The 143,667-nt window shown below is 37.0% G+C and overlaps 10 protein-coding genes, 3 long non-coding RNA genes and 1 other non-coding gene across 17 annotated transcripts in view; 9 read left to right on the forward strand and 5 right to left on the reverse strand.

Moving 5' to 3' along the window:
* Window positions 1-2,783: 2,783 nt before the first annotated feature.
* On the reverse strand, window positions 2,784-37,534 carry LOC119079057 (A-kinase anchor protein 9-like). 2 transcript variants are annotated; one of them, XM_037186862.1, is made up of 10 exons: window positions 37,316-37,534; window positions 35,047-35,118; window positions 34,240-34,666; window positions 33,987-34,178; window positions 33,836-33,924; window positions 29,270-29,414; window positions 28,990-29,209; window positions 26,992-27,266; window positions 26,774-26,869; window positions 2,784-2,988 (listed from the first exon to the last, which is right to left on the reverse strand). In XM_037186862.1, the coding sequence occupies exons 2-10, from the start codon at window positions 35,095-35,097 to the stop codon at window positions 2,879-2,881; spliced, it is 1,605 nt and encodes a 534-aa protein (XP_037042757.1). In that variant the 5' UTR covers window positions 35,098-35,118; window positions 37,316-37,534; the 3' UTR covers window positions 2,784-2,878. The 2 variants fall into 2 exon arrangements, with proteins under 2 accessions (XP_037042757.1, XP_037042756.1); XM_037186861.1 differs by lacking the exon at window positions 2,784-2,988 and adding an exon at window positions 25,162-25,370.
* Window positions 37,535-39,469: 1,935 nt separating this feature from the next.
* On the forward strand, window positions 39,470-53,496 carry LOC119078640 (zinc finger protein 43-like). The gene is made up of 21 exons (XM_037186235.1): window positions 39,470-40,334; window positions 40,402-40,552; window positions 43,527-43,610; window positions 43,674-43,757; window positions 43,831-43,917; window positions 43,984-44,064; window positions 47,477-47,841; window positions 48,481-48,687; window positions 48,763-48,946; window positions 49,011-49,061; window positions 49,370-49,471; window positions 49,539-49,619; window positions 50,777-50,866; window positions 51,115-51,201; window positions 51,275-51,364; window positions 51,427-51,516; window positions 52,499-52,582; window positions 52,650-52,727; window positions 52,787-52,870; window positions 52,929-53,012; window positions 53,081-53,496. Exons 1-21 carry the CDS (start codon window positions 39,561-39,563, stop codon window positions 53,173-53,175), a joined length of 3,033 nt encoding a protein of 1,010 aa, XP_037042130.1. The 5' UTR covers window positions 39,470-39,560; the 3' UTR covers window positions 53,176-53,496.
* A 1,439-nt stretch (window positions 53,497-54,935) lies between these two features.
* Window positions 54,936-63,055, forward strand: LOC119079022 (periodic tryptophan protein 2 homolog). Its single transcript, XM_037186801.1, has 11 exons — window positions 54,936-55,074; window positions 55,138-55,474; window positions 55,539-55,819; window positions 56,500-56,706; window positions 56,777-57,110; window positions 57,170-57,422; window positions 57,490-57,829; window positions 57,901-58,046; window positions 58,120-58,267; window positions 58,332-58,728; window positions 62,574-63,055. The coding sequence occupies exons 1-11, from the start codon at window positions 55,057-55,059 to the stop codon at window positions 62,990-62,992; spliced, it is 2,880 nt and encodes a 959-aa protein (XP_037042696.1). The 5' UTR covers window positions 54,936-55,056; the 3' UTR covers window positions 62,993-63,055.
* Window positions 55,989-56,171, reverse strand: LOC119079147. The gene is made up of 2 exons (XR_005088113.1): window positions 56,101-56,171; window positions 55,989-56,026 (listed from the first exon to the last, which is right to left on the reverse strand). It is a non-coding gene; the product is annotated as an uncharacterized LOC119079147 (long non-coding RNA).
* On the forward strand, window positions 56,210-56,410 carry LOC119079148. The gene is made up of 2 exons (XR_005088114.1): window positions 56,210-56,298; window positions 56,373-56,410. It is a non-coding gene; the product is annotated as an uncharacterized LOC119079148 (long non-coding RNA).
* A 732-nt stretch (window positions 63,056-63,787) lies between the features above and the next one.
* Window positions 63,788-66,346, forward strand: LOC119079052 (gigasin-6-like). Of its 2 annotated transcripts, XM_037186848.1 has the most exons (6): window positions 63,789-64,111; window positions 64,177-64,415; window positions 64,481-64,605; window positions 65,103-65,359; window positions 65,425-65,572; window positions 65,632-66,346. In XM_037186848.1, exons 1-6 carry the CDS (start codon window positions 63,857-63,859, stop codon window positions 66,285-66,287), a joined length of 1,680 nt encoding a protein of 559 aa, XP_037042743.1. In that variant the 5' UTR covers window positions 63,789-63,856; the 3' UTR covers window positions 66,288-66,346. The 2 variants fall into 2 exon arrangements, with proteins under 2 accessions (XP_037042744.1, XP_037042743.1); XM_037186849.1 differs by lacking the exons at window positions 65,103-65,359; window positions 65,425-65,572; window positions 65,632-66,346 and adding an exon at window positions 64,654-64,808 and having other exon boundaries at window positions 63,788-64,111; window positions 64,481-64,601.
* A 1,127-nt stretch (window positions 66,347-67,473) lies between these two features.
* Window positions 67,474-72,431, forward strand: LOC119079044 (sodium-coupled monocarboxylate transporter 1-like). Of its 2 annotated transcripts, XM_037186835.1 has the most exons (16): window positions 67,475-67,585; window positions 67,637-67,770; window positions 68,842-68,984; window positions 69,040-69,142; window positions 69,206-69,262; window positions 69,317-69,382; window positions 69,698-69,749; window positions 69,817-69,884; window positions 70,483-70,637; window positions 70,701-70,841; window positions 70,896-71,022; window positions 71,081-71,190; window positions 71,337-71,517; window positions 71,579-71,665; window positions 71,739-72,242; window positions 72,300-72,431. In XM_037186835.1, exons 2-16 carry the CDS (start codon window positions 67,696-67,698, stop codon window positions 72,315-72,317), a joined length of 1,887 nt encoding a protein of 628 aa, XP_037042730.1. In that variant the 5' UTR covers window positions 67,475-67,585; window positions 67,637-67,695; the 3' UTR covers window positions 72,318-72,431. The 2 variants fall into 2 exon arrangements, with proteins under 2 accessions (XP_037042729.1, XP_037042730.1); XM_037186834.1 differs by having other exon boundaries at window positions 67,474-67,770.
* A 4,010-nt stretch (window positions 72,432-76,441) lies between these two features.
* Window positions 76,442-81,915, forward strand: LOC119079039 (glucose dehydrogenase [FAD, quinone]-like). Its single transcript, XM_037186826.1, has 4 exons — window positions 76,442-76,657; window positions 78,087-78,220; window positions 79,145-80,601; window positions 81,465-81,915. The coding sequence occupies exons 1-4, from the start codon at window positions 76,498-76,500 to the stop codon at window positions 81,646-81,648; spliced, it is 1,935 nt and encodes a 644-aa protein (XP_037042721.1). The 5' UTR covers window positions 76,442-76,497; the 3' UTR covers window positions 81,649-81,915.
* A 3,003-nt stretch (window positions 81,916-84,918) lies between these two features.
* LOC119078642 lies at window positions 84,919-87,209 on the reverse strand. Its single transcript, XM_037186236.1, has 2 exons — window positions 87,168-87,209; window positions 84,919-87,102 (listed from the first exon to the last, which is right to left on the reverse strand). The coding sequence occupies exons 1-2, from the start codon at window positions 87,207-87,209 to the stop codon at window positions 84,919-84,921; spliced, it is 2,226 nt and encodes a 741-aa protein (XP_037042131.1).
* A 4,660-nt stretch (window positions 87,210-91,869) lies between these two features.
* On the forward strand, window positions 91,870-94,264 carry LOC119079070 (bacillopeptidase F-like). Its single transcript, XM_037186879.1, has 2 exons — window positions 91,870-93,394; window positions 94,097-94,264. Exons 1-2 carry the CDS (start codon window positions 92,071-92,073, stop codon window positions 94,201-94,203), a joined length of 1,431 nt encoding a protein of 476 aa, XP_037042774.1. The 5' UTR covers window positions 91,870-92,070; the 3' UTR covers window positions 94,204-94,264.
* A 6,371-nt stretch (window positions 94,265-100,635) lies between these two features.
* On the forward strand, window positions 100,636-104,202 carry LOC119078643 (sodium-coupled monocarboxylate transporter 1-like). Its single transcript, XM_037186237.1, has 14 exons — window positions 100,636-100,777; window positions 100,987-101,089; window positions 101,154-101,210; window positions 101,268-101,333; window positions 101,568-101,619; window positions 101,684-101,751; window positions 102,330-102,484; window positions 102,565-102,705; window positions 102,772-102,898; window positions 102,960-103,069; window positions 103,132-103,312; window positions 103,374-103,460; window positions 103,534-104,037; window positions 104,095-104,202. The coding sequence occupies exons 1-14, from the start codon at window positions 100,662-100,664 to the stop codon at window positions 104,110-104,112; spliced, it is 1,785 nt and encodes a 594-aa protein (XP_037042132.1). The 5' UTR covers window positions 100,636-100,661; the 3' UTR covers window positions 104,113-104,202.
* A 13,736-nt stretch (window positions 104,203-117,938) lies between these two features.
* Window positions 117,939-141,966, forward strand: LOC119079151. The gene is made up of 3 exons (XR_005088117.1): window positions 117,939-118,070; window positions 139,893-139,901; window positions 141,957-141,966. It is a non-coding gene; the product is annotated as an uncharacterized LOC119079151 (long non-coding RNA).
* Window positions 120,719-143,667, reverse strand: part of LOC119079075 (glycine receptor subunit alpha-2) — a 32,727-nt gene continuing 9,778 nt past the window's right edge. The window contains exons 2-13 of the mRNA XM_037186885.1: window positions 143,069-143,145; window positions 133,293-133,392; window positions 133,057-133,211; window positions 132,001-132,156; window positions 131,892-131,930; window positions 131,731-131,832; window positions 131,568-131,670; window positions 131,372-131,472; window positions 131,273-131,298; window positions 123,940-124,065; window positions 121,699-121,803; window positions 120,719-121,629 (exon numbers count right to left, since the gene is read on the reverse strand). Of these exons, the coding sequence (XP_037042780.1) occupies window positions 121,426-121,629; window positions 121,699-121,803; window positions 123,940-124,065; window positions 131,273-131,298; window positions 131,372-131,472; window positions 131,568-131,670; window positions 131,731-131,832; window positions 131,892-131,930; window positions 132,001-132,156; window positions 133,057-133,211; window positions 133,293-133,392; window positions 143,069-143,145 (1,294 nt within the window). The 3' untranslated portion in view covers window positions 120,719-121,425. The remainder of the gene's footprint in view (window positions 121,630-121,698; window positions 121,804-123,939; window positions 124,066-131,272; window positions 131,299-131,371; window positions 131,473-131,567; window positions 131,671-131,730; window positions 131,833-131,891; window positions 131,931-132,000; window positions 132,157-133,056; window positions 133,212-133,292; window positions 133,393-143,068; window positions 143,146-143,667) is intronic.
* Trnaa-ggc lies at window positions 136,967-137,039 on the reverse strand. The gene has a single exon. It is a non-coding gene; the product is annotated as a tRNA-Ala (tRNA).

Consider the following 143,667-nt stretch of genomic DNA (forward strand, 5'->3'; position numbering starts at 1 on the left):
AATATTTGGAGTTGCTCAAGGCTATCCTCACACACGTCGCTTCAGATGATTTCAGCAAAGGCGTGTTCAGCACTTCATGCTTGATTTGCTCCCTAATCAAAATTGCTGTTCCTCCACCACCATCAGACAGACGATCATTCCTGTAAATCTTATACTGTGGAAATTGCACAATGTTACTGTCAATCAGTTTAGTCTCGCTTAACAACAACAAGTGAGACTTCCGCTCTTTCAAAAGGTATCGAACTTCCTCCTGCTTAGATTAATATCTTATAAATGGAATATACGCTATGTTGAAAGTGTATGACAATTACCTTCTAATCGGTATGAACGATTTAAGCCCAATTCAGAGTCGTCCGTTTAGTTCATCCGTGTACTTGACAGATCTGTTCAACAATAGAATGTAGGCGGAGTTTACGTAAACGGATGAACATTTGTTGTAAACGGATGAATTTTTCTTCTAAACGGATGAGTCCGAGTTCAATCCCAGCGGTGAGCAGTTTTTTTTATTAAGTAGGAGATCGTGGGAGTATTCGGAGTATTGGAAATATTGGTAGTATTGGGGTCCGTTTACTTTTTATGTACACGGCTCTCTCATGTACTAACTTCACAGTAATACAAATAAACATTTGGTGTGATAAATAGTATATTTCAACATACCCCAATACACACAAGGTGTGTATGGATACGAGGGCGAAGCCCGAGTGAAATACACACCGCGTGTGTATTGGGGTATTTTGAAAGATATTTTTCTGTAATAGTGAGAGTGTGTTGGTGCTTTCCTTCCCAACCGTTACTTTCCCGCTCGACCGTTTACTTTCCCGCTCGACCGATTCATATGACACCTCACCAATACACTCTCACGTATACAGAAAAAAGTATGGCATCTATTTTTTTGTCAGCAAATTTATTCTTTTAGTAGCAAAATTATTTATTTCATCAGCAAATTTATTCTTTTTTTCTGCAAATTTATTTTTTTTAGCAGCAAATTTAATCTTTTTTATCAGCAAATTTAGTGTTTTGTATCAGCAAAATTAGTCTTATTTTCAGCAAACTTATTAGTACTCGAACAGCATCTTTATTGCTTTCTGAGCAGCAATATTACTGACTTTAAGCAGTAAAAATAATTCTTTTGCAGCAATCCTGGCAGCAAATTTATTACTTTGTAGTCAGCAAATTTATTGTTTTGTAATATGCACTTTTAATGCCTTCGAACAGCAAAATTAATACCTCGAAGTTATTGCTTTTTGTCAGCAAATTTATTAGTGTTTCAATTGCAAATTTATTTTTTTATAAGTAGGAAAATTACTATCTTCAATCAGCATATGTCCCGCAGTAGGACATATAAAATTATATCACTAACACCACTAACACGAAAACGTCAACTCAACAAGCGACGAAAAGTAGAACTTTCCGTTGCCTTTATTGCGAAAAACGTTGTACACAGCTCGGTGATAGATCTTTTAGGCACACGATGTGTATTGTCACGCTCGACCTGCGGTATCGAGTGACAATCTACACACCTAGTGCCTAAAAAAGCATTTATCCCTCGATTTGAATGGGGCTTCGTAATTTCGCTATGCGTAATTTCTAGGATGCACACCTTTCATAATAATTTCACTTTAACTAAGTTTACGGATCGCTCGGCGTGTTAAAACGCTCTTTATGGGCAATGAATTACACAGACTAATTATTAGACGATGCGAGAGAAAAAAAATTAACTCCTAAGTTACCGACACCGTTCCGGCGCCCGGCTCGCATTGCGGCCCTCCGCTTCGCTCCGGGGCAATGGGCCGGATCGCTCGGCGTGTTAAAACGCTTTTTAAGTGCAATGAAAATTGGTATCCATTTCGTAAAAAGAAATGAATTGTCCGTGTAGTGTCAATAACTATTTACGTTGACGTAAGACGTGAAATAGTAATTTCTGCAGCTAGTTGCGAAAAGTGGTAGTTTGTGTCACTAGATGTAATGTTATCAAACGTGCGAAGCGAGCGAAGCATGTGACAAAAACTACCACTTTCACAACGTGTTGCATACAACGTTTTCTGCAACCAGCTGCAAAAAATGAACTTTTGAAAATTGTTACACTGCGATTATATATCTCAATAGCCGAATGGTTAGAGGTGTTGCTCGATAAGCATTGGGTTTTGGTGTCCATTTCACCACTAGTGACGAAAAGAATATATGAAAATCCATTTCACCAAAAATAGATAAAAAATAGCTAAAATAAACAATTAATTTTGCTTATGACAAGAAATAAATCTGCTGACAAAAGTAGAATAAATTTGCTGTTGCAAATCAATAGAATTGCTGTTAAAAAATAGCTAAAATAAACAATTAATTTTGCTGATGACGAATAAATAAATTTGTTGACAAAAGTATTAACTTTGCTGATAGAAATAAATAAATTTGCTGCTAAAAAATAGCTAAAAAAATATTTAATTTTGCAGATTGCAAAAAAATAAATGTGCTGACAAAATAAGATTAAATTTGCTGCTTCAAAAAAATAAATTTGCAGACGAAGAATTAAATTTGGTCACAATAGCAACAAATTTGCTGAACTAAAAGAATAAATTTGCTGATAAAAAAAATAATTTTGCTGCAAAAAAAGAATAATTTTGCTGACAAAAAAAGATTTCCCAAAAAAGTATTTCCCCGAATGTTCGTTTTTTAAATACATTTGCGATATTCGATTTGGTTTCTTTTTTGCTTGGGTTTTTTCTGCTGGGAGAGAAAACGTACTAAAACGTTAAAAGCTGTGAGGTGACAGAATGATAAGCTATGTATACTGAAATCACACATTTTTATTTCGTTATCGACTGTAATACAAAATACATTCAGAACTGATTTCATAAATAGGCATTCTGAATGCATTTCAAACTCATTTCGAAGCAAATATTGCGACAACGCATGCAATGGCAGCAATAATCGATGCTCCTGCTGACATTTCAATTGTTTTCTGGGGTCCGGTCTTTGTAAATTCGGGAAATTCTGAAATGAAAGGAAATATGTAGATAACAAAATAAAACTGAATGCTACTTTAGACATAAAGGTTCGGAGTTCGGCCAGGCAAATAAACGGATTTTAAACTGAAAATTAACATTACATGTATGTGTGCCCCCTCGAAAATCGTTTATTTCCTATGGACACATTTTGTGTCCGATCGGGAATAGTTATTTTCAGGTGTCGGTGCAAAGCACCTAGCACGGTAATAGAGGTTTTTACACGTCAAATAGAGTAGTATTTTGATACCAAAAATACCATTAGCAGACCTAATGTTAATTTTGCAATGACATTATGAGAAACGAGCCGTAAGAACAGTCGGAGCGTTTGCTGCGACTGAGCCCCGTACAAACCCGTACATCTCTTGCGTACGTGACCCTAGTTCGTCCGTCGCCCTACTCTTACCGTAAGCCTACTGCGCCCGTAAATGTCGGTAAAGTAAAATTCTTATGAAATGTGTACGTCTTAAAGATTGCGCATAGCGCAATTACGAAGCCCCGTACGACGTTCCTTTCAAATGTAACACAAATTTCGAATTGACCTAAAATTAAGTAAGTATCATTTTCACCGATTTATATTGATTTTACAAAAATCCAAAATGGCGGCCGACGGCCATTTTGTTAGGAGGTGGAAAGTAGTACGGCTGCTTTACATTCGTTAGTACCTTTCAAACAAAAAAAAATTGAAATTCGGTCAAAGTTTACTCGAGATATTAACAAAAAACACCACCTTCAGTGTACGGCCGAGTAGCCACATATAAGCTCACTCCAAGAGACCTAGCTCACGCTCCGGTGAATCGAATTTCATAAACTTTTTTTTCCCTGATTGGTACGGTCAATACCTATCTAATAAAGCAAAATCCATCTAAATACGTTCACATTTGGCCAACCTACAAACAAAAACGGCTTGCCGTCCTGTACCTAGTTCACACCAAGGGGTCTAACTCACGAGTCGGTCATCCAATTTCCATAAACTTTCTTTTTGTCGATCAGTATTGTAAATACCTTTCATTTGACGTATCACTTACAAGTGTAGTGCTTAAATGTCTGGAGATATCGTCGAAAAACAGTTAGGCACTTATTGGGCCCCAGCTCCGGAAGGGTCGACCCAAAATCGCCCATCTTCGAACTTAGCCTCACTATTTTGACTATCTTTCAGGGAAAAAAAAAATTTTGAAATCGGATTTGATTTACTCAAGATATCGACGTGACAGACGGACGGACAAAATTTTTATTGCGGATTCGTTATCTATGAACATAGGCAAACACTTTGCCCTTACCGTCTGCTTCGAATTCCATCAATTACACACGGCATCGTAATCCTATAAGCCCCTTCGTACTTCGTACGGGGCTAAAAAGGTATGGAAATATTCGCATACTTCGATTAAAGTACTACTTTATTTTTTTCTATTACCCTGCTAGGTGCTTTGGTCGGTGCCGAAAGTGAGGGAGTTTCGCGATTTTTCTCGGGTTTTCGACCCCTTACATGAATTTTTTTTTCATGCTTCCGGCCCTCTGCATGAAAACTTACATGTGCACCTGTTTGGGACGGTTGATTTAAGGCACTTTCGCTTGTAAGCCTCACTTCGTTCGGCCTACAATCCGCGAAATTGCCTAAAATCAATCGTCCGAAACAGGTACACAAATGACTATTTAATATCAACAGAATTAACAAAAGCAACACAACATACAAAATTTGCATGTAGCATCTTCGCAAAACAGTTCACATATGAAAATGTCAACAAATCAATTGTGTTATTGTTACAATATTGTTATAGCACGTTGTGACAACTGATTTTTTTGGGATCAATATTTTTAAAGAAGTGTGTGTGTGTGTGTGGTGGGTGTCGGGGAATCTCGCACACGCGATCATAGTATGCGTCCTTTTACGACATGTAACGAAAAGTCATGACTGTGCGAGATTCACCAGTTAGAGGTGAATCTCGCACACCATGAAATTGTGTGGTGTGCGAGATTACCCTACCCCGTGTGGTGTGCGAGCCAATTTCGCCAGTGAGTTAAATTCGTTTGTGTAACGTTTCAATGAAACAACACATTGTTTGTTTTTTTGACTTTTTTTGTGAGAAGCAAAAGTATTTGCCTAATTTTTTTTCGTAGTTGTTCCTCGGGACGCATACATACATGTAATTTTATTTTCCGGAGGGGCATCCATTAAAACTATATACATTGGGTGCTGCTTGGTAGTTCATTACATTCGGAATCAATTTGTGAACTCGCAAATTAACGCGTGTGTTTTAAGCGCCTCGGTTTGAAAACTGTTGTTTTCACTTGGTTAGTTACCCTTGTCAAAATAACAGTTTTCAAACCTTGGCGCTCAAACACACACTTGTGAGTTCTGCTCGTATTACAAATTGATCCCTCATGTAATGAACTTCCTCCGCAGCACCCAATGTAACATACTATTCTTTTAGCACTTGATTTCATCTCAATTAAAATTACATTAATTCATTGTTTCGAACATTACACTTAGTAGCCATTTTGTTTTTACGAATCGCACCAGTATATGAAAGTAGACTATCATACCCGGCAATTTCGTATATTATACGGTTTTTGTATGAAGAAATGTCGAAAATAGAGGTGCATTTATATCCTGCACATTATCAAGCATTTGTTCGTGTACTTTTTTGTAATTTTTCATCGATTTTTTTCACTCGGGAAAGTGACTTGATTTTGTTACTTTTCATTTATTGTCCATAAGATAGGGTGATAACTAATAATAAGAGCTAAGGCAGAGGTATTTGAAATAATATCGTTCCTTACCATCTTTCGAATTTCGTCCTAAGCCCATTGCTAATGCGAAAATCTGTTGGAGTCTGAATACCTCTTCCAGGAGAAGATTCTTCACACTATGCTCATCTATAAAAGTATAGAAAGAATATGTTTTAAACAGAATAACTAGTGAGTGATCAAGACTCTTCGGAAATACTGATAGTGACTTAGCTCTCTTTTAATATTGTGTGATACTCACCCAAATATTTTCTGAGATAGTTATATAGACGAATTTTTTCTTTCAACTCTTTTGCAATTTGTTTTTTCTGATCCATCATCAAACGTTTGTCGTTGACCAACACTTTCACTTTTCTGGCTAAAACGTTCTTCTTGTTAACCTGTTGATTGCGGTCCTCGGTTAAATCTTCGACTTTCTTTTTTTCAGTCTTTAAGGCAAGTTTGTAAAGACGAACTTTCTCATTCTTATCGTTGAACTTTTTTTCTATTTCAGTAATTTCGGCAGCATGCTGATCCCTAGAAAAGCAAAGAAAATGCCAAATTTGATATTCTGATTATGATTTAATGTGGGAAAACAGATTTCTATAATTCGGGTAGGCGATTGTAAAAAGGTTCGGTTCGAATACTGATGATGCTAATGATATGGTTAGTATATAATCGAGACATTTTACAGTTTTGACTCTTACACTTCACAATATTGACCAAACTATAAATCTAATGTATTAAAACCAGCCGATCTGTAGATAAGATGGAAACCGATTTGATGCGACTTTTCTACATATGGAATTGTAACGAGAAACAAGAGAATAGGTACTAAATTCAACATTTTGAAAAATGATAATTTTCTCCATACCTCGAAAAGAGGGATTCTTTTGAAAAATGGTCAGCCGAAATCGGACGCATTTTCCATTAGAATTTTTTATATGTACCTAGAAAGGACTTCGACCCTAGAATCCAAAACTTTCAAAAAAATTCTTCGAAGCCTGCGTGGCTGGTGAAAGGTGGTCAAAAACGGAAAACTTGCACTTTTCTTACCAAATTTCTCTACGTGCAAGCCGTGCAGGGTCGTGTGGGGTGTCATTAGAATAATCTATTTACACGTACTATTGAGCCGAATAGGGACTTATTGGGTTTAAAATTCATCGACACTGAAATATGTGCAGTTGAAGTTTTCCACCGAAGACTTACACTGTTCTTACAGAAATTTCTCGAGTTACACAAAATGCGACCATGTACATTGTGGGGTATCATTTGAAAAGTAATTTTATGCGCTTTTGGGCCAAATACGGTTGCATGTGGTTTGAATGCTATTACGATGAAATAGAAGTTGAACTGTTTGAGTGTCCATATTTCATCGCATATGCATCCAAACCACATGCAACCCTACTTAAGTGAAATATTTTGCAAGATTCCGGTATTTTATTTATTTTCGTAAAGCTCGATTGTTTATTTCTGCAACTATGCACAAACGGCAAAACAGACTTCGAATGAAAGAAATTATACTTTGAAAACAGATATTCAGTCGTATTTGTTCGAACTGCACGTATTGTGAATTAAAATTGTTAATTGTTCAGTACCTCATGCAACTATATGTACTCACTTCCTACTTTTCAATTGATATTTCAATGTCTTGATTCTGCCATTCAACTGGTGAACCGTCTCTTGCAGGTCGTTGAAAAATATGTCATTCATGGTTTCCGGTTCTAATGGCGTCAGATCGTTATTTGTTGTTTGACTCTGGTCTGCAACATCGATCGACGTCTGGATGCCGATGTCATCGTATTGTATTGAAGTTTGGTCGGTCTTCCAATTTTTGTTCTCTTTTTCAAGATATTAATTTATTTATAACATAATTTTTACAATGTTTAAAGATAAAACACCTTCGATATGCCCAAAATCGATGCCACGTTCGATTTCCAATTCAAGATCTTCATTTTTGACACGTAGGCTATCTATTACGGCTTGGTGGCTATCTATTACCGCTCTTTTCTCATTTACTTCAAGCTGCAGACGTTTAGTTGCTATCTATATTCGAATGAAAAACAAGAGAACTATTAACATGCATGAGTATTGCAGCGCAGTTTATTTAAAAAAACACACACCTCACAATTGCAATCACTAACGTCGAAGCATTCTAATTTGATCGATTCTACTCATTTAATTCATTTTTAAATAATTGTAGTTTTCAAAGGAATCATTTAGAAAACATTACAGTATCAAAGTTTAGACATGTGCATTTGAACGGATTACCCGCAGGTCTACCGCAAGTAAACAGCTCTAATGTGTAAGCTTTTATACTGTAATGTTTTCTAAATGATTTCTTTGAAAACTACAACTATTTAAAAATGAATTAAATGAGTAGAATCGATCAAATTATAATGCTTCGACTTTATTAGAATTTTTTAGTGATAGCTGAATTAAAAGCACGAGTGAGTGAAAATGGAGCTTAAAACAGAAATATGAAATTATTGTTCAATATTTTTCGCGAAATTTTCCGAATTTTTGGCTTTAATGATAACTTATTGTTTGAGTAAAAATATCAAAGCAATTAAATTGATTTGATCAATCTAGTAGCGACTAAGAAAATTATCTGCGTGAAACCAGTACGGTCATAATAAATTTTCATCTTTGTAAAGTTTCGTATTGAAACTTATTTTACCACAATTACACAATGCAGTGCCTATATTCGCGAAAATATTTCAAGAAAATTGTGAAAATTATGTAAAACTTGAGAAAGTTAAAGAAAATCGTGAAAATATTCAGTAAATTCGTGACAAATATTTTTGTTTTTTTCTTCAAATCTTAGTTACTTAAACTTAACGTACAAGATTCTTATACAAACGGATGTGAAGGTATCAGGATTGTCGGAGTAGCTCAAATAAAGACAAAATTGTTTTTCTTTTTGCCAATATATTTCGTTTTCAGTTCAATTTTGTCTTTATTTGAGCTACTCCGACAATCCTGATATTAATTAGTTCAGCTCATTAACAATTTAGGATGTCAAGATGTTAGACGTTAATCTTCCCTAAGAAAACACATTATGTTCAACGTTTTGTCTGAACGGATTTTTCTACATAAATAGTTACAAACAGAAAACGCTTCAACTCTATACTACTTGGCTTGATCAGCAAGAAACATTCATACGCTTTTGATAAAAGTAGTCTGTGGCTGTGTCTGCCTTCATTTTCGAATAAGTTCGACTATCGCCTAATTATTTTTAGTGGAAACTTCTCCGAATTCGAAAATTTATGGCAGTTGACTTAATTGTGATAACTTTATCGATCGCTACATCTAGTGCTATGTGAAGGGTCGTTTTATTTTTTGTTATTAGGTGGCGAAGAGAAGGTGTGCTTTCATTTAAGATGTGTGTGAAGACCAGATATCGATTCACCGTGAGTCTTAATTGATTTCTTGCAAATCGAACAAACGTTAAAGGTTTTTTATATTATCAATTCTATTAAAGTCACTCCACGCTGTAGAGCAAGTTTCTTTCTAGATCCTTCTCGACATTATTATCCTCCATGTCATTTCAAACATTTATTCAAGCATTGGAGTTTGCGTTAGCCATTGCATAAACAGAAACTTAAATCTCAAAAACAGAATACACAAATAATTTGACAGAAACCACTAGGCTATGTAGGCTTCTTCTTGATGTTATTCAGATTTAATTAATTGAAATTTATATTGTAGTTGTTAAAATGGTAAGATTGCCTTACAACCATTCCAAATTTTTGAGTCATTAAAAATCTTCTTTAAATATATTTATGTTAATACCGGCCGATATTCTTTGGTCAAAACTGGTATTCGTTATTGAGTGTTTCCGGTATTGGTACCGGTATTGAAACCGGTATTGCATTCCCTAATAGATCATTTTCATTATACGGTACTTGTCAACGTAACCCCACTTAATTTTTCATCAAGTAGTCCTTAACCTCAATCAATTGACGTTAACTGCGTTCAATTTACTGATTTTTATATGAAAATCGTTCGTTCAATTCATTCAATATTATTCGACATGTCTGACAGTTGGGATCGTGTCTGACGTTTACAAGGTCATGAAAATGATCTATAATCAATCAGTTCCCACTTTGCAGCAATTTTTACAGAGTTCTAGATTTTAATAAGATGGGGCTTGCGGCCATTTTGTTAAAGCATACCAACACTTCGCGGTCTTCAATACCTCTCAAACAAACAAAAACCACGAAATACTGGACACTTCGTTCTAAGTACGGCTGCCCGTTTCCCAATCACTCCGTGGACCCTAACTCCCGATTCTATGATCCAATTTTGACCTTCTTTTTGTTTGGAACCCATACATTTCATTATATATATATGCATGTGTATATGTATGTGTGCAAAGGTGGTCGAAATTTTCAGCCTAAAAATTTGTAAATTTCCAAACGAGAAAAACCGTTTCAAGCCAGCAAAAAACGTCACTTCTTCGACCCTATTCCTGGACCCACTCGACCGAATTAGCTCATCTTTGAGCTTAGTCTGTGATGGACCTCGAACGAAAAGGGCTTTCATTTGCAATCGAAGTGCTCAATAAAATTCACGCCGTAAGTGTGATAGAAACTCAAAATGGAAAGTGCGAAATGCTTTTTAACGCTGCGTCAACTCGTCTTATTACCTCGATTTCGTGGCTTTCATTGAGAGACTCAGCGATCTCTCTTCTCAACTGCCCAATTAAACGGTTCAGCCTTTCATGCTCCTTGTCTGAAGTAAGATCGGATAAAATTAATTTAATGTAAAAAAAAGGTCTTTTCCATGTGATCTTACTCGAATTTTCGATTAACAATTGGAAGTCATTTTTTTCAAACTCCCACAAATCTCGTTCCGTGTTGAGGCTTGCCAATATCCTCCTATTCTCAGCATGTAATTTGTTCAGCAGCTCTTCAGCAGTTGTCATAGGCGGTCTTGACACAACCTCAATAATCGAATTTTCCGGTGGCTCATGTGTGATTTGTAAAACTAGAAAATATATAATCCAGAATGTACAAAAAGTCGAAGCGTTCTGTTTTTATACACGAACCACTTTTTTCCATGAAACCAACGATATCATCTTTGGTCAATTGATGCTCGTTGGCTGACACTATTTGTTGGAAGAATCGACTGACAACACTCCGACGGTCGTCGTCCATTTCATTAAATTCGTTCATCGCCAGTTCAACTTCCATTCTGCAGCATACGAAATAAGTCAGCAATCCATACACTACCCCGTAGTCAACGAGGTTAAGACTACCATCCACTTCCCAGGACACTTTCATTTTCGGGAAATTGGCAACTAGGAATTCGGTTAGGGTTGGCTGTAGACTGGCCATTTTCTGTTCCAAGCTTTCGGTGTATCGAAAAAGTCTTCTGAACACATGCTCGATTTTCCTGGTGCCAATGTTTCCCCAGTCCGGTCCCGGCGGTTTGACGCTTGAGACGGCAACGGTTTTCTCAAAAATCTTAGCTGCCTTAAAATATATATTTTTACTATCAAAGAACATAAAAGTAACAAATTGAACAGAGAGATTTCAATCATAAATTATAATTAAATTACATGATTAAAATAACTATGATCACAATCAAAGGCTCTATATGGATTTTTATTGTGCGCGAAATTTTTGAAAACGCAAATGATTTTTGTGGAAATTTTTAATTTTTTTATTTTTTTAAGGTATTTCAGGTTTTAGGTATTTAGGGTGATCAAATATATATCACTCTAAATACCTAAAATACCTTAAAAAAAATAAAAATAAAAAAATTTCCACAAAAGTCATTTGCGTTTTCAAAAATTTCGCGTACAATAAACATCCATATCACCCTCATTCATTTGTTGTCATTGTATAAACGGCGGATGTAAGGAACGAATCCGACGTTTAAAAATCGGTCAACTTTTGCCTGGTATAGAGCCTTTGTCACAATAGATCTAATCAGTCAAAACTCAAAACTCTTAAAAGAGTAGAGCTGACGCAAGTCCCTGTGCAGTGCATACTTCCAAAACAACTGATATCGTTGTAGGTTACGCATTCTGCGCTTGCATGCAACAACGTAACAAGAAAAAATTACCTAAAGAACTCAGAAAGAAAATTTTACAAAAAAAATGTTGCGTCACAAAGTGGCAGTGCCGAAAATACGACTATTTTTTTTTAAATTCTAGTAATGAGACTTGCGTCACGGGAGCTCTGCTAACGCGCGCCCATGATGACCTTCATTATACATTTACTTACCCACTTCCGTAAAATGTCAGTGAATTCATCACGAAGGAAATTAGTCGACATCTTTTTTGGATTAATTGGAATCTGTATATTTGGAAAATCTAATATTAGTTTACTCATCAGTACAGGGTCAAGGTGCTAGATTCAAGATCTAACGAAACGGTATGAGTGGAGAGTCTATCGATTCTGGCCAAAATATTTTGTTAAAATTATTAATTTAATCAAAAATCATGACCCTACGTTAGTGAAGGGCCGTGAAGCAAGTCCGTTCACACTGAAAAATTTGATTAAAAATTTTTTTCCGTAGGACTGAGGAACATATACACAACTTTTTTGACTTTTCTCCCTCCGCTTCTTACTTTTGAATTTACCGGTGGATTTGGCTGAAATTTTCAGGGTATGTTAAGGACGTAATTCTTTTTATCAAAGCTTATAATTACGGAGCTATAAGCGTGTTAAGCTATTGAGATATGGGACCTATAACTCAGAAAATATGGCAGATTGAAAGTTCGTTTAAAAGACAAATTTATAGTTTCAGATTTCAGTCGACACGTCTTTCATGGTTTTCCTATAAAGTCGTCTATTTGGGAGCTATGAGCGTCAAATTTTCAATTTTCGTCAAATTTTTGAATTACGTAATATTTTCGATTTTCGTCAAATGAAAGCTGGAAGGTTCAGATCAAAGAGAAAGTAATACAGTTTTGTAAGAAGAATATTTTCGTTCAAACTGAACAATGTCTATTATCTGCGACCAAATTCTAAAAAATCACAACTTACAAAAGAGCTGATATCGCCCAAAACCACTTACAGTGGAGGTGTGACGCAAGTCCTGTTATCCACTTGCAAAAGGACTGATATCGGTGTAGGTGACGCTTACAGATTCGACACGCAAAAAGATATGCGTCACAAATGGCAGCTGATGATGAAAGTACGCGAAAGTTCTATCAACAAAAATTTTACCCGACAAATTTTAGTAAGAAAATTATAACAAAAAAAAAATTGCGTCAAAAAGTGGCGGGTGATTCGGCTTTCTTCCGTTTGAATTCCATTCTTTAAAGCAATATATTTCACAATTATAAAAATTTTCCTTCCTCAACATCTGCCACTTGTGACGCAAACTTTTTTAAGCTTTTATGAAAATTCCTTCAAATTAGTTTCTTAGAATTACGTCCTTGACATACCCTATACATTTCGGCCAAATCCATTCAGCTAGAGTTCAATGCACACGCATAAGCTCGACTTCGAAGCATAAACGTGCGCGCGCAAGCTCAATACGCCGAAAAAATATTGTGAATGTTATACAAATCGATCGAAAGCTTGTTATTTAGTTCTATACTCGTTTTCAAATCACAATACTCCAAAAATCTTCATAATCTATCATTTTAATTTACCCTGCCTTTATTTTAAATTATTCTAATGTTGTACTAATGTCGGCTTTGGGACCTACAAGTAGAGTATACGCCCTGGCTGGTGCAAGTACATCCACGAGAATTATACCTTTCAGAGCCTAATAATTGGGAAATAATTCTCAAAAGTTCACTAAAATTCCAAAAAAAAATCCCAAATTATTTTCTTTGCTTGTTCATAGTTCTTAAGGGTTTTACGAGTATTTAAGAGGAATCTACACATGGCTAAATTGTTGCCTACATTTCGGGGCAAAATTATTATTATTTTGATGATAATTTTGGAGTCGCATCTTTTTTGCAAAAAGTACAAACATCGTTTGGTGTTAAAATATGTTAGCTTTCAGCAAAAATTTAAATGTTTGTGGTGATGTAACCTACCCCCAAGAAAACTCAAAATATGTGTCAATTTTCGTGAAATATTGAGCTTTCTCGAACTGAGGTTACATCATCACAAACATCAAAGGATGGTCGTACGTTTTCTAAAAAGAATCCTAGTCCAAAATTATCATCAAAATAATTATAATTTTGCCACAAAATTTAGGCAACAATTTAGCCATGTGTAGATTTCCCTTAATTATAAAACAAAACAAAAATTGGGAATTTTAGGGAATTTTTTGGAATTAATTCCCAAAATTCCCTAAATTCCCAAAAAATTCACTAAAATTCCCTAAAAATCCCTAAATTCCCAAAAAATCCCAAAAACGATTCACAGGTTGGTAAAATTCATCTATTTCAAAATGTATGGAAATCAATTTCTTCATACAAAGTTTTGAAATTTAATATTTCGGAAATTTAATATCTTAACCTTATGAGGCGTGTGATAGCTCGTTGAACTCGTATGGACGCCCGATTACAAATAAAATAAGTGGTGGGTAGGAGCGGAGGTTAAAAAGTCCAAAAAATTGTGTATAAGTGTTACTCAGTCGTACGGAATTTTTTTCTTGTCAAATTTTTCAGTGTGAAGGACTTGCGTCACGGCCGCCACAGTGTTCAAAACCGCTATTTCCACTGTCATAAATCTATTTTTCACATCAGTACGTCACTTTGCGACCCCTTTATGTACCTAATTACCCTACAGTAACAGTAGACTTTCGAAAAATCAAGAATTTGTTCTTTCGTTTTTTGGGTTTTGGTGCCCATTTTCCCCTTGAGGGGTTTGTAAATTTTCCTTGTTAAATACAAAAATCCTCAGGACGTTGCAGCTTGCATTGAGACACCTCAAACATTCTTCTTGTTTATAAATTCAATTTCCACTCCGTTTGCGTGAGAGTTCTTTTGTTCTATTTTACAACTGTCATGTAGACGGAGGCTAAACGGAGTGCTCCTTTTAAGTGGAAACTATACTTTAATGCTTAGTTTCCTCTTATCAAAAAAGTACTCCGTGTGAGAGACAAAATTGAATTTTTTCAATTTTTTCTTTGTTTATTTGACAGCTCGCTCTCTCACGGAGTACTTTTTGTTGAGTGGTGTGGATACTTAGGCGCTGGTACCTTAATTTTATGAAATTTGTTCGAATATTACGTAATTTTGTGTTTATTCAAATCGACACTGTTGCACGCATCAGGATCAGCACTATTGTTTATGTATGTGAAAATTGTCTTTATTCCAATTCACGCCGTAAGTGCGGTCGTAATTCAAAATGGAAAGTGCGGAGGTCTTTTTAACGTAGTGTCATTTTCATACAGGGAATCGTTGAAATGTATTTTTTGATTCACTTTTTTTATCGAATCGTTCACTTAAAATTCAAATTTTAGGCACACTTACGGCGAATAGAGGAATACATTCTACATTCTGATACCTATTCTAATACATACCTCAATAGTCAATAATAGTCACTTTTACAATTGCAAATATAATAACTACAATGTTCTGACTAATTTCGTAGAACTTTTCCGATTTTAAGGTAAACTTAGTTTCAATTTGTAATAAATTGTTGACAAATTTCTAAAATAAGTTTTTAGAACAGAGTTCAATTTAAATCAACACTTTTTTGTCCTCAACGATTTTTCTCAACAAATTTCACGTTCATCCAATAATTTCCAATAAAAGACTAATACGTACAATATTAAAACATATTCTAATAAAGGTCAGCCCATTCAATAATAGTTATGGTACATTCCAAATACAATTGTTTATTTTGATAAGATAGCAATAAGTTCCTCCTTTTCGTTATAACAGAGATGACTCAAAATATATATATGCATGTGGCTGTTGTTATAATATATAATGTGTGCGTACAACTTATGCTTCTTATCAATATACTGACACATAAAATCTTTATGTCTCTACTTCTTAAAGTATATGTATCGCTCGATAACATTCCTTACATCAATTTTGACAGGCGCTACAGTGAGTAAATCTCTAAAATGTTTGATTTCAGTATATTTAGCTAATCCTTCTGTCAAAAGATCTTTTGACAGCTTTTTACGTTTTAGTACGTTTTCTCTCCCAGTAGCAAAAACCCAATCCCAGCAAAAAAAGAAACTATATCGAATGCCGCAAATGCATTTGAAAACGAACATTCGGTGAAATACTTTTTTATCACACCAAATGTTTATCATTTTATACAAATATGTTCATCTTTATAATAACATCAGTGAAAAAAAAACCTAATTTTGCCATGCAAAAATATAGATAAAAATTGACAAATTTATCAACCTCAAAAATATGTTGTCGATTTATATGCATTTTTTATGCATAGCAAAAGAAGACAGGATCAAGCAACGTAATATTTTGTCTCACATAAAAGTTCAACTTTCTTGTAAGACAAATATTACGTTGCTTGTTCCTGTCTTCTTTACCTATGCATAAAAAATGCATATAAATCGACGACATGTTTTCGTGGTCGGCAATTTTGTCAATTTTAATTTTGTTTTCGAGATCTCAAAATTGTTTCTTCCCCCGAAGTAATCCATGAATCGTCTGTATTCAATTCTTTTTGCATTCAATGCAACTTTTTCTAAATGCAAAAAGAATTGAATACAGACGATTCATGGATTACTTCGGGGGAAGAAACAATTTTGAGATCTCGAAAACAAAATTAAAATTGACAAAATTGCCGACCACGAAATGTCGTCGATTTATATGCATTTTTTATGCATAGGTAAAGAAGACAGGAACAAGCAACGAAATATTTGTCTTACAAGAAAGTTGAACTTTTATGTGAGACAAAATATTACGTTGCTTGATCCTGTCTTCTTTTGCTATGCATAAAAAATGCATATAAATCGACAACATATTTTTGAGGTTGATAAATTTGTCAATTTTTATCTATATTTTTGCATGGCAAAATTAGGTTTTTTTTTCACTGATGTTATTATAAAGATGAACATATTTGTATAAAATGATAAACATTTAGTGTGATAAAAAAGTATTTCACCGAATGTTCGTTTTCAAATGCATTTGCGGCATTCGATATAGTTTCTTTTTTTGCTGGGATTGGGTTTTTGCTACTGGGAGAGAAAACGTACTAAAACGTAAAAAGCTGTCAAAAGATGTGACAGAAGGATTAGCTAAATATACTGAAATCAAACATTTTAGAGATTTACTCACTGTATGTAATTATTTAACTATGAATTACTGTCGAAGAAATTTAGTTTTCGGGTTTTCCAAAGGTATTAATCTTATTTAACCCACACTTTATCCCACAACAATGGAATCCACAAATTTAAATTTAGTTAACACAGCGGTCACAATGACGGCGCTGCAGTCACGATTTCAAAATGTGATATAGGGTGGATAAACTAAATTTTGGTTTTAGCTACATTTTCGCTTGGTTTTAAATTATTACATTAGGCTTCTAAATTAAGAATATCTTTATGCAATATAAAACGTTTGAGTTTGAAAAAAGAGGTTTTGTATCAGTGAACAATATAGGAAAACGTTCAGTACGTCTCAACAAACAAAAGAACGTAAAACATATTTGTACATTTAGCCACCCTACATCCGTCATAGCTTCTATTGTCTTCAAAAACATATTGTGTGCTTGTCATGATATGTATCAGAAGTTTGTTTATTTATGTGTCTCATCTAAAATGCTCGCCAGCAAAATTTTGATAAATTTTCTTGCTGGTCTGTTCCTGAACATTTGCCACTTTGCGACGCAGATTTTTTTGGTAAAATTTTGGTTGTTTGCAGTCAAATTTTTTTTGGTAAAAATTATTTGGCAGATGATGAGAAAAACTAAGCCAGCTTGTTTGAACTAAAATTGGGTGTAAAATTTAATTTTTGCGTAACGAAGCTGAAAGCGTCAACTCTAGCGATATCATTCATTTTAGAAATTGTACTTCAAAGACTGCGTCACACTTTTCTCGAAGAGATTTTTGTTGGGATATCAGTCGTTTTAGAAGTTTTAGAATACTGCTTTTTATAACAGTACGAAAATCAAAAATTTGACGAAATTCGAAAATTTGATGAAATTCGACGAAATTCGACGAAATTCGAAAATTTGACGAAAATCGAAAATTTGACGAAGAAAGTAATTCTCTTTCTGCCACCATTCAAGAAATATCTCTAAAACCCCAATTGACCCACCCATTTCCAACTTTCGACATTTTTCACAAATGCCCTTCTTTTCTACTCGTAAAACTCTGAGACTTTGCCGAAGAAAGTAACTCTATATCTTTCATAACCCAAAAAAATATTAGTCCTTTCATCCTACGCTCGAGTAGCTCAAAATTTGGTCACTCTAATCACTCTAGCTCAAACGAATCTGCCCCGATTTTTTTAATTATTTTTTTGTTCGAATCGTGTTACGAATACCTTTCATTTGATGGGTCGCACGCCTCTGTAGGTTTCAATACAGCTAAGCTACAGCCGAAAACGCGTTCCCGACCCTCGAAAACCACACTCAGAAACCACTTCGAGGCCAATAAAACAAAATTCTGGTTTTTCCTGGGGTAATGGCGTATCACATTTTCATTTTTATGCCCACCCTGAGGTTCCTGCAAAATTTCATGGAGATTGGCTGACTAGTTTCCGAGACCCATCAAATGAAAGGTATTCGCCACACGAATCGAACAAAAAAATAATTAGAAAAATTGGTGCAGATTTGGTTGAGCTAGAGTGGTCAGAGTGACCAAATTTTGAGCTACTCGAGCGTAGGATGAAAGGACTAATATTTTTTGGCTTATGAGAGATAGAGATTTACTTTCTTCGGCAAAGTCTCAGAGTTTTACGAGTAGAACACATTGGCATATGTGAAAAATGTCGAAAGTTGGAAATGGGTGGGTCAATTATGTTTTTAGAGGTATTTCTTGAATGGTGGCAGATAGAGAGTTACTTTCTTCGGCAAAGTCTCAGAGTTTTACGAGTAGAACAGAAGGGCATATGTGAAAAATGTCGAAAGTTGGAAATGGGAGGGTCAATTGGGGTTTTGGAGATATTTCTTGAATGGTGGCACATAGAGAATTACTTTCTTCGTCAAATTTTCGATTTTCGTCAAATTTTCGAATTTCGTCAAATTTTCAAATTTCGTCAAATTTTCAATTTTCGTCAAATTTTTGATTTTCGTCAAATTTTCGATTTTCGTTTAATTTTCAAATTTCGTCAAATTTTCGAATTTCGTTAAATTTTCAAATTTCGTCAAATTTTCAAATTTCGTCAAATTTTCAATTTTCGTCAAATTTTCGATTTACGTCAAATTTTCGATTTTCGTCAAATTTTCGATTTTCGTCAAATTTTCGATTTTCGTCAAATTTTCGATTTTCGTTAAATTTTAAAATTTCGTCAAATTTTCGAATTTCGTCAAATTTTCAGGGAATAGTCAACATAGCGGTCACTACACAGCTTACATTACAATTCGGAATCAATGGCACCTTCTCAATGATACAAACTTAACGACAAAACGTTGGCCACGTTTGGCTAAAAATGTATTAACTTCTAAAACGACTGATATCCCGGCAAAAACTCTTTCAGAGCAAAGTTGGACGCAGTCTACAGTCTATATGTGTGATAACTTTTAAAACAAGTGATATCGCTAGAGGTGACGCTGTCAGCGTCGTTACGCAAAAATTAAATTTTACACCCAATTTTAGTTTTTCTCATTATCTGCCAAATAATTTTTACCAAAAAAAAATTTGACTGGAAACGACCAAAATTTTACCAAAAAAATCTGCGTCGCAAAGTGGCAAATGTTCAGGAACAGACCAGCAAGAAAATTTATCTGCCACATGCGACGCAGATTTTTTTGGTAAAATTTTGGTTGTTTCCAGTCAAATTTTTTTTTGGTAAAAATTATTTGGCAGATAATGAGAAAAACTAAGCCAGCTTGTTTGAACTAAAATTGGGTGTAAAATTTAATTTTTGCGTAACGACGCTGACAGCGTCACCTCTAGCGATATCACTTGTTTTAGAAGTTATCACACATATAGACTTTAGACTGCGTCCAACTTTGCTCTGAAAGAGTTTTTGCCGGGATACAGAGTAAGTTGAAAGATTTTGATTGTTTGGAAAACGTTAATTTGGTGCATTTTCTATCAAAATGACCAACTTCAAACCTTTTCCAAGTTCACTCTAATTTTCCACATATGGTAGTAGCGCTGCAACCTGTAGAGGTGGCTTTGTACATTAGACTTTGCTCTACTTTGCGATAATCTGGTCGAGAAGGTGCTCGTGTCGTCTGCGAAGACCGTTAGAGTCGTGTTCAAATGAGTTGGAAGGTCTATCAAAAATATAATAAAGAGCGAAGGCCTAGAGCTGTGCGGGTTCTGGCCTGGCGGGTTTCCAATCCAGTCGGGTCGGGTTTCAACTAAACAAGGCATCAGAACAGTCGGAGCGTTTGCTACGACTGAGCCCCGTACGACCCGTAAACCTATTTAGCCCGAAACCATTATACGTCCATAGCCCTAATAAGCCCGTAACCCTTATTCGTCCGATATCAAAATGCTTCCGTAACCTTATTGCGTACTTGACATCATTGCCTATTTTTGCAAATTGTAAACTGTAAGCGTTCATCTTTAAAATTGCGCTTAGCGCAATTACAAAAGCCCGTACGAAGTACTTCTCAAGTATAAAACAAAAGTTTACGATGTAATTTTAGGAATCCGAATTTACAACTTTTTTTTATCAATTTTCTTTCGGTATTGAATTATCTGTCAAACGAAACAAAAAGTAGCAAAATCTGATGAAATATAGTCGATTTATGTGCAAAAAACACTTAGGGCCGAGCAGCGGCCTTAGTTCAAGGGCCCAAATTTGAAACTTTTTTCGCCACGTTCTTTTCTGTATTATATTACCTTCCATAGAAAACTAAATATAGCAAAATCGGATGAGATTTACTCGATTTATGTGCAAAAAATACTTAGGGTCGAGTAGCGGCCTTAGTCCAAGGGCCCAAATTTGAAACTTTTTTAGCCACGTTCTTTTCGGTATTCAATTACCTTCCATAGAAAACTAAATCTAGCAAAATCGGATGAGATTTACTCGATTTATGTGCAAAAAACACTTAGGGCCGAGTAGCGGCCTTCAAGGGCCCAAATTTGAAACTTTTTTTGCCATCATTCTATTCGGCATTCAATTATCTCTCAAATGAAACAAAAACTAGCAAAATCGGATGAGATTTATTCGATTTATGTGCAAAAACTACTTAGGGCCGAGTAGCGGCCTTAGTCCAACGGCCCAAATTTGAAACTTTTTTCGCAACGTTCTTTTCGGTATTCAATTACCTTTCATAAAAAACTAAATCTAGCAAAATCGGATGAGATTTACTCGATTTATGTGCAAAAAACCCTTAGGGCCGAGTAGCGGCCTTAGTCCAAGGACCCAAATTTGAAACTTTTTTTGCCATCATTCTATTCGGCATTCAATTATCTCTCAAATGAAACAAAAACTAGCAAAATCGGATGAGATTTATTCGATTTATGTGCAAAAACGACTTAGGGCCGAGTAGCGACCTTAGTCCAAGGGCCCGAATTTGAAACTTTTTTCCCCACGTTCTTTTCGGTATTCAATTACCTTTCATAAAAAACTAAATCTAGCAAAATCGGATGAGATTTACTCGATTTATGTGCAAAAAACACTTAGGGCCGAGTAACGACCTTTGAGCCATCCCAACAAGCCCACATTGCATCTTACCCAAAAACAATGTTCAGCAACTTTGTTCTACTCGTCAATACCTTTCATTTGATATATCACAAGCAGGTATTGCGTGCGTATTTCGGTAGATATAGGCGAAAGACTGAAAAACACCTATAGGGCCCTAGCTCTGGAAGGGCCGGCCCTACCATGCCCATTTTCGAACTTGACCTTACTTTTGTCGATACCAATCGGGGAAAAAAAGAATTTTGAAAAAAGGTTGTGGTTTACTCTAGCTAGAGGGGTCACGGACGGACGGACGGACGGACGGACATTTTTTTTATTGCGGATTTGTCATCTATGAACATAACCAAATGCTTTGCCCTTACTGGCTCCTTCCAATTCGACATGTTACAAACGGCATATTAATCTTATAAGCCCCCAGTACTTCGTACGGGGCTAAAAATTCTGGCAGACCAGAAAGAATTAAATGACTATTAAAATATTTAAGAGAAACGCGGGAAAACATTTTCGAGTAGATGGGATGTAATATCGCGTTAGCCAGTTCAATGTTCTTCTGCATCATGCACATACAATGTCATGATTGTTTCGTATTGTAACGAATATATTAACTCTACTATAATTCCGTGCAATCTTGAATTATTTTATGAGGAAATTTAACATTTTAAATTATTTTCGGGTTACTGATTTCGGGCGGGTTTCTGGTTGTTTCTAGTCGACAAATTGCGGGTTTTGAAAGTCTGTATTCTGGCGGGTTTCCGAAAAAGGCAGACCCGCACAGCTCTACAAAGGCCCTTGTTATTGAAACGATATAGCTTTGGTGATTGCTGAACAACGAATGAACTTATATTTTCTTACAGACTTTTCAATCATCGGTTTCTATGTTATTTTTGTATAATTTTTTTTGATACCAACATTGAAAAATGATACTTTCGCCCCGCATATGAGGGGCGAAAGTAAAAAAATGCATCCCACGGGGAGAAAGTACTTAACGAAGAGCGAACGCAACTGAACGAACAGCGAAAGTGACTGACGTCACAGAAAATGAGAGAAATGAGTCGAGTTGTCAACAAAATCCGCTCATATTATGCAGAATACTTTGATCAAAATTGTAAAACACTGTGCGCCAGTGTTCTTATTGAAATTAGCATACAAAGTTGATACTTATTGTTACTGAATGATTTGTTAGTTATATCTTAATTTTTGTGTGTGTTATTGTTGTGATGGCTAAATTATTAAATTTTTCATATACCAGGGGGCTGGTATCCCCTGGACCCCCGCATTTTCTGGCTAAATGCCTTTTTATTTCAACATTTTGTTGCGATGTTTGCGATACGTATCAATTTTCAATGTTGGTATCAAAAAAAATCGTATGAACGACTCGGGGCAAAAGTAAAAAATTCAACCTGTGCGATTAGAGCCCTTGCCTTCGGCGCGGGCTCCAACTCTCGCACACGGTTGAATTTTTTTACTTTCGCCCCTTGTCATTCAATGTACTATTGCATACTGAGTTTCCACAGTAACAGCCCTAGTATTGACCCTGTGGGACCCCATCACTAACCAATACCGGATCTGACAGCTGGTTTCCCAACTTAACTTTGAAATGTCTGTCTTTAAGGTAGGAAAAGATAGTCTTAATCAGGTAATGGGGAAGCTTCATCTTTATCAGTTTATAAATAAGTCCTTCGACCCACATCGTGTCAAAGGCCTTTTCTATATCCAGAAATGCTGCTATTGTGACTTTACGGTCGTTGAAACCCATAATAGCCTCTTCAAAGAATCTTATGAGAGCGTGTACTGTAGAGTGCCCACCTTTAAAACCGTAGCGAAACTGAAAAACAAATTCAGAGGGTTTTTTAGCGTTACAATTAGGCAACGGGCTGAGGAATCCTCAGTGAGGATACATACATAACGCTCGGGGACGAGGACAACTACGAATAAATCATCAAAAACTCCTTTTCAAACTTTAATTTCGGGTGACAGCTGAGACAATAAAACAAAATTGATTTAGTATTTATTGTTGATTGAAGATCCCGTGTAGATCAAACGTTGCGTCCTTAACCAGGACGTTTGGGATTACTAAAAAATTACCCCCACCTGGAATGTCTACAGATAAATTGCTAAATGAACACAAGAAAAATGACGAAAACAAACAGAGAAATCGATTCTCTTCCCTCCCACGGCTCACGTTAAGTGAATTCTGAGACAGAATTGCTGTTTCGACCTCAGGTACTGACATCGGTCACTGGCCAGCGTGGTCTGGTGCAGCATTTCTTAGGAATAGATTCCTCCATTCCCAAACTAATCACTATCGTCAAGTGTTCAACACAAGAATCTACGTCATTGGCATAATTGAGTGGTCCCATACACAGGTTATCACCCACGACCTCTTTAAATCTATCCCAATTTGCGCTCTTGAACATGAAATGCCGGACTGGGACCTCGCAAGAAACGTTGTCGTCAATCTTCAGTAGGTACTCTACTGGACAATTATTGAGCTCAGTAACCTCACTGCTAACCACATCAACGCCTTTGGCTAGAGCCAGATCAATAGTGCCAGGATTAGTCCTGCTTCTATAACAAGTGTATGCATTCGGGTGGATTAATTCAGCTACATTGTCATGAACAAGAAATAAAATAACATTTAAATCCCCTCCCATGAAGACAATCGTATGTAAGCTCATGAACTTCAGAAGGTCTTCCCGCAAGAGACTTTTCGAACAGTAAAATTAATTTAAAACCAAATATTTGGAGTTGCTCAAGGCTATCCTCACACACGTCGCTTCAGATGATTTCAGCAAAGGTGTGTTCAGCACTTCGTGCTTGATTTGCTCCCTAATCAAAATTGCTGTTCCTCCACCACCATCAGACAGACGATCATTCCTGTAAATCTTATACTGTGGAAATTGCACAATGTTACTGTCAATCAGTTTAGTCTCGCTCAACAACAACAAGTGAGACTTACGCTCATTCAAAAGGTATCGAACTTCCTCCTGCTTAGATTAATATCTTATAAATGGAACATACGCTAAGTTGAAAGTGTATGACAATTACCTTCTAATCGGTATGAACGATTTAAGCCCAATTCAGAGTCGTCCGTTTAGTTCATCCGTGTACTTGACAGATGTGTTCAACAATAGAATGTAGGCGGAGTTTGCGTAAACGGATGAACATTTGTTGTAAACGGATGAATTTTTCTTCTAAACGGATGAGTCCGAGTTCAATCCCAGCGGTGAGCAGTTTTTTTATTAAGTAGGAGATCGTGTGAGTATTCGGAGTATTGGAAATATTGGGAGTATTGGAAATATTGGTAGTATTGGGGTCCGTTCACTTTTCATGTATTCGACTCTCTCATGTACTAACTTCACAGTAATACAAATAAACATTTGGTGTGATAAAAAAGTATTTCCCCGAATGTTAGTTTTTTAAATACATTTGCGATATTCGATTTGGTTTCTTTTTTGCTGGGACTGGGTTTTTTCCGCTGGGAGAGAAAACGTACTAAAACGTTAAAAGCTGTCAAAAGAGGTGACAGAATGATAAGCTATGTATTCGCCTAGTCGGTTGGTCTGTAGAGGCGCCACATTTTTTTATAGTACTTCATTCTTACTGGACTATTTTTTGTGAAACAACTTCACATTGATTCATTCCTATGAAATGTCACAGCAGTGAAGTTGGTTCACATGAAAATAAGCACAGTGAAGGCAGTAATTTTATGACGGAATGTACTAAAATATTGGAAAACTCTATTACATTTCTTCTTAGTTTCTAAACATCATTCTCGTATACTGAAATCACACATTTTTAATTCATTATCGACTGTACTACAAAATGCATTCACAACTGATTTCATAATTAGGCATTCTGTATGCATTTCGTAGCAAACATTGCGGCAAGGCCTAAAATGGCAGCAACGATCGATACACTTGTTGCCATTTCAAATGTTTTCTGGTGTTCGGTCTTTGTAAATTCGAGAAATTCTGAAATGAAAGGAAATATGTAAATAACAAAATAAAACTGAATGCTACTTTAGACATAAGGGTTCGGAATTCGGCCAGGCAAATAAACGGATTTTAAACGGAAAATTAACATTACATGTATGTGTGCCTCCTCGAAAATTGTTTATTTCCTATGGACACATTCTGTGTCCGATCGGGAATAGTATTTTTCATGTGTCGGGGCCGAAAATGAGGGAGTTTCGAGATTTTTCTCGGGTTTTCGACCCCTTACATGAAATTTTGTTTTCATGCTTCGGGGCCGAAAATAAGGACAATTTTTCAAATTTTCTCGGGTTTCCGGCCCTCTGCATGAAAACTTACATGTGCACCTGTTTGGGACGGTTGATTTAAGGCGCTTTCGTTTGTAGACCTAAAATCAATCGTCCGAAACAGGTACACAAATGACTATTTAATATCAACAGAATTAACAAAAGCAACACAACATACAAAATTTGCATGTAGCATCTTCGCAAAACAGTTCACATATGAAAACGTCACCAAATCAATTGTGTTATTGTTACAATATTGTTATAGCACGTTGTGACAACTGATTTTTTTGGGATCAATATTTTTAAAGAAGTGTGTGTGTGTGGTGTGCGAGCCAATTTCGCCAGTGAGTTAGATTCGTTTGTGTAACGTTTCAATGCAACAACACATTGTTTGTTTTTTTGACTTTTTTTGTGAGAAGCAAAAGCAAAAGTATTTCCCTAATTTTTTTTCGTAGTTGTTCCTCGGGACGCATACATACATGTAATTTTATTTTCCGGAAGGGCATCCATTAAAACTATATATATTGGGTGCTGCTTGGTAGTTCATTACATTCGGAATCAATTTGTGAACTCGCAAATTAACGCGTGTGTTTTAATTGCCTCGGTTTGAAAACTGTTATTTTCACTTGGTTAGTTACCCTTGTCAAAATAACAGTTTTCAAACCTTGGCTCTCAAACACACACTTGTGAGTTCCGCTCGTATCACAAATTGATCCCTCACGTATTGAACTACCTCCGCAGCACCCAATGTAACATACTATTCTTTTAGCACTTGATTTCATCTCAATTAAAATTACATTAATTCATTGTTTCGAACATTACACTTAGTAGCCATTTTGTTTTTACGAATCGCACCAGTATATGAAAGTAGACTATCATACCCGGCAATTTCGTATATTATACGGTTTTTGTATGAAGAAATGTCGAAAATAGGTGCATTTATATCCTGCACATTATCAAGCATTTGTTCGTGTACTTTTTTGTACTTTTTCATCGATTTTTTTCACTCGGGAAAGTGACTTGATTTTGTTACTTTTCATTTATTGTCCATAAGATAGGGTGATAACTAATAATAAGAGCTAAGGCAGAGATATTTGAAATAATATCGTTCCTTACCATCTTTCGAATTTCGTCCTAAGCCCATTGCTCTTGCGAAAATCTGTTGGAGTCTGAATACCTCTTCCAGGAGAAGATTCTTCACACTATGCTCATCTATAAAAGTATAGAAAGAATATGTTTTAAACAGAATAACTAGTGAGTGATCAAGACTCTTCGGAAATACTGATTGCGTGACATAGCTCTCTTTTAATATTTTGTAATTTTGTGATACTCACCCGAATATCTTTTGAGATAGTTATATAGACAAATTTTTTCTTCCAACTCTTTTGCAATTTGTTTTTTCTGATCCATCAACAAACGTTTGTCGTTGACCAACACTTTCACTCTTCTGGCTAAAACTTTCTTCTTGTTAACCTGTTGATTGCGGTCCTCGGTTAAATCTTTGACTTTCTTTTTTTCAGTCTTTAAGGAAAGTTTGTAAAGACGAACTTTCTCATTCTTATCGTTGAACTTTTTTTCTATTTCAGTAATTTCGGCAGCATGCTGATCCCTAGAAAAGCAAAGAAAATGCCAAATTTGATATTCTGATTATGATTTAATGTGGGAAAACAGATTTCTATAATTCGGGTAGGCGATTGTAAAAAGGTTCGGTTCGAATACTGATGATGCTAATGATATGGTTAGTATATAATCGAGACATTTTACAGTTTTGACTCTTACACTTCACAATATTGACCAAACTATAAAACTAATGTATTAAAACCAGCCGATCTGTAGATAAGATGGAAACCGATTTGATGCGACTTTTCTACATATGGAATTGTAACGAGAAACTAGAGAATAGGTACTGAAAACAACATTGTGAAAAAAGCTAATTTTCTCCATACTTCAAAAAGAGGGATTCTTTTGAAAAACGGTCTACCGAAATCGGACGCATTTTCTATTAGAATCTTTTATATGTACCTAAAAAAGGACTTCGAATCCAAAATTAGTATGGAAATGAAAACTAAAATTGAGATATCTTTGCTGTTTTATGTTGTTTTTCATATTTTTTTGGACCAAAATGTTTTAAAATGTGTTTGGAATCGATTGGCATTACAGATTTTGTGAAAATATTTTTTTCTATTTTATTATTTTGTTAATTTTCCAAACACACTTTAAAACAGTTTGGTCCAAAAAATATGAAAAACAACTTAAAACAGCAAAGATATCTCAATTTTAGTTTTCATTTCCATACTAAATCGCAAAATAGAAAAACTGACAGATCGTAACAAAGGAGAAAAAAGCTCTCTCTGACGTATAAATTTATACGACTAATGGCGTGGATTATACTTTGAAAACAGATAAGTCGTATTTGTTCGAACTGCACGTATTGTGAATTAAAATTGGTAATTGTTCAGTACCTCATGCAACTAAAGTCGAAGCATTATAATTTGATCGATTCTATTCATTTTTTCGCAATTCCGGTCCATAATCATCACCTTTCCATGCATCCATTCAATGTCGTTGTGAAGGTATTTATTTCACTGTATTCTTTTTTTCGCACGCTAAAGAACCTATTACCTTCAACGAAGGCTAAATTTTTATAAATAAAAATCTTGCATTGACCAGAAATCGAACCCCCGACACCAAAAGGTTTCTGAACACAAAGCAGCGACTATAGCCATTCGGCTATAGAGTCACACAATTATACCGAACGTATTGTTGAAGCGTATATACTAAGCATTGACTACTAGATTTCATTCAACGCGTCTCTTTACATCACATGCAATGTGTATCATAATGCAGCCTTCTTGATCGTTCAAATGAATTTCTGTATACACAAGAATTTTGGAACAAAATGTAGGACATGTTTTGCATTGGAAAGGTGATTATGGCCCGAAATTGCGAAAAACGTTGTATCTACCACGGTAGGTATGCCGGTATTTTTTCGCACACGACGTCTTGTCGAACTCGGCTTCGCCTCGGGTCGACAATCGACATCTAGTGCGAAAAAATACCTTCATACCTACCTTGGTAGATAAATAACTATTAAATAATTGTAGTTTTTCAAGAAATCATTTCGAAAACATTACAGTATAAAAGCTTACACATGCGCATTTAGAGCTGTTTACTCGCGGTATACCTGCGGGTAATCCGCTCAAATGCACGTGTCTAAGCTTTTATACTGTAATGTTTTGGAAATGATTTCTTCCAAAACTACAATTATTTAAAAATGAATTAAATAAGTAGAATCGATCAAATTATAATGCTCCGACTTTATATGTACTCACTTCACACTTTTTAATTGATCTTCCAATGTCTTGATTATGCTATTCAACTGGTCAACCGTCTCGTGAAGGTCGTTGAAAAATATGTCATTCATGGTTTCCGGTTCTAATGGCGTCAGATCGTTATTTGTTGTTTGACTCTGGTCTGCAACATCGATCGACGTCTGGATGCCGATGTCATCGTATTGTATTGAAGTTTGGTCGGTCTTCCAATTTTTGTTCTCTTTTTCAAGATATTAATTTATTTATAACATAATTTTTACAATGTTTAAAGATAAAACACCTTCGATATGCCCAAAGTCGATGCCACGTTCGATTTCCAATTCGAGATCTTCATTTTTGGCACGTAGGCTATCTATTACATCTCGTTGGCTATCTATTACCGCGCTTTTCTCATTTACCTCAAGCTGCAGACGTTTAGATTCTGTCTATATTATAATGAAAAGCAAGAGAACTATTAACATGCATGAGTATTGTAGCGCAGTTTATTTAAAAAAAAACACCCATCACAATTGCAATCACTAATGTCGAAGCATTCTAATTTGATCGATTCTACTCATTTAATTCATTTTTAAATAATTGCAGTTTTCAAAGAAATCATTCAGAAAACATTACAGTATAAAAGCTTAGACATGTGCATTTGAACGGATATCCGCAGGTCTACCGCAAGTAAACAGCTCTAATGTGCATGTGTAAGCTTTTATACTGTAGGTAATGTTTTCTAAATGATTTCTTTGAAAACTACAACTATTTAAAAATGAATTAAATGAGTAGAATCGATGAAATTATAAAGCTTCGACTTTATTAAATTTTTTTTAGTGATGACTGAATTAAAGGCATGAGTGAGTGAAAATGGAGTTTAAAACCAATGAAAGTAAATGGATAGGTATGGCCAAACGTTCAAATTTGTTTTAGCCGGAGCACATACGTGCAAATTTCCACTAGAAATGAGTTCGTTTGAGGTGGCGCCATGCAAATCCGTATGTGCTCTGACTTGTATGGACTGGCCATACCAACTTATCTACTTTCGTTGCTTAAAACAGAAATATGAAATTATTTTTCAATATTTTTCGCGAAATTTTCCGAATTTTTGGCTTTAATGATAACTTATTGTTTGAGTAAAAATATCAAAGCAATTAAATTGATTTGATCAATCTAGTAGCGACTAAGAAAATTATCTGCGTGAAACCAGTACGGTCATAATAAATTTTCATCTTTCTAAAGTTTCGTATTGAAACTTATTTTACCACAATTCCACAACGCAGTGCCTATATTCGCGAAAATATTTCAAGAAAATTGTGAAAATTAAGTAAAACTTGAGAAAATTAAAGAAAATCGTGGAGAATTTTAGAAAATTCGTGAAAAATATTTATATTTTTTTTCAAATCTTAGTTACTTAAACTTAACGTACAAGATTCTTATAAAAACGGATGCGAAGGTACCAGGATTGTCGGAGTAGCTCAAATAAAGACAAAATTGTTTTCCTTTTTGCTTTCAGTTCAATTTTGTCTTTATTTGAGCTACTCCGACAATCCTGATATTAATTAGTTCAGCTCATTAACAATTTAGGATGTGAAGATGTTAGACGTTAATCTAAATCTTCCCTAAGAAAACACAGTATGTTCAACGTTTTGTCTGAACGGATTTTTCAACATAAATAGTTACAAACAGAAAACACATTTTAAAACATTTTGGTCCAAAAAAATATGAAAAACCACTTAAAACAGCAAAGATATCTCAATTTTAGTTTTCATTTCCATACAAAATCGCGAAATAAAAAAACAGACAGATCGTAACAAAGGAGAAAAAAGCTCTCTCTGACGGATACATTTATACGACTAATGACGTGGATTATTTTTAGCGGAAACGTCTCCGAATTCGAAAATTTTCTAGCAGTTGACTTAATCCACGCCATTAGTCGTATAAATTTATACGTCAGAGAGAGCTTTTTTCTCCTTTGTTACGATCTGTCAGTTTTTCTATTTTGCGATTGGACCAAAATGTTTTAAAATGTGTTTGGAATCGATTGGCAGTAACAAAATAATAAAATAGAAAAAAATATTTTCACACAATCTGTTAATGCCAATCGATTCCAAACACACTTTAAAACATTTTGGTCCAAAAAATATTAAAAATCACTGGAAACAGCAAATATATCTCAATTTTACTCAGGAGATTGAAGGGCGATGAATTAACTTTGTACAAGCTAATCCACAACAGAATCGATTCATCCTTGGTACATCAGCTGTCGTATCATAACCGGACTCGAGACACTAGGCAAAATGACAGACTATTCTACACTCCAAAATTCAGTAGCAACATTGTGCGGAATGAACCCATCCATCGTATGCAAGAAAATTATGATACATTTTTCTATGGTATTGATATAATGAACAGTAACTTTGAGTCTTTTAAGAATTCGGTAGTAGGGAAATTTGATGATTAATGTTTGTCCTTGAAATTGATTGGAATTCGGATTGGACAAATTAATTGATTTTTTTTGTTAATTTAATTTAAGATTAATGTATTATTGGGCTGGAAAAGCCTGTATGTTGATCTCTAAATAAATAAATAAAAAAAAAAAATAGTTTTCATTTCCATACTAAATCGCAAAGTAGAAAAACTGACAGATCGTAAAAAAGGAGAAAAAAGCTCTCTCTGACGTATAAATTTATACGACTAATGGCGTGGATTTACATAACTTTATCGATCGCTACATCTAGTGCTATGTGAAGGGTCGTTTTTAGACCCGTACGAAGTACTGGGGTCTTATAGGTTTACGCATACGTTTGTAACACGTCGAATTGGACTCCCTGAGTAAGGGGAAACCTATTGTGGTTGTCTAGAGATGCCAAATCCGCGAAAAAAAAAATGTCCGTCTGTCCGTCTGTCTGTCTGCACGATAACTTGAGTAAAACGCATCCGATTTTGAAAATTCTTTTTTTTCCCGTTCGGTAATGTCAAAAGACAGGCTAAGTTCGAAGATGAGTGATTTTGGATCGACCCCTCCCGAGCTGTGGCCCAATAAGTGCTTTACGGTTTTTCGAAGATATCTCCGGACATTTAAACGTTAAACTTGTAAGTGATACGTCAAATAAAAGGTATTTACAATACCGATCGACAAAAAAAAAGTTTATGGAAATCGGATGACCGACTCGTGAGTTAGACCCCTTGGTGTGGAACAGGCACAGGGCGGCAAGCAGTTTTTGCTTGTAGGTCGGCCACATTTGAACATATTTCGTTCGTTTTAGCTTTATTAGATAGGTATTGACCGTACCAATCAGGGATTTTTTTTTTAATGAAATTATGTTCTCCGGAGCGTGAGCTAGGTCTCTTGGAGTGAGCTCTTATCTGGCTACTCGGAAGTACAGTGAACGTGGTGTATTTTGACAATATCTCGAGTAAATTTTGACTGAATTTCATGAATTTTTTTTTGTTTGAAAGGTATTAACGAATGTAAAGCGTCGGTACTATTTCCGGTCTCCTAACAAAATGGCTGCCGGCGGCCATATTGGATTTTAGTAAAATATAAATATCTTGGGAAAAATGATGCTTAGAGAGTTTCTGTTAACATGGAAATAATTTGTTATGTGTGTGGGATTTCAGGGATTCCATATACGGACATCTATATATACCTATATACAGCTATATTGAGCTATATACAGGCATATAGAGCTATATAATAGCATATTCCTCTGTGAAATGTTTATTTACAGTGAAATATAGGTAAATATAGCGGTATATAGCTGTTTAAATAGGAATTTATGAAATTTGTCTTCGTACGGGGCTGTCTATATTGCCTCCGGCAATTTAGTTGTATATGATAACAAGGCAAAAAGTGGATAATGTAAGTGATTTTAAAGGGAGAATAGTTTTTCAGCAGAGAAGAAAATGAAGTAAGAGAAATGAAGAGTTTCACATTAAAGGCTTTTGATACGAATAGGTGTTTCGTACGGGTCGGCGTTAGCTATGTTTTTTATTAGGTGGCGAAGAAGATTCTGTGCTTCGATTTAAGATGTATGTGAAGGCCAGATATCGATTCACCGTGAGTTTTCATTGATTTCTTGCAAATCGAACAAACGTCGAACACTACTGTAGAGCAAGTTTCTAGATCCTTCTCGAAATTATTATCCTCTTTGTCATTTCCAACATTTATTCGAGTATTGGAGTTTGCGTTAGCAATTGCATAAACAGAAAGTTAAATCTCGAAAACAGAATACACAAATAATTTGACAGAAACCACTAAGCTATGTACTTCTTCTTAATGTTATTCAGACCATACAACCATTCCAAATTTTTGAGTCATTAAAAATCTTCTTTCAATGTATTTATGTTAATACCGGCCGGTATTTTTTGGTCGGTATTGAAACCGGTATTGCATTCCCTAATAATTAATCAGTTCCCACTTTGCAGCAATTTTTACAGAGTTCTAGATTTTAATAAGATGGGACTTGCGGCCATTTTGTTAAAGCATACCACCACTTGGCGGTCTTCAATACCTCTCAAACAAACAAAAATCATGAAAAACTGGACACTTCGTTCTAAGTACGGTTGCCAGTTTCCCAATCACTCACTGGAACCTAACTCCCGATTCTATGATCCAATTTTGACCTTCTTTTTGTTTGGAAGATATATCCATACATTTCATTATGACAATTATGACATTGTGGCAAAGGTGGGGAAATTTTCAGCCTAAAAATTTGTAAATTTCCAAATGTATGGGAGAAAAACCGTTTCAAGCCAACAAAAAAGGGCCACTTCTTCGACCCTATTCCTGGACCCACTCGACCGAATTAGCTCATCTTTGAGCTAAGTCTGTGATGAACCCCGCGTCAACTCGTATTATTACCTCGATTTCGACGTGGTTTTCATTGAGAGTCTCAGCGATCTCTCTTTTCAATTCCCTAATTAAACGGTTCAGCCTTTCCTGCTCCTTGTCTGAAGTAAGATCGGATAAAATTAATTTAATGTAAAAAAAGGTCTTTTCCATGTGATCTTACTCGAATTTTCGATTAACAATTGGAACTCATCTTTTTCAAACTCCCACAAATCTCGTTCCGTGTTGAGGCTTGCCAATATCCTCCTATTCTCAGCATGTAATTTGTTCAGCAGCTCTTCAGCAGTTGTCATATGCGGTCTTGACACAACTTCAATCATCGAATTTTCCGGTGGCTCATGTGTGGTTTGTAAAACTAGAAAATATATAATCCAGTATGTACAAAAAGTCGAAGCGTTCTGTATTTATACACAAACCACTTTTTTCCATGAAACCAACGATATCATCTTTGGTCAATTGATGCTCGTTGGCTGACACTATTTGTTGGAAGAATCGACTGACAACACTCCGATGGTCGTCGTCCATATTTTTAAATTCGTTCATCGCCAGTTCAACTTCCATTCTGCAGCATACGAAATAAGTCAGCAATCCATACACTACCCCGTAGTCAACGAGGTTAAGACTACCATCCACTTCCCAGGACACTTTTATTTTCGGGAAATTGGCAACTAGGAATTCGGTTAAGGTTGGCTGTAGACAGGCCATTTTCTGTTCCAAGTTTTCGGTGTATCGAAAAAGTCTTCTGAACACATGCTCGATTTTCCTGGTGCCAATGTTTCCCCAGTCCGGTCCCGGCGGTTTGACGCTTGAGACGGCAACGGTCTTCTCAAAAATCTTAGCTGCCTTTAAATATATATTTTTACTATCAAAGAACATAAAAGAAACAAATTTAACAGAGAGATTTCAATCATAAATTATAATTAAATTACATGATTAAAATAACTATGATCACAATAGATCTAATCAGTCAAAACCCTTAAAAGAGTAGAGCTTTCTGTGGTTGTATGCAACAATTTAACAAAAAAAATTACCTAAAGAACTCACAAAAGAAAATTAAAAAAAAAAAAAATTGCGTCACAAAGTGACAGTGCCGAAAATACGACTATTTTTTTAAAATTCTAGTAATGAGACTTGCGTCACTGGAGAAGAAAAGAAGAAAAAAAATTCACGAACCGCAAAATGGATGAGTTTTGATGATTTTTAATCATTATACATTTACTTACCCACTTCCGTAAAATGTCAGTGAATTCATCACGAAGGAAATTAGTCGACATCTTTTTTGGATTAATTGGAATCTGTATATTTGGAAAATCTAATATTAGTTACTCATCAGTACAGGGTCAAGCTGCTAGATTCAAGATCTAACGAAACGGTATGAGTGGAGTGGTATCGATTCTGGCCAAAATAATTTGTTTATTATGAATGTGTTATTTTAAAATTATTAATTTAATCAAAAATTATGACCCTACGTTAGTGAAGGGCCGTGAAGCAAGTCCGTTCACACTGAAAAATTTGACAATTTTTTTTCCGTAGGACTGAGGAACATATACACAACTTTTTTGACTTTTCCCCATCCGCTCCTTACTTTTGAATTTACCGGTGGATTTGGCTGAAATTTTCAGGGTATGTTAAGGACGTAATTTTTTTTAAAAAAAAGCTTATAATTACGGAGCTATGAGCGTGTTAAACTATTGAGATATGGGACCTATAACTCAGAAAATATGGCAGATTGAAAGTTCGCTTAAAAGACAAATTTATAGTTTCAGATTTCAGTCGACACGTGTTTCATGGTTTTCCTAAAAAGTCGTCTATTTGGGAGTTATGAGCGTTTTAAGTGCGTCAAATTTTCGATTTTCATCAAATTTTCAAATTTCGTCAAATTTTCGAATTTCGTCAAATTTTCAATTTTCGTCAAATGAAAGCTGGAAGGTTCAGATCAAAGTGAAAGTTACAGTTTTCTAAGAAGAGTATTTTCGTTCAAACTGAACCATGTCTATTATATACGACCAAATTCTAAAAAATCACAACTTACAAAAGAGCTGATATCGCCCAGAACCACTTACAGTCTACAGTGGAGGTGTGACGCAAGTCCTGTTATGACGCTTACAGATTCGACACGCAAAAAGATATGCGTCACAAATGGCAGCTGATGATAAAAGTACGCGAAAGTTCTATCACCAAAAATTTTAAACGAAAAATTTTAGGAAGAAAATTATAACAAAAAAAAATCGCGTCAAAAAGTGGCAGATGATTCGGCTTTCTTCCGTTGGAATTCCATTCTTTAAAGCAATATATTTCACAATTATAAAAATTTTCCTTCCTCAACATCTTCCACTTGTGACGCAAATTTTTTTAAACTTTTATGAAAATTCCTTCAAATTAGTTTCTTAGAATTACGTCCTTGACATACCCTGAACATTTAAGCCAAATCCACCGGTAAATTCAAAAGTTTCGTTGTAACAGAAGGACAAAGTGACAAAGTAACAAAGGTTGGTAAAATTCATCTATTTCAAAATGTATGGAAATCAATTTCTTCATACAAAGTTTTGAAATTTCTCGGCTAAATCTTAACCTTATGAGGCGTGTGATGGCTCGTTGTACTCGTATGGACGCCCAGATTACAAATAAAATAAGTGGTGGGTAGGAGTGGAGGTTAAAAAGTCCAAAAAATTGTGTATAAGTGTTACTCAGTCGTACGGAATTTTTTTTTTGTCAAATTTTTCAGTGTGAAGGACTTGCGTCACGACCCACAGTGTTCAAAACCGCTATTTCCACTGTCATAAATCTATTTTTCACATCAGTACGTCACTTTGCGACCCCTTTATGTACCTAATTACCCTACAGTAACAGTAGACTTTCGAAAAATCAAGAATTTTTATTTCGTTTTTTGGGTTTTGGTGCCCATTTTCCCTTGAGGGGTTTGTAAATTTTCCTTGTTAAATACAAAAATCCTCAGGACGTTGCGGCTTGCATTGAGACACCTCAAACATTCTTCTTATTTATAAATTCAATTTCCACTCCGTTTGCGTGACAGTTCTTTTGTTCTATTTTACAACTGTCATGAAGACAGAGGCTAAACGGAGTGCTCTTTTTAAGTGGAAACTATACTTTAATGCTTAGTTTCCTCTTATCAAAAAAGTACTCCGTGTGAGAGACAAAATTGAATTTTTTCAATTTTTTCTTTGTTTATTTGACAGCTCGCTCTCTCACGGAGTACTTTTTGTTGAGTGGTGTGGATACTTAGGCGCTGGTACCTTAATTGTATGAAATTTTTTCGAATATTACGTAATTTTGTGTTTATTCAAATCGACACTGTTGCACGCATCAGCACTATTGTTTATGTATGTGAAAATTGTCTTTATTCCAATTCACGCCGTAAGTGCGGTCGTAATTCAAAATGGAAAGTGCGGAGGTCTTTTTAACGTAGTGTCATTTTCATACATGCGAATAGAGGAATACATTCTACATTCTGATACCTATTCTAATACATACCTCAATAGTCAATAATAGTCACTTTTACAATTGCAAATATAATAACTACAATGTTCTGACTAATTTCGTAGAACTTTTCCGATTTTAAGGTAAACTTAGTTTCAATTTGTAATAAATTGTTGACAAATTTCTAAAATAAGTTTTTAGAACACAGTTCAATTTAAATCAACACTTTTTTGTCCTCAACTATTTTTCTCAACAAATTTCACGTTCATCCAATAATTTCCAATAAAAGACTAATACGTACAATATTAAAACATATTCTAATAAAGGTCAGCCAATTCAATAATAGTTATGGTACATTCCAAATACAATTGTTTATTTTGATAAGATAGCAATAAGTTCCTCCTTTTCGTTATAACAGAGATGACTCAAAATATATATTTGCATGTGGCTGTTGTTATAATATACATGTGTGCGTACAACTTATGCTTCTTATCAATATACTGACACATAAAATCTTTATGTCTCTAGTAGAGACTCTCTACTTCTTAAAGTATGTATCGCTCGATAACATTCATTAAATCAATTTTGACAGGCGCTATGCAATTATTTAACTATAATTGGTCATCTTACGGTTTCTTATCAACCAAAATCGTTGCCTCATAATATTGTGTTTATGTGCATAGTTTCTAGTAAAATTTGTTAGACAAGTAGCATAAATCGAAAATTCTAGAACTTTGTCTTTTAAACAAATAAAACGTATTTATCTTTATTTATTGTTTGTTCTCAATGTTCCAGGGGCTATTTAGTTGAATTATTAGCGAATTTTGGCGAATTTGGCGAATTTGACGAATTTTGGCAAATTTTGACGAATTTTGGCGAACTTTGACGAATTTTTGCGAATTTTTGTGAATTTATACATGATTTTAAGAAATTTCAAAGAATCGTAGAACTTAGTTACATATTTTTGGCCAAGACATTCTAAAAATCTATTTTTAACCGGGAAGCCATGAAGGTTTTTTTTGGCCAAACGATGAAAAATGTCCTAATTTTGTGAATTTTACATATATTTGTGAATTTGGTAGATTCTTGCATATTTTTGTTATGCTATATCACAAAACTAGCAAAATATTCCAAAAAACATAAATTTGGAAGAAAATTTTCAAAATTTGAATTTTTTAATTTGGGAGAATTTTGGCGAATTTCGACGAATTTCGGCGAATTTTGGCGAATTTCGGCAAATTAATTCGACTAAATAGCCCCTGCAATGTTCATCAGTACACGGTTGGAATATAAAGAGATAGAATCTCTATTTTATGCAAATCATCTACCCGCAAACATCAATTTATCTATTTTCTTTATCTATTTACAGTGGTGCTTCTTCATAGAGACCAATTGGACCATGGCCCAGGACACTGAGAAAATGGGGCGCTGAAATATGCAAACATTCCTATAATAACACTGACATCTTTCGTATACTGTATGAGGAAAGTTTATTCCCTTGACTGTAAGTCCATTGAAATCCTCAGGTCAAGTTCGAAAATGGGTGGTATCGGTTCAACCATCTGGTGGTAGTTCTCGAAAGTAGCCTTTTCTGCTCTTTGTTAACACGATAACTCGAGGATTAAATTTAAATTGTTGTAATGTTGAGACTGTTTTCGGCACCCTCTGACATGTCTTTACTTTTGAACGCTTTTCACAGATTTTTTTTTCGAAAAAGTGAAAGGTATGTGTTTCCTAGAATTGACAGACAAATCCAACGAGCTATCACTCATTAAAATCTGAGCTCGTTTGTTCCCAAAGTTATAAAAATCACCTGAAGATTTGGCGATATCACTCTTAAGACTGCATTTAACCAAGGTAGATATAGTGTGGAGGTAATGCCATTGAGACGCGCTGCCTAGCACATAAGTTCGATGCCAATGACATCTTTTTTTTAAATGGATGACTACGATTTACTTGTGTGTGTTTCACAAAAATATGTTCACTATCTCACAACAGATGGCCCGACTTTCTATAATAGACAATTCGATTTTTTGCTTTTCCTCGACATTATATTTACCTTTCATTTAACATCCCATATTACACGAGTTATAACAAACACATAAGCCGAAAGCATAGTACTCAAGGAGCAGAGCTCTGCCGAAAGGGTTAAAGTTTTAGTACAAAAATGAAACTGACGACAAACGTCTATCTTCTATACAAAATTTGCATTCACAATAAATGTCATCTCTTTGAGACAACAGCACATATCTTACGGTCTACTAATAAGTTAGTGCATGACATAAATTGTCAAAATTTTATGATTTTTGCACATCAGCAACAATATATGGAGCGGATTCCCGATTTGACGGGTGTCATTCCCGTTCAAGTGCTAGACGAGTTGGATTATCTACAGGAGAATAATTCTGCCATTATTGCTTCATCAACAAGCTATGCAGATATACTAAACGATTTGATGGAACTGGATGAAAACACGTTGAATTTGCCCATTTCTCAACCTGATAGCATTGAAGAGACAGATCTATTGGATGGATGGGACTCGTTAGCCCTACCAGTTTCTTCATTAAATGTTGCTTCGCCAGTTTCACCGTTAAGTCTAGCCGCACAGATTGACGCAGACTGGAATATTTTAGAATACACCAACTGTGACGCAATTGCATCGAGTAACATCAGTTGGAACTTTGGTGGAGATGTAATGCTAGCACAACAATCATTAGTCCCACAAGTCAATGAAAACTGGAACGTTTTTGACTGTACCAAGACCGACTACGATCAAGGTGGATTACAGACCGAACAAATGGGACAGTGCGAATTAATTCGTAAAGTCGGCGAAAACTTGATTGATTTAGAATCTGAGAAGTGGGACCCAAATACGTCAATCAACAACATGAGTCGGAACTTTGGTGGAGATGCTATGAAATCAAAGAGTGAATCGATCCCCCAAATTGATAATTCGAAGGATTTAGGATATGCTGACTGTGACTTATATACCCCGAGCAACAGCATTCTTCAGAACAGCGGCGTAGATATAGTTCGAAGACAATCAGATGGGTTAACCGAACCACCACAGCAGGTAAAGTTGAACTATTTGACGATGACATTGCTTTGGTTACACCAAAACTAATCGCGGACTTTTCAAGTTTATCGTTGTTTGTAGTCGAGCAGACGATACGCCGACGATGCAATATGATTGCGACTTGTGCACGAAATCTTTTCGGTTGAAATGGAACTTTGAGAAGCACACAAAAAACCACATCGGTGAGAAAAAATTCATTATTGAAACCGCTGCAGGTAATTCAAATCGTAAAAAACGGCTAGAGCACTGAAAAATCGACGACACGGGAAACAACGATTTTCTGAAGAAAAGGCGAGTTCCTGAAGTAGCGAGAAAAAATGACGAATTCCTGAAGAATCGTCGACTACTCACCTATTTTTCAGAAAGTCGTCGTTTTTCGTGTCGTCTATTTTTCAGTGCAATAAGAACATATGGAACCCATGTGTCAGATGAGTTGAAGGGCCAGCATAAGTTCACTTCTATGCAGCACTAACGATTTCAATAGAATTTTTGCGGTGGTACTTTTCCAACATTTAATCTCAATTCTGTAGAAATCGTTAGCGCTATACCAAAATGAAAATCAGATTAAATTTGAGAGCTCCGCATTTTTCGTGATCAGCGGAAGATTTGCATTACCTTCAAAGTTTGTATACTTTGGTTCTTGACGACTGTACCGGTGAACTTTCTTCTAGTCCCAGTTTTTTTGTGTGTGCCATAGTGGACACTCATCGGTTTAAGCAAATAAAATAAAGCTTGCCACTTGCGAGCCTCATTCTAATGAGACTTTTCAGACTTTAAACGATTAGATGTAGAACAGAGACATTTTTCGTAGTCTTCCATTTTCAGTAATCGTTCTTCTCTACGCACGCCGATAAAAATATGGGATTCAAATTTTTATGTCCGAGGGGATTACTTTCAAAAAGTAATTCTTTCGGGATTAGTTTTTCCCATCTCAGCTAAAAATTGAAAAAAAAAACAATTTCTTCGGTGATTAAAAATAGGACTAAACAATAATGTTGGGAATCATACGAACACCCTCTCTAGCAAACAAACTTCGTTTTGACGCTGTCAAAATACTGTTAGATTTCCATGTTCCAGGGAGTAGCAAATAAACCAGTGGAATACAAAATATAATAAACTTTAATGAACGCGTCAATTCCAATAGAGTAAGTAATTAGACTGAACAAAACTAAAACTCAGCGCATACTAAAACGAATCTTCCGGTTACTAGATTATTACAATTACAACTAGAAAACCAACACACCTCCTTAATTATAATGATCTAGAGCCTTCTTCGTATCAACGATATCAAAATCATCAACACCTCCTTTAGCATGTTCTGATACCACTATTGCCATTTTCCAAATTCAAGGCCATTATCGCTGTTATTAATACTATTATTCCACCAATCAGATTCCAATCGTTTTCCTCGTTAGCAGTACCAAATTCCAATACAAATTTGTGTCAGTATAAATTATATCCAATCCCCGCGGTCAATTCCTTCTACCGCATCTTTCCATTCCCCGCGGTCAATTCCTTCTACCGCATTCTTCCATTCCCCGCGGTCAATTCCTTCTACCGCAACTTTTCATCTCCAGGTGGTCAATTCCTTCTACCACACAGCTTTCACGCATTCATAAAATTCCCGTTTCTGCACGCATATCAGCTGGACTATGGCTTGCGCCACTCCCAACACCAATGACATTCACTGCATTCACATTACGTTTTCGATTTCCACGATTCATTATGTCCAAATCGTGCCAATTCCGATTTATAATCGTGTGCCGTTGCGATTGTGTTAATATCAGTTGTACCATTTCCAATTGGACCACTTCTAATTGTACTACTTCCGATTGTCCGGTCCTGATCAGTATCATGTCACCACCAACCACTTCCGTAACTTTGATTTTCAATAATTTTCGATTCCGAACAAATTCCTCCCTGTCCTACAATGCGTCTTCTGGGCCCATAACCTGTTAGATTTCCATGTTCCAGGGAGTAGCAAATAAACCAGTGGAATACAAAATATAATAAACTTTATTGAATGCGTCAATTCCAATAGAGTAAGTAATTAGACTGAACAAAACTAAAACTCAGCACATACTAAAACTAATCTTCCGGTTACTAGATTATTACAATTACAACTAGAAAACCAACAAATACCACCTTATTCCTTTGTTTGCCGAATCATGCACTGTTGACTAATTTTTAATTTTACGTGTAAAATGCAATATCTCGTTGCATTTTGGCCACCTTAATAAATGTAGTTCGGTTGCTAGAGAGGGTATTGATGATACTGTTGCTAACAATTTTCCCTTAATATTTGATTGTGTTAAAATCCCACGTTTGTGTTGATTTAATTCGAATACGATTTACGAACAAGATATTGTTATGTGAGAAAAACGCACATTAATTTGGTCTTAGAATTTTTCATTGGGACTACCGATGCTGTATTCTGCCTTGTGGACATGCCAGGCAAAGCATAACAATTTTAAATTGGTTCGTAAAGATACTGCCAGTTTCAAAATCAAATCAAATCAATGTAGGTATCACAAAGATAAATTTGAGATAATTTCAATTTGAAATTCAAGATCGACATTGGAAAGAAAACCAAATTTTAATGATCAACTAATCCACATTACTATGGGAAAATAGAGATTTTTGAATTTAAATGGTTAATTGGTTAGAAAACTACAGAAGAATATGAAAATGGAAATTATGAAAAAAGTGAGGTTTTAACTGGCAATCTTGCCATCTGGTAATTTTAATTTTAATCCCACGAGGAATTACTTTTCTTTGAAATAACCGTTCAAAATAAACTACATTAGGATTAAGGACAAATTGTCGATCGTCGATTGAAGTGCGGGAGATCCCTGAGGGAATTAAATTTTAATTCTTCAAAAGATTCGGCTGCGTACTGTTAATCCAAAAAAGATTAAGATTTAGGTCCATAGTTTTATCTGTGCACTTGTGTTGGTTGTGTCCAGCTAACCGTATCAGTCATAGCATCTCTATTTTCTTTTAGAGATTTTTAAATATATTTAAGCAGGTTCTACCTCGACATGTGAGATGAGTACGAGACCCTCAGACCCGTACGAGAAGACACAAGAAATTTATCTTTCTCGTAACCGAGTGGCCGAGTTTTTTTTTACAAAAATTCAACAGCACGACGAGCCACAAAACACTTACAAGTATTTCTTTACAAACTAGCTCTGCGGCGGCATGTATGTAACATATGCCAGAAGTCATTTGGTAGGAAAAAGTCCCTGGACGAGCACTTAAATGTCCACACCGGTGAGAAAAATGTCACAATTTTGGTGCGAAACCTCTCGTTTTTCATGTATTTTCCAAATCCAGGTACGAAGCCCTACGAATGTAAGATATGCAAAATGAAATTTCACCGGAAAGGATCAATAAATGAACACCTCAAATCCCATTATGGTGAGGAAAATGTCGTTCAAGTTTTGTCACAACTCACAACCAAGGTAAAATTCAATTTCCTTTTCCGTAAAAGCAGATGCGACGCGTTATAAATGCGATGTGTGCAACCAGACATTTTCGAGGAAATGGAATTTGAAAGAACATTCCAGACTACACTCCGGTAAGAAACTTCGGCATTGTATGGTGGTTCTGATTGTTCATTTTATTTCTCTTTGGCGAAAATCAGATGAGAAGCCGTATAAGTGCACAGTGTGTGAGAAGTCATTTCGGCTGCGAAGATGCTTATCGGTTCATTCGAAAATACACTAAAAACTTAAAATCAACAAGCCACCTCGACTCTGTGGAAATGTGATAAATCAATTTAAGTAAAGATTTTTTATCTGATTGTAAATACAATTCTGTTGTGAAAAACTGTAGGCTTAATAAAATCCGTTACGATAAACAGCACATTAAATTTTACATTTAGCTGATTGTATAGAATAACTGATCGTTGACATTGTATGGCTAAGGTACCTATTGAAAAAAGCTCCTTCGAGCAATCGGAAGGCGACATTAATTCCCTGCATATTTCCTGGAACGTTGGCTTCTGTTCCCTGTTTATTTTTCAGCATCCGACGATACTCCGCATTAAAGCTTTCACAGAATTGTATGCAATTAAGTGATTGTATTTGTAACTTACGCCGCGCCACCTGTGTGCAATGTCGTATGAACGTATTTTATCGCACTAAAGCGATAAAGGATTTACAAAGGGTTTTATCGCACTAGTGCGATTAATGCCATTGTTACTGAAGTCATACTAAGATTATCTTCGATTTTATTCAATTTTCTTCATTGTATAATAGTTATTTATCTACCAAGGTAGGTATGAAGGTATTTTTTCGCACTAGATGTCGATTGTCGATCCGAGGCGAAGCCGATGTCGACAAGACGTCGTGTGCGAAAAAATACCGGCATACCTACCGTGGTAGATACAACGTTTTTCGCAATTTCGGGCCATAATCACCTTTCCAATGCAAAATATTACCAAAATTTCTACCAAACATTCACATGCAAACATGAATTCATTTGAACGATCAAGCAACCTGTTCTATATACACATTGCAATGTCGCGGTAAATAAAATCAAGTAGTCAATGATTAGTATGTACGCTTCAACAATACGTTCTGTATAATTGTGTGACTCTGTAGCCGAATGGCTATGGTCGTTGCTTGGTGTTTGGAAGAATTTTGGTGTTGGATGTTCAAATCCTGGTCTGTGCAAAGTTTTTATTTATAAAATTTAGTCTTTCTTAAAGGTACTGAGCTATGTAGCGTGCGAAAAAAATGTGAAAAAGCCCAAGTGCGAAAAAATAATCAAAAACGCACTGTGAAATAAATACCTTCAAAACGACATTAAATGGATGCATGGAAAGGTGATGATTATGGACCGGAATTACGAAAAACGTTGTATGGAACACGAATCGTATGGAGTTATATAACCGCACATGATTTCTTAACATCTTGACATCTAGTGCGATAATGTACCTCCAGTTATTATCATACATAATATTCCTTCATACGATTCTTGTTACATTGGTTATTTGGATCACATGGCACGACGTAAAAAAATTCAACCTGTGCGATTGCCGCCCTGGCCTTCGGCCACGGGCTGCAAACTTCGCACACGGTTGAATTTTTTTACGTCGTGCCATGTGATCCACACAACTTTTCATTACAACAACTACGAAAATTGTAATTTGAGCTTCCTTATAATGTTCCAACTGATGAAATTTACCGAAATAAGCTGAAATATGCGGGGGTAAAAGAAAAATTTATAAATTATTGGCAACGTTCTTTTCTATCACAACAATCACAGTGATCACAACGACACCAGACGGAACACATGTTGTTGCTGTCATTTACTTTCGCATCCTCGTTTGAGGGGCGAAAGTACTTTCGCTCCTCTGTTGGGAGGCGAAAGTATTTTCGCACCTCTTGTGATGTCGTGGCTAACTGAGAGTTGAATTTTTATACTTTCGCATCTCATTCGGGAAGCGAAAATTACAACTTTCGTAGTTGGTGTAATAAAAATGACTAATTTCGACGATCATGCTGTCCATTTCCAACCTTTTTAGCGACATTTGCGTAATCTGCTATTATCTGCCTAGAACGGTAATCTAGCACTTATCTCCCTAGGGAAAGTTTGTTTATCTCGATATATCTTTTCTCGGTAGATAAAATAGCGTATGCACCTCTGTCCAAGTTGTTTATTTTGGAGATTTTGATTATGTATCACGCCTTCGGCTCGGTACATTAACTTCCGAAAATAAACACTTTGAACAAAGGTGCATAATCTACTAATAACTCAATGCAGTGCTACCCAAGGGAGATAAATAAGACATTATTTCATTCTGCTAAATTTGGTTTTGTTACCTTGTTTCGTAATTACGTTTTCTTTCAGAACGTCACATTATCTCACCAGATAGAGAGCCAAAACAACTACTTTTTCTCTCACTTTTTCCATTTTCCATTTTCATTCCGGTGACATGACATCGCTTTTCGCCCCAACTTACATCACGTTTTCGTTCCTTCTCACGGCACTTTTTGCGTATTACTAGGAATTTCATGCAATTTTTTATGAATAAAATGGAATCATAAAACTTAGTGACATATTTCTGGCTAAGACATTCTTTAAATCGACTTTTCACCATGAAGCCATGATGGCTGACACAACACAATCAGATCTACATTTTTCTCCATTTGTTAAAAACAAGCTTTTTTGTTCCTAGTGACATTATTATCGCAATGGCGCCATGTTGTGACGTCACACGACAGAGTAAAGTTAACTAGGCAGGAGCGCTGATATTTGACTAGGAACCTGAATAATCTAGCAGCCCTATATCTTTAGCGAACAAAATTTTTCAATTCATGTCAGTGTTCATTTCAGTTCATTTGCATACAGTGTATTAGGTACCTTATTTGACGTTTCGAAAATGAACTGCTCCTGCCTGGTTTATTTTACTCTGCCATGGACGTTATATCCCCATTATTTATTTGAATTCTCAGGGAAAATTGTCATTCTTCCATTTTGTTGTCTCGTTTTCGCTCATACGATAAAGCAAGCCTCGACTATTCCCCTTGATATGATGATAATCTGCTATTCTATAAATGACTTTTTTACCTGTCGTCCTAAGAAAGACGCACAGGGGTTTAGAGCATCTACGGATTATCTATTTAAAAAATGAAATTTTGTCCATCGATCACTGTTCACTCAGAGTCTTAGCTTCAGTTTCAGTTTGCTTGAAGCTTCAGCTCAAATTTCACCACAGGTAAACAAGTCATTCTCATTGGGAGATGTATCAGAGATGAAAACAAAGATACGAGAGTGATTGTGAACTCCTCGTCTTTCGTAAACAGACGGCATTGATGCTTTCTTCGTGTGAAAAATACACAACACATTCACGTGTACACGCGTCTGATATACGAGGAGCAGCGCCATGGCTGGAGTTGTATTTCAAATGTTTTTCATTTCCTCAGCTTAATTACGGAGGTTTGAGGGTTAACGCTCTAGTACAACAAAGAAATAGAAAATTATGACAGACAAGACACATGTTTTTTTTGAGCCACCAACAGTCATTCTGTTCAGATTAAACGTCCTCTCCTAGAGACAAAAACACAGTATTTTATGGTCTACGTATAAATTGATCTGTCATAAACTAGCGAAGAATTGCGTATAATTTGCTTGTTTTCTGCAAAATAACATTATGATTTGGACACATAATGAACAATATTCGATTCCCGATTTGCCGGGTGAAATTCCCGTACATGTGCTAGACGAGTTGCATAGGCATCAGGAGAATAATTCTGCAATTATTGTACCACCATCCAGTGTAGAAGACATACTGAACGATTTGATGCAACTGGATGAAGAAATTCTGGATTCGTTAGCATTACAAGTTGCTGCAGATTTGGACGCTCTGGATTACACCAGCTACGAATGGAATGCGTTGAGCAACGAGAATGTCGAAGTTAGTTTGAATCTGAACGAAAACGAGAGAAAGTCGGAAGAATCACAGCAAATTGAATTAACCGAATCAATGCAACAGGTTAGAACGATTCTTTACCTACGGTGCGGTTGAATGTATTTTGATCAAGTGTGTGGAGTGTAGATGCGTTTTCGATATTTTTGGATATTATTTATCGACTTGGAGCCCTGAACAAGGTTCTAGAATTTTTTTCGGCCGGAACATGTGGTGCAGCGGAATCCACTGCACCTACGGCTACAGAGAGAACGGTGTGAACTGCAATTGGGAATGGTTGTAATTCTGATAGCAGTGGTACAAAAAACTGGTTCTATGGATGCATGGGAAGCCGGTGGAAACTTGTTGAAATTTAAAAATTACCATTTTTGGAAGTTCGTCCAATCGGGAATCATGCTAAATACATTTTATAATTGGTCCTACAGGTACAGATCATTATCGAAAATTTCTTTCTGTCGCTCGTTCCAGATATGGTCCTCAATGTACAGGACTAATTAGAAAATGTGTTCCGCATAATTCCCGATTTAGACGACCCTTCGAAAATCGTAATTTATGAACTTCAACGCGTCCCTTGCTTCAAATTAGAATTTCAATCGCTACCGATACCAACCCACATCAGATTCCGCCGCACTAAAATTCCATTCAACCACACTGTGATACCCCATTCGTTTTCATTGCACTCAATGAAATTTCGTTTTAAAAAAGATCGAAGATCCAGCGACGGCTAACGAAAATACTGGAATAACAACAGAACCAAATAATTTGTCCGTTGATTCAGATCCAGAAGAAGCGAATGTTTCTAATCTACCAACTGATTCATGGGAAATGGTAGAGCAGATTCATCAAGTGTACTCAAATGATTCATTGGACACGTCCAGAAAAGAGATTGCTGAATCCTCTGCAGATTTCAAGGTAATTCTGCGAAAATTAGCCTGCAAATCTTTGGCGATTCTAAATGGGAATTTCCTTTATTTTTTATAACAAAAGCCAGTGGAAAGCTCTGATTATGATAGTGTCCTGAGGGGACCAAGTGCTAAATGTAAGGAACGGACCGTTAGATACCAGAAAACGTTCGTGCAGACTGAAGGTAAAAGAGAGCACGAGTGTAAGCTGTGTACAAAAGTATTTCGAAGCAGATGCGATTTGTCCGGCCATTTACTAAACCACAATCGTAAGCAGTAAACCGATAAAATTTTCGCAAACATTTTTTTGAGGAAAAGAAAAATCATTTTCAGGCAAAAGGAAACGTTTGGCTCACCTAACAGGACCAGAGTCCAACAAAGATGGTGAGGACATTTTCAAAATTTGCAAATTTTATTTGAAAAGAAGTGATTGTATGCAAGGCTGTAATCTTTGCGGAGGTCACGTACACCGCCGTTTTATTAGACACGCGGGAACACACCTTCTCTGAATTATTTTACATACTAAAAAATTCACCTCAGCTGATGACTGACAATCATCAAGAGAGGCGACTTCTCCGACATATTATCATCAACTATGTGGTGTGTCACCCGCGTATCTGATCTCCTCAGCTTACATCGCTTATTTGAACCTCGCATTTTTGTCACTTGAATGAAATCGTCTTTTTATGTAGATACGAAGACACCGCGAATGAAGAAGCGTCATGAGTGCAGCGTGTGTAAGAAAACATTTCGGTGGAGATCTAATTTACTGGATCATTTGGTATATCACTCTGGTAAGAATATAGTTGTCTGGCTCACGTTAAATTTCCGTGAAATTTATATTTTCCTCACAAAAAATAGGTGCGAGACCGTATGAATGCCAAATTTGTAACAAGACATTTCCATGGAAAAAATCTTTTGCATATCACAAGGCCCATTGCGGTGAGATTTGTTCTTTTGAACTTTAAAGAGTTGACAAAACCAAGTTTCGCTGGTACACACAGCGGGGCTGCAAAAAATGTGTGTCCGCGCTATCCAGGATACCTGGAAATTACTATACAAGGGAAGGAATTTGATGTTTCGTATTCAGATGAGTAAATGTGTCCGAGGGCTGTAGCCCGAGGTACGTTTACTCATCGTGATTCAAAATATCAACTTATTTCCCGAGTGTAGTATGACCTTTTCCTTTACGATGGAGGGAAAGACTTTTCCATAGGTACGGAAAGTCCATTTTCCCTTCCTAGTAAAGGAATAGTTATTTACGTATCGATTGAGGAGGCCGAAAGAGTTACGTATTAAGTTTTATATGCTGCCTACTGGGGACGAAAGTTTCTTTCGTCCCGCAGTAGGAAGCATATAAATTCTTTTGTTTACTGGGGAATTTAATTATTGCTAAACAAACATGTGAGAATGCACATAGCGGGAAGTCATTTTTGCATTTTTGGATACTGGGCAGATAACATTTTTTGCAACCCCGACACACAGGAAAAATAGTATTTGTTCAACGAGGGAAGAAAAGTTGCATTTGAAGGGTGTTATTTCACCCGAGAAATGTCATTTACGTCACAAGGACTGAAGTCCGAAATGACTTTTCCGTGTGACGTATCGAGTTTTGCAGGCCTAAAAATGGAATTTGCAACTTTTTTTCCCAAGTAAAACGCAACATTTTTCACTACAAAGGGTTCCGAAGTTTCAGCGGAGTGTAGAAAATGACTATTTTCTCGCCTGCGTTATGAAAATGTTTTTTTTATCTCGGAAATGAAAATTCAGAACCGAGAGAATTGTTCCTGCATCGCAATGACCAGATAATGCACTCTTTTGTTTCAATTGTCTTGAGGTACAATCCATAAGGGACGTCCGCAATTCAGTGTTGCCAGGCAGAGCACTCGAGAAGTGCAAATTTTTGTAAGTTAAATTGATGCCCTACGTGCCCTACCCCCTATGTAGGCAGGATATTTAGTTGATCGATCATACATTTGACACATCATAAACTCATATTTTATCAATGATTTAAAACCTGTATGGCAACACTGGATTGCTAACGTGCTTGATGGATGTGCCATATTGTGTTAATCGTTCTAACTATTGTACAAATTTAGGTGTTAAAAAGTTCGTCTGCCGTGTGTGTAATGAATCTTTTAAGCTGCAACACGAGTTGCACAATCATTCGAAAATTCACTCTGTTGGTGAGAATAAAAACAAGGCTGTATACTTTGGGCAGGTCACGCAGATGCAGATACGCGGGTTACACACCACGTTTCATACAAACAATTCACCACGCCATACAAATTCAATTTTGGTGAATTTGTTTGTATGGAAAAGGTGTGTTCCCGCGTATCTAATAAAATGGCGATCTGCGTGACCTCCCCAAAGTATACAGCCTTGAATAAAAAACCATTTGCCATACCGTTCGTAATATTTACCCTCCATATCCCGTTAGATATTAAACCGTATAGGTGCGAGGTGTGTAGCAAATCGTTTTGGTGGCAGTCTCATCTAGATTATCATTTAAAATCCCACTCTGGTGAGAGATGTTTTTTTTATAGTTTCTATGATCCTATAACCGAATTTCCAATCATTTTGTTTTTGTAAATTAGATGCAAAACCCTATGAATGTGCCTTGTGTAAGAAATCTTACCGATATGCAGATTGTTTGAAGTCACACTTACAAGTCCACTGTGTTAACGGTAAGAGCAGCGTTCCGATTCGCAATATTTCCGAAACAAAATATTTTCTTTGCACAAATTAGCTTCAACGCGCCAGCCACACGAATGCGAGATATGCAAGAAGAAATTTCTGTGGAAGAAATCTTTCATGCAGCACATGACACTTCACTCTGGTGAGTACAAGTGTAGACATAAGCCAAAGTATATAAACCACTGAAGGTAATATCAAATCAATGTGGAGCCCAAGTTTCGTTTGGTGCAGCGCCTACGATTTGAACAGAATTGATGGAATGTGGTGAGTCAGAATGGAAATGAATGTTGGAAAAGTGCTTCACCACCTCAAAAATACTATTGAAATCGTAGGTGCTGCAAATGTTCGAAACGGGTTCGGGCTTACCTGTTAAAGTTGAAGTTAACCCGAAACCTGTTCTTGACGTGAACCAGATCTTTCAATTTCGACTTCAACCTAAAGTTTATGTCTTAAACTTCACCGGAATCTGAAAATTTTCGGGTTACCCGAACCCGGCTTGATCTGACCTGAAAATTTCCACGTTCGAGTCAGGTTCAGGTAAAACCCGAAATTGAAAATTCTAATCCAGTCTGAAGTTCAAGTTCGGGCTAAGCTATAAGGTTCGGACTCCCGTCAGACTGAGTCCGGCCTGTTCCGAGCATTTGCTGCATTAAAAAGAATTTGCGCTGCACTCGAACTCACCCGAGTTCAGCGAGCCTTGAGTGGCTTAAATACTCTAGACATTAACAACTTTACAGCCTGAGACCTCACGTGCGTCAGTTCCTCAAAGATCGCGATCTGTAACCTAGTATATTGTTGCAGTACCCATCTAAGACGAGAAATGTTTGTTGATGACACATTTGTTTGTAGAGTAGCCCTAGCGGGAACCAAAATTTTTGTCAAAATGAAGAATAAAACTGAAGACTGAAATTTTGAAATGACAAGTATTTTCTTGAGTTTTGTTTTTTGTGCAGGACCAAACACACTCATTTCGACACGAATTTCATTTCAGCAGAGAAAAACTAGTTTTGAGCTTACATACTGTAACATGGGTTTCGAACTCGTAACATACGAGGGACTGACCTGAACGTGCGTTTTCAGTCTATAATTTACTTAATCATTTTTACCAACAATTTTTTTTTTAGATCCGTCGTCTTACCGATGCGAGATATGCAATCAGATATTTAAATTGAAAAGTTCCTTAGATTTACACTTAAGAACACACTCTGGTGAGCAAAGTTTAATTATTGAGAAATGGATTTTTTTTAGGATTCTTTTTATCTTTTGACAAATTAGGTCCTCTTGAATGTGAGATATGCAAAATAAGGTTTTTGAGCAGATGTGCTTTAGAGCGACACTTGATGGTCCACTCAGGTGAGCAATGTGTTTGATCAAATTGTCGTGGAAAAAATTTCGTTTTTTTTTGTAATTAGATGTGAAACCCTATGAATGTGACGTATGCAAAAAGTGTTTTAAGTACAAATCTGTTTTGAAGCGGCACTCAGTAGTCCATTCAGGTGAGCGAAATTTTGATTCGGCTTTCTAACCGTCAAATTTACTTTCTTTACTAATTAGACGTGCGACCCTACGAATGCGGGGTGTGCAATAGGACATTTAAGTTGAAAATGTGTCTTCAGTCCCACGCGAAATGCCATTCTGGTAAAGTTTTCGACTATATTGATGGATTGATGGGTTCATCAATACTTATCTTTTCATACAAAAACTAGATCTGAAGCCGATTGTGAGTTGTGCGACAAGTCATTTTCGAGCAGAAGTTATTCAGCGTTTCACGGAATCATCCACTCAGCTGAGCAATGTTTAATGGTTCGATACAATGGTCGCGGTGAGAATTTCGGTTATTCTTTTCAATTAGATGTGAGCCCCTTCGAGTGTAACGTATGTACGAGGTCAACATCACGAAGGGGTTCATACTGAGGTAAAGAAAATGCCTTTAAACATTTCTCTCGTCGATTATTAAACTGATTAGTGTGTAATGTGCGAAAGATTGGGCTAAACGCAGAGTTTGTTAGTTTTAGATGTTTTTGTGAATTTTATTTATTTTGTAACATAACGGTTTTTTATGTTTAAGTTAGATTTAAGTCGTGTGTATATACGTCAGTTTTTAAATTGTATGAATAAAGTCTTTGGAAAGAGCGAATCGATTTTGTTTTGGTAAGACCCTATTTGCCCTGAAAGTACATGCAATTACCTTTCTAATGAACCACACGACCATGTACGTTTCGTGTACCTCGACCAATTTCTGTAAGAAAAGTGTAAGTTTTCAATCTTTTCTCGGTTGAAAATTTCAACTGTACATATCTCAGTGTAGATGAATTTTTCATGCTTCGGGGCCGAAAATGAGGGCACCTGTTTGGGACGGTTGATTTAAGGCACTTTCGCTTGTAAGCCTCACTTCGTTCGGCCTACAATCCGTGAAATTGCCTAAAATTAATCGTCCAAAACAGGTACACAAATATCATTAAACCCGATTTGCCCCGGAAGTACATGCAATTATCTTTCTAATGACACCCCACACGACCCTGTACGGCTCGTGCAACTACAGAAATATTTGAAAGAAAAGTGCAGGTTTTCGGTTTTTGATGACCTCTTACCAGCCACAAAAGCTTCGAATTTTTTTTTTGAAAGTGGGTTTGGCTTATAGGGTTGAGTACCTTACTGGGCACATATAAAAAATTCCAATAGAAAATGCGTCCGATTTCGGTCTTCTGTTTCTCAGAAGAATCCCTCAAAGTAACTAAAATCCAGTATTTAAAAAACGCCCAAATGCATGCTTTTCAGCGATGCCTCTTAACTTGTTCTACAAAAATAGATTAAATAAAAAAAATGTGGACACGGAATTATAAATGATGGCTGTGAATTCAGACTTACCACTTAAATGTCAATTTTTGGCCTACGCATTCTTAAAATCGATTTTTAGCAGTGAAGCAGTGAAGCCATGATGGCACATTTTTATTCAAATAGAGAAAAATGTAGGTCATGCTGTCTTCTACATCTTTCTCCATTTGGCCAAAAATGTGCCATCATGGCTTCACTGCTAAAATCGATTTTAATGCGTAGGCCAAAAATTTACATTTAATTGGCAAAGTTTTATTTTATTGGAATTTCACGGTTCAGGGTAAGATGCATAGAAAATCCTTTGCTAAGAAAAATCCTTAAATTTTGAGACAATCAAAGAAAACTTATCGAAAATGGTGTAAAAATTCTATAAAATCCTTTAAAGATTTTGAAGATTCTGAAGATTTTACATATAAAAAAAAATCACCACATCGTGTCACGGCGACGAGAATCGTCAGACGAGGTGAATTTTTGTATGAAATCCGCCATTGTAGTTATCTCAACTGTGGTGTGTCCCCCGCGTATCTATATCTGCGTGACCTCCCCAAAGTTTACAGCCTTGGTAATGTCGCTCAAACATTGAATTCGGGTTTCAAGACGTTTGAGCCGTTTGACTTTGATGAATTTGAAAGTAGAAGTAACTTTATAACCCGCGCCATCTATATGTCATTCTTTTAGTTACAAAGACATTTTTGACGTTTTCTCAATTTTTATTTTTGTGCCATTGTGACTTGTGCCACTTCTGTGACATGTGCGTTTTCAAGAAGGTTATTGTATACAATACACGGTCGCGATCCTTGATTGACTAGAATAATATTATTTACGAAATAAACAGTCCATCCGCAACATGAAGTTTGCGTACAAGGTAAGAATGAATGGACGGAACGTGGTCAGTAATATTGTTAACGCACGTCGATTGTGTCACTAGTTCTCCAATCTGCTGGGAACGATTTACAAGAAAGGCAATGTTATCTTCACACCGGACGGAAACACGGTTGTCAGTCCTGTGGGCAACAAAATCACCATTTATGACTTAAAAACCAACAAAGCAACGACACTGGCATTGGAAAGTAAATTCAACTACACATCCATCGATATCTCGCCGAACGGATGTCTGTTGGTGGCGGTCAACGAGAAGGGAGCTGCCCAGATGATCAGTCTCGTGTCGAATACAGTCGTTCACACGTACAAATTTAGCAGTGCCGCGCGATGTGTGAAATTCAGTCCGGATGGAGCATTCTTCGCCATAGCCAAAGAGAACATGGGTAACATTCAAACAAACCGATCTGTTCAGAGCAAATCATGTCTAACGACTGGATCTGGTCGTAGTGTTCGTTTTTCAGACACCCGGTGAGATAACGGGCGAATATAACAGCTTTGTGCTGCGCCGGTATTTCTTTGGTGCTCATGACGATGTTATGTGGATTGATTGGTCGTGCAATTCCAAAGTGCTAATCGTCGGATCCAGGGACAATTCCATCAAGGTCTATTCGATTGAATTGTACGAGAACTTTCGACCGTATCTGCTTGGTGGACATACCGACTCAATTGTTGGCTGCTTCTTCGAGGCGAACAGTTTGGATGTGAACACGGTCAGCCGGAATGGACAGGTAGGTTGAAGTTGTGATACGATTCGATAGAACAGCGACGTTATGTCTGCTGTGACAATTTACGCTTCTTGTAAAACAACTGTTTTCAATTTACTTTGCCGTGATCGCACAATGTTTTCTTGTTGACCTGGGATATAGCGGCGGATTGAAAAGACAGTTTTAATTTTGGTGCAATATTTCGCTCTGTTTATTTAGAGCTTCTTCAGGCTGTAATTAATAGCACAAAATTTTTTTTTGAATTAGATTCACAAATTATTCTTAAAATTCTATCGTTAATTTACCATCAACTTATTTACTAAAAATTTAACTAACTGATTGCACTTGCATGAAAATATCACAGAGTCATTTCGGTTTGTAAACAAATTTTGAAGAAGAAGAAATAGGAGTTGTCAATGTTTTTGTTTACAAACCGAAATGACTCTGTGATATTTTCATGCAAGTGCAATCAGTTAGTTAAATTTTTAGTAAATAAGTTGATGGTAAATTAACGATAGAATTTTAAGAATAATTTGTGAATCTAATTCAAAAAAAAATTTTGTGCTATTAATTACAGCCTGAAGAAGCTCTAAATAAACAGAGCGAAATATTGCACCAAAATTAAAACTGTCTTTTCAATCCGCCGCTATATCCCAGGTCAACAAGAAAACCTTGTAAAACAACTGACGCCATTTCCTTAACAGCTGTGCATCTGGGAGTGTAGCGTAAAGGTGGAGGAACTGATTGTCAGAGGAGACAATGTAGAGCCGGAGGAAACTAGCAGTAAAAAGGGTAAAATTAAGGAAGACGACGATGACGATGACATTGATACCGAAAAGACACTGGAGAAGACGCACAAAGAATTGGAGAAGAGCCTGAAGAATGCTCAGTTCATTGAGGGTGTTAATGAGGTGAGTCGCTTCACCATACAATTAACGATCAACAACCAACAAATCCCATTCTGTGGCATATTGTCCCCAGTTCGAAACGCGTGACCAGCAGGGAAAACTAGTGGAAAAACCTCGACATCCATTCTACTACAAAAGGATAGCGCGACACTATTTGCTGGACGAAATCAAAAAGGAAAACCGAAAAGCCACCCTAACAGCAGCCACTTACCATAAAAAAACAAAGCTGCTCGTCACGGCATACTCGACGGGCGCATTTTATTTGCATGAATTGCCGGACGTGAGTCTCATCCATTCACTGAGCATCTCCGAATATGCCATCGATACCGCCTATTTCAATCCGACTGGCGATTGGATTGCGTTGGGCGCGGCTGGTCTTGGTCAACTGTTGGTCTGGGAGTGGCAAAGTATGTATCAGCAACCGGATCTGAATAAATTTTCTGATTTATTAATGTGAATCGAACAGGTGAACAGTACGTGATGAAGCAGCAAGGTCATGCCAGCGAAATGAGTTGCATTGCCTATTCGTCTGACGGTCAGTACATTGTGACCGGTGGTGAGGATGCAAAGGTGAAATTGTGGAATGTGTCCAGCGGATTCTGTTTCGTCACCTTTCACGAACACACCAGTGCAGTGACTGCCGTCGAATTCAGCAACAGCAAAAGATGTGTACTGAGTGCATCATTGGACGGCACGGTCCGAGCCTACGATATTTTACGGTACGTCATTGTCACTACAAACCGAACATTTAAAGCGACCATCCAACCTCTGCATTCCATTTTCCAGTTATCGCAATTTCCGAACATTCACCTCGCCCCGCCTAGTTCAATTCTGTTCCGTTGCTGTTGATTATTCGGGAGAATTTGTGGTAGCTGGTGCTCAAGATGTGTTTGAAGTCTATTTGTGGTCGATGAAGTTCGGTCGACTGTTGGAGATTTTGAGCGGACACGAGGGTCCCGTTACATCGCTACAATTCTCACCGACTTTGGCGTCGACAACACTAGTATCCGGTTCATGGGATAAGTCGATTAAAATTTGGAATTGCGTAGAATCGTCGGCCGATCATGAAACGATCGACATATCGGCGGATGTTACGGCCATCGCATTCAAGCCAAATGGAGAAGAGGTAGTTGTCTCTTAAATGTCTAAGAAACCGACACGGTTGACTGACCGTCTTTGAATTCCTTCATCATTTAGATTGCTGTCGCCGCAATAAACGGAAACATTCAAATGTTTAACGTAAAAACTTCACAGCAAGTTGGCAGCATCGAAGGAAGAAATGACTTGGGCAGTGGAGTGTCGAAGACGGATCTTATAACAGCTAAGAAAAACCTGCAAGGAAAGTAAGTGACGGGCGATGGAATCTGTTTTCTCTTGCACAATTCAGGTCTCAAATTTCAATTCCGTCTCAAACAGATACTTCTCGACAATTGCATACTCCGCTGATGGTTCATCGTTACTAGCCGCTGGTCGGTCGAAAAACGTTTGCATTTACAATGTCAAAGATGGCATTCTACTGAAGAAGTTCGAAGTGACGCAGAACCGGAGCCTTGACGCATTGGACGTAAGTGACGCGACTGTTAAACTGAAAACGACTTTCAAACTAATTTTTGTACCACACTTTGCAGGACTTCATAAACCGGCGAAATATCACGGAATTCGGTAATATGGCGTTGGTGGAGAAGCGCGAAGCTTTAGAGGGTGGAAATGTGAACATTCGATTGCCTGGCGTGCAGAAAGGTGACATGGCTAGTCGAAATTATAAGCCTGAAATCCGAGTATTTTCGGTGAGATTTTCGCCGACAGCACAATCCTGGGCAGCTGCTACCACAGAAGGGTTGCTTATCTATGCGTTGGACAAAGGTGTCGTCTTTGATCCATTTAATTTATCGCTCGAAGTAACACCGAAAGCAACGAGAGACTGTCTGAAGAACGGTGAATCTTCGACGGCCTTGATTATGGCGTTGAAGTTGAACGAGGCCAGTTTGGTGCAAGAAATTATTGAAAAGATTCCGCACAAAGACGGTAAGTGTTTTGACATTTTAATTGGCTTCATGTGTTAGCGACAAGGTCGACAAAATTGTCGCCGGCTTGTGGTCTATTATTAAGCAAAAGTTGTGTTAAAGCCAATTTAGGTTGACCCGAACTTGTTCTAAAAATTTCTATGTCGGGTTCAACCCGAACAAGAATTGACTCTGGCCCTGAACCGAACTTTTACTCTCAAGTTTGACCCGAATCTGACCGAACCTGAAATTTTCAGGATGGATCGGTGTGATCGGTATTATCTATTCATACTTTATTGAATCGGAGCACATTCTCCATTGCTGAAAATTGACGAAGAAATTTAGTTCATAAGAAACGGTAGGAAACTATTCAGCCGATGCTGTAAGTTCCCTTGGCAATTCTTCTTTCGAATAAATTAATTGAGGTTGCCGAGTGACTTTAGCACCAAAAAACATCCAAATTGATGTACAAAGGCAAAGAATGTGTCTTCCAGCACTTCTGTTTAAAATGTCACTAGAATAATTCTAACACTGTTCATGACAACCCTGAGGCTTCAATTATACATCTCAGGCACAGCAACATCGCTGAAAAACCAATTTTCTACAGTCGCTAACGTTTGAAATTTGTTTGATTTTAGTATATTTAGCTCATTTAGCTTATCCTTCTGTCATATCTTTTGACAGCTTTTACTGTTTTAGTCCTTTTTCTCTCTGAGCTAAAATAACCGTTTTTTTTCGACTCTTCATAGGAACGAGTTAAAATAACCGTTTTCACACATCAAGTGTAAATGAAAATGAAAGTGTAAATATCTGCGTGATTAAATCAATATTTAAACGCAGAAACGGGAAGTGTTACAATAGCGAATTAAAAAAAATGAAACAGAGATAAATGAATGAAAACTTCATTTTTCTTATAATTCGCTAATGTAACACGTCCCATTTCCGCATTTAAACGTTCAACATATAAACCAGGCCTACATTGATTATGGCTCTTTTGGCGCTCAAAAACAGAAGTTTCGTCTTAGTCAGTGGAACAATGTTTTTGAAGGCATAATGCTTCAAACCGTGCCTTTGTGAGGAGTTAATATGCCCATGGGCTTTCGGTCATATATATATAAACCCCGCCGAAATGATGTGGTACAGTCTCATTCACTAAAAATTTGGAATTCCATTCCAATGCATCGACTCGAAGCAATTTGTTTTTATTATTCCAAATCCATGCCACTGTATCGCCTTAATCACATGGTAATTTTACCAATTCGCGATGGACGTTATACTGGTCAAGGAAATTATTTTTGTATTTTCCTTTTTTTCCTTTTTTACGACCATTCGAACGACTATATTATAAATCATGGCATCGGTATTCTTCCATCAGTTGGTTTGTACATGGTTTCCATTCGTGTTAAATTGGTCCGATAAAATTCACATTCTCGCATTTCAAGTAAACATTTCCAATGCAATTAACCGTGTCATTCAAAATAGAAAATAACTCGCATTCGGATATCGTTTCCATCACACCGGTCGCACGATAAGAAGAATAAAATGTGCTGTCTGGGAGGTATTTTTGTGAAGAAAAGCCTACCGAAAGTGGACACATTTTTCAGGGGACTTTTTTTATATGTGCCTAGGAAGGTATTGGTCCCTATGAACCAAAATCACTTTAAAAAAATTCCTGGACGCTTGTGGGGCTCCTGAGAGGTGATCGAAAACCGAAAACACGCACTTTTATGATGGAAATTTCTCTAGGGCGTGTTGGGTGTCATTAAATAGGTAATTGCATGTACTTTAGGGGCAAATAGGAATTTATTGGGATTTCAATTTATCTAATCTGAGATATGAGCAGTTTAAAAAATGGTTCAAAATTTCGATGAAAGTGTAGCAGTTTCTCTGCATCTGAAACGCAACGAAAATATTAAAAACCGTTTTCTTTTATCACCACTGGTCTCAGCTTTGCCATGACAACAGACATGCATGTGCAGTTACTAAATAAATGCACTTTTGAAATATAAAGAGCCTCAACTCCTCTACTCGAATAATTCTGTGCACAGGAAAGGTTTAACCAAAAAATATTTTTATTCACAAAATAACAGCTGCTGATTCACTTTCTCGAAATCAGTGTACCAGTACTAATACAGTTAGTGGCAGTGAAATTTCAGCATGAATTTGCTTCAGCTGTTTTTCATACAATCAAAGCTGTTGAGACGGTTTTACCACTACTACGCGCGTGCGTACAGCACATTCAACGTAAATAGCCTCAATACAAACAACATGCACTCTACGGACAAAATAATGTATTGACGACTTGTTCATTATCAAAAATAAGGGGCACCTTCCATACATCACTTTTCGATTGGACCACGGGAACCACCTGGAACCACTTGCAAAAATCAAGCAAAATTTCGACTCTGCCGCTATTATCCGTGTGTGTTGTTTGTATTGAGGCTATTTAATTCAACGGTATAAACAGTTTTGATTGTATGAAAAACAGCTGAAGCAAATTCATGCTAAAATTTCACTGCCTCTGACTGCATCTAACGCTAAATTTCCGTTTAAAATTAGCTCCGGAACATAAATTTGCGAACACCGCTACTAACCCCTCATAGATCAGTGTGAGAAACGTAAGCCTGTAGCAGTAGTAGCCTGTATAACAGATAGTTTTGATCAAAACTTTCCTGTGCACAGAATGGTTTGAGTAGGGGACCTGAAGCTCAAGGTTATATTTCAAAAACAAATTCATTGTTTCCCCACCCAAGCGCCATACATGTTTGGTGTGATTGCAAAGCTTAGATAAGAAGCGATTATGGGAAGCAGTATTTGATGTTTTAATTGCGTTCCGGATACAAAGGAACCGCTAGAATTACTGAAATACCCATTTCTTCAACTACTCATATCTCAGTTGGGATTAATTTCAAACGGAATCAGACAATATTTGCCCTGAAAGTACGTGCAATTACCTTTCAAATGAAGTCCTGCGCGACCTTTTACGTTTCATGCACCCGGAGAAATTTCCATAAGAAAATTGCTTGTTTTAAGTTTTCAATCGCCTCCCACTAGCCACAAAAGCATCGAGACATTGAAAGTGATTTAGGCTTCTAGGAACCGATACCTTTCTAGGCACATGATAAAAGAGTCCGCAGGAAAATGCGTCCGATTTCGGTAGACTATTTTTCCAAAAGAATCCCTTCGGTTGTTTGCCTGTGTTTATAATTGCATTGTCACAAAAGAAAAAAGAACGGCATACACATTGCCATAAAGTGCAACCGAATCCATCCATTAAAAATGCTTGTCTTACATAATGCCACACATATCCATATACAGCGTTCACATTTACGACATTGATTAACCAACAACTGGAAAAACATAAATTAAATTCTAATTCCGTTGTTCGAGGTGGAGTATAGAAATAATTATGTTACGAAGTTAGCCAAAAAGAGTGCTGTGCATGTGCTTTATGTGCTGTTGTTGTTGTTGTTGTTCGCAAAAATCGTGGGAGTTTAGAAAGCAATTATATGTACCGTCGGTTCAAGGTGATAGGATAGGCATATTTTGTTTATGACTCGTTTGCACATTTTTGAATTCAAATTTATAGGAAAGTGGACGCTGTTAATGGCTTTGATTTTGATAGCGAAAACAGGGTTAAGGTTTTGGTGTGTTAGCGAAAATTGCATTGAAAGTTTGGTAAAATGTTTGGAAAAACGTGAAATACTGAATGGATTGAAAGCAGGATGTCGTACGATGTTTCCTTTCGTTTATTTTTGAAGAAACTATTCACGGCCGCATTCGATCTCACGGCCATAAACTTTAAATAATTGTTCTTGTCGTCTATACGTGTCCCTCATACATTTTTTTTCTTTTTTACTTTTGTAGTGGAACTCATCGTACGCTCGCTACCAGACGCATATGCCGAACGTACCCTCCAATTCATTGCAAAGTACCTAAACACCAGCCATCACGTTGAATTCTACTTGAATTGGGCCTGTTCCATCCTGACATTCCATGGACCGAAAGAGAACATCTTGTCGCATCAATCGTTGTTGACGCTGCACCAGAGTCTCAGCCGTAAGTATGAGTTGCTGAGCAAGGTGTGCGATTTCAATAAGTACACCATGCAAGTCCTGATGAATATGTCGAATGAGGTTCCAGAACGTGTGGCCGATGGTGGTGAAGAGAGTGACGATGAGAATTTGATTTTAATTCGATCGAATGGAAACGGTGGTGTGGGGGATAGTGATGATGGTGATGAAATGGAGGAAGGATCGTCAAGTAGTGACGAAGGCGAAGACTAATGTTTTGGATTTGATTGTTGTTGTTATATTGTAATGAAATAAAACTGATGAATAAATTCGAAACGGAAGGTCGTTGGTTTTTACGCTATCATGTACACAAATGAAGCGTCGCTCAGACCCAAACCTCACAGCTCGAGCTGTAGGAGACCCAGATTCCAGGGAAATTTCTTCTGGGAAAGAAACAGATACATTATTGCCTGACATGCTCGCATGTCCAGCAACTAGTTTGCCTTTGGTAAAGCGGCTGGGGTTGGTCTTAACGTCAGTGAGAAACAGACCAGGTACATGGCAACTTCTACTTCATTGTCTGACAGCAGACCAACGAGCCATACAGACACTGTCAACACCATAGGTCTCTTGTCAATAGTGATAACAGAAGGGTAAGGAGGACACGGTCTTCAAAAACTCTTTCGGTCAAAAACACTAAGCCGCCGAAACCTTAAACTTGGTGCATGACCTTGACCAGGAAGACCTAAAACGAGATGGAAAGATGCAGTTAAGTCGGAAAAGGTACGGTTGGAGGAGGATGCTTGAGGATGCTAAAACCAATAAAAGGTTGTTGCACCCGCTGCACCTTCGACTGTAGTGGGTTTTTCGCTTTTTACTGAATTTATAGACCGCGTCATTTACTGTCATTTCTGTTTCGACCCGATGTGTAGTCGACTTTACAATCTTGCGCAAAGCCGAAATTTTTCTTCGTATTGCTTATCACGAGTGTGGTGTTCACAAGTTAAGATTACAAAGAATTGTTTTCAATCATCTCGTCTTAATGATTTTCGATATAAAAACCGTGGAGATGGTACAACTGGGTTAGTAGGACGATAACTTAAATTTCGCGTAGACGTGCAATCGTTTGATAAAACAATGAAATTTTCCATTTTCTTCCTAATTGCCATCCAATTAGTCGCCTCAAGTTTTGCGTTCGATGCGGAAACTGAACGAATTATTGATAATTTTGTGGAAAATGTGTTCATGATAAACAATCAGATACCCGGTGTGGGACTGTCTGTAATACGAAATGGAACGGTTCTAATGTCGAAAGGATACGGAATGAGGAACATTACCGCTGGTCGAGCGTCAGATGGAAACACACTCTTTTCGATCGGTTCAATTACCAAAGTATTTAGACATCTCTTGCTCCACGTTCCCAACACCTTTACTGGATTTTCTATCAAAACTTTCAGAGTTTCGTTGCTGTTCTTGTTGTTAAAACATTAAATGAATTATACCCTCAACGGGGCGCCGCTGTTCTAGACATTCCCATAGCACAATTGATTCCACCCACCGTCAATTTCACATTTAGTGATCGGTATAGAGCCGAGCAAACGACTTTTAGAGACATTCTGGCTCACCGTACTTGTTTACTTAACGGAGAAGTTGAACTCCTTGTTGGCTCAGTACCATCGGCTGCAGAATACGCACAGTAAAGTGGAATGATTCACGGATCGACAAAGAAGTTGTGGTTTTAACGGATAAATGTGTTCATAGCCGTTCCAGATATCTACCAGAAGTTTGCGAATTTAGAAACGGATATATGTACAACAATAATATGCTTTCACTTGCCGGGGAGTACATTGCTGCGATTGCGGGAACAACACTGCAAAACATGGTAAGTAGACGGTATGAGGTTGAGTGAATACGAAGAAGGCATAGCCTTTTAGATACAATCAAATGTGGCGCTAAAAGCGAAACAAACACTCATCATTCTTAGCGAACCACTTAAGATAACGAAAGATGAAAATAAGCTTTAAATTCGAAAATTGAATACTTCACGTTTATCAAAGCCAAAATTAAAATTTCATAAATGAGTGTAATCGTCACAACAACTGACTCATTCAACGGCAAAAGAGGCAAATTGTTCGTAGGTTCAAAAAGAAACCACGACTGTACTGACATAGTCCATAATCGAAAGGATGGAACCGCGAACACTAAAGGAAAGTTTTATTAAGTTTCTGAGGTATAGTCCCCTGACTTTAATGATAAGGACAGCATAGCTTTGGTTTCCTCGGGATCTTCACATCAAAAGCCGATATAATATGTTCCACAGAACACGTAGGAATGTTTTCGCTCGCACCGTCTTCAATTTTCAATTAAAATTTTCCGCAGGTAGTCTCACTTGCTAGAGACATTGGCATGACAAACACAACCTATGTCGATTTTGATGGCGCTTATGAATCACTTCCGGATATGTCACAACCGTATATACTGCGAAATGGCACCCTTGTACAATTCGATATGTTTCAAATTCGAAGAGTTCACATGGCCTTGGGGGCTGGAGGTATTCTGTCCTCGGCAAATGACATGGCTAAATACATGGAGTTTCATCTGAGTCAGGGACGAGTGGGTGATAGGCAAATCGTGCCAACGGTTAGTATCTAGTTTAGCGTAGCAGGAGGGAGCGAAGAAGCTTAAAATTTCGAATTGATTTGTAGAATGTGATGAGTTGGTTGTACGCTATATCAAACGGATTTGATTTCCAAGGCGGCAGGAGTGAAGATTCTGAGTCAATCGTTTATGGTGATTTGGGAACAGCTCAAGGATTTTTTTCATCTTTATATGATGGATGGAGTGTTATTCATCGTAAGTTAGTCGAGTGTGTTGAGTTAAAGAAGACTTTCCAGTTTAATGTGTACTTCTAGACGGCGGATACTGGCCTCCCTATCACTGTGATATGCGTCTCTTCCCCGCAACAAGAATTGGAGTTTTTATTTGTACTAATGGTCCAGGTGCTATTTTTAACTATCCTACACATGAAATTACGGCTTTAAATATCTTCGAACTGGTACGTGCAACGAATCGATCGTTTGAGGAAATTGTATCAAAAAACATGAACATTGGTACGCCCTTCATCGAACATCAACTCTTCAACGATCACAAGACCAACAGAGCCTCTACAGCTTTACATCACAACCAAATGAGGAAACAAATCGCACCGAATGATGTTGTGGGCTTATATGGACATCCACACGACGGTGATCTTAGTATTGGATATGCGCCCGGCACCAATAACTCTACACTTCAGGTGTACTTCAGCGAGTGGGCACACGGACGACTACAACAGGTTCCCGGGTTCAATACTACTTTCAGTGTACATTGGGACACCATGGTCATGGATCATTTTTATTCGTATCCATGGGACGTGCCCAATTTTTGGATTGATTTTGGAATCGTTGATTCGGTTTTGCTCCGGGCCGGTGAATTTGACACATATCTCGAATTTGAATTCGTCAAAAATGCAACGCTAGACACATTTCCGGCAATACCTTGGGCACCAACGAGTTGTGGACCGGAGTAGTCAGTGAATAGGTTGAAGTGTAAGGCAATGAAATGCAATTGGGTTCTTTAAGAATAAAAGCCGATGTGTGATTCTCTATCATAATTAACAGTCTTTGTCATTCCACCCGAATTGAACAGCCCAAAAACGATGACAACTCTAAGTCCAAAGTCGTTTCTTGATGTTCTCGTAGGTCCTGAATCTGCAATAGTTTCTTCTAAGAAACAACCTTCAAAAATCCTAAAGATGTGGACCATGCGGAGTGACGAGATTGTAGGAACTAACCTACTACCATTTCAAAAATTTTAAAAGTACAGAAGGGAACCAGAAAAATTTGGGTAATCCGTACCAATCCTAAAGTTCTAGAACTAAGAAGATGGTGGACCATGTGGGGGGATGGTATTGTAGGAACAAGCCTACTAGCACCCCAACAATTGCGAAAGTCCAGATGGGAACGTGAGGAAATGGTAAAACTCTCAAAATTCTAGAATTACACAAGTGGGAGTTGTCTGGGAGAAAAACTTTTTTTTTCCATTCTACCTCATTCGGCCTAACGAACGCACTTCCTTTAAGAAATCCCTGAAATACAACCATTTCTTGTCCCTATTATCAGCTGTAGCTCCTCATGATGACAAGCTGGGAATGGACAATGCCTTTTGGAAAAGCAACATACCACTTTGCAGTGCCATGGTTTTGTTATTGTACGAACACATTATACTTCCATGTTGGTTTATTTACAGCCACAAAAAATTGTTTTCTTTCTGGCAAATTACTGCTGATGTTTATGGAAATGGATTGATTGATAACAACTTTATTGGCTAACTGTATCTCTAGTAGCTGACATGGAAAAATAGTGTTTATGACTACTGATTAAGACGTTGAGCTACCCAGTACTCCGAACTCCACCACCATGACTTTCTCAATCAGACATTTGATTGCAATTGCAACACACCGAAATTGACACTAATTACAACTAATTGATTTACTCTTACGCTGCGATTAATTCATTTGTATTCACTAGTTTTGACATTATCGTGACTGACAATACGTCAGATAAGATTAATGCTATGAGCAATACATCAATTACTTAATATTTGATAAGGGAATATAATCTCACAACAATTCTCTTAATCGTTTCATATGCTAGATAAATCTACAATCTACCTACAACCTGAAGAGCAATTGCTTCCATACAATCCAACAATTCAGTCGTTCACGAGATTGTTTAGCTTCAACTTGTGGCGCAGACGATTCGAAGCACCAAAACTAAGTTTTGAATACTTTGCACCGTAAATTTGAAAGATTGAATCGAAAAGATTGTGAATGTGAACGGTAAAAATTGCACACATGAGAACTGAAATTCGTTAAAGGTTGATATTGATGTGATTGTGCCGTAGTCGACTGTTGGACGATAATCTTTCCTTCCAAAATGTCGGAAAATACGACCCTAAAATTCATTTTCGATGACGACTATCAATCATTGTTCAAATGGACGGAATATCTGGTAAATTGAACATCTTTGCCTTTTGCAGGTACCTTCTGTTAAGACTTGTGAAGTAAAAGATTTCGTATCAATCTGTTGAGATCAAAAAATGAAAAGAAGTGACAGACTCGCTGTCTCTGAATAGTTAATGATGAGAAGACTTGAGTGAGAATCATATTGCTAGTTTTTCCAAGAAGATGTTTCGTGTAGCGCCATAAATACGTCACTGTCCTGGATAATTGACGTCCATATAATTCATTTGCAATTCAAAACGAGATATCTTTACAATTGTAAAAATAAAATTCAAAATTCCTACAAAATTGTCGTTGCGTATCGTCGTGCGAGAGTTATAAAAAATTGCAAACATCTTTATCAGTGACATAGCAAAAGTGGTAATCATTTTCGCATTAAAAACAAAACTGTAGATCAATTACCGTCGTGTTGATATAAATTCGATACCACCAGGAGTTTACAAATGTAAACAATGGACGATGGGAATTACACTGGCGAAATAAGTTCTAAATCGTTCCAGTGTGTAATAATAGATTACATTGGACGTTGCGAAAGTAATTCATTACATGAGGTAGTAGTTTTATGATAAAAGCTTAGTCGCAAGTGAAAAATGAACACGATTGAGTTTGCGGGTATCACAAATTTGTTTTCGAATTTCTGAATTCCGCAGCAGCAATGTATTCTAGCTTATTGCCTGTCCCATGCAAAATAAATCACGCAAAATCAAAGGAAAATATTCTTCATGTAATGGATCGTTATCGCAGGGTGCAAACTGTTACATAATGATCAACTTTCGCATGGAGCAGGCAATAAATTTAATCACATTACCTTACTTTGAACGGACTATGTCTTCTGTTATCGGCATAAATGTATTCTGTCTTAAGCAGTCACATATAGTAAAAGTCTGTGTTACAACAAACGAAGTACAAGATTTTATAACAATCTAATGCAAATACTAAGATCAAGATATTATGATATTACAAGTGTGTAGAGTCTGCAGGGATCAAGATAGTGGATCGTTGACATCAGCGAAATAATGAGGGCTCATTCAGTTCCCTCACTTATAATTTATTCCATCAGATTTTCGCAGCATTGTTATGCGTTTCAATGGGAATCGGAGTGTTTTATGGATTTTTTAACAAAAAGAACCAAACGAATGAAGAGTTCCTGATGGCTGGAAGATCTATGACGGTGTTTCCGGTAACATTGTCGTTAATTTGCAGGTTCATACGATAGACCATTCTCAATAATCGACTAAAAATTATTTTTTTCGTTTAGTTTTATATCGGCTATAACGTTAATGGGAAACCCTGTCGAAGTCTACTATTACGGTTTGGTTTACATTTTCTTCTCTACGTCCTTTATTCCCATGACTTTAGCCGTAAGTGTTCCACGAAATGGCGTGATGTTCTGTCATATTCTACGTCTAATTGGCTTTTTTTAGGTGGCCTATCTGTATGTTCCCGTATTTTTTCAACTACAACTAACATCGGCTTATGAGGTAAATTTATCAATAACCTAATCTAAGGCATGCCTACAATGAATATGTTTTCAGTATCTGGAGAAAAGATTTAGCAAAACCACGCGAAGGATTATGTCTGTGTCTGCAATTATTCACTTGGTGAGAGTCAAATTGTTTCACAACCTTTCGATTAGTTAACCTTTTACGGACGACTATGTCATATGTACTGTAATTGTCAACAGCGATGTTCTATGGCTAATGTGGCACTATCTATCAAAATGTATTCTAAGCGTGATGAAGTAGAAGATTTTGTCTGTTGAAGACACATAGATCAAAAGAAGTAAAATGCTCGACAATTACCGTCTGTGAAAGGTTAACATTACAACATAAAATCAGCAAGGCTTTTGTTATAATTACTTGCGAACTTTCGCTGCTCCTCTATATAAAGTGATTTACTACAATTCTTTTCCTCAGATGATTTACATGCCACTAACAGTTTGGGGACCATCTCTCGCTCTGGATCAAGGTACTATTTAACTTTTACTCTATTTCCTCTATTTTGTTCTATTAACGCATGCACTTTTTCAAACCAGTTGCTGGAGTCAATCGATACATATCTTCTGCAGTAATTTTCATCGTTTGCGTCATCTACTCGTCTATCGTAAGTAAAATTCGGATTGATGCTCTAATTTGAATTTTAGGTAGTGTCTTGTGTCTATCGAGCAACGATAATAATAAGCGGTGAGCTCGGACTTTAATTCGATCAAAAGAAGTAACAGATTCCATTGTTTAACTTTTCCACTTGACGTCTTTCAAAGGTAGAAGTCGAGGAAAGTGGAAAGATAACTCACCTCTTATCAGTCTTCACCACTCAAAGTGAAACTCACGTGCAAATGACATTTCTGCTGAATTGTTATGACAAATCGAAACACTGGACTTGAGATGCTTGAAAGTCATTAACCTATATATGAAACTGAGCTTAGTCAATTAAATTTCATTTTTCTTATAATTCATTAATATGACACGTCCAGTTTCTTCACTTAACTATTCATTTGATTACTAATTGTTCTTTGTACGGTTAAGTACTACTTCATAACAACCTCTGCTTCTTTATTTCAAAAACATTCCGGTCCTAATTTCACCCATTTCACCCATTTCACTGAATAAGATACTTGAAATAGAACCAACACGTAGAGGAAGTCCACTTGAAAGTTCGAAATGATTCTCAGTGACCATTCTTAATAAACCATACATTTCAGGGAGGACTAAAGGCTGTGCTATGGACTGATGTGTTACAAGGAATTATCATGTTCGGATCAATGATTACAATCATTGTTTTAGGACTCATTGAAGTAGGAGGTTTTGGAGTGCTGTGGACGAGAGTAGCTGAGACTGGACGGACGAATGTTTCGATGTAATTTCTTCGATCACTTTGTCCGAGTCAACATAAGTAAGAACAAAAATTGTCAATCTGTAGATTTGATCCCGATCCCCGCACACGGCATACGTTTTGGACTGGTTTGATAGGAGCTTACTTCTCATGGATCCCATTGTTTGCTGGCACTCAAGCACAAATTCAACGTTACTTATCTGTGCCAACACTCAGAGATGCCAGAAAGTTCGTACTAGAAATGCGAGTCCACGCAAGTGATCCTAATTCGATTTGATTTAGGTGCCTGTTTTACAACATGATTGGCTTGTTCGTCGTTGTTTTTATGTGTACCCTTATCGGACTGCTGATATTCGCGAGATACTACGATTGCGACCCTGTATCAGCTGTTTCACCACTTGGTACTACGGTATGAAAAATAGATTTTACGGAAGCCGTCGATCAGGCCCTAATCACTAACGTCATAGGTGGTGAGTGCGTCAGATCAACTCTTACCATTTTTTGTGATGGAAGTGCTCGGAAAAATTCCAACCTTACCCGGAATTTTACTCGCAGGACTTACTTCTGGTACCTTAAGGTACTTATACTTCATCGATACTATTATCATAGCACCTAGCACAGAAAATATTTGGAGGCTTACGTACACTGGTTAATTCTTGGAGCAGTGTTATGCTACTACTAATTGACTCATTATCCATCTCACTATCTTCTTATTCCATACAGTTCTGTATCAAGTTCTTTGAATGCCCTGCCAGCTATTATCATTGAGGATTATGTGAAGCCATTCAGACCCGGCCTATCCGCACTGAAACTGGGATATCTTTCGAAAGTAATCTCTGGAGTTGGTGGAACGCTGTCATTCTGTTTGATTTTCGTCATTGCAGCCGTTGGGAACATTTTGCCGGTTAGTATGAAATGGTCACTCTCGAAATATTTTTCTTGCTTAACTCTTCCTTCATTCAAAGTTTGCCAGCTTACTTCACGGCACATTCATTGGACCGATTGTGGGTTTGTTCTCGTTAGGAATGTTCTTTCCATGGACGAACAATTTGGTAAAAATTAATTTTTGTTTTAAGTTTCTTGTGAATTAAGTTCTCGTTACAAAAACCAAACTGTCGACTGCAGGGATCAACATTGGCATTGATACCGTCAGTTGCACTGACTTTATTTTTCGGCATCGGTTCAATATTGAAAAACAACGCCGGCGAACTTCCAGATCAGAGACTTCCGTTACGCACCGACGGATGTTACGTGAACGAAACAATATCAAGGACATACGTCGATACCGCACAGTATTCGTTCAAACAGAATGATGCATGGAAAGATGAGACGTACACACCGTTGACTGAGGTGCTTTCTATCTCCTATTTATGGCAACCGCTGGTCACTCTAGTCAGTACAGTCGTGTTCGGCCTTTTATTCAGTTTTATCATAAATCTCTTCAAAAAACCTCCGAAAGTCAAAGCAAAGTACATGACACCAATCATGTTGACGATGTGGATACGGATTCTCGGCATGGAGAGACTGAGTAATTGGATTGATTTTGATGACAGTGACGATGATGATGATAATCATCAATCGGATAACACTGCATCGGTGCGAAATTCCATTTCCGGTGACTCATTATACGTAAGTTGATCTCACTTAATTGTGCGCTATCAATTTTTACATTTTTCTATTGAACAGAAAGGGAAGGAACTATAGACACACTTATCGCAGACTACAAAGACAACGATCGAAACGAACCAGAAGCAGTTTGTTTACAGATTTTTGATTGTGTCATGTGTACGGTTCGAATCGGAAATAAATCTTTAGTTGCGATTCACTTTAGTTCTTGATTGGTCCCCTACTATGTTTGGGAAAGTGTTTGTCAATTTTTTTAGACCCGTACGAAGTACTGGGGTCTTATAGGTTTACGCATACGTTTGTAACACGTCGAATTGGACTCCCTGAGTAAGGGGAAACCTATTGTGGTTGTCTAGAGATGCCAAATCCGCGAAAAAAAAATGTCCGTCTGTCCGTCTGTCTGTCTGCACGATAACTTGAGTAAAACGCATCCGATTTTGAAAATTCTTTTTTTTTCCCGTTTGGTAATGTCAAAAGACAGGCTAAGTTCGAAGATGAGTGATTTTGGATCGACCCCTCCCGAGCTGTGGCCCAATAAGTGCTTTACGGTTTTTCGAAGATATCTCCGGACATTTAAACGTTAAACTTGTAAGTGCTACGTCAAATAAAAGGTATTTACAATACCGATCGACAAAAAAAAAGTTTATGGAAATCGGATGACCGACTCGTGAGTTACATATTTCGTCTGTTTTAGCTTTATTAGATAGGTATTGACCGTACCAATCAGGGAAATTTTTTTTTATGAAATTATGTTCTCCGGAGCGTGAGCTAGGTCTCTTGGAGTGAGCTCTTATCTGGCTACTCGGAAGTACAGTGAACGTGGTGTATTTTGACAATATCTCGAGTAAATTTTGACCGAATTTCATGAATTTTTTTTTGTTTGAAAGGTATTAACGAATGTAAAGCGTCGGTACTATTTCCGGTCTCCTAACAAAATGGCTGCCGGCGGCCATATTGGATTTTAGTAAAATAGAAATATCTTGGGAAAAATGATACTTAGAGAGTTTCTGTTAACATGGAAATAATTTGTTATGTGTGTGGGGTTTCAGGGATTCCATATACGGACATCTATACATACATATATACAGCTATATTGAGCTATATACAGGCATATAGAGCTATATAATAGCATATTCCTCTGTGAAATGTTTATTTACAGTGAAATATAGGTAAATATAGCGGTATATAGCTGTTTAAATAGGAATTTATGAAATTTGTCTTCGTACGGGGCTGTCTATATTGCCTCCGGCAATTTAGTTGTATATGATAACAAGGCAAAGAGTGGATAATGTAAGTGATTTTAAAGGGAGAATAGTTTTTCAGCAGAGAAGAAAATGAAGTAAGATAAATGAAGAGTTTCACATTAAAGGCTTTTGATACGAATAGGTGTTTCGTACGGGTCGGCGTTAGCTATGTTTTTTTTAAATTTTCACATACAGTCAAAGGCAGTCAATTTTCAGCATAAATTTGCTTCAGCTGTTTTTCAGCTGATCCACACATACAATCAAAACTGGTTTTCCTTGTTCATACGGTTGAAGCTGCTACACGCACGCGCATGATAGTGGTAAAACCGTATAAAGACGTATAAACGGTTGTGATTGTTTGTATAGATCAGCTGAAAAACAGCTGAAGCTAATTTATGCTGAAAATTGACTGCCTTCGACTGTATTTTCCAAAAAAACGTTTTGGGGAAGTTGGAAAAATCTAGGAAAATTCGAGAAAATTCAGGAAAGTGTCCATGTTCACCTTTCATTGATTTTCGCTTCTCTCTAATCGCAGATTTAATAGCTCAAACGGAGATCCGACAACTCTCGCGGAGTTCATCGAGGAAACGTATTCCATAGAAAACTTACGTAGGCGATTAGAAGTTAGGACGAACCATCAATGAATCTCAACTTTGTTGCCAGAAGAAAAAACGGAAAGTCTGTCATTTGTCTAAAAAGTGTAGTTCCGCACATTCGCAGCGATCGCAGATTCACATTGACACACATAGAGAAGGAAAACACAGCTCTGTAGAGAGAGAGACTGGCAGCTTCGTTGTAGTAAATTTAACTATCTTCTAGCTGACATGGAAAAAGAGCGTCTCTAATTAAAAATCCATTAGCCTTAAAAGACACGAGCAATTTTGCGTTGATGGGATCGACAAGTTATATGCTGCGTTTTGCATTGCTTAGCCTGTGGTGAATATCCGTGTCGTTGAATGCAAAAAACATCCTTTAAATATTACCCGGTGCAGTGGTGCAAATTCCACAATACTAACTTTTCTTTCTAACGCCTCTTATTTTGTATGGAACGTCCGTAAAGCAGTGGCCTATACTTTAATTTCAACATTTGATTACAACGTTGAGGCATAATGATGTACTTTTGATGTGTACATCTAAGTAACTTCCACTTAACAGTTATTGGATCAAAACTTTGCTCGAAGCATGACTTCGCTTGGGAGGTGCGGGAAATATGATTATTGTGTAAAAAACTAAAGGGGGAGCTTTTTGAAAGTGGACCAGGCTCCATCGGAGCTATTTTCTAGCGACGCTTTGTTTACATGTCAAGATAGCCCTTAGCCCAAATAGTCGAAAACCACAGTCGTTTAATTTCGATATTCTTTTATTGGCTGAGGAACTTTCACCAAAAGTCGAAAAAAGTTGTTTTTTGTCCGTGATTTACTGCCGTTACAGGCTATGGACAAAGATGTGTGTGGGCTCATTGGATAGGTATTGTCCATGAAATACGGGGCAAGCACAGATACCTTACGTGTCCTGTACCACTGTTCCAAAATAACAAAAATATTGTGTTAGTCAAAGGCTGTAAATTTTATCGGTAGGTGCCCTGATAGAGCCTTAACCTAGCTTTACAATGATGCCCCATTTGCCATAGAAGTGACAGGTTCAGCATAGTTTTTTTAGTACAAAGTGAATAGTGTTCCTTCACTCGAAAGCAAAATATTAATTTTAGAAAATTACACGAATTATGCTGTTTTTGATGTCTATATCACCTGATCTAAAGACTAACATTCGCCAGGTACGAGATATCACCTTTTGAAGTTCATCAAAATTTACAGCCGTTCACTGACACATTTTTTTTGTTATTTTCAAACAACGGTACAGAACATGTAAGATATCTGTGCTTTCCCCGTATCTCCTGGATAATACCTATCCAATGAGCCCACACACATATATGTCCATAGCCACAGTAAATCACGGACAAAAAACACTTTTTTTCGACTTTTAGTGGAAGTACCCCAGCCAATAAAAGAATATTAAAATTGAACGACTGCGGTGTTCGACTATTTGGGCCAAGGGTTATCTGGGCATGTACACAAAGCGTCGCTATAAAATAGCTCCGACGGAGCCTGGTCCACTTTCAAAAAAATCCCTAAAACTGTCTTCGGTACTTGTCCATGTTGTTGTATTTTTACAAAAAAATAATTTTTCTTTTACAAAATTTAACAGGGAAGCTTCTGTCAATACTCTCTCTAGCAAACAAACAACATTTATTGAGGTGGTGAAAGTGTAAAGTAGCCTCTGTAATTTACATGGAAATTACAGCGTAGTCAGTCAAAATAAGTGTCTGTAGAACACAAAGAAGTAAGGTGTGAATGAAACTAACACACTTCGATAATAGCTTGAAATTAAAACACGTAAAATTTACGTTTAACAAAAAATGATTTAATTATCTCAAATCGTACATAAACCGACTGATCGTCATTAAGGTTCTTTTTCAACTGAGTCTTCCTTGCTTCATTACGTCATATCAGAATGTATCGGGTTGCCAGATAGTTGGTTTGCTGACTAAAAACGGATTAGCACTCTAGTTCTCTAAACATTCTCCCCTAGGACAGGGGCTACGGGTGTGACGGTTGATTCTAGAAGACAAAAGAGTAATAGTTGACACGGACAGGTGAGAGTTTGTTTGCTAGAGAGAGTATCGTTTCTGTACGAGGGAAAATATTTTGGAGGTTTAATTCGGAGGCTTTTTCGCTGGTACATCATAGACATATTTAAATCAGGGTTTTTTGTGGTGTTGGAAACGTCACGTTTTCTTATTGTGTAAAAGATCGATTTGCACGATCAGTTATATCAAAACCAGATAGATGACAACAAATGGCGTCATCGACGCTTAGTTCAGCTATTTTAACTAATATTAGAATGTATTGAAATGTGCAAACAATATTCTTTTGTACAGTTTAAATATGAAACAGATGAACGTATGCAGTATTCGTTCTCAACCAAGTCGGATAGCACAAAATTTTATTATTGAAATGGATTCTTTTAACATTTCGTCAGAATGTTCAGCAACAAGTGTGGGCAGAGCTAATAATCTCCTTGTTGCAATGATACAATTACTGACAGCAGCACATTGTCACGTTTCACGACCGTCAATGTGGCCACCAGACTATGGAGAAATAGTGTCACAAGGAGGTATTTTGTTATAAGATGACGGTATATTCTGTTGGTGTGTTAGGTCCCTTATTTGACGTTTCGAAAATGAACCGCTACTGCCTGGTTTATTTTACTCTGCCGTGGCTAAGGTCGAAAATACACGACACGAGCAATTTTGCGTTGAAACGTAGGAACACCATGTGTAAAATGGCTCTTACTCATTTTTTCATAGCAAAGTGACGCCCTCTACAGCACAGCTCGAGTGTCAAAATGTATTCCGTTGTTCGTGTCATCAGCACTAGGGTGGAATTTGTACGATTTTTTTTATTGTTAAAATCACACTCTCGCATGATGCCTCAAAGAAATAAGTTTTTGGAATCGAAATTTACCCAGGAATTTACCTTGCCTGTAAAATTCACGCCGTAAGTGCGGTCGAAATTCAAAATCTTTCTCACGCAAGTCTGTCTAACGCAGCGTCATTCTCATACAAGGAAGCGTTGAAATGTATTTTTCGGTTCACTTTTTCATCGACTCGTTCACTAAATTCAAATTCTAGACGCACTTACGGCGTAAATTGGCGAGTAAGAGGCTTGTTGTTCATAGTCGAATAAGTGGAGACAGTTCATAGCTACAACTTAAGCTATCAAGCGATTCTTTCCGATAAAATGAAGAAAAATTTAGATTTTTAGATTGTCTAAATTTCCATTTACAAGAATGAGAATACATAGAGACAGAGATGTGAAATTTGTGACACACAAGTAGTTGTCAACATAAGAAGTACACTGATAAAAAAATCGTCAACATACGTGTGAAATAGCTGGCAAACAGCTTTATTTCTTCCTTACTTCGAATATGTATATTCCAACGTCTGACATGTGTGTTGTACATTTCTGAGTCCGACGTATAATCATACTGCTCGTGAATATTCGTGTCACTCGAATGTACGTATCCGAAGTAGGCAGAAATGAAGCTGTCTGCCATCCATTTCATACCAGAGAAATGATAAGTTGATATGCCGGTGGCGAGATAGAAGGAATCTGAGGTTAAAAATTCACGCCGTAAGTGTGCCTAAAATTTGAATTTTAAGTGAACGATTCGATGAAAAAGTGAACCGAAAAGTGCATTTCAACGCTTCATTGTATGAAAATGACGCTACGTTAGAAAGACCTCCGCACTTTCCATTTTGAATTTCGACCGCACTTACGGCGTGAATTGTGTCCGGTATGAGAGAGAATTACATACGAATTCTCTCAAGAGAGGTGCCACTTTTTTCGACATGGTCCTTCTATCTCGCCACAGGCGTACCAACTTTTCATTTCTCTGTTACATACATACTGGACGTATGTTGACGGAATTTTTTTTATCAGTGTATGTTGAGATTGTCAAATGCTACTTCCTAAAACTCTGTAATTATTTTATGATGCAGACTTAAGTAACTCAACAGAAACTTTGATTTTCTTTTTTATAGAATTTGGTAGCTATGACTTCATTGTCGTGGGATCCGGCTCAGCCGGTGCTATAGTTGCTAGTCGGCTAAGCGAGATCGAAAATTGGAATGTTCTACTGCTCGAAGCTGGTGGAGATCCTCCAATCGAATCTCAAGTAAGGAAAATTTGATAAGCTAAGAAACGATATTTTTAAAGGTATCACAAACACAGAAGGAAATATAAACCGTGACTTTTAACTTTACTTCCATGTTGTAGTAAAAAGTAACTAGTCACAACCGGGTGCAATTTGCCTAACGACTCAAAGGATGCAATTCAATTCACGCCGGAAGTGCGGTTGAAATTCAAAATCTTTCTAACGCAATGTCATTATTATACAAGAAAGCGTTGAAATGTATTTTTCGGTTCACTTTTTCATCGACTCGTTCACTTGAAATTCAAATTTTAGACACATGATATGAATTATGAATAAACTGCCTAAAGCCTAACCAGCCTAACTAACTCACTTCAACGTACTGCATTGGCCTAACATATTTGTGTAGGAAGAGGTTAAAGTTTTACTTCACTTTACATACTACTGCCATCTATGTAACGTACCACAGCAGAGTAAAGTAAACCAGGCAGGAGCGCTTGATTTGACTAGGGACCTGTATTGTCTTGTAGCCTTTGTATTTTGTGAATAAAATTTTTCAATTCATGTCAGCGTTCATTTGAGTTCATTTTCGTACAGTGTATTAGGTCCCTTATTTACATTTCAAAAATAAACCGCTCCTGTCTGGTTTATTTTATTTTGCCGTGATGTAACGCACTATTCACGCCATAAGTGCGGTCGAAATTCAAAATATAAAGTGCTGAGGTCTTTCTAACGTAGCGTCATTTTCAAACAATGAAGCGTTGAAATGTATTTTTCGGTTCACTTTTTCATCGAATCGTTCACTTAAAATTCAAATTTTAGGCACATTTACAGCGTGATTTTTTTTTTAATTCGTTAATTCGTTAAAATTCAAATTCTGAGGCGCACTAACGGCGTGAATTGTTGAGTGTAAAAGCATTCAACGTTTGATAGATCCGAAACTTGCAGGTACCTGTGTTCGTTTTCGAGCAATTGAAAACCCGGGTGGACTGGCAATTCTATGGACATTCTTCAATGGCCTGCCAAATTAATGGAAAAGACGGTTGTTATCTGCCCCGTGGCAAAATGCTAGGAGGAACGTCATCATTAAATTCAATGAATTTTATGCGCGGATATTCAAATGATTTCAATGAATGGGCTGATGCGGGGAATGCAGGCTGGAGTTACGAGGACATTCTGCCATATTTCAAAAAGTACGAAGGTAATCTGAATAAGAAATTTGTGGCTCACATGGACGGCAAATACCACAGCTCATCGGGTCCAGTGAAAATCTCCTCTCCAAATACATCCAAGCTCGATCAGAAGGTTATTTCATTTTTGAATGATTTCGGCCTCGAATTTATTGAAGACATTAATGCTGAAGCTGCACCGTCCTCTGGGTATACTTTGCTACAAAAATATCATTCGAATGGTCAGCGTAGCGGGACAGCGTATTCGTTCCTATCGAAAGTAACGGATAGGAAAAATTTGCATGTTGTGAAGCACGCATACGTGGATCGAGTTTTGTTAGACGAGAATAACGTTGCGTACGGGGTTGAATTCACTTATAAAGGTGAACATAAAAGGATCGTAAATTGTACGAAAGAAGTTATCGTTTCGGCCGGGGCGTTACAAAGCCCAACATTGTTGATGCGATCTGGTATTGGACCGAAACAACATGTCGAAGAACTCGGAATTCCGTGCAAAGCTGACCTATCTGTTGGTGATAACTTTATGGATCACGTTTCCACATTCCTTGTATTCAAGTACACTAACATCACGTCGAAACCAGCTTCTCCAATGATAATGATACACAAATTATATGAATATTTGATGATGGATCTAAACGCTCTCAGCACAACACCGGTCCTAATGGTTCAAGTGGATACAACAAATATTACTGGGATACCGGACGTTGCTCTCGACTTTGGCCACCTTTTCCAAGGATATCCCAAAGATCTGTTGAAAAGCTCGAATGTCTACACTGGTCTAGATAGCCTCAACGATGCTATCGCGGAAGCGAACCAGAACTCGGCAATTCTGTTTTTATGGATTGCTGGACTAAAGTCAGCATCGAAAGGTTTCATACGACTTGACGAAAACCTCCGCGAGAACATCACTGCGAATTATTTGAGCGCAGCGAGCGACAGAACGGCACTGATTCGTGGAATCAAATATGCAATTCGGCTGATGAAATCGGACGCATTCCGCACAGCTGGAACCGAATTGATTCGATTCGACTTGAAGGACTGTGATGCCCATGAATATTTGTCGGATGAATATTGGGAGTGTTACATAACGCACATCTCAAATTCAATTGGACATGCTGTTGGCACTAGTAAAATGGGAATCGATTCGGAAGCAGTGGTCGATGCAGAGTTAAAGGTTCACAAAACTAAGGGCCTACGACAAATTGACTGTGGCGTGTAAGTGAAAAATTAAATACGAAAATGCAGTTTTCTCTTACGCACTAGGCTCAACGTTTAGAATGATCAAAACCTAATGTGCAGCTTATCAAATATTCGAACATGGTGGAGATCAGGGCCTATTATGTAGAATTAAATTTGCAAAAATTCCCACAAAATTCTCCACTTTGCAAAACTTTTCAAAAAAAAACTTCTACACACCTTCAAAGTCAAATTAATTGCTTTATTCACTTTAAATTGTACTAAAGCAGACAAAAGAATGCAAAGACTTGCAAAATGTGAAAAATGAAGCGCAAATTTTTGTGAATTTCTGTGAATTTTTGCAAATTTTGCAAATTAATTCCGAGGGGTAATCACTGATTTACTAGCTCAGTAAATCACGGTAAATCACGGTAAATCACAGTAAATCACAGTAAATCAAGTAAATCAAAAATGAAGTTTCTACTAAATTTGAATCTATTTACTTCAATTTGTATTAGTTCATGAAATTTATCCTATATGTTTACGGCCACGATACTTCGAAATGTAATCCAGTGACAATTAAAAAATTTTCAAAAATTTTTCAAAAATTTTTGTGATTTACCGTGATTTACTGATTTACTAGTGATTACCCCCTTGATTAATTCTACATAATAGGCCCTGGTGGAGATATCATTTATACACGACTCAAGTCATCCTCTTATTTACGAACTAGTAAATCCTGTTCGCACCTATGGGCGACGTTTCATTACAACTTTATGATATTAACAAATTAACACCATCGGTTCGAATCTTTGCTACATTCCTGCTTTATGCCCACGCTGAACTTTGGACAAATTTTTCACTCACATTTTCTCATTACAACTTGTTTTCGACTCTTGCAGCATTCCTATCAGTATCAGTGGATTCACGAACGGAGTTGCCATGATGATTGCTGAAAAAGGATCTGATCTCATAAAAGAAACTTATTTGCAACACACTTCGACTGACAGTCAGGATAAAATGGTTTCTGATACTGAAACAGTGAGGAAACCGACGTCACACCGAACCATTCGAGAAGACTTATGAGTTCTTAAACCGCGGCTGTTTCACCAACCTTTTGATTGTTAACAAGAATATTAAACGGAACTTCTTTCTGATTATAATTCTTATCAGGTGACGCAGGTCCTATACTATAATCAATTTCAAGGAATCTTAGGGACTAAAGAACATATTTACAAAAAGAATTAATATAAACGGTTGAAATAAAGAGAATTAAAAAGTCAGATACACATAGGGCAGTTTAAAATTAATAATTTTAGAGATAAAAAAGACAGTTGAAAATAAATAAAAAAGCAGAAGATGTAGTTGAGTTTGAACAACCAAAATGGCAGACAAAAAACTTAAAAGGGCAAAAAACTTTTACAAAATAGAAGGTAAAATGATCCATCAGAACAGCCGGAGCGTGAGCGTTTGCTGCGACTGAGCCCTGTACCAATCCGTATATCTATTGCGTATGTGACCCTAGTGCGTCTATCCCCATACTTAGTCCGTAAGCCGTTTGCATGAAATCTGTACATCTTAGAAATAGCGCATAGCGCAATTACGAAGCCCCGTACGACGTTCCTTTCAAATGTAACATGAATTTCAAATTGACCTAAAATTTTAATTTATTGAGTATAAATAGGACCTAGTAGCGGCCTCAGTTCAAGAACCTAAATATACAATTTTGTTAACAACATTCTATTCGGTGGTCAATTACCTTACAAATAAAACAAACATAAGGAAAATCGAATCAAATTTACTCGAGTTATATGCAAAATACACTTAGGGTCGAGGAGCGGCCTTAGTCCTAGGAGCCAAATTTAAAATGTTTTTCCACCACATTCTATTCAGTTTTCAATTAACTTTCATATAAAACGAAAATTAGCAAAATCCGATCAAATGTACTCGAGTTATATGCAAAATACACTTAGGGCCAAGGAGCGGCCTTAGTCCTAGGAGCCAAATTTAAAATGCTTTTCCACCACATTCTATTCAGTTTTCAATTACCTTTCATATAAAACGAAAATTAGCAAAATCCGATCAAATGTACTCGAGTTATATGCAAAATACACTTAGGGCCGAGTCGCCTTTTACTTCTAGGGCCCTAACTCACGGTCCATTCAACCGATTTTAATGAACATTTTTTACCTGAATTGGTATCGACAATACCTGTCTTTGCCGTTCCATCGTTTATTTTGCCGTAGATATCCCAAAAGACCTTAAAACACTTTGGCGGCCCTAACTCACGAGAGGCCGACCCGAATATGCCCATCTTCGAACTTAGCTTCACTATTTCAACTACCTTTCAGGGAATTTTTTTTTTGAAATCGGATTTGATTTACTCAAGATATCGACATGACAGACAGAAGGACAGACGGACATACACAATTTTTATTGCGGATTCGTCATCTATGAATATAGGCAAACACTTTGCCCTTACCGTCTGCTTCGAATTCCATCAATTACACACGGTATCGTAATCCTATAAGCCCCTTTGTACTTCGTGGCAGATAGCACTTTTCAAAGAGGAAGTTGGAAATAAATAAAACAGCAGAATAGGTGGTTGAGCTACAAAAACCAAAATCGCAGATAAAAGAATCAAAATGGCAGTTACTACTTTTCCAAAAAGGCAGTTAAAAATAAGTCATTCGATATGAACAGTAACAGCCGGGCTGTTGATGAGGAACGTTTTCTAGAAGTCAATTCTTTATTGGTATGCATAGTGTTTGTACGAATTAAGTATCAACGTATAGAAAAAGAAGAAGAAATCACGTCGCGACGCGTCGGTTCTTCATTCATACACTTTATTTCACGCCGTAGGTTTGCTTCAGAATTTCAATTTTTTTCTCACACGGAGTACTTTTTGGGTAAGTGGGAATCGAGCCTTTTATATGAATAAAGCTAGTTAAGCGAATTAGTTTCATTTTAAATTTGCAACGGATTGCACATGGAATTTTTAACCCTCTATGGGGATAAAAAAACTTTTTTTTTATGTTACGAATAGATGAGACTGGAGATGGATTACGGCGCGACGTCAGTTCTCTATTCTCTATTCAATCAAAACTCTTCTCATAGAGAACGATTCACTCTATCCCTGAAAGATGTCGCTGCAACAAAACCATTGTCAACAGAAAAATAATTAATTTTTTACTCGACGTATTTCAGTCAAATAAAATGCCATAGTATAGCACATGATCTCAGGACTCCGGAACAGCAATTAGTTTTTCAATCGACCCAACGCACTTCAAGCATGAGTGGTACTCTAAATAGGGTACTGAAACAGGACAGTGTATCAAACAAATTTTGGCACTGTAAAAAAATTCGGACAATTTTTTCATACAAAGTAGTACTCTATTTGGCAGCTGTCACTAATTAATAGCACTTTTGCTTGAAGTGCGTTGATCGACCCTATTTCGGCTTACATTATACAAACATCAATATTTCGAAGTTCAATATGCCAATTTTGAAGCTCTGCAGTAACGTGTGATAGCTCGTTGAGCTCGTATTGATGCCTAGATTCCAAATATCTCGGAGGTCATTGGAGCTAAGGGGGAGAACTCAAAAAGTTGCTGTAAATATGCTCCGCCGTCCTCAAAATTTTTTGTTAAAACAAACTAACGTGCGGGCATGATATGACGGTACATTTAAATGTACAAAACTGTAGCAACAAAAAGGTGTGTTTTTGACCCAGGTGGTGAAAGCTGAATTAGTAAAATTGTCAATTTTAATCGTGATAACTTAGTTGAGCTCGGCAGTCGTTTCTCTGAGCCTGGATGATTTTTATCGCTATATAATAAGTGGACTTTGATTTCCGATCTCTGGTTTAATTTAAATTTTTCAAATGATAGCAAATGACATGTTGCTATTGTATCAAATGACTTAGTAAAATCAGTAGGAAAAACGAAGTAATTTGAGTGTTTTGTAGCCAATATTGGAAAGATGGTAACATCATTAGTTACGATCACGAAACGTCATAAATATATGGAAAAATTAGAGACATGACAACTCGTGATCTTTGCTCATATAGTACAGTACAGGTTTTGATCGCTTCAAGGACACCAGCTGACCTTACGATTCTAGAGTGTCAAGATTTAATAGCACCGACCGAACTTTTTGAATAAGTTCCGAAAATAAAGTTCGAATGCGCGGCTATTTTCATTAGGAAGAAAGAACATTCATCAAATTCGGGTGAGAGTTACTCGACTTATCGTAGTGTCAAGAATTTACTAAAAAAGGATTACCGGGTGAATTCAAGGGTATAACTACTCGACATAATCAATCACTTTGCTTTCCAGCTTATTCTAATAAATTAATTTATTTTCCAAATAGATTAAAAAATTGTTGCCTTTGTTTTTGAGCATTTTGTGCAGCCGTTACGATTGCATTTACATAATTAGAAGCGGCTGTAGCCCTTTGTTCCTTTCGCTGTTGAATGGTTTCTGCTACAATAGTTGCAGCATTGCTCACCGCTGTAACACGATTTGCTTGTGCTTGAGCAATTGCTTGACCCGTATTCTGCACTTGAGTAGCAATAGCGCTTGCAACAGCACTAGCAGTTGTTGCACGGTCTGCGGCTGCTTGTGAAAGAGTTTGTGCAAAAGAGTTAGCAGCATTTTGTGCTGCAGTTGCTATTATTGTTGGTGACTGGGGGGCAGCGGATGATATGGCATTACCGATATTGGTGGCAACCTGTTGTCTGGCTGCAATAGCGGAAGCAATTGCATTATTTGTGTTCGTAATTGCGGTTGAAATTGTCTGAACAAATCCAGAATTAGAACTTGCTATGGCCTGTGTAATGGAATTGGCAGCCGCGTTCTTAGCTTCAATGCGTCGAGCTATGGATTCTGATATTGCATTTTGGGCACTCGATACAGCTTGTGATTGAGCCGCAAAAAAGTCGGCTATGGCACTGCTCTGAGATCCACTTTGAAGAGAGTTGTTGATGCTGGTGGCAATGTTACTTAATGCTTCACGACGATCAGCGGCTGCAACTGAAATTGCAGTAGCTAAATTTGACGCTGCCTGAGCCCGTCGAGCCAACGCATCAGAGATAACATTGTTTGCGTTTTGTGCGGCTGCAGATAAAGCTTCAAAAAATGAACCAGATGACGAAGATAATGATGCTGAGATCGCTGCGGCTACATTTGCTCTCGCTTCAACTCTTTGTGCAACCACGGCTGCTAGAACACTTGCGAAGTTAGTCGCAGCTGCATTGGCTTGTGTTTGTGTAGATGATATTGATTGTGCAATGGCTGTTATAACATCTTGTCTAGCCCTAGCAATATTCTCGGCTATAGTTGATAATGTTTGAATGATTGTTGAACTTTGTTGGTTGTTTGCCAAAGCTGCTAAAATTGAATCAACGATGTTACTGGCAGCTTCAGCCCGAGTTGCAAGAGCTGAAGTTATCGCATTATTTGCATTCTGTGCCGCATTTGCCAGGGCTGAAGTGAATGCAGAAGAGGAACCTTGTCCAGACAAAGCTTCGGCAATGGCGCTTTCTACATTACTTTTCGTTTCGATACGGTTAGCTATTGCTGAAGCGATTGCATCTGCTGCAGCCTGTGATCGACTAGCTATGGCTGATGTAATTGCAGTATTTGCTGAAGCATATGTTTCGGCAATAGACGTTGCTATACTACTTGCTTGTTGTGCTCTAGCTGCAAATGCTTCAGCAACGGACGCAGACAAACCACTGTTACTACTAGAAATACCCTGTACGATAGCATTGATTACTGAACTCACAGCCTCAGCTCGCCGAGCCAAAATACTTGAAATTATGGTTGCGATATTTTGTGCATTTTGAGAGAAAGCTTCGGATATTGCAGAGGCTGCTGCTGTAGCTGCTTCTGCCCGTTGGGCTAACACTTCTGCTATTGCAATTTGAACATTTTCGGCTGCACTAGCGAGTGCGGAAAATGCGTCACCACCTGTTCCAGGATTAGATGCTTGGTTAGCCAAAGCCTCGGCGATGGCAGCTATTGCACTATTGCGTGCTTCAATGCGGTCGGAAATGGCTTCTGCTATTAAATTAGCAGCGTTTCTAGCAGCTTCTGGAAGACTGTCTAGAATACCACCACCTCCGCTTGTTGGTGTCAAACTACCGAAGGATTGAGCGATTACATTGGCTGCTTCGCTAGCGATTGCAGCTCGTTCAGCTAGTTTCTGAGATATAGCTTCGTTAGCACTTTGGATACGACTAACAATCGCATTAGCAGCATTACTAGCGGCAGTCGCCCGAGTGGCCAGAGCTTCAGAAATGGCAGCTGCTACAGTGTTTGAATCATTTGTAAATAGCTCGGCAAATAATTGTGCTGCATTAGCAGATGCCTCTGCTCTAATCGCCATCGCTTCGGATATGGCATTTAAAACAGTATCAGCAAATGATGAATTTAGTGACTGAATTGCCTCGACAATGGCTTTGACAACATTGATTCTTGCTTCCACGCTAACTTGTGCACTTCCCGATAGAAATGACGGCGTTGGAGACGAGTGTACCTATATTTTATAAAGTAATTCATCATACGAGAACATTTGAAAACTTTAAATAAAATTGAACTCACCATACAATACAAGAAGAATCCTATTAAAAACGACGACTTCATTTTAGTGTTGGAGTTTAACTTTTTCAAACTTGATGTTGTTTTGATTATGCCTTGTATGAACAAAAATTTCGGTATTTATACCAAATTTACAATAAAATTGGCATAAAATGTTACAGATGTTCAAACAATTACGTGTGATGCTGTGTCAAGATCGTTCATTTGTCTAGTTTACTAATTAATTAATCAAATTTGTAATCGAATGTCGCTGATAGTTCAAGGCTTCATGCATAGGAAACTAGGCAACGAAAGTGTGAGAATGATATTGAGAGGTTCCACAATTTTTTGTTGGTAAACGACCTTATTTATAGCCAATCGTACGGGTGCGAATTAAAGGAAAATTTTTGAGTGAGAGCTATAAGATGAGTACATAGTTCGTGAAAAATTGCTGAAAAATAACTGAAAATCGTCACTCTGCAAAGTGATTGAAAAATTGCGGAGCGAACGTTTAAATTTGCGAATCAGAGTTTCTGTTTTATTTGATTTATTGATTAGTTATTAATGGAAAATATTTCCTTTTCGTTCTGGAATGCGAAATATTGAATTTCAACTAATAAATTGTCAATAAATCTCATTAAGCAGAAACTTTAATTCGCACATTCAAAACTACGCGCCGCAATTTATCAATCATTTTGCAGAGTGTCGATTTTTCAGGCATTTTTCACAAAGTGTGTACTCGCCTATAGGTTCGTTCCAAGTAACTGTAAACACGAACTTTGACAACCCGAACAACGACAATTTCATCCACAGCAACGTCGCTTATGTGATATTTCATACAAATCGAGCAACGTCGTCTACGTGATTTACACAGAGATATTATTGAGGTTATGGTTCTATGGATGAAATTTGACAATTCATATGGCCTTGGAACAAACCTATATATTATACGGTCCAGTGAATACTTTCGATTTTTAGCCCCGTACGAAGTACGAAGGGGCTTATAGGATTACGATGCCGTGTGTAATTGATGGAATTCGAAGCAGACGGTAAGGGCAAAGTGTTTGCCTATGTTCATAGATGACGAATCCGCAATAAAAATTTGGGCCGTCTGTCCGTCTGTCCGTCACGTCGATATCTTGAGTAAATCAAATCCGATTTCAAAAAATTTTTTTTCCCTGAAAGATAGTCAAAATAGTGAGGCTAAGTTCGAAGATGGGCATATTCGGGTCGGCCCTTCGTGAGTTAGGGCCACCTAAGTGATTTAAGGTCTTTTGGTGATATTTATGGCAAAATAAACGATGGAAATGTAAATGACACGGCAAATGATAGGTATTGTCAATACCAATCGAGGAAAAAATAGTTTTTTAAAATCGGGTGAGTGGACCGTGAGTTAGGGCCTTAGAAGTGAAAAGCTACTAGGGCCCTATGTGTATTTTACATAGAACTCAAGTAAATTTCATTCGTTTTTCGTAATTTTTGTGTCATTTGGAAGGTAATCAAAAGCCGAATAGAATGTTGTTGAAAAAAAAAATTAAATTTGGGTCCTCGGACTAAGGCCGCTACTAGGGCCCTATGTGTATTTTACATTGAACTCGAGTAAATTTCATTCGTTTTTCGTAATTTTTGTGTCATTTGGAAGGTAATCAAAGGCCGAATAGAATGTTGTTGACAAAAAAATTAAATTTGGGTCCTCGGACTAAGGCCGCTACTAGGGCCCTATGTGTATTTTACATTGAACTCGAGTAAATTTCATTCGTTTTTCGTAATTTTTGTGTCATTTGGAAGGTAATCAAAAGCCGAATAGAATGTTGTTGAAAAAAAATTAAATTTGGGTCCTCGGACTAAGGCCGCTACTAGGGCCCTATGTGTATTTTACATTGAACTCGAGTAATTTTCATTCGTTTTTCGTAATTTTTGTGTCATTTGGAAGGTAATCAAAGGCCGAATAGAATGTTGTTGAAAAAAAAATTAAATTTGGGTCCTCGGACTAAGGCCGCTACTAGGGCCCTATGCGTATTTTACATATAACTCGAGCAAATTTCATCCGTTTTTCGTAATTTTTGTTTCATTTGGAAGGTAATCAAAGGCCGAATAGAATGTTGTTGAAAAAAAATAAATTTGGGTCCTCGGACTAAGGCCGCTACTAGGGCCCTATGTGTATTTTACATAGAACTCGAGCAAATTTCATCCGTTTTTCGTATTTTTTGTTTCATTTGGAGGGTAATCAAAGGCCGAATAGAATGTAGTTGAAAAAAAAATAAATTTGGGTCCTCGGACTAAGGCTGGTACTAGGGCCCTATGTGTATTTTACATACAACTCGCGTAAATTTCATCCGTTTGTCGTAATTTTTGTTTAATTTAGAAGGTAATCGAAGGCCGAATAGAATGTAGTTGAAAATAAAAATAAATTTGGGTCCTCGGACTAAGGCCGGTACTAGGGCCCTATGTGTATTTATATTCAATAAATTAAAATTTTAGGGCTATTTGAAATTTTTGTTTCATTTGAAAGGAACGTCGTACGGGGCTTCGTAATTGCGCTATGCGCAATTTCTAAGATGTACACATTCCATAATAATTTTACTTTAACTACATTAACCGGCGCAATAGGTTTACGGTCAAAGTAGGGTGACAGACGCAATAGGGTCACGTACGCAATAGATATACGGGTTTGTACGGGGCTCAGTCGCAGCAAACGCTCCGACTGTTCTGATGGCTCGTTTTGCTTGTGCGCTTTTTTAAAAACCAGGGAAGTTATTTGACATCTCTTATAATTTCCCTTGTGCAGTATGCTATTTTACTTTACAAACAAAGTAAAGGATTTTCCCTAGGGAGAAATGACCATATTACCTCACTGGTAGTAAACGTCATATTCTGTATGACACTTACCGTATGTTTTAAATTTACCTAGTGACGGATAAGTAAACCATTAGTCTTATCTCGTTTTTGATCGATTTTTTTTTGTGTGTACCATTGCCATTGATAAACAGTTGCTAAAAGTTGTTTCGAAAAAACGAAAATCTATCAATTTACTTCGTAATGTTTAGTTTTGAAAGTTTTGACACATTTTGTCGATCCGTCCAATCAAAAATTACCGTTCGTAGTTGCAAAACTTGATTAAAATATTTAAGTTTTTTTTAGTTATTTATCTACCAAGTGAAATTATTTTTTCGCACTAGATGTTGAGACGAAGCTGGTCGACAAGACGTCGTGTGCGGCATACCGGCATACCTTCCGTGGTAGAAACTACGTTTTTCGCAATTTCGGGCCATAATCACCTTTCCAATGCAAAATATATCCTACATCGTGTATCAAAATTCATTTGAATGATCAATAAGGTTACATTATAATATACATTGCAATGTAAAGAGCAATGTTACAATAGTTCCATTTTCCCTTTCACGAATCAATTAAATCAAACTTTTTTATTGAAATAACAGGGGGATGATCTTTTTTCATCGCATAGTATTTGCGAATAAATTAAATCTAAAAAATTTTCTCAGCACCTTGAACTGTTCCATGGAAATTTGTTTTTAGTTGATAATTGATTCAAACACAACAATACGCACAAAACGTGTGTTTTGAGACATTGAAAACTGAATTTTTAGTAAAAGGTCTTATAAGCCAAGTTAAAATGACTAAACTAAAAACATATTTTTCGTGTGGTAAATATTTGTTTTTTGATATTTGATGCAGAGGACAACATAAAAACACAAGTTTGATGACAATGTCTTCCTGATGTTGTCTTTCTCCAAGATAGACACGGAAAGTAAATAAGGGGATGAAAGCTAGATTTACAGCTGTTCTGACATAGTGATTACCATCAATGAAAGTAAATAGATATTTGCACTAGAAATGAGTTCGTTTGAGGTGGCGCCATGCAAATCCGTATGTGCTCCGACTTGTATGGACTGGCCATACCTACTTGTATGTTGTTCAGGCAAAAACCTGTACTATGACTATAGAGTGCTTAAAGGGCGAAAAAAGTTAACTAGGAACAAACCAGTTAATGTAACTGAGTTTTATGAGCGCACAGTCTTTTTGACATCCTCTTTAAACACTCTATAGAGATGTGAAAATGCGAAAACATAAGTGAAAATAAATATATGACATTCAAAGAGCACATTTGACGAGTTACATTGGACATTTGTAGAGGTTATATCTAAATGTGTCCACATTCGACACTCATATTTCCACAGAATCTGAAACTGAAAAAACACAACCATGTTACTGGCTCAATCAATGGTTCACTTTGCTTTGCCGGGTTCAAATTCAGTGCAGACTTTTTAATTATTGCTTGTTTTCTCGGCAAAAACCATAAAAGCATGTGATATGATTGTATCATTACGAATCATTAATTAAGAGGCATCAGTACCTAGGTAATATTGTAGCCTACATTTGTGTGCCTCATATTTCATTTTCGAAAAATGTACGACCGCAATTCCGACCACGAAGGTGTCAGCTTTCAACAGAAAATACATTTGGTTGTAGTTGTTTGACCAGCTCTGAGAAAAGTGAGCAGTTTAGCGAAATTTTCATGAAAATGAACTGCTGTGAAATGTGTGGAAATTGCATCACACCAAATAAAGTAAAGAAGATTTTTAACTGGTACAGAACAAGATATTCGTACACTACATGCAAATGTGAAGAGGCACACTCTTGATTATGTAAAGCAAAAATTCTCGCTATGTCACATCCTTCGTTGCAAATCGCCAATAAAAATGGAAATTATTTATCTTTTGGGTTAACCCAAAACAAAATTCGTGGCCAAAATCCATTGTTCATTGAGCATTTCGGTTAACTATTTTTGCTCACAATTTTATCAACTATTTGATAACAAATGATTTGTCTTATCTGCTCTTAATACTGAAACATTTCGATTAATAAAACAGTATCGTAAGGGATTTCATTCAAAAGGTTGTAAAATATGAAATGCCACATCGCTTTCATTGTTCTTGGTCTAACGTATTGTGCCGTGGTTTCTGCATCTGTAGCGAGAGTGGATGAAAATATCTGGAAGAACTTGGAACAGGCTACAACTACCAATGTTAAAATCACATTCAAGAAAGCAAATACCAAGGCCGCCTTTGAACGCTTCAATTCATTGAAACTGACCAGCCGAAATGCTAAATTAAACAGCCAATATGCCATCCTAAAGGACCATACGGATGTTGTTCAAGCAGATGTTATATTTGATTTAAAAAAGGCATCAGCGCACGGTAAGAAACACGAGATTGCTCAACTATGGATCAGCAGTGAACTTATTGTTCGCAATGTCGACAAGGAAGTAGTTGAAATGTTAAGCGTCCATCCAGATGTTGCTTCATTGGAATCTGAATGGATCATTCAGCTGGATAATGGGATGGTAAGGACATCTATTCCATCAGGCAATAATACAATTTCAAACTATCAATGGGGTGTTGTCAATGTCGGCGCACCAGAAGTATGGAATGCTGGTAACAGAGGAACAGGAGCTGTTGTTGGAGTTATTGACACTGGTGCACGTGCTACACACGTTGCTTTGCGATACACCTACCGTGGAAACCAGCCTGGACAGAACCACAACTATAACTGGTATGCTCCTACTGGTCACGATGCTGCACCCAATGATAACCAAGGGCACGGGACTCATGTAATTGGTTCTGCAGCCGGTACCGAAGGAATTGGTGTTGCTCCAGGATCTTCCTGGATTGCTTGCAGAGGCTGTATTTCTCAAGGTTGCACTAACTTTGATCTTCTTCAATGTGGTAACTGGATGGCTTGCCCAACAAATACAGTTGGTGCTGCACCTGATTGTTCCAAAGCTCCAAACGTTGTAAATAACAGTTGGGGTGGTGGTAGTAACAATCCGTGGTATGATGCAATCATATCGGCTTGGAGAAACGTTGACATCGTTCCGATCTTCTCATCTGGAAATGCTGGATTCACCTGTGAGACCCTTATCTCGCCTGGAGATCGTCCTCTGGCAATCTCCATTGGAGCTACGTTAGCTAACAATCAACGATCGGGTCTGTCTAGCATGGGACCAACCGTTGATGGCAGAATAAATCCATTTATTGTTGCACCTGGTAATGAAATATACTCAGCATCTCACATGGACGATACCAGCTTCATTTCTTTATCTGGAACCAGTATGGCTGCTCCGCATGTAGCAGGAGTCGTTTCATTGCTCTTTTCTCGCAACCCAAATCTAAATGTTGCCCAAGTTACAGCAGCACTACGAGCTGGAGCTATTCCACATGCCGCAGTCGGTAAGTTGTGACTTTTTAATGAGGTTTGTTTGTTTCGTTCGATCTATGCGCTACACATGTACTTCATCACGTAAAAGCAGCGCTCTCTTCTAGGCGCACTAACGGTTTGTAGCACAGCACTGTTTCTAGCATGAACATAGAAAATATTCGGAGGCTGATGAAATCACAGTAGGCACTGCGTTTCTTTTGTATAGATGGATGACTTGTTTCGTTTTGTGAATCAAAACCCACAAACAATCCTAAAGCCTCCAAATTTGACACTTGTCAATTCAGTGTTCATGCTAGTAGCAGGGCTGTTCTTGTAGCTCTCTGTTTACTTGGCGTTTTGTAAAGACAATGGAAAAACTGTGGCTCTTTTGTATTATTTTTGCTTAGTTTACTTGACAGTTTTCTCATGGAGTACTTTTTGTTGAATTAAAACCGTACTTAAGCGAATAGTTAAACGGCGTCACTGCGTAGAGGCTATTTCATTTCAGCCTTTCCAAAGTTTGAGTTCAGTTCGACTTAGAAACAAATTGCCTGCACGTACGGAATTTTGAAAACCGACACATTTCACTGGTTTTTATGTGAATTTTGATTCTATTTTAGTATGAAGAAATCAAAGTCTCAAATAAAGCATAGAACAGAAAATATGTCGGATTTCAAAATACTGTGCGTGTAGTGAAAATTCTTCCAATTAATTCATTGTTCTTCAATTATTAGGAGGTAGCTGCGGTGGAATCCCTGATAACATTTATCCAAATAATCACGTTGGTTACGGGCGTATCTCGGCTCCAGCTGCCATCAATTCGATTCCGCAGTCATTCTAAGTATTGATTGTTGTATGGACGTGTTATTTTTGGTTTTTATAGAAAATATGACTGTCATTAAAAAGAAACATGAGGTATCGTGAAAAAAGTAATCTCGCGCCTCCAGCGTGATTAACAATTTGATGTCGAGGCGAAGCCGACGTCAACAAGAAAATCAGCATAGATCATTTTCATGACCTTGTAAACGTCAGACACGATCCCAACTGTCAGACATGTCGAAAAATATCGAATGAATTGAACGAACGATTTTCATATAAAAATCAGTAAATTGAACGCAGTTAACGTCAATTGATTTAGGTTAAGTGGGTTAAGGACTACTTGACGAAAAATAAAGTGGGGTTACGTTGACAAGTATAATGAAAATGATCTATAGATCTCTTCGTTTGGTGAAACTGATGACGGAAACGTGAGTAATGGTGGGGAAAAGTGTGCAAACTAATCGAAACCAACTTCACAATTTCACATAGTAATGAAGAAGTGAGTGCGTCCAATTCTTTGAAATGAATGCAAATGAACTAAATACGGGGAATTCCCTTAGAAGCAAAGTTGGTTATCATTGGTTTGCACACAAAACCGAACCGTCGATCGTCACGCCAGCGGTCATTTTAGTGATCTATACCTACCGTTGTACATACCTTGACCTTGCACATTGAAGAGCTTGAGCGTAGAATCACTAACAGTGGAATGACCCACTTGGATACACCCCTTTTCGCCCTCTTTGTTCGACACGTTGATACTTTGTATCGTTGCATTGAACAGCGCCGGACCTCCATCCGATGTGCGTTAAACTTACAACTAACAACAGTCACCGTCGATCGACTAAGTGAGAAGCATGCAATATAATATGACACAATATAATGCCACAATAAGATTTACCTGTTTTACATCACATTAATTACTTATCTGTGTGTTGTTGAAGTCAACTTCATCACCATCCGTTTTAACTAGGGTTTGATGAAGTAGATTCACCGAACCACAGCACTGCTACTAGCACGAACATAGAAAATTTCGGAGGCTGCTGAAATCAGCTACAGATAGATGACTTGTTTCCGTTTTATGAGTGAAAACATACAATAGGTTTCTTCAATAGGCCGTTCAAAATGTCAATCGTCATCCACAGAGAAGCCAACACAACCTCACTTTGAAGTTTTCACAAACAAATTTGTTTAAGTTGTGGTTATGTTTGCTTCTGTGGATGACGGTCGGTTGTCTTCGGCCTGTCAAAATTCGTTTTTTTCGTACGATGGAAGAAACCTAAAAAACAATCTTAAGCGGTAGCTCGTATCACTAAAGCCTCCAAATTTAACACTTGTCAATTCAGTGCAATTCTATACGAGTATTCAACTATGTTGCTCTATCTCCAACGTCTCTGTCAGTCAAGATTACCACGGACAAATAAAATCGTGTCAGTTTAATGTCTAATCCAAATTGTTATTCCGATTCTACTAGTTCGTTTTTGGTTCGCTCAGCATAACTCAGTTCGTCATGGATTTTCCCTCATATACGGTGAATTTGACCTGTATTTGTGCCTGAGCCTGTCACGATCATTATCTTTACTTTTTCTACTTCGTAACTTTGCGCCATTCAGTCACTAATTGATTCAAATTTTCTTAATTTTTTTTTTTTTAATCTACAAAGAGCTAAAATTTTCTTCGACCGACCAGTTTCAGCGTCTACTACTCTGCTTTATAAAATAAGCATACCTACCGTGGTAGATACAATGTTTTATCACATACGCGAGGTGTTCGGATGTCAAAATTACTTAACTACAAGAATAATTCAAAAATTTCACTTCAGGTCTATGTTGTTGTCTTGTTTTCGCTTATGTGATAAAATAGAGTACACACTTGTCACTATCAGTCTCGGCAAGTCTCGACTTCTTCGTGACAAGTGTATATCGACTGTAAGTTGAAAAAATTCATAATTTTCAGCATGAATTTAGTTTAGAGCACTGCGCCGTTCAGCCACGCCGAGGCCGCCGCCGAAAAAGCACATCAGCCGGAACCGCCGCCGATACCCTTCTCAGCCGCCTCAGCCGTGTTAAAAATCGGCGGCGGAAGATGGCTTGAGAAAGTTTTGGTTTTAACACAGTTTGGGAGAATTTTTTTTGTTGGCTTACAAAATTGTGTACGCACCTGTCGACTGGTAGAGGGCAGTACAATAAAGTCATGAATGTACTACATGTGAAATGGTAAATCGTGCGCGTGTTTTAGTTGTAGTACGAGTGAGATCAGCTTAAACAGCTAAAGCCTTTGTTGAATGTTTGATTCCTTTTTTGAATGGAAGCGGTTTCGTCTAATCCATATGAAACAAATATCTCTGTAACTGACTTCTGACTTGCGTACTTCTATGAGATTTGATTCGATTGTAGCAATACAGGAGAACAAAAGTGAATATCGTCAGGTATTTTGATTTGGGACTCATTGTGGATTCCAAATGATTCCACACAAAATGTGTTTAACAAAAGAGTACCTAGATTAATTTCATTTCAGCTGGCGATCGCGTGCCTACCAAAAATTCCGAATGTGAAATATTAGTCCTTTATTGGTTAAACAAATTTTGTGTGGAATCATTTGAAATCCAAAACTAGTCCCAAATCAGTAAACCTAACGGTATTCACTTTTCTTCTACTGTATTTTAATTATGTTATTCAGCCGGATAAGTTTATATATTTGACAGAATCCTACTACGGTCATGTGTAGCAGGATTTTGTGTTGATGTGTTTAGACCCGTACGAAGTACTGGGGTCTTATAGGTTTACGCATACGTTTGTAACACGTCGAATTGGACTCCCTGAGTAAGGGGAAACCTATTGTGGTTGTCTAGAGATGCCAAATCCGCGAAAAAAAAAATGTCCGTCTGTCCGTCTGCTCGTCTGTCTGTCTGCACGATAACTTGAGTAAAACGCATCCGATTTTGAAAATTCTTTTTTTTCCCGTTTGGTAATGTCAAAAGACAGGCTAAGTTCGAAGATGAGTGATTTTGGATCGACCCCTCCCGAGCTGTGGCCCAATAAGTGCTTAACGGTTTTTCGAAGATATCTCCGGACATTTAAACGTTAAACTTGTAAGTGATACGTCAAATAAAAGGTATTTACAATACCGATCGACAAAAAGAAAGTTTATGGAAATCGGATGACCGACTCGTGAGTTAGACCCCTTGGTGTGGAACAGGCACAGGGCGACAAGCAGTTTTTGCTTGTAGGTCGGCCACATTTGAACATATTTCGTCTGTTTTAGCTTTATTAGATAGGTATTGACCGTACCAATCAGGGAATTTTTTTTTTATGAAATTATGTTCTCCGGAGCGTGAGCTAGGTCTCTTGGAGTGAGCTCTTATCTGGCTACTCGGAAGTACAGTGAACGTGGTGTATTTTGACAATATCTCGAGTAAATTTTGACCGAATTTCATGAATTTTTTTTTGTTTGAAAGGTATTAACGAATGTAAAGCGTCGGTACTATTTCCGGTCTCCTAACAAAATGGCTGCCGGCGGCCATATTGGATTTTAGTAAAATAGAAATATCTTGGGAAAAATGATACTTAGAGAGTTTCTGTTAACATGGAAATAATTTGTTATGTGTGTGGGGTTTCAGGGATTCCATATACGGACATCTAAATATACCTATATACAGCTATATTGAGCTATATACAGGCATATAGAGCTATATAATAGCATATATTTATCTGTGAAATGTTTATTTATAGTGAAATATAGTTAAATATAGCGGTATATAGCTGTTTAAATAGGAATTTATGAAATTTGTCTTCGTACGGGGCTGTCTATATTGCCTCCGGCAAAGAGTGGATAATGTAAGTGATTTTAAAGGGAGAATAGTTTTTCAGCAGAGAAGAAAATGAAGTAAGAGAAATGAAGAGTTTCACATTAAAGGCTTTTGATACGAATAGGTGTTTCGTACGGGTCGGCGTTAGCTATGTTTTGCTTGAAAATTATGAATATTTCAACTAACAGTAGATAAAATCTTGTTGCTAACACATTAGTAAATGGGGTTTTGCGCACACGATGTGTTGCCGAACTCGCTCCGCTCGTATCGACAAACTCACATCTAGTGCCCAAAACAAGACCATTTACTAACTAGTTAGCAGAATAGCTATTTCGTGTCTTGGGCATAAATTACGGAATTTTTCTCGTAATTTAGGCCCTGAGCATGAAATAGTTATTTGTGTAGCTGTTGTGGATGATTGATTTTAGTCAATCCGAACGAAGTGACTGAGTGCCTAAATTACGATACAAACTTTAAACTCACTCATTTCCGGTCCTGACACATGAAAAACTTAATACGTAACTCTTTCGACCTACTAAAACATAGGTTTGTTGCAAGGCCATATGAATTGTAAAATTTCATTCAAAGAACCATTACCTCAATTGTCGTTGGACGGGTTGTCAAAGTTCGTGTTTACAGTTACTTGGAACAAACCTATTACGTAAATAATTTTTAACGTAATAATTTCTGTTCACTTTTTGATCGACTCGTTCACTTGAAATTTAAATTTTAGGCACCGTTACGGCGTGAATACACATTGCAATGTGATGTGCGCGTTGTAGTCAATGCTCAGTATTAAGACAACTCTCTATCAACTACACACCGATTGTCAACAACATTTGTAGGCCAAAATTCACCCAGTGTGCTCTGCAATTTCTTTATGTATTCATTATGTACATTAGTGGATTCAATATCCAATTGCTACTACACTTGTGATGTGGACCGTGACTATTTTGGGTAAATTCTGGCGATTTTGAGAGGTAAATTCCCCAAGATAAGCCATGTGTGTAACGACTTGAATGAAGGAGAGGTCCTGAAAGGGCCTTAAAGATTCTTGTGGTTACTAGGTAGTACAAATAAATGATGGAATTTGTTTATGTACTGTCCGTTTGACAAGAGGGTCGCCACGGTTCAGCAGGGGGTTTTGAACATTTATTTTTTACACGTTGGCACACGTGCTTTTGTCAGATTCAAGATTCTTTTTACGAAGGTTACGCTGATTATACTTTGTGAAAAAGGCCAATACCTTGCAAATATGTCACATCTTGGACAGAATTTGACACTGCAATATCTGCAACATGAAAAAACTAAATGTTCGAAACCCCCTGAAACGCCGTGCTTCCACCTACGTAATATACACAAACTAGGTGAGCCAATCTTAATTTATTGACCAAACCCACTCATAACTCGTACGGTCCAATTAATTGTGTTTGTATTCGCAATAGCAAGCCCGAAAACACGCTTGCAACTTATTACACACATAATTATTCTGTGTCGTGAGTATCGGATTACAATGGAATGACGGTGTGTTTTGGGCCGAACATTTGATAAGGGCATACAATCTTAGTACAATTTAGATAATCGTTTCAAGATAAATCTACAGTCTACCTACAATCTCAGCATCAAAGCTTCGACACACAATCCAACAATTCAGTCGTTCACGAAATTGCTTAGTTACAACTTGTTGCGCACACAATTTGTGAGTGAGAGTGAGAGCAGTAAAAGTTGCACACATGAGAAGTGAAATTCGTTGAAGGTTGATAGTGATGTGATATTGTGCCATAGTCGACTGTTGGACGATAATCTTTCCTTTCAAAATGTCGGAAAATATGACCCTAAGATTCATTTTCGATGACGACTATCATGCATTGTTCAAATGGACGGAATATCTGGTAAATCTTTGCCTATTGCAGGTTATTTGAAAAAGCGATGACAAAGTTTGGTCGTGAAACAAGTGAAGTAAAAGATTTGGTAAAAACCTATTTTGCAATAAATAAATTTGGATTTCAATAAATTTTGCGGAAAGTTAGACGATGAGAACTTGAGAGAAAGATTGCTACATTCTCCAAGCGTAGTGGCATAAATACGTACCTGTCTTGTATAATTGCCGTCCATAAAATTTGTTTGAAATTCAAAGCGACATATCTTTACAATATTTGTAAAAAAAACAAATCCATTTTTACAATATTGACACTGCGTATCGTTATGCGAGCATTGTTAAAAATTGCAAACGTTTTATCAGTCACATTGCAATGTTGCCAATCATGTTAGGCATAAAATAAATGTACATCAATTAAATTCGTGTTGCTGGCCAACTTTTACATAGTTTGATGCAGCTAGTAAATTGCAATTACCACATCCCTGCAAATCATTCACACTCCGTTAATTGGTAGAATTATTCCTATAAAACTTGTGTTCACTCTTTCACAACTTGTGTTCTGCTCTTACTCGTAAATCTTGTGTGTTAAAAAAACAAACGAAGTAAAAGCTTTTCTGACCATCAAATGGAACTATTTAGCTCAAAAGCTGCTTAGCTCTCGCATATTGAATTATTGAGTCATTATCTAAATGGATGAGTGCGTCCCTACCCGTATTTCAAACGAAATATCTATTGCTCCATTTCTCTCACTCATTATTTACTTCATCAGATTTTTGCCGCATTGTTATGTGTTTCAATGGGAATCGGAGTGTTTTATGGATTTTTTAACAAAAAGAACCAAACGAGTGAAGAGTTCCTGATGGCTGGTAGATCTATGACGGTGTTTCCGGTTACATTATCATTAATGTGCAGGTTTATATATCGATAGCCCACCACCCACGGTGTCGGGGAATCTCGCACACGCGATCATAGTATGCGTCCTTTTACGACATGTAACGAAAAGTCATGACTGTGCGAGATTCACCACTTAGAGATTCACCATGAATTTGTGTGGTGTGCGAGATTACCCTACCCCCCACCCACCTACAGTAATCGACTAACTTGTTTGAATTTGTTTTTAGTTTTGTATCGGCAATAACGTTGATGGGAAACCCAGTCGAAGCTTACTATTACGGTTTCGTTTACATTTATTTCTCTGCTTCGCTTATTCCCATGACTTTCGCAGTAAGTATTCTACAGATTCTTTTAATGTCCGGTTCTTCTTTTGTGGCTAATTGGCTTTTTATAGCTGGTCTACCTTTATGTTCCCGTATTTTTTCAACTACAATTAACCTCTGCTTATGAGGTAAATTTATATGAATACCGCCATCTAAGGCAAGCGCTACATTGGTTTTATTTTTAGTATCTGGAGAAAAGATTTAGCAAAACTACGAGAAGGATTATGTCTGTGTCAGCAATTATTCACTTGGTGAGAGTCAAATTGTTTCACAGCTTTTCGATTAACCTTTTACGGACGATCGACTATGTAGTCTGTTCTAAAACTATCAATTGATATAAATCATAGATCAAATGAAGTAAAACGCTCGACTATCACCGTCTGTGAAAGGTTAATATTGTCAAGAATGTAAACTTTGCAAGTTTACAGCCTTGAATATTACAACATGCAAACAACCTGCTCCTACGATTCCTTAATTTTCTTTAGATGATTTACATGCCACTAACAACTTGGGGACCATCTCTTGCTCTGGATCAAGGTACTATTTAAGTCACTCAACCTATTTCCCCTATTCTATCAACGAATGCACTTTTTCAAACCAGTTGCTGGAGTCAATCGATATATATCGGCTGCAGTAATTTTCATTGTTTGCGTCATCTATTCGTCTATTGTAAGTATAATAGGGGTTCGGCATCGGCTTGATGCTCCATAAATGTACACAATACTCACAAAATGTGAAAGCTTACTTTAACTTTACAATGTCTGGTAAAATGATAATAGACGTTTTAGACAGCATGGCTGTGTCATCTGTTATCGGTAGTAATGACAAAAAATAGTAAGCGGTGAGCCAAATACGAAATACATAGCGAAAGCTATGTTGAAACTTATGAAGTAATAGATTTGAAAGTTCAAAATGATTTTTTGTATGTAATTATGTAGCGCATGTTCTTAGGACTATGGCAAGCATATATTCAATACTATTGTCTGGTCTTTTACTTCCATCAACGCACTTGCGTTGCATCAATCGATCAAAATCTTGTACTTCATTTTTTTACCGTGCATTTTACTATATAAAGGACCATATTACCCAGAGCTTGTCATTATTTTTGTCGTCTTTATCGATAACAGATGAGTAGCCGTATGTGACAGGTTAAAATTCATGCATTTGTCTTTTCGTTTGGTTTTTCTGTTCAGAAAATTTGACGTTCCCTGATAGGGAACTATCACTTAATAAACCGTACATTTCAGGGAGGTCTTAAAGCTGTACTATGGACCGATGCTTTACAAGGAATTATCATGCTCGGAGCAATGGCTACGATAGTTATTGCAGGACTTATAGAAATAGGAGGTTTTGATGTACTTTGGTCCAGGCTAGCAGAGACTGGAAGGACGAATGCTGCGATGTAATTGCTTCATAAATTGTTCTGTCCGAGACTCGGTCTCCGACTCAACATACGTAAGTACAAAAATTGACCGTCTGTAGATTTGATATCGATCCCCGAACACGGCATACGTTTTGGACTGGCTTGATAGGAGCTTACTTCTCATGGCTTCCATTATTTGCTGGCACTCAAGCACAAATTCAACGTTACTTATCTGTGCCAACACTCAGAGATGCTAGAAGGTTCGTACGATAACACGAGAGTCGTCACACGTGCGATCTTATATCGACTGATTCGATTTGATTTAGATGCCTGTTTTACAACTTGTTTGGGGTGCTCGCCATTGTTTTAATGTGTATCCTTATCGGACTACTGATATTCGCGAAGTACTATGATTGTGACCCTGTGTCGGCTGTTTCACCACTCGGTACTACGGTATGAAAAATAGATTTTATGATCACGATCGGTAATCTTTATCAGACCATAATCTGGATAGGTGGTGAGTGCGTCCGATCAACTTCTTCCATTTTTTGTGATAGAAGCTCTAGGAAAAATTCCAATTTTACCCGGAATTTTACTAGCGGGACTTACCTCTGGTACCTTAAGGTAACTACACCTCATCGATTCGAGACTCATTATCAATCTCACTATCTTCTTATTCCATATAGTTCTGTATCAAGTTCTTTGAACGCCCTGCCAGCTATTATCATTGAAGATTATGTGAAGCCATTCAGACCCGGCCTGTCCGCTTTAAAACTGGGATATCTTTCGAAAGTAATCTCTGGAGTTGGAGGGACGCTGTCATTCTGTTTGATTTTCGTCATTGCAGCTGTTGGGAACATTTTGCCGGTTAGTATGAAATGGTCGCTCTCGAAATATTTTTCTTGCTTAACTCTACCTTCATTCAAAGTTTGCCAGCTTACTTCACGGCACATTCATTGGACCGATTGTGGGTTTGTTCTCGTTAGGAATGTTCTTTCCATGGACGAACAATTTGGTAAAAATTAATTTTGGTTTTAAGTTTCTTGTGAATTAAGTTCTCGTTACAAAAACCAAACTGTCGACTGCAGGGATCAACATTGGCATTGATACCGTCAGTTGCACTGACTTTATTTTTCGGCATCGGTTCAATATTGAAAAACAACGCCGGCGAACTTCCAGATCAGCGACTTCCGTTACGCACCGACGGATGTTACGTGAACGAAACAATATCAAGGACATACATCGTCAACGCACAGTATTCGTTCAAACAGAATGATGCGTGGAAAGATGAAACGTACACACCGTTGACTGAGGTGCTTTCTATTTCCTACACATGGCAACCGGTTGTCACTCTAGTCAGTACAGTCGTGTTCGGCCTCTTATTCAGTTTTATCATAAATCTCTTCAAAAAACCTCCGAAAGTCAAAGCAAAGTACATGACACCGATCATCTTGACGATGTGGATACGGATTCTGGGCATGAAGAGACTGAGTAATTGGGTTGATTTTGATGACAGTGACCATGATGATGATAATCATCAATCGGATAACACTGCATCGGTGCGAAATTCCATTTCCGGTGACTCATTATACGTAAGTTGATCTCACTTAATTGTGCGCTATCAATTTTTACATTTTTCTATTGAACAGAAAGGGAAGGAACTATAGACACACTTAGCGCAAGCTACCAAACCAACGATTGAAACAGTGGCATGTTGATTACAGATGTTTAATTGTGCCATGTACGCGATTGGGAAATTCAGAAATAAATTGTTATTGACTTGAAAAGTTGCAGTTGACTTTAGTTCTAGATTAGTTCCCTTCAGTGACTCCTATTGGAAAAACATTTTCTAATATTTTCTAACATATCTACCACATCCAGAGACAGTTTTACCACACTGGTAGCTGTGGTGTTAAGCTTATGGGGAACGAAAAGGCAAGATGCTTTCAGTTTGAATCCATATATTTGAATGAATCTTAGTCTAACAAATACACCGTATATATAGGGGATACAATGTCTACTATGTCTGGAATCATTTGATTGGCATACTGTGATGAATTGATATGTTGTCGAGTGTTGGCGAGTGTTGACGAGTTACCACACACTTCCCCCCTAGGATCAGGTTTCGGTATCCATTTGAGGCGTGAATTCTTTTGATTCCATTTGACCAACCAAATTATGAAAGGAACTTATTGGCGATTTTGATTTATGTTTTTCCAAATGTTTGTTTGATTTTGATGATCATTGTATCGTATGATGCTGGTGATTCTGGATTTTATAATTGATTTTTGGATATAAGTCAATTTTTCAATTGATTTATGTATTTTGATTTTGGTATGCTGCGATAAAATCAGCACCCAAAATTATTTCATCAATATTGGCGGTGTAAAAACGCCACGAATAATTGATATTTTTGATCTTTATATTCTTTTCTATTTTTTCATACATTGGAAGGATTTGATTTCCGTTGTATATAGATAGGGATGTATATCGTCCATTGATTTCAAATTGTGGGAATAATGAAAATGGACTTCCGGTATCAATGATACACTTTAGACCGGTGTTTGCGTCTTTAAGTGTTTCCATCATTTTTTATTTAAATATTTTATTTTATTTACTTGTAGTTGTTGTTCTTTCGAACGACTAGAAGTGAATGTACTTTTCTCAAATATTGTTGCCGCTTTTATAGGCATTTAGAGAATAGTGTACTAGATCGTTTGCAAAAGTTACATGTTTAGTTTGTTTAAAAATTTCGTTGAGCAACGGAATTTCGTAACATGGCTTTAGTCGATCGATAGAGATAACTTTTTCTTTTCCCTTAATTTTAAGAGTGAAAAATTTAGTATCTCTTTTGATTACTTCGTATGGTCCTTCATAATTAGGTTGTAGGGGTTTTCTATAACCATCGGTACGGACGAATACGCGAGTACAAGTATCTAAGTTCTTGAAAAGAAAAACTTTTTGTTTATGATGATTAGCGCTTGGGACAGGCTGTAAATCATTCATATGTCGTTTTAACTTTTCAACGAAAGAACTTGGATCTTTTGAAAGATCTTCTTCTGTATGATGGAAAAAATGGTATGGTAAACGGATATTTGTACCATATACCATTTCTGAAACAGAAGCGTTGATGTGAGGTAGAATTATTGAACGTAATCCTAACATCACAATAGGGAGTGTTTTCATCCAATCAGGTGTTGAATGACACTTGATTGCTCCTTTAACAATCCGATGCCATCTTTCAAGAATTCCGTTGGCTTGAGGATGGTGGGCTGTTGTTCTCAATCTCTTTGTTCCAAGAAGTTTATTTAATTCGGCGAACAAATCTGATTCGAATTGTTTACCTTGATCGGTTGTTATAACTTCTGGCACGCCGAAGCGAGGAATCCAATGGAAGAAAAACTGTTTAGCGCATGTTTCAGCGGTTTGGTTTTCCATAGGGATTGCTTCGGGCCATCTTGTAAAACGATCGATGCATGTTAGGACATATTTGAATCCTTCTGAATTAGGGAGTGCACCCACAATGTCTAAATGGACATGATCGAATCTTTGATTCGGCATATCAATCGGTGTGATTGGCGACGAGTTGTGTCGTGAGACTTTGGTCTTCTGACAAGGAATACAGCTTTTACAATAATTTCGAATGTCTTTGATCATAGTTGGCCAAACGAAATCTTTTTTTATCGTAGTTGTAGAAGCTTTGATTCCTGGATGAGCAAAGTTATGGACTTTGTCAAAAACAATTTTGCGAAAATCAGGAGGAACAATCGGTCTCAAGTTTCCAGTTGATATATCACAAAATATGTCTGTACCATGATAGTCCGTTTTAATAACTTTAAGACTCGTGTCTTTTTTTACTTTGTCGATTACCGTCATATCTCTGGTTTGGGCTTCGGCTAGTAATTTATAATCAATTGAGCTATCAAGTGATATTGAATGTACTATGTTCAATGTTTCTATTCGAGACATTGCATCAGCAACAACATTTTTCTTTCCAGGTAGATGTCGAATATCAGTTGAAAACTGAGATATGTAGTTTAGTTGTCGTATTTGACGAGGGGTTGCTTTGTCAGCTTTTTGAGTGAAGGCATGAACTAATGGTTTATGATCTGTGAAGATCGTAAATTCCATTCCTTCTAAAATTTGTCGGAAATGTTTAATTCCTTCATAGATGGCTAAGAGTTCTTTATCATAAGTTGAATACTTAAGCTGTGCAGTATTTAATTTTTGTGAATAAAATGATAAAGGTTGCCATTTATTATTGACAAACTGAACAACTACACCTCCAAGTGCATAATCGGAAGCATCGACATGTAAACCGATAGGTGCGTCAGTTTTAGGGTGCGCTAGCAAAGTTGCGTTTGCTAAATCTGATTTACATTTGTTGAAAGCTTCTATCATGGTCACAGTCCAGGTGATAGGTGTTTTATCGTTCTTTATGTTGCCTTTCATGCAAGAAAACAATGGTAGTTGTGTTTCTGCGGCGTGTGGCATGAAGCGACGGAAAAAATTGATCATACCGAGAAATCGTTTGAGCTTGGTGACTGTATCCGGTAAGGGAAAGTCTAATATTGATTTAACTCGGTTGTCGAGAGGTTTTGTTCCGTGTTCATTTATTAGAAATCCGAGGAATTTGACTTCTTTTTGTCCGAAAACACATTTTTGCAAGTTAATAACTACGCCGTAGTCGTTGAGGCGAGCAAAAAGTATTTTGAGATGTTTTTTGTGTTCTTCTTCATTTTCGGAAGCAATTAGAATATCGTCAAGGTAGACGAAACAGAAGTCTAATTCTTTGAGGACTTCGTTCATAAAACGTTGGAACGTCTGACCGGCATTGCATAGACCGAAAGTCATGAATGGAAATTCAAATAAACCAAACGGTGTTATGATTGCCGTCTTTTGTATGTCGTCTTCGTGAACGGGTATTTGGTTATAAGCTCTGACTAAATCGACAACGCTGAAGATCTTTTTTCCATGCAAGAAATAGTTAAATTCTTGGATGTTTGGAACTGGATATCGATCTGGTTGCGTTGCAGCATTTAAACGTCGGTAATCGCCACATGGTCTAAAACCACCTGATGGTTTTTCTTTTATCAGTAATGGTGTTGCCCAGGGGCTGTCTGAGGGGCGACATATACCGAGTTTAAGCATATCGTCGATTTCTTTTTTAGCTATTGGAAGCTTAGAGGGATGTAATCTTCGAGCTTTTGCAAAAAGTGGGGCACATTTGGTAACGATGTGATGTTTAACATTGTGCTTTTTCACTTTTGATTTAAATTTTGTCAAGTCAAGAATATCTGGAAATTCGTTGACTAATTGATAGTAAACTGAAATGTTCGATATGGTTTTAATCGAATTTTTATTTTTTCGTGTACCGACGGTTGTTCCGATAGAAGAAATTGAAGTTTTACTGTCAATTAGTCTGTTGTTTTTAATATCGACGAGTAAGTCGAATTTTTGGAGTAGGTCAGCTCCAATGATGGGTTGTTGCACGTCTGCAATTATAAAAATCCATCTTATATTTCTTTTTAGGCCTAAATTAATAGTGACCGATTTGCTCCCATAAGTCTTAATAGGAGTACCATTAGCTGCATGAAGTTGGAATTGACATGGAGCATGGCTTCTTTCTTTATAACTTGGTGGAATGACTGATATGTCGGCACCAGTGTCAATTAAGAAAGTATTTCCAGTATTCTTTTCTTGAATGTATAAGCGACTTATGTCTTTGCCTTCGTCAAATTGCGCTTGGTTTGACTGGCTGTTTAGTTTTTTGGGTTGCGTTTTTTTATATTGCTCTTGTCTGGATAAGAACAAGGTGGTGTACAACGCCATGACCGTTTACCGTAGTCTAAATGACTTTTACAAAATCCGCTAGGAGATTGTTTATCTCGGTTAGGAGATTTAGACTTATTACGATTTCGCGAATCAGATCTGATGCGGGAGTTAGACTTATTGATTTCTTTTTGTAAAGAATCAATTTTGTCTTCCAGTTTGCAGAACTGTTGTGCTAGATCGCAGTCATTGACTGGTTGTTGTTTGGTAAAAGTCTGTATTTTATCTAAATCCATGGTTTCGTAAATTTTGTCGGCCATGAGACTTAGTTGTTCCAATGGTTCGGAACTATACGACAAAATGCTTTGGATGTTTTGTGGTAGTCGGTTAAACCATAATTCTTGTAATAAGTCATCGGAGACTTTGTTACAAGTGTTGTCTTTCATTTTTCGTAATAATTCTGAAGGTTTGCACGCTTCATTAATTGAATTATTGTCGAAAAGATTTTTTAGTTTTTTACGGTCAGAGACTGAAAATTCTTTGATCAACCGATTTTTAAGAGTTAAATACTTATCATTGTCTGGTGGGTTCATTACAATATCACTGACTTTGTCAAGGATATCGGTGTCTAATTTTCCAACCAGATGATTGTATTTGGATGTGTCGGCTCTTATAGCATTTGTCGCAAATTGAGCTTCGATCTGCATAAACCATATTTCTGGTTTTGCTTTCCAGAAAGGTGGTAATTTTAACTGGACAGATCGAATTGTGCCGTCGTTATTATTGGCATGAACAACATTTCTTGCGCCGTCTGTTTCATTGGCGGGTTGTTCAACTATAATTTCTTCTGTATCACTCATCGTAGATTATGCAAAAAATTTTATTTTGCAAAATATTTTTTAGATGAGACAAAGGAAACTTTGCGTTTATTGATTTTGTTCTCACAAATAAATTTAATTATTTGGACGGTAGAACTCAATCGAATTTATTCTTGTTATTGCTAACAATTTATTTTAAACAGTTGCTTGTTAGCAATTAATATATCGAAGCGTATAGCTTGATATTGACTTTGTATTCAGAGTCGGGGTCACCAATTATATGGGGAACGAAAAGGCAAGATGCTTTCAGTTTGAATCCATATATTTGAATGAATCTTAGTCTAACAAATACACCGTATATATAGGGGATACAATGTCTACTATGTCTGGAATCATTTGATTGGCATACTGTGATGAATTGATATGTTGTCGAGTGTTGGCGAGTGTTGATGAGTTACCACAAGCTAAAATACCGTATCGCACTGTTTGTGTGCTTTGGAGACCTTTCGAAATATCTAAGCTTCTCTTAGATTCTTTTGGAAAGAAATATTTCAGTGGAATACAGTGAACGACATCTCAAAAGTCTCATATCTTATGATTTCCACGTTCCCAATGAATTCCACACATTCCACGAAGCTCACACTCTGTATCAGTATGATCCGCTGTGGTTGCCAAGGTTGTATATTATTAGGAGGTTGCGCCAACAGCCTTTTTTCGTGGTGACAATAAATCAAAAAAAAATGGTCGCTGGTGTGTTGTGTTTCAAGTAAGTTGAATTCTTCGTTGTGACATTAACGCAAAAAAGAAGTGACAGCTGCGAAGAATTCACCTAAATACAAATAATACCACAGTTGCGGTCATCAATTCTTTTTCTGGTTTACTGTGACAGTCAATCGCGCAACCATCTAATTAAAAATCTAAGTCGATGCGGTAATTTATTTGGTTTCATTAGACGTCACACGACAATCCTATAGATTTATTCCGAGGCCATATGATTGTCGAATTTCATCCATAGAGATACAACATCATCAATATTTATATGAAACCGATCTCTATGGATGAGATCGTGCTCGTTCAGCCAGTGAAAATTCGTGTTTACAGCTATTTGGAACAAAGCTATTTTGTCATTATGAATTTTCAAAGAAAGCAGAACGAAATGTAAAAATTGTGTTGTTTCAGAAATTGACAAAACTTGTGGATGGTGCAAATGAAATCTTTTAATGACTGTCACTCTGAAAATGTTGTGAAATTTTTGTGCATTTATTTAAACTTGTCTTCTAACAAGAATTTGGCAAACGGATCTACCCTCAGAGCTGGCGAAACAACTGCAACCAAGTCGGAATCTTAGACGAATTATACATAGACTGGAAAATATGAACAAAATTACGTAAAAAAGTGGCCCCTACATCAAATACGAAATATTTGATAGTGTGGGTTTATTCATACTAATTTGCCCACCAAAATTAGCGCGTTGAAATTGAATTCGCCTACTAAAATCGAAATTGATCAAAAATGTCTATAGATTATTAACCGATTAACCGACTATGAACTGAACATTGGTAAGGCTGTAAATACGCTAATTAAAGTTCATAATTTATAAATTTGCTGAATATACCTGTCGTCACACAAATAATTCGGAAAAACAGTCTCTCCACAGAAAAAAATACCGGAAAAATGAAAATTTGTAGCCTCTTACGCTCGTACTTCGGCAGTCCTTAATAAAACATATTTCCACCTGGTACAATGCACCGTATTTTAATTTGAATATAGAACGCCAGGTTTTTTGGACAAAAACGATAATGTCCAACAATAACAATAATTCCCAACAATAATGCCCCGTCAAAAATGACGACCATTGTGAATGCATACACATGAATAAGTCAATTTTGTATTTATTTTTGATTTTCATGTGTCGGGGCCGAAAATGAGGGAGTTTCGAGATTTTTCTTGGGTTTTCGACCCCTTACATGAAAAATTTTTTGAGTATCTGTTTTGGACGTTTATAACTATTTATAACTATAATAACTATTTTATTCTAAAAGTGCGTCCGGATCTATATTTTAATAATGCAATCCGTAGATCTAATTTGTAGGAAGCTAACGACATTAAGCTGAAAAAAATCTGTTCATGTTTCAACGCGCTGTTCGACGACAAACATCATCCACTACACAACAAACACGTGCTTAACCTGCAAGCGGAACATATAATGTTTGTCGTCGTACAGCATGTTGTAAAGTGAAACAATTTTTTCCAGCTCAATGTCGTTAGCTTCTTACAAATTTGATCTACGGATTGCAGTAATAAAATTTTAGAATAAAAATCAAAAATAAATAGAAAATTTACTTGTCCATGTGTATGCATTCACAATGGTCGCCATTTTTGACGGGGCAATTTTGTTGGGAATTATTGTTGGACATTATCGTTTTTGTCCAAAAAAGCTGGCGTCCTCAAATAATTGAATTCACGCCGTAAGTGTGCCTAAAATTTGAACTTTAAGCAGGGACTATTTTAGGGAAAACGTTTTCCCGATTTTCCTCATTTTCCCTAATTTTCCTGATTTTTCCAATTTTCCCTATTTTCCCGATTTTACGTTAATTCTAAATTACACTTCAAAACTCTCTTCCAGATTTAATGGGTAAATAAAATAAATGGTTTGATAGTGCGGTGGACGATTTCCTGAAAGTATTTGTTGTCATCTTAAAGTTGATTGAAACCATCGAGTCCTTTTTTCTCTCCAATGAAGAAAATACCTTGTAGTGAATAGCGAACTAGACCCGCATCTCGATATTTCACGTTATCTAAATACTAATGTAAGTCTCTTAGACTTCTTCAATTAATAATAAATAAAATTCTATCCGAAATCACATAATGAGTACTGATGAAACGATTTTGTTAGTAAAGAAAGACCAAGACCCGCGGTACTTGATCAGCCGCGAAAATTAAACGTATGTCTGTGGTGCTCTGTCGCAAGAAGTACTGGGGCAAAGTCATTTTTTATATGAAGTTTTTGTACAGTAGTGCGATCAAAGTAGTGCGTAAATTCATATATGACGTTTGGAAAAATGAAGATCCCACTCCTGTACATAAAATCTTGTTGCTAACTTGTGCCTAAATTGGACTCGGCTTCGCCTCGGATTGACAATTTTTACATCTATTGCGCAAAATTTCCATTTAGGCACATTCAGCAAAATATCGATTGTTAAAATAAAGCGGAAATATAGAACCGCCACTTCTGGATTTTTATATTCGACTGTCCGTTCCGTTGTTTAAACTAATTTTCCGAAAAAAATCGTTGCATTTTTGAGGCATAAAGTAGAACAATTTTTTAGTTTCAAATAATGACCAACTAAACACAATTTCATTAAATCGCAACTTTGTCCATAATCACCGTGCAAGGTGAACTCACTCGAAATTCATTTAACTAGATACTCCAGAATCATAAGCTAAACGTTCCAGTCAACCGCTAACTCTACATGACAAATGATAACTAATCAAAATCTAATAACTCGGTCAGGCTTATTATCTCCATCACTTAGCAGTCAGCAACCTAAAATTCGTCTAGACCGAGAGGAAATCATTGAAAGAAGTTGCAAAAGAGTTGAACACGTTAAGAAGAGTTGCAAAAGAGTTACAATTTTTAGTGATTTCCTAATCCGTCTAGATTTAATGTCTACATCTTTATAGCATTAAACAAAAGAGGTCAATTTTATGTCTTTCAATCGGAAAACTGACGTATTTGTTGTAATTAAACTTGTTCAGATCTCTGTCATTTATTCTCAAGACCCTATTAGCGACTCCCACTTCCGTTTTTATTGAAAGGGCCTTTCAGCTCCGATGTTATATCTTGAATTTACATTTTCGAAAACGACTATATCAACTGACATGAAAGTTATTCTTAAATATTAATGATTAACTACTACCTCAAGTCTCAGTGACAAATTAACTATGTCAAGGATGTTAATCATTTTAAAGATCACCACTACTGTCCCGTAGTAAGCCAGCTCCAAATTCCATTTCGTATTCTAAATATGACGAATATTAAAAACATCAGCGCAGAATATAATTCAAACCAAATAATTTTTTTCGCTCTAGTTAGTTAATCCTTCACAATGAGATTTTGGTAAATGTTTCGAAATTGCAAACTTCTCGTTGTTCCTCAAATAAAATAATCTAGATTGACTGATGACTTTATAGAACACCCAAACATCTACAATTAGTATAAAAACCCCGACAACTGTGGAGGCTGACAACTGTGAAATGCAGAACAAACGAATATTGAATTCAAAATGCCTAGGTTTACGCAATAAAAAAATTATTTTCTTATTTTCTCTTTAGTTTTCCCTATTTTCCTTATAATTTTCCTCAATTTTCCCTATTTTCCTTAATTTTCCCGATTTTCTCTAAAATTTTCCCTAAAATAGTCCCTGACTTTAAGTGAACGTTTCAATGAAAAAGTGAACCGAAAAATACATTTTTATGCCAAATACTGCGAAAGTTTGTATTTTCGGTCCTCAAATGGTGACCGAAAGTAAAAAAATGCAGGCCTTGGGCCGAAAGTAAATGTCACTGTCATCATTTTACTTTCGCCCCGTGGGCTTGCGTATTTGCGGGCCGAAAGTAAATGTCACTGTCATCATTTTACTTTCGGTCCTCATATGTCTCGAAAACACATGTTCACTTGATTGAAAGTACGCATTGAGTGTAGTGTTGTGTTGACGATAGCCAAATGTTTTGTGAGCAAGTGAATGTATGTTTACAGTAATTTCATTTGTTAAATTGTTTTTATTTTTATACCAGGGGGCTGCCGCCCCCTGGACCCCCGCGCTTTTCGGCATTTTGGTGTTTCTACAGCAAATTTTGTTGATAACTCAACAGTTTAATTAAAATTATGTTTTGTTTCGGACCGAAAATACAAATCTTCCGCAGTATTTGGCATAAAAAATAGTATGCATCACTCGGGGCAAAAGTAAAAAAATTCAAATCGTGTGATTGCCGCCCTTGCCTGCGGCGCGGGCTGCAAACTTCACACGTTTGAATTTTTTTACTTTCGCCCCTTGTTATGCAAAATACTATTCAACGCTTCCTTGTATGAAAATGACTACGTTAGAAAGACCTCCAAACTTTCCATTTTGAATTTTGACCGCACTTACGGCGTGAATTGAATTGAATATTTAAATTGTTTAAACAAAATTAAAAATCACAACGTCGCGACGAGAAAAACAACAACATGGAAAATTGACAACTATCAAAATAGTCAACGCCTACATATAAAGGTGTACTTAAACATTTCAACTTCTCATATTTCATCGCATAAGACCCTATTTGGCCCAAAAGCACATAAAATTACCTTTCAAATGATACCCCACACCACCATGTACGGCTCGTGTAACTGGAGAAATATTGGTAAGAAAAGTGCAAGTTTTCAGTTGAAAACTTCAACTGCACATAGTTCAGTGCGGAATAATTTTAAAACCAATGAGTCTCTATTCGGCTCAATAGTACGTGTGATTACCTTTCTAATGACACCCCACAAGACCATGTACGGCTCGTGTACCCGGAGAAATGTTGGTAAGAAAAGTGCAAATTTTCGGCTATCGATCACCTTTCACCAGCCACAAAAGCTCCGAAGAATTTTTTTAAGAGTGGTTTTGGCTTCTAGGGTCGAAGTCCTTTCTAGGTACCTACAAAAAGTTCCACTAGAAAACACGCCCGATTTCGGTAGGCTGTTTTTCAAAAGAATCCCTCACACAGAAGATTCTATTACAGGTTCAAAATCTCGAATCGGTCGGTGAAATAATTGAAGACCAATCGATGTGTTTATTGTCAACATATTTTTTATTAAAAATAAATCCTTTTTACAGTAAATAATTCATAAATCATTGGACTTAACGCTATGTTTGTCAATAAAAATATAATTCTCAAATTTTACGTTTTTCTGTAATTTTTTTGCAAATTGAAAAAATATTTTATTTTAAATTTTTGTAGTATTTATAGTACGGTCAATTTCTCCGCGAGATTGATTGTGCATAACGAAGCATAAAATAGGCGCTCTGGTTAACTTACGTTTATCATTTAATAATAACTTTTCTCTGTTTTTTGTTATTAAAATTTAGATTTTTCATATTTTTTGTGCTTATTCGATAAAAGGTTTTCTTACAATTTATAAATTTTATTATCATAAGCACCGTAGTAATTTTAAAACATTTTTTTCTTTTTCAATTTAATTTAAAGCGAAGAATATTAACAATGGTGTTTTACACTACACACACTCTGTTTCGCACACCAGGCTAGCATTAGCTGATATCTTAGAAGTGTAACGTTTGATTTGTTTTGCTTTCATATTTTCTAATTTCCATTGATTACTTTCTACGGTTAACAATTTCTTAAACGAAAATAAATCATTCGACTAACTACTTACTCTATCTAATGTTAAATTGATAGCTGGATAAATGGATATGATAAGAGGTAACACAATATATGTATAAGCAGTGTAACGGTTACGAAAGCAGTAACTCATTTCTAGTTGGACTTCCTAGTAATGTTCTTTGAAACCTTCGTTCGTTTGAAACTTGTTTTTGTGGGGAATGTAATCCCACAAATCGTAATTTTTCCTTTTACAGAACGCTACCCGAAAAATTGTAAATTTTCCCTTCGGTTGTTCCCTTCCAATTTTTAGTGTGTCGGAAAACAGTCTAGATCGAGTTCGCACCCATTTCCAATTTTCACTTGCACCTTAAATCGAAATTACAACTGAAAAATGTATTGGCGCAAAATTCCTACCCTAGAGTAGGATTGTCTCCCGGTGCAAGACTTCTTTTCCGCCAAATAAACGTCGCGTTCTATGGGCGCGAGATTTTTCTAGCAACCAAATCGTTTTTTAAAACTCGCTTTTTACGATCGAAGCCGGGATCATATCATCTTTATGGCATAAGTGAGGCTCCCACTTTAGATTCCAAATAAATTCACGCCGCAAAACGGATGAAAATTAAATGATTCAGAGTTAAATCTTTCGCAGTGTTGCACGACATGGTTATCAGGATACCGTATTTTTTTTAAATTCATTTGTTCATCCACTGATTCAGCCAAAATTTGAACTCTGAGGTGTGCTTTTTACTGTCTGAACTAGTTTTAAAACAAATTTCAACACACTGCTCCTAGCACGAACGCTGATTTGACAAATGTCAAATTCAGAGGCTTAGTGATAAGACCTACCGCTTGTTTGTATTGTATGTTTTAACTCATACAACGAAAACAAGTCATCTATCTTTACAAAGAAACGCAGAGCTGATTATCACCCTCCGACTTTCTATGTTCATGCTAAAAGTAGTGCTCTGGTTTCAACCAACTCAAGTTGTAGTGTTTCGACGTTGCTACCCGTACCACTTAGAGATAATAATAAAAAAAAAAATAAACAATTTTGGCCTTACAAGTACAAAGAAAACTTAAATGCTAAGCCATTGCTTGTAATCGAAGCTAGAAGATTTTTTTTCGCGTTTTATATTTTTGGGCTTATACATGACAAGAACTGAGAAAGCAGTCAAAAAACACATATTTAGTTCTTTGCATGAGGTTCTGCTTTTATAATTCATTTAAATTAAAATTCGATAAACTACCACATGGATCACATCAAGGCCTGAACATTCCGAGATATGAATTTTCTAGTAAAAGGTCTAACTGAACTATTAAATGAAATGAAATCTGTCACTCTTTTTCTCTGAACAATACAAGCTCTCTGATATAATAGCGAATTCGTAAACGCCACATTCTTTAATAACCTAAAGCCACCCGGAAAGCATCGACATGAAATGTTTTTTGATTGACGTGAAAATTTCTTAGAATTAATTTAATTTAATTTTCCAAATTGGATTTTATCTGTTCAAAAAAGCAATTGGTCTTCGTCTACATTTTTCAGTTATTTTTATGGAAGAAAAACTTGTCTGGCATTTCATCGAATCTACAATAACCAGCAATACAAAATTAAAAATCTATATTAGTAGAGCATTCGAAAGCATTTATTTACTTACCCTTAACAGTATTACGTATAATTAGGTTTATTTTGTAAAGCAATTCTAGTTTTAGGATTCCCAATACCCATTACAAAAAACTGCCATTTTTAAACCATTTCATCGTTTTTATCAAATATATATAGCACCAGTGCACGAAACAACATTATGAATCGAAATAAAAGAGGCGAAGGTAAGTTGTAAGTTTTGATTACGAAAATGAAATATTAATTGGACAGTTTTGAGTGAAAGGGGCGCCGGCATTTCAGGCTTATCCGTTGTGGGTAGAAGTCTCAGCCAAAAAGAACCACTGGGAAATAAAAGAGCCTCTACATAATTTTACCAATGCTCCATGGAACTTTGAGTCCCTCACAAGGCGACGGCTTGAGACCTACGGGAAATTTTTCCATTACCCGATACGAAAAACATTTGTTTCACGACTTTCACGGAAGGGCTTACACGAGGAAGTATAGCCCTAGTGCATATCTCGGCAACCACACTTCGTAGAAAATAGGGGTCAAAATAGGAGTATTGAAGCCAAATGAATAATGGAATTGAAAAATACAATTTTGGATGGCGGGTTGAGCATGCCCAACAAGTCTATAAATGTCAGAACTCATTACAGGCAATTCTGTAAAATTTGTGAAAGTTTTTTTTGTGTGAATCTATTGCTATGTCCCACTGCTTCTGTCTCAGCTAAGCCTACCAACCCTTACAAATAAGCCTGTTCTGCATCATATTATCTTGTTATAAGGTTCATTTCGCAGAGACTGTTTGCATTTTGGGTAGCGAACTACAATAAATATGAAAGTTTCACCTTCCCTCCCAAATGTCTATGATAGAGAAATCAACGATTCTTGGAGAATTTTTATAGTTTTTATAGGTTTTTATAACTAACGCACGAAAAAGAGCAAAGTGCTCTGAAACAATGCGGTCTTATACAACAAAACGAATGTTAAATCTGATGAAGTAAAAGATTTGGCACCAATCTGTAAAATATTTAGTAGAACATAAGAGGTAGAAGAATTTGCTGTCTATTAACTTCTCCCATACGGCCGACATATCGTCATTAGAACTATGGGATCTATTACCTCGTTATTCTATGCATTTTCAAGAAACTGTAATCTTTCAGTTCATTAGTTGTACCATACATTCTTCTATATTAGACCGCACTAGCCAGAGTTCATCCCTTATTTTGGTTGTCTTTGTCGATAACAGATGACACAGCTAAAAACGTGAGTTCACTTCACTCTTTACGGTATAAAAACTGTCACATTTTTCTAGCAGATGAGAATATCGTAGCTAACCATGTGGATCATTATATTGTCAAAAAAATGAAATCTGTTCTATACTACCGTACAACATATAACAAGAATAGACCGGCTGAAGCCTGGTGAGGTCTTTTTAGGTCTTTTTTCCATAGGAAAAAAAGACCTATTGTGGGCACTTCATCTGTCCGTCCGTCCGTCCGTCCGTCCGTCCGTCCGTCCGTCCGTCTGTCCGTCCGTCCGTCCGTCCGTCCGTCTGTCCGTCCGTCCGTCCGTCCGTCCGTCCGTCCGTCCGTCCGTCCGTCCGTCTGTGTCACAAATAAAATGTGATTGATAAAAGTTAAAATTGCAATGCTACTATGAACAAACCAACACCAGGCAAATCAATTATTATTTGTTATCTGGTAACCAATCGCTCATAGCAGATATAGCAATTTGAAAGTTTGGTAGTTGTTGGTAGTTGGACCCCCAAAATATTTTGCAGCAAAGATGTTTACCGTTTGAGAGCTACGCACCGAATGACGAAATTATTCTCCCTGCTTGCCTTTTTATAACTCAAATATTTGGTAGTTGACTACCACGTTGGTAAATTGCAATGCTACTATGAGCAAACCAACACCAGGCAAATCAATTATTATTTGTTATCTGGTAACCGATCGCTCATAGCAGACATCGCAATTTGAAAGTTTGGTAGTTGTTGGTAGTTGGACCCCCAAAATATTTAGTAGCAAAGATGTTTCTTCCTCGAAAGATGCACACCGACTGATGAAATTATTCTGCCTGCTGGTCTATTTGTAAATCGAGTATTTGGTAGTTGACTACCAAAGTGGTAGTTGACTACCAAAGTGGTAGTTGACTACCAAAGTGGTACTTGACTACCAAAGTGGTAGTTGACTACCAAAGTGGTAGTTGACTACCAAAGTGGTAGTTGACTACCAAAGTGGTAGTTGACTACCAAACTCATACGGAGGTTGTAGAGATGTTTAATGTTTGAAAGCTGCACACCGACTGATGATATTAATCGGCTCGCTTGCTTATTTATAAATCGAAAATTTGCTAGTTGAATACCGAAGTGGTACTTGAATAAATACCAAGCTGGCAATAAACAGAAATCATACTTAATGCTCTTAATCTATACTTAATGCGAGACCCGACCTATTTTCATAATTTATTGCTCGAAAGTAGTGACATTTAGTCTTTAGGAAAGTTTCGATTAGGGATAGGTTGGGAATGATGGTTAGATTCAAAAACGATGGTGAGATTCAAAAACGATGGTGAGGTTCAAAAAGAAAAAGAAAAAAGACTCACTAGGCGTTAGCCGGTACTATTCTTGTTTCATTTTTTTTTCAATTTCTGTTTACTACTAGCTTGGTACTCATTCAAGTACCACTTTGGTATTCAACTACCAAATTTTGGAATTATAAATAGGCAAGCAAGCCGATTAATTTCATCAGTCGGTGTGCAGCTATCAAACAGTAAAAATATCTACAACATCCGTATTAGTCAACTACCATGTTGGTAGTCAACTACCACTTTGGTAGTCAACTACCACTTTGGTAGTCAGTCAACTACCACTTTGGTAGTCAGTCAACTACCACTTTGGTAGTCAGTCAACTACCACTTTGGTAGTCAGTCAACTACCACTTTGGTAGTCAGTCAACTACCACTTTGGTAGTCAGTCAACTACCACTTTGGTAGTCATTCAACTACCACTTTGGTAGTCATTCAACTACCACTTTGGTAGTCAACTACCAAATACTCGATTTATAAATAGACCAGCAGGCCGAATAATTTCGTCAGTCGGTGTGCGTCTCTCGAGTAAGAAACATCTTTGCTGCTATATAGTTTGGGGGTCTAACTACCAACAACTACCAAATTGCAATGTCTGCTATGAACGATCGGTTACCAGATAACAAATAATAATTGATTTGCCTGGTGTTGGTTTGCTCATAGTAGCATTGCAATTTACCAACGTGGTAGTCAACTACCAAATTGTTGAGTTATAAATAGGCAAGCAGGCAGAATAATTTCGTCATTCGGTGCGTAGCTCTCAAACGGTAAACATCTCTGCTGCTAAATATTTTGGGGGTCCAACTACCAACAACTACCAAACTTTCAAATTGCAATGTCTGCTATGAGCGATTGGTTACCAGATAACAAATAATAATTGATTTGCCTGGTGTTGGTTTGTTCATAGTAGCATTGCAATTTGAACTTTTATCAATCACATTTTATTTGTGACACAGACGGACGGACGGACAGACGGACGGACGGACGGACGGACGGACGGACAGACGGACGGACGGACGGACGGACGGACGGACGGACGGACGGACGGACGGACGGACAGATGAAGTGCCCACAATAGGTCTTTTTTTCCTATGGAAAAAAGACCTAAAAACCTTAGAGGGGCGAAATTGTGAGAGACAATATATGAAATTCTTCCACAAACTCGTCTCTCTAAGTTCTTTATGTGTTGTACGACAACGAATGTTACGACGAATCTTTTCCCGTCATTTTGCTTGCTTAAATTAAAATTGAATCAGGCACATTTCCCAAAAGAAGGCCAAGAATTATGTGACAATTTAAGGTAAAATCATAGCACTGCTCCGAGCATTAGCACTGAATTGACAACCTTCAAATTTGTAGTCTTTAGTGCTGAGCGCAGCAGCTTAAAATTGTCTGTAACTCATCCAAAAGCAATCTGACAAAAGATACATAGATCCTCCAACCACTTTTTGTGCTATTGCTATGCTAGGAGCAGCGCTATGGTGAAATGCAATTTTCTGCATTTATATAAATCTGTTTGCTACTTACTAAATTCGCCTGTAAATTATGCTCTGCACATTTCTTATGATGATTATCACAATTCGATTGAAACTTCTAAAATCAGCCAGCACCTAATTTCGTAGATTTAATTCTAAAAAAAATTCTACAAAACACACACAACAAACAAACTCAAAAAGAAAAAGCTTAAAATTTGTAGAAATCTTTAGAATTCAGTCTATAAAATTGGCTCTGCTTCTATGAAACGAGAAATAAATTTTTCGACTGTTCTCACCAAAAATCAAACGATTATTTTCTCATCGGAATGAATTAACGTAATAGCAGAATGATCCTTAAATCGCTGACGATTTCAGTAGCAAAGCCGGCCAATACAAAATGACAAACACTAAAAACAATCCCGGAAACACAATGCGAGACACTTTATCAATTTCGCGCCACATTATCTTCTCTACACCCGTATCGACGTCGGTCCAAGCAACGGACAGTATGCTTTGTCGTCGGTTGGCCTTCGTTCCGCCGTTTCCTTGCAGTGATGCCTGTGGGAAGAGATTTGATTTTCAACGATTAACTAACAACCAATTCACCTTCAATGTGTGTGTGTTTACTTGTCCAGGTGTGGTTGCCGTTGGAGTTGATTTTCTTGATCGAATGTTTACACCCTCCCACGTTGTAATGGTTGGACATTGACCTTTTTCCATTGCATTGATTCGCTTGTGTTGGAAGGAAATGTTTAGAATCAATCGTTTTGATGTGGCAGAGTGCAAGTATTTACATCAAAGAGTTTAAAATTCTAATGGTTCAAGCCAGGAACGGACTGGCTTGTAAAAGACGCATCGGGCTCCCAACGAAGAGGCGTTAATATAGGAATTGAAAACAACTTTGAAAGAAGTATTGGGCCCTGAGTTGATGGCAACAGTTATTTATTCACTGATGGAAGTTGGAAATTTCATATCGATGGTGCTGTATGTGGCGAGAGATTTTTCACAACGCAGACGAGAAAATCAGTCATTTTCTCCCCTCAGCATTGTTGATTTGGGAAAAAAGTAGAAAATTTCATTTTCATTTGGTTACTTATAACCCTCGCTGCGCTCTGGTCACAAACAACACTCTCGAAATGGAATTTCCATTTTTTTCCCCTTCGGTGAAATAAAAACTATTTCATGCTCCCAATGACAAAATTCGGGTTTTCTCACCTCACGATGTGAATATTGAGTTTTGTTGACGGCTATACTTATTCATTTAAAATTGGAGTAATGGCAGAGTGATTGTAATCAAAATTAGTAGTGAAACACTCTGTCTAAATAAGGAACATGTTTTTCCAAATTTTCCATCATTTTCCCAAAAATATTGATGAAAATATGGCGAAAATTTTTTCCAGAAATAGTCCGTCTAGTCTGGACTAAATGTGTACATGGGTGTCCTTAGTCCAAAAGTGCGGCACCTCTCAGATTTTCGAGTATTTTCTGAAAATTTTCTATGATTTTAAGAGGATTTCCTTAACCATTTTCAAGGATTTTCACCGACTTTCTTTGTGCATTTTGATAATTTTTAGCGGACAAAGAATTTTTCACGTTTATCTGCCCCCACGGCAGAGTAAAATAAACCAGGCAGTAGCGGTTCATTTTCGAAACGTCAAATAAGGGACCTAATACATGGGATGAAAATGAACTCAAATGAACACTGACATAAATTGAAAAATTTTATTCGCAAAATATCAAGAGCTACTAGATTATTCAGGTCCCTTGTCAAACAAGCGCTCCTGCCTGGTTAACTTTACTCTGTCGTGCTGCCCCTCGTGTATGTTATGCCACATGCAACTATATAATTCTAGAAGGAAAGTCAGGGCCGTTATGGCTCAAAAAAGCCCTTCCGGCGTTGTATTGGAAAATTTGTAAAAAACCCTTCATTGCCCATGATCCATACAAAAAATGCCTTCGGGAATCACCGTGCGCCAGTCCGCGCCTGGGGAAAGTATATAATAAATGCCAAAACGTTACATGAACTTTCGGGTTCTCTACTTATACTGATCTCACAATTCATATAATACATAGCTTTACGCAGGATGTCGACCACGGTTTGAATTACTTTTAGCAGCTCTTAAATTCGTTGTCGCGTAACCGTCATGAAATTAACGGAATTCCTTTTGATTCAATCAAAAATTTTCCATTGGATCTCAATGCAATTCTAGATAGTTTGAACAGTCAAGTGACTCTGAGGAATTTTGAATTATCAATATGGAAGGAGAACCCGAAACAAATACGTCTCCTATGTGTTAACTTCCTCATTCCATGTTCTTGATGGAATATAGTTTTAAAATCGGAAAACTCAGAGCCCGTGACCGAAAACCTATTGCCTTCAACGAGAATTTGCCGCAACCATGACAGAGTCATGCAATATTTACTTTAAAAAAACGAAAAAACTTGTCTCTACATATCTTTACGACAAAGATTGGAAATATTCCCTCGAGCCGGGTATGAAACGTATGTGAATTCATTTTGTGCTCTTGTTATTCTTGACAATGGCCTCGTTACTATTGACATCGCAAAGCAATTTTAAAAATCAATAATGGAATTATATCACAGCAAATAAATTGGTTTTTTCTTCTACTTTTCGTTGATCATTACTCGGTTTTAAGTGCTCTGTAAATTATATATTTGACTGACGCTAATAATGTGAAGCATTATGGCCATTTGGATTGGTTGTTTTCAACGCTCGCGATGGTCTAATATTTATCAGAATTTTTTAAATTTGTTTTTGTTAAATTAAAAGCTAAAAGACCGGACAGGCACTGATTTTTGATATTTGCTCTTAAAAATAGTTTCAATTTTCAATTCAACTGTACTTACCATTGGTACCTTCGGAACCCGATTGATTTGGTACTGGTATTGAACGTCCAAAACCTTAACGACAACAAACTCAACGAATGCAGCAAACACGAATAACATACAACCAGCCATCCACAAGTCTAATGCCTTTGTATAAAGTTAAAGAAAAAAAAATCTTTTTTTTATGAAAAATTACTTTCAATTCATCGGAATTACCCATTGGAAAGTACTCCCGGTAATATATGGATTCGACCAGCACTCATTCAATTAGTTTTTTTTTTTAAAGCGAAAGCTATTTATTTCCCTCTATGAATCACAACCCTCAAATTACATCAACTCGTTATACAGTTGCCATTAATAGAAAAATTGGGCTCCCAGTGTCGTTCGTTGATTAGAAGTTGGGATCGTTTTAAAGTTTTTCAAATCGTTTTTCACATGTTTACCGACACATGTTTCCGACACGAACAATATGCCTAAATGAGGCTAATTGTGCCTTACAATCGAGTTAATTAGTGCAAAACGTAATTATTTTTCCATTCGGTGGAAGTAGTTCATTCGTTTTCATTTAACCAGGCATTTAGACCGCAAAATGTACCGAACATCCGATTCGAGTTGTTCTTTTAACACAGAATTGTAAGTGTGTCATGATAAAGTCTACAACTTCTAATCGTTAACAGTAATCGCCCACTACTCGAGGCAAAATCTTCTACTTCATTTGTTTCAACATTTATTTTCCTATATAAAAAGACTCTAATTGGAGCTGGCCGCTTATTATTATCACCGTTGTCGATAACAGATGATTTCAGTTATGTAAGTGTTTATAAGTGAATGAGTTGTTTGTTTATTGTACCGAACATGTCAAAGGATGTAATAAGCCCTAGAAGTGAAAATCGACTCCTACAATCGGACAACGAGGACAACGAATTAAATACAACAATAGTGTTTGGACCGAATCGTATATACCGAACCATTAGCGAATCGTCGTTGAGCGGTATATCAGCAAACCTCAACAATTTGGAGGTAACGAATTCCTCTAAGCGTAACCACCGTTCCATGGTATTCTCGGAAGATACAACAGAAAAATCGTCGTCGTCTACTCCGAAAAAATTGAAACCATCAGTCACAATGCCGCCGCTTGTTTCCGAAGTGGTTAAAAATGACTTCCACATCGTCGACATTGTTTCGGACGATGCAGCAATTGAGTTCTTCAGTGAGACGCAAGGCACCAGCATATACACCGCCGTGCTAAAAGAAATCACTCGAGCGAAAGACATCAGCAAAATCAACTTTGAGGATAGCTTCCTCGACCGGGGAAAATTTCGCTACATCTGTTCAAATGCCACAACTCGGGATTGGCTCACTTCGATAATCCCAGGTATTATTCCATGGGGAAACGCGAAAATTAAGTCAATCAATCAAGGGGCCCCACCAACTCTGTTCAAGTACACAATGATCGTGTCGATGCCATCGCTCGAGCCACCCGATATTTTCACTCTCATGGCAGCGCAAAATGTCAATCTGGATACCTCCAATTGGAGATGCGTTTTTCGGTCCAAAGTCGAAAAGAATAAGCAAACGTGGATCGTCAACGTCGATGAAAATTCACTTCCAGCACTTAAGGAAGTCGATTTCAAACCGTACGCCGGCAGCAGCCGGATAAAAATGTTCCCGAAAAAGTGAATGAAGCAGCAGCGATCACTAATTTGTAAAATCCATTCCCATAAATTGAATAAAAATGAAAAATTTATTTCCCAGCATACAAATCAACTCTTGTTTTTACCATCAAGGCGATTATCGTACTCAGTAGCCACACTCCCAGTAGGATGTTATACACAACGCCTAGAGCCACTTAACGTAAACTGTTTCCAAGATGAAGAAAAATAGATTAGAATTTTTCCAAGGAAACATGGAACACTGCAAAGCAGCCAGCATAGAAATTAATTATCTGAGATTCGAATCACAACGATTTATCGGCATGATCCAAGAGCCTTATATTCTCAGGAATGAGATTAAATTAATAGACAAAACGAAATATCAAATCATCTCATACAAAGGCAGCAATAAATTAAGAGCGTGTATTTTAGCATCTAAGAACTGCGACATCTTCCCGTTAACACAATTCTGTACGGGGGACTTAGCAGTAATTTCACTGAAGGTTAAATTGAACAAAGTTGCAAATACAATCGTGATAGCATCATGCTATACTCCCTCGGAAGCGAACATTCTTCCCCCCAGTGCTGAGGTTACTCAGTTAGTGGCGTATTGCAAGAATAACAATCTTCCTCTGATATTAGGTTCCGATGCGAATTCGCATCACACAGTCTGGGGCAGCTCAGATTGTAATCCGAAGGGCGATTCATTGCTCGAATTTATTCTGAGCTCTGACCTTGTAATCCTAAACAAAGGAAATGAACCCACCTTTAGAAATAGTATTCGAGACGAGGTACTAGATATAACTCTAGCATCGCTACATGTAGCCAATCTTATTAAAGACTGGAGAGTGACCGATGACATCTTGACATCTGACCATAGGTGTATCAGATTTGCTATTGACACCGACAAAATAGACACGCTGAAATTTAGAAATCCAGCAAATACAGATTGGAACTCATTCCAGAGAAACTTGTCAAAGGCAATACTGCCTGTAACTGGGCGAATCGAATCAATTACGAATCTAGACAGCAGAGCCGATGAACTTTTAAATGCTATCATAAATAGTTACCATGAGTCGTGTCCACTGAAGACGTACAAAGATGGCAGGTCAGCACCATTCTTTACATCCGACGTGAAAAACTTTAGAACGACTGTAAGGAAGGCTTTTAATGAAGCCAAAGGGAAATCGCCCGATAAGGTTGCCGCTAGAAGAGCTGCGCAAAGTATGTATAACAAATTCTTACGCAAGAGTAAAAGGATCAAATTTCAACAATTTTGTAATACCGTTAACTCACACTCAGGAGCCTCCCGGCTATTTAAGTCTTTATCGAAAAACTCAACTAATCCTTTAGGATCATTAAAGCTTCCCTCGGGAGAATTTACGGATTCTACAGAAGCCACCCTTCAACATCTGCTAGAAGTACATTTTCCTGGTAGTACTACAGCCCCGACTCTAATCAATCATGATTCGTTATTATTGAATCCGTCCACAGATGACGATAATATGGCAATAGCCGAATCCATAGTATCCAAGGAAAAAATAACGTGGGCAATATCTACATTCTCTCCTTTTAAGTCAGCAGGAGAAGATGAAATCTTCCCCGCCCTATTGCAATATGGTTCTGATTCGATGAACGATCACCTGAAAGAAATCTATATTGCCAGTATTCGTTACCAACATATTCCCAAATGTTGGAGAGGAGTGCGCGTTGTATTTATACCCAAATTGGGGCAACAAACTTACACTGCAGCGAAAGCATTCCGGCCGATCAGTCTTACTTCTTTCTTGTTAAAGACATTGGAGAAATTGATAGATCGCTACTTGAGAGATGGAATACTTAAAGAGTTTTGCATACACAGTCGTCAGTTTGCTTATCAGCCAAGAAGATCATCCGAAACCGCTCTGCATCACCTAGTGCATAGAATAGAAAAAGCATTTAACCAAGATGAGTTTGCTCTTGGTTGCTTTATTGACATAGACGGAGCATTTAATAATATGATATTTGCTGCAATAAGGAAAGCATGTATCGCACATGGAATCAACCTTACTGTAACTGTATGGATTATTAAAATGCTTAGGGATCGAATTGTATCCTCCTACCTTAATACTGCCAAAGTAAGCGTTTTCGTAAGCAAAGGCTGTCCTCAAGGGGGTATTCTACCGCCTTTACTATACTGTTTGGTTAAAGACAGCTTACTATCTTTACTTAATAATGCTGGCTTTTACTCTCAAAGCTTTGCCGATGACCTCGCAATTCTCCTAGTAGGAATCTGCATCTCGACCCTGTCAAACTTGATGCAATCAGCACTAAAACTAGTTGAATCCTGGTGTCATAGTAGGGAGCAATCAGCGAACCCAGATAAAACGAGACTGATATTATTCACTCGTAAAAGGAAGGTTACAGGACTCAAAAAACCCAAATTTTTTGGCAAGGAAATCGATTTTTCCGAATTTGTAAAATTTTTGGGCGTCATATTAGACTCAAAACTATACTGGATCATCCATTCAGAATACGTCATTAAAAAAGCGGTAGCATCCCTATGGCAATGTCGCAGATTATTTGGCAATGACTGGGGGATTAGCCCCAAAGTACTCCATTGGATTTACACAGCCATAGTAAGACCAAGACTATGTTATGGAGCAGTAGTCTGGTGGCCCAGATGCGAAGTGAAATCTGTTCAAACCCAACTGAGTAAATTACAAAGATTAGCATTAATTGGAATCACTTCCGCCATGAAAACTACCCCAACAGCAGCACTCGAAGCACTATTGAACATAGAACCGCTACATATTCACATCAAGTCTCTTGCCAAGTCGTCCCTTTTAAGGTTCAAACAGTCTGAACTCTTGATCAATGATGCCAATTTCGGGCACACTAAGTTGTGGTCAGCCATGTCCCAACAAATACCTGAAGTCAATATGCCCTGCGACTTAATCATCCCAACTTACAGATTCGAAAAATCATTTAAAGTAAATATACCGGATCGTAGTTTCTGGGATACCCCGAATGCAATTGCACACAATCACTTCTCGTGGTTCACTGATGGATCAAAAAAGGACGATCTAACCGGGTCGGGAATATTTTGCCCTAGCATAGCTAAAGAAATATCCGTGTCACTAGGAAATTTTTTAACAGTATTCACTACAGAAATTACTGGAATCATGGAATGCTGCAGAGAAATAATTAATAACCACGAAGCTAATGTCTCACCCATAAATATTTGCTCAGACAGTCAAGGTGCAATTAAAGCGATTAGCGGCTTTAAATTTTCATCTTCAATAGTCCTTGAATGTCGCGATACTCTAGAAGAACTATCTGGAAAACACCAAGTGTCACTTATTTGGGTTCCAGGGCACACGAATGTCGCTGGTAACGAAAAAGCAGATGAACTAGCAAGATTAGCTTCTAGTACACCTTTCATAGGACCTGAGCCAGCAATGGCCTTATCATTCTCAACACTTAATCGGCTCATTCTGAACAGTAAAACCAAAGAATTCAATAATTATTGGAATACCCTAGACTTTGCCAGACAGGCAAAAATATCGATCAGAATAAACAACAAAAATTCGAAATACTGCCTGTCACTCGATCGGAATAACCTCAGAAGACTTGCCGGCATACTTACAGGTCACAATTCTCTAAAGAAACATCTCCACACAATTGGGGTGGCAGACGATCCACACTGCGAAAAGTGTGGTGAAATCGAAAGCACAGAACACTTTCTTTGCGAATGCCCAGCATACATTATGGCTCGATCACAGTATCTAGGTTCATACGTAACCAAGTACACCTCGATATGGAGTATCGCTCCATCAAACATCCTCAAATTTCTAAACAAGACTAAAAGAATATAAACGACCGTGGGTACGCACAACAGGCCCATCTGAGGCTTAGGTGCAGGCGTAAAAGCCACCCACTTATTCTATCTATCTATCTGTTTGTTTATTTTCTCTAACAAAACGACTGTGCTGGTGGATGTAACAGGGGTTCAGTTTCCAAAACAAAATATCAAAATTTTGAATGTGCAAAATTGAGCGAATCGAATTCTTTTTTCCACGAAGAATCTTCGTCGAAGATCGAAACCTTAAGAGTAATGGATGCTTAGCTGAAAAGGATACTTTTTGGCGTTTTTTGAATACTGGATTTTTGTTAACTTTTGATGATTTATTTCCATCAGAATCCTTTTTCAAAAATGTATGACCGCAAAAACGACCACGAATGTGTTAGCTTTCAACAGAAAATAGATAAGTTATCACCCACAAACCAATTTTTCCTTTAAAATTAACATATTTTTGCATGCTATAATGGATTTACTTTTTCAAAACAAGATTTCCGTTCAGAGAAATCATCAAAAATCGAATGTTCTTCTGCCCAAATGTAGGCTACAAATTTGCGAAGGGTCCATTGCTCTTAAGGGTTTTCTAGCTTGTGATCCACTCAGCAACCCATAGAAGCCAGCGTGACTAAATAACCCCTATGACAAGACCTGCATCCAGCTGTGGATATAAAACAGGCTTCAAAACAAGAAGAAGAACAAAGTTCAAACATGAACAAGGAGTCTATAAATAGGAAAACAATGATAGACCGGCTATAAGCCTAGTGAGGTCTTTTTTCTTTCTCTCAATTTTCTCAATTCTGGAGCTACCAACAAGTGAGTTGTAAATAGGCAAGCAGGAAGAAAAGTTTCATCAGTCGATATTTAGCTGTTGAACATCTCCACCAACTTTCTATCAGTTTCGTAGTCAACTACCAATTTAGTATTCAACTACCAATTTGGTATTAAACTACCAGTTTGGTAGTCAACTACCAAATTATCGAATTATAAATAGGCAAGCAGCCTAAATAATTTCATCAGTCGGTGTGCAGCTCTCAAACAGTTAACATCTCTACCACCTCTCTATCAGCATGATAGTCAACTACCAAAAATTCAAGCTCTAAATAGGCAAACAGGCAGAATAATTTCGTCAGTCAATGCGCAGTTCTCGAATAGTAAACATCTCTGCCGAAAATTACGTTTGGTAGTCAATTATAATATTAGTAGTTAGCTCTTAGCTACCAACTACCAAATTGTAAAGCCACCATGAGCATATCAGCACCAGGCAATTCGAAAGTTTGGTAGTTGGTAGATAACTACCAAGGCTATAATTAACTACCAAGCGTAATTTTTGGAGAAGAGATGTTTGCTATTAGAGAACTACACGACGACTGACAAAATTATTCTACATGCTCGCCTATTTAAAGCTTAATTTTTGGTAGTTAACTACCAAACTGGTAGTTGACGACCATGCTGATAGAGATGTGGAAGAGATGTTTAAATTATTTAGGCTGCTTGCCTATTTATAATTCGATAATTTGGTAGTTGACTACTAAATTGGTGAGAGTTGGTGGAGATGTTTATTGTTCAACATCTGGATATCGACTAATGAAACTATTTTTCCTGCTTGCCTCCAGAAAAATCGAGAAAAAAAAGACCTCACCAGGCTTTAGCCGGTCTATTCTTGTTTAGGAGATATGGTCTACTTCTTTTGCTTAATTATTTTCAACAAATCGACATAAAATCTATTACTTCGTTAGATTCATACATGTTGTACTATATATAAAGGGATTAGGACACTGTTTACTGTAGTCATCGAACGACGTTTTGCATCAAGGGAGTATAGAGTTAACAGGATATTCTTACGTTTTCATATTCTACTTACCTTAACGTAAGCTACTGGCGGTATGTCTACAGAAATTTCAACATAAAAATCGAATGAGAAAACAGAAGAATTAAAAAAATAATATTTATCACAACGTACCAGCTCGCAAGCCTGTGAACATTGTCACTAATGTTAACATGCAAGTTACCAATAGCGTCACCCTTCCTGGTATCGCATCTAAACCTAGCCAAAAACTGAACCTAGAAAATGCGAGAAAAATCGGTGAAAACATCGAAAAAACACAACGCCAACGAAAATCTACAAATCCGCTAAACAATCTCTCGTTCATAATTACCATGACAACATAACAACTAAAGATGATGGCGCAAATGTCTGTATCAAATGATGCCCGATCTGTCGTTCAAATTTGAAATACACAGTCAAGCGAGAATAATTACCTGTGGAAAAGGGGAAATTTAGCAAAGACTTCCTACCGCCCCACCCCGTCGACTACAAACCATGCTTTTCCGGCATATAACCATTAGTTTCGTCTAGTTCTAGCGGCTGACCTAAATTGTACTGAAGTAATTTCAATTCGGGATTCAGGGTCACGCCAGCATCTGTGCGAAAATATTGCTGTTATTATCACGTTGGTCCCGCGAGTGGTGTTTGTACTTACCGGCCCATTTCAGTCGAACCTTTTGAGTATTATAGGAAACTGGAAAAGATTTTCGGTTGGATTAAAATGTGTTACTCAGGCTCTTATCTTACGAGATCTGATCACTTACAACTTTCTATGAATATTGGACATATTTGGATATCCATCGGATATAATTGAAACTCCATTTGACAGGCCATAATAGCATGCATACGAGCTGCATAGCGAACGGTTTTATTTTTGTACAAAGTTACCGACGAGAATTTGTGAGTTAGAGTTGCGATTTCTGTGCAAACAAATTTTTGTAAATTAAGTAAACTTTCGTACTTCAGTGCCGGGCCCGTCGCTTTTTTTCAACTAGGGGATGACCTAACCATTTCCTGTAACATGAACCCATATTGCTAGCAAAAATGATATATTGTGCTACTGGGTGTTCTCCCGAGCAGACTAACTTGAAACATAATTGTTCGTCGCACACAATGACGTATAAGCGTATCTAGGGCTGTGTTAGATGTTATTTGGAATGGAAAGAGAAAGAAATATTTGAACACATTGACAAGGGCCGAAGGAAGACATATCAGATGTTGTGATTTATATTCCTTTCCAGCACGAATTTTAGGTAATTTTAGAAACCAACCTACCACCCCTCGACGATCCCAAAAGTCCAGAAGAGGACCCAAAAAAACCCTGAAAAATGCCTAGTATCCTTCAATTCTCGCGCTGGAAAGATCCTGGACTATGTAGTTTTAGGAACCAACCTATCATCACCTCAATGATCCCAAAAGTATAGAAGGGAACCTAACGAAACCTAAAAAATCCCTTCACTTCTTGCGCTGGGAAGATGGTGAACCATGGAATGTTAGGAACCAACCTACCACCACCTCGACAATGCTAAAGTCCCAAATGGAATACAAAAAAAGCTGAAAAATCCCTCAAAATCCTAGAATTCTCACTCTGGGAGTGATAAGGATCGCAGCTGGAGAAAATCTTTTTGTAGCAGTCCTTCTCATTTGACTTTACAAATACAGTTCCCACAAAAGATCCCAAGAGATTCCAATCTTTTTTGTCGTACTCCTTTGGTTCTCCGTCACTACATCATTGAAATTTTTTAATCACTTCATCCCATGACGTGAAACCTTGACTTAAAACGATTAATGTTATCGGAAACACAGCCTATGTTACTCACCCGCAACTTTCGAGTTTAAGAAGTATGGATCTGGTTGCCAAAGATTTTCGAAAAATTCGGGCGGAAGTGTTACGTAATCGTCACCCTCTTCGAAAATGTCATCGGGAAGCTTGAGTCGGGACTCTTTCCACGTTTGATGCATAAACATGTCCACTCTGTAACGGAATTGATTTGAACAATTTTGTTTTTGGTTCCACTCGCGTAATTATACGCTATATCCATCAACAGTTTCGCACCTAAAGTCCATGTCCTCAACATTGATAGAATTTATGTCAACTACGAAAATGCTAAATTTCACGACAACCGGATTACCTTTTTTCGAGGGCGGACGTACTTCTGGAAATGAAAATCAGAAATATTGGAACAGTTAGTGAAACAAAAACGTGTGGAACGACAGTGTCTACATTAGGGTTTTACTTATTGTATGTACTATATGGATGTAATACCGCATATGGCAACGGTACAATGAGTAAATCGCGTGTGTAATTGGACAGCACACTTAAAGCAAAAACATAAATTAATTGACTCTCTAAGTCCTAAAATCAATTTGAACAACAAAAAAAAAATGATCAAAAAGTGGGCAAATTCATGGACATGTAACGTGTGGGTGTAGGTAAACAACGGTGATATAACCTTTCGTGCATAGAACTCACTTCCACCTATGTATTTAAACAACGAGAAAAAATCGGAAATTTAAGTTCACGACCATTTAAAGACAAAGAAAATTATGGTCGACGCTGAATTAATTTATCTAATTATTTGATAAGCATTTGACTAAGCAGATGATTCGCTCGGTTTCTTGAGAGTGTAAGATGAATGTCAATTAGAAAATTAGCACATATTTCGTTACACAACGCATTCGTGGTCCAGTCACTTAGTTTAACTCGGAATTCCCGTCGTAATCGTTTTAGTAATTTGATATTAAACGGCAATGTCATCTGATTATGCTAACATTAATGATAATGTTCTCATCGACAAGTAATTTTGGTACAACGCACCCGGTTTAGATGGGAATACACAATTGGTGGAAGTTCTTTGATGAATAAGTTTGAAAGTAAAGCTCGGAACCGGAAAGGAATTAGCCGACATCTGTGTTGCCCTAAGTTAGTTTTTACCTGACATCACTTAACATGTTAAACCTCTCAGGTGAGGATTCTGGTTAAATCGTAGGGGTGGATAAATACAGAAAAATTTATTTGCACTCAAAAGAAAATCCTCCAAATCTTTTAATTTTTGTTAAATTTTAACAGCAGTGGACCAATTACTTTTAAAAAAGAAAAATTCCTTCAGAGAAATCATCAAAAAGCGAATATTTTTCCGCCTAAATATGGGCTACAAATTTGCAAAGGGTCCATTGCTCTAAAGAGCAATATTCATTTGGCAATTTTGTAGCCTATATTTGGGCGCAAAATCAGTGCCGCCTTTTCCATATGGGCCAAATGGGCAAATGCCCGTGCCGCCCGAAGTGGAGCGGAACAAAATGGCGCCCAAGGACCTTAAACAAATTTAGCTTTACTAAATTGGCGCCTATTTTTCCAATTGCCCTATGGCGCCCAAAAGCTAAAAGCGGCACTGCGCAAAATGGTCATATTTTTATAATTTTGCAATCGGATCCTTTATGGAAAAAGTAAAAACATCGTCTGGCATTGAAATGTGTCAGGTAGGTTTGAATAGAAATGTTTGTAGTGATGATCCTAGGTTCGAGAAAACTCAAAATAAGTGTAAATTTTCGTGAACTATCAAGTTTTCTCTGACATCACCTCAAGCCTTTCTATTTTTTATTCAAATTATTTAATGCTATGTAAGCATTTCAACACCAAACGATGTTTTTACTATTTCTAAAAAAGACGCGAGTGCAAAATTATCATCAAAAATATATCATTTCCGCGCCCAATTGTAGGCTAAAAATTTGCCAAGTGAAGATTGCTCTTAAGAAAACCAAAATACAAATCTAGAAAATCGTGTAAAAATGCTTGAAGTTCCTTTGAAATTGACAGGCGATTATTATCGATATCTCGCCTAAATACAGGCTAGACGTATACACACCAATATCGCATTTGGGTAATGCCGTTCAGTTGCAGTCACCAAATACACTGCAACTACCCAAATTATGAAGTTTGAATTTGAAGACGTTACCAATGCGATAATAATCGCTTGAAAAATTTCATGTGGAATCGAATCCGGATTATTTTGGTCGAAGGCTAGTATGCACCACTAATCCCGTCCCAATTTGGCGTTACCTTTCTGTTCGATTTTTTTAAAGCTGTGTTAACCTATTCAAGCTTCATTTAAAAATCTACGGAAAACCTAAGGAAGCAATAAGATGCTTGCGAATCCAATAGAGTTTCGCCAACGTTGGCTTAGTCGGTATCTATGTTAAGTTCGATGTTAAGTTATTTAAAAACTTGTTTAGGAATGCTCTAAGAATTTACTGGAGTGTATTCATCAAATCTGTACTTTTCGCTTAGTGTCCGTAGCGAAATCTTTTACTTCATTTGTTTCAACATACATTTGGCTATTTATTTAAGAGTTACATTAACCAGAACTCATCGTTTACTTTTACCGTTGTTGTCGATAACACAATGTGATATGGTAATGTTAATGTATTTCAAGATCTTTCGGAGCTGCAAATCACTTCTACAGTACATTCTACATCTACGGTTAGTACGGTCAACGAAAAATGTTAAATTAGACAACAACCTTCGAAGGCGGACGTAACTTCTGCGAATGGCAGTCATTTGGAAATCTCGAAAATCTACACACAATAAAGCGTGTAATAAAATGCCTTAATTATGGCCACAATGTACGGATGTACTTGTTACAGTTAGTGTAAAACTATATGGGTAAATCGCGTGTGAGCAACTTGGTCTGGCAGTACATTTGAAAAAAGCAAAAAAGCAGAAACTTTAACTAATTGACTTAGTCCTAAAATCAATTTAAAAACGAAAATGTCAAAAAAGTTGGCAAGCACATAAATCAATGTGTGGGAAGCGATGAACAACAAATATAACCTTTCGTGCATAGAGCTCACTGCTAACGATTATATTTGAAATTTTGGAACATTTAAGTTCACGACCAGTACCAACCAAAAGACAACATTATAAATACATTCGTCGCTGAATTAATTTGGCTAATTATATTGTAAGCACGTGATGCCATAGTAGATAACACTGGTGGTTTTATGTGTTTGGGTTTTTCGGGTATTTAGATGAATCTCTTTCAATTAGAAAATTTATTTCAACTATTTTATTTGTCCACTTTTGTCGTAGGTCATTTTATGTGTCTGTGTCACGGTAGACAAATTATTGACATTAGAATACGAAATCCTACTAAATAGAAATAAACTGACAATACGCAGACGTACAACTGAAGCCAAAGTATCAGCTACTGATAATAACCTTTCACCGACGGTAAGTGTACCTATTATCAAATACTTCTTTTGATGTTAGTATTCTAAAAAAAAATAATTCTGATCTGGTACTTCATTAGTTTTAACATAGAATTTTATATAAACCCGTAAGCACTCCTAGGACGGAATGCTTTCCTGAATAATGACATTGCGAATATACAAACGAATTACATGCGAGCTTTCTATTTTTTAATCCTATAAGTCAAACGCAAATAACACCAAACTTCTATCCCCTAAGGCAAAGACTATCATCCTGTAAATGAAATGGCGTTGTTTGATTGGATTGATTGCTCTTCTTTGCTGTCTAGACGATGAATGACTGAGAGTTATCATTCAATCATTCAATGTATAGGATGCCTCGGCTTCAGTATGAACGAACACATACGTATGCATGTGACAATATTTGACTAATAGTTAGTTAAAGTAACTAGAACTGGTACAATAATTATCAGAAATCGTAAACCGTATTGGAATGAAATTGAATTTGAAAAGAAAAATTTGGTTCACGGGTGGGGACCGAACCCACAATCTTCAACTTGCCGAGCTGATGCTCTAACCATTGAGCTACCGTGGACATCTTCTTTTCAAATCCAATTTTGAACCGTTCTTTCAAATTATACGTCACAGCTCGTACCGTGTGTTGCACACAAAGCTGATCAATTGTCGAACTTTCTTCAACACATACTCAACATGTAACGCTGTCATTTTCCGTACATACGAACATTTACTGTCTCCTGCATTAATTCAAATCGAATACGAGCTGTGACGTAGAATTTGAAAGAACGGTTCAAAATTGGATTTCATTCCAATATGTAACAATAATTCTCTTGGTATACTAATTCACACTTATTCAAGAGTTTCATGTGTTCGCTGATTGTGATGTAAATATCTATTTCCTCATTTTATCGAGTCTAATTTAACTAAATACCCGCTCTTTTAAGCTTATAATTTGTAATTTCACTAATGTTCACTAAATTCCCCTAAAAATAACCCCTAACCTTTCGCAGACACGGTAAGTATATCATCAATATGATAACCGAATCTTTTATTTCTTTTCAATCAGTTGACACGCAATCTTTTACTTGATTAGTGTTTATGTGCACAGTTGCTACATCTATAAGACAATAAATATTAGCCAACGCAATAACAAGTGAGATTGCCGTCTACGAAAGGTAGACATGTAGACCTGGTGATATATCCGTCTGCAAAAGGTTACCATCTTTAATGAAATAAGTTTTACTCAAAAAACCTTCAATTCGTCAATCTTCATATATTTGTTCGATGGATTCGGACATTGAATCTGTCGTATTAAGCCAAAACACCGTATCGCATTTGTGTCTTTGGTTTTACAGAGCTTTGGATAACTTTAAGCTCATTTTGTATTCCACTGAAATATTCGACTTTCCCAACGGATTTCCAAAATGGAATCAAAAATAAGCTCAGAGATTTCGCTGCTGCGTTAGGCCAAACGATCTGAGCTTCATTTGGATAGCATGGGAAAAGTGGAATATTTTGACGAAACGAAATACAAAATAAGCTTAAAGCTCAAGAAAGCTACCAAAAAGCAAAAACCCGAATGTTATCCGGTGTTTTGGCCTATCACAACACGGGATTTTGGTCTTTTGGTTTAAAACGGCAGAAATTATGAAACTATCACGCCAGAGTAAAGTAACCCAGGCAGGATTGATTAGGGACCTGAATTATCTAGTAGCCTCATTTATTTTGCGAATTAAATGTTTCAACTTTTGTCAGTGTTCATTTGAGTTCATTTTCATACGGTATATTAGGTCTCTTATTTGACGTTTCAAAAATGAACCGCTACTGCCTGGTTTATTTTACTCTGCCGTGAAACTTTGAAAGTTTTTTGTCTGTTCCAGCATAAAATGTTCATGGCCCGACAACCGTTCATTTCGAAGTTTATTTATTGAGCGGAATATACGTAACCACTGTTCCCCTGTATCGGCACCAGAATTTTTTAAGTACTCCATTCTTTGCGTTCTCTTTTGTAATAAAATAACTTCACTCTCACTACTCAATGAAATGTCATAGCAGTTAAGTTGGTTCATCACAAAAAATAGCGTGCCGACATTAGTTATTTTATAACAATATGTACTAGAAATTAGAAATCTAATAGAATCCAAGCAAAACAACCAACAGTCAAAATGTAATAGAATTATACAGAAAATTATATCTTGAAATTTAGTTTCCAATCCCTAAACATTTATGTTAGATGTCAGTGAAATTAAAAAACCAATTTACTTCAGCTGTTTTTCAGCTGGTCCACTTATCCCAACAAAAATTTTGATTTGGGTGAAATAGTTACACATACGCACGTGGCAGTGGTGAAACCGTATAACGCAACGCACTCCAAGCTAAAGTGCTTCTAATTTATTTATTTATTAAGTCAACGGCTATTAAAAGCTAACTGACTACAAAAGCAAATTAAAATTGCAAAACAAACTTTGGCTCAATACTTCAATCGTTAACAAAAGAAACAGTTATGAAAGTTCTCAACCCAAACGATTAAAAGAAAAATCACTATCAATCCGAAGACCAAAATTATATACAAATGAACTAAAAAAAAGTCAAAAACAATAGTAATAAATGACAAAAAAATCGATATTGATTAACATCCCAAACGATATGAGGCGAAACAAGACCTGTTTGACAGGTTGAAATTAACTATGAGCACAAAGAGCTCGCTACAACAAAACTACGAACAGCTACACCCTCGGCTACTTTCTTTTTGGTAACAAAATCGCGTATACGAACGCCAGTCGGCCACTGTTCAGAGCGCATTATGTAGATGTAATTGGCCTCGGGAAGCGTAATTTTATACTGCAAGAAATGCACATCTTCCATGGTTTTCCCAGTCGGCAACAACAAGGCGAAATTCAAATTTCCTTTATCTATTTCCAACTTGTCGACTAGGTATGATCTTAAATGGTCAATAGTGACGTCTTTACCAATGTTCGAAATAACCACACTCCGCTTAGGATAATTACGAGTAGCCTTGCTGGTGTCACAGGTCTCCTTCCTCTTATTCGATTCACCAGGCAATAATGTCGTATCAGCAAGGCTTTTTGGTGCTAACGAAGCGAGGCTGGGCAGTTGCGAAACAAATTGGGCGCTAATCGATTCCATGAAATTTTCCATCAGAGTCTTGAATGTGTTAACAAACTGTAGCAGATCATTCGACAATGTATTCGTCAAAAGACTAATCGCATCATTGACTCGGTCGACAGTACTATTAGTACTATTTTGTATGAGAGGATGTTCCAATTTTTTTTACAGTGTCAAAATTTGTTCGATACACTGTCCAGTTTCAGTACTCTATTTAAAGTACCACGCATGCCTAAAGGGCGTTGTATAAATACGAATAAGCAGTTTTGTTTGTATGAGAGGACCATATGAAAAACAGCTGAAGCAAATTCAAGTTTTAATTTCATTGACTGTTACTGTAATGAAAGTGAATTTATGCTCATCGGCATTCCTCACCTAAGTTGGAATTGTAGTTTGTACTGGTCATATGGACGTTTGATTTAGGCTTGTTCTGTTATCTTTATGCAAGTTTGACTTGTCACATAATAAATCATTCTTGTATATAACTTTGAACTGTAAGGAAGTCTTTTATTTACACTGCGAATACACGAAAACAACAGGTTATGGGCCCAGTTCGCTTCCACTGCGAATATAAGAAAATAACAACCTCCTCAATCAATCTATGAGTACCATGAGTTCTAAATGTCACATTCACATTGCATCATTACAAAGCGAATCGCCATCTATCTCCACATATAAATAATAGAAATGAAAGAAAATTGAACGACTGCCTTCATTAGCATTGAAACGATAAAAAAAAATGATTGAAATGAACATCACAATAAACTTGAAACGGCCAGAAAGGAAATGTATACCAAACCCCCCATAAACAATTCAATTAAATTCAAATTGTCTTTATACCCCGACTATACACAATATTTATGTATAAAATCATCAAAAAGAAAATTATTTCAAAAATATCTTTGCCGCACTCAAGCTTTTTATTGTTGTTGTTGTAGTAGTTTTGAAGCGTTTCGATTTATCGATTCGCTTTTATGCGTTTTGTATACAGCTCCCTGTACTTCTCCTGTTTAAACTATTCAGTTAATTTTAATATAAACGACTCTTTGCGCTCTTTGATGTTGATGTGAAATTTGAAAATGCATGAATGAAATAGTAAATCAATGAAATGGAGCTGGGTCATGTGAACATAATGCACGAAACATGCAGGAATGACGTAGATTCAATTAATTATGCATTACACTTTTGTTCGGCCTAAAAAAAACATTTTTTTTCCAAATCGTTCCGAAGTAGGTGAGAGTTGGTTGTATGCTACTGTATTAAATAAGTCGGTAAGGACACGTATATCACATACATGACAGTCGACGAACTGACGCCATCATTGTCAGAAATTCGGTGGTACTTTCTGATAAATGTGAAGTATTATATTTAGGATGCTCTGATTCTGAGGCAAGATAGGGCTGCCAGAAGTGGTTTAAAACAGAGAACCAAAGAAGACTCACACAATACGCTCAGCATACAAAAAAAGTGTCAAGCAAAAGCTTCAGCAGAGCTTTCACATAGACGAAATTAGTTATTTGAAAGATATGATGAATTTACGTCAATGCTGTCAACCAGTTGCCATTTTTTCTTTTTTTTGCAATTCTCCTTGTAAAGCACAAGCAAAGTGGGAAATAACTGCGTGAATTTACGTCAATGCTGTCAACCAGTTGCCAATTTTTCTTTTTTTTGCAATCCTCCTTGTAAAGCACAAGCAAAGTGGGAAATAACTGCGTGTTAGGCTAAACTGGCGTTTATGCGATTTGCAGAACTTTCGAAAGCTTTGAAAAAGTGTAATATTTTAGTGTAATACAAAAGAAGCTTAAAGCTTTCGAAAGCTCATTTATAGCAGTGACACAAATGTGATACGGTGTTTCGGCTTAACACGGCAGATAAAACGTGGGGAAGTGGGCAAACAACAAGGTCAGAAAAGCTCCTAAAAAAATCATTAAACTATAAAAATTTAAAAACTGAAAGCTTATAGAAGTTCGAAAATCTAACCAATAATCTACATGGAATTCACAGAGTAATAACTCATTGGGACTCAATGGCTCAATATAATAACTCAAAGTACATCCCAAGCGCTAATAGTGTTGATTGGGTTGGTATATACTAGCAGTAGCTAATGTTTGGACCTAGACCTTAATCTTTTAGGGATTAACAGTCCCTCTAGAAATACGTGTATTTAATCTCAAATAATTAGGTTTCGAGTTTAAAATTCTTAAAATTATTTATACATTCTAAGGGACTTTGTCTTGCTCCTATGAGGTTGTGTTCATTTAGAACTGACTTCTTCTTCTCAAAACTTTCTAAAATTTTAATGCCATGAAAATCGTACAAGCCTGCTTCTAAATCCTTTTTTTGTGGAACATATACGTCCAGTGAAAAGGGTGTTTTATTCAGTTAATTTAAAAAAAAAACTGTGGATAATGAATTAATTATATCAGACAAAAACCTCTTAGAAGAGGAAGGGTGAGGCAAGTCCTTTACTTACAAAAGTACTTATATCAGACAAAAACCTCTTAGAAGAGAAAGGGTGAGGCAAGTCCTTTACTTACAAAAGTATTGATATCAGAAAGAGTGACGCTCAAGGCTCCGATACGCAAAAATTTAACTTTAACTCCAATTCTTTATATTAAAAAAATTGCGTCACAAATGGCAGATGATGAGGACAACCAAACAACAAATTTCTTAAAAATTATTATAGCTTTAAGAGTCGTGTGAGCCAAGGGGGAAAAGTCAAAAAGTTGCTGTATGTTCCTTAGTCCCTAAAATAATTTTTTTTTTTGTAGTGTGGACTTGCGTCACGCCTGCTTACTAACGTGCAGGCATGATTTCTTCAATTCCTAGGTTAACAGAATTAACTTAAAATTCCAATCCCATTTTATCTGTGCGGTCACGCACTTGACTTTCCAGACACACTAGGACCTTCGATCCGTTCTATTATGGCTCAATAAATTTGGTGTCGGGGAATCTCGCACACGCGAACCATAGTATGCGTCCTTTTACGACATATAACGAAAAGTCATGATTGTGCGAGATTCACTATTTAGAGGTGAGTCTCGCACACCATGAATTGTGTGGTGTGCGAGACTACCCTACCCCATAGATTTAACTTGTGGCACCCTGCAAAAATGTAATTTTCGCATAAGACAGACGGTTGACTCTTGCGATAATTTTAATTTTCGCAGGGCTTCGCAAGTAAAATGCCTTACGTAATTGTTTAGAGATTGTTATTTTGCCACATGGATTAAAGCCCTTGCCTTCGGCTCAGGCTACTAACCTACCTCTCGACAAAATAAAAATCTCCAAACAATGACGTATACGTACACTTATATTTCTCATATAACTAGCTGTTTAGTACAATAAATTTGCAAGTCAAATTTTATATTTGTACACTCACCGCAGTTTAAACTCAATGTGAATTTCTACTCGAGCAAAGCGCTCGCATACGTACACATCTCGTAAAAAGTAAGCTGAGTGGTACTAAAATTACCTCACCTTTAACATAATTTTCCGGAAGAACGACTCTGGGCCGCAGCGTATAGTTTTTCTTCGCTTCTGATATTTCGTATAGGCTGAAAAGAAACCAAAAAATAAAATTAAATTAAAACGATTCCAAGCGACCACACAACATCGTTACAACAATTATAATTTCTGCGGTTTTGTTCGGAAGGAACGGTTTGATGAAGTTATTAAAATGGGAAACGACAAAACGAAAATATTAATAAATTTGAAACATTAGAATATACAATCGTTATGGCGTATTTTTAGAACCCGTCAGCTATTTTCAGATTTAAACTTAACGAAAAAAAAAATTGTAATTTGAGACATATTCGTGATTGCAGTTATTTTTGTACCCGACGAAAAGGTTTTGATTTGATTTTTATATAATTCCGGTTTCGGTTTTTTTCCCATTATTTTCATTTCTCTCTTTATACGACACGGTTCCGATTAAATCAAATCGTGTACAACCATTACATAAAGTAACCAAATTTGGTATTTAATTGCATGAAAACAAGCGAACGCCAATTTCTATGGTAGCGAATCATTAGTCCATTGATTATAAAACTCAGTTGAACTAAGTCCGTTCTACAGAT

Source organism: Bradysia coprophila, unplaced genomic scaffold (genome assembly GCF_014529535.1).
Source record: "Bradysia coprophila strain Holo2 unplaced genomic scaffold, BU_Bcop_v1 contig_297, whole genome shotgun sequence".
Classification (NCBI taxonomy): domain Eukaryota; kingdom Metazoa; phylum Arthropoda; class Insecta; order Diptera; family Sciaridae; genus Bradysia; species Bradysia coprophila.

Coding starts and splice junctions, on each gene's coding strand:
- LOC119079052 (XM_037186848.1), top strand. CDS start 63,857: ATGAAATTTTCCATTTTCTTCCTAATTGCCATCCAATTAGTCGCCTCA. Junction 64,112..64,176: donor CGATCGGTTCAATTACCAAA/GTATTTAGACAT, acceptor CAAAACTTTCAG/AGTTTCGTTGCTGTTCTTGT. Junction 65,360..65,424: donor ATAGGCAAATCGTGCCAACG/GTTAGTATCTAG, acceptor ATTGATTTGTAG/AATGTGATGAGTTGGTTGTA.
- LOC119079039 (XM_037186826.1), top strand. CDS start 76,498: ATGGATTCTTTTAACATTTCGTCAGAATGTTCAGCAACAAGTGTGGGC. Junction 78,221..79,144: donor ATCCTCCAATCGAATCTCAA/GTAAGGAAAATT, acceptor CGAAACTTGCAG/GTACCTGTGTTCGTTTTCGA. Junction 80,602..81,464: donor CGACAAATTGACTGTGGCGT/GTAAGTGAAAAA, acceptor CGACTCTTGCAG/CATTCCTATCAGTATCAGTG.
- LOC119079022 (XM_037186801.1), top strand. Junction 55,820..56,499: donor CGGTCAGCCGGAATGGACAG/GTAGGTTGAAGT, acceptor TTTCCTTAACAG/CTGTGCATCTGGGAGTGTAG. Junction 56,707..56,776: donor TCATTGAGGGTGTTAATGAG/GTGAGTCGCTTC, acceptor TATTGTCCCCAG/TTCGAAACGCGTGACCAGCA.
- LOC119078640 (XM_037186235.1), top strand. CDS start 39,561: ATGATTTTTGCACATCAGCAACAATATATGGAGCGGATTCCCGATTTG. Junction 48,947..49,010: donor CCATTTACTAAACCACAATC/GTAAGCAGTAAA, acceptor AATCATTTTCAG/GCAAAAGGAAACGTTTGGCT. Junction 51,202..51,274: donor TCATTTAAAATCCCACTCTG/GTGAGAGATGTT, acceptor TTTGTAAATTAG/ATGCAAAACCCTATGAATGT.
- LOC119078642 (XM_037186236.1), bottom strand. CDS start 87,209: ATGAAGTCGTCGTTTTTAATAGGATTCTTCTTGTATTGTATG. Junction 87,103..87,167: donor GATTCTTCTTGTATTGTATG/GTGAGTTCAATT, acceptor TATAAAATATAG/GTACACTCGTCTCCAACGCC.
- LOC119079044 (XM_037186834.1), top strand. CDS start 67,696: ATGTCGGAAAATACGACCCTAAAATTCATTTTCGATGACGACTATCAA. Junction 68,985..69,039: donor ACATTGTCGTTAATTTGCAG/GTTCATACGATA, acceptor TTTTTCGTTTAG/TTTTATATCGGCTATAACGT. Junction 69,383..69,697: donor TGTCTGCAATTATTCACTTG/GTGAGAGTCAAA, acceptor TCTTTTCCTCAG/ATGATTTACATGCCACTAAC.
- LOC119079070 (XM_037186879.1), top strand. CDS start 92,071: ATGAAATGCCACATCGCTTTCATTGTTCTTGGTCTAACGTATTGTGCC. Junction 93,395..94,096: donor TATTCCACATGCCGCAGTCG/GTAAGTTGTGAC, acceptor TTCAATTATTAG/GAGGTAGCTGCGGTGGAATC.
- LOC119079057 (XM_037186861.1), bottom strand. CDS start 35,097: ATGTCGACTAATTTCCTTCGTGATGAATTCACTGACATTTTACGGAAG. Junction 34,667..35,046: donor CTGACATTTTACGGAAGTGG/GTAAGTAAATGT, acceptor ATATATTTAAAG/GCAGCTAAGATTTTTGAGAA. Junction 27,267..28,989: donor GATCAATTAAAAAGTGTGAA/GTGAGTACATAT, acceptor TTGCTTTTCTAG/GGATCAGCATGCTGCCGAAA.
- LOC119078643 (XM_037186237.1), top strand. CDS start 100,662: ATGGGAATCGGAGTGTTTTATGGATTTTTTAACAAAAAGAACCAAACG. Junction 101,090..101,153: donor TTATTCCCATGACTTTCGCA/GTAAGTATTCTA, acceptor GGCTTTTTATAG/CTGGTCTACCTTTATGTTCC. Junction 101,211..101,267: donor AATTAACCTCTGCTTATGAG/GTAAATTTATAT, acceptor TTTTATTTTTAG/TATCTGGAGAAAAGATTTAG.